At 47.1% G+C, this 109,166-nt stretch overlaps 13 protein-coding genes across 18 annotated transcripts; 5 read left to right on the top strand and 8 right to left on the bottom strand.

The window, feature by feature from the left end:
- Nucleotides 1-13,778: 13,778 nt before the first annotated feature.
- Nucleotides 13,779-15,274, bottom strand: LOC120656674 (ethylene-responsive transcription factor 2-like). Its single transcript, XM_039934849.1, has one exon. It carries the CDS (start codon nt 15,206-15,208, stop codon nt 14,309-14,311), a length of 900 nt encoding a protein of 299 aa, XP_039790783.1. The 5' UTR covers nt 15,209-15,274; the 3' UTR covers nt 13,779-14,308.
- A 3,828-nt stretch (nt 15,275-19,102) lies between these two features.
- Nucleotides 19,103-22,783, bottom strand: LOC120656675 (putative pentatricopeptide repeat-containing protein At3g16890, mitochondrial). 5 transcript variants are annotated; one of them, XM_039934853.1, is made up of 3 exons: nt 20,562-22,783; nt 20,360-20,458; nt 19,105-19,659 (listed from the first exon to the last, which is right to left on the bottom strand). In XM_039934853.1, the coding sequence occupies exon 1, from the start codon at nt 22,711-22,713 to the stop codon at nt 20,647-20,649; it is 2,067 nt and encodes a 688-aa protein (XP_039790787.1). In that variant the 5' UTR covers nt 22,714-22,783; the 3' UTR covers nt 19,105-19,659; nt 20,360-20,458; nt 20,562-20,646. The 5 variants fall into 5 exon arrangements, with proteins under 5 accessions (XP_039790788.1, XP_039790787.1, XP_039790785.1 ...); XM_039934851.1 differs by having other exon boundaries at nt 20,308-20,458; XM_039934852.1 differs by having other exon boundaries at nt 19,798-20,458.
- A 678-nt stretch (nt 22,784-23,461) lies between these two features.
- Nucleotides 23,462-25,803, top strand: LOC120653673. The gene is made up of 3 exons (XM_039931363.1): nt 23,462-23,644; nt 23,731-24,021; nt 24,992-25,803. Exons 1-3 carry the CDS (start codon nt 23,462-23,464, stop codon nt 25,577-25,579), a joined length of 1,062 nt encoding a protein of 353 aa, XP_039787297.1. The 3' UTR covers nt 25,580-25,803.
- Nucleotides 25,804-31,341: 5,538 nt separating this feature from the next.
- LOC120654178 (ethylene-responsive transcription factor 5-like) lies at nt 31,342-32,748 on the top strand. Its single transcript, XM_039931721.1, has one exon. It carries the CDS (start codon nt 31,469-31,471, stop codon nt 32,447-32,449), a length of 981 nt encoding a protein of 326 aa, XP_039787655.1. The 5' UTR covers nt 31,342-31,468; the 3' UTR covers nt 32,450-32,748.
- Nucleotides 32,749-39,538: 6,790 nt separating this feature from the next.
- On the bottom strand, nt 39,539-42,559 carry LOC120656676 (3-isopropylmalate dehydratase small subunit 1-like). Its single transcript, XM_039934855.1, has 2 exons — nt 41,724-42,559; nt 39,539-39,807 (listed from the first exon to the last, which is right to left on the bottom strand). The coding sequence occupies exon 1, from the start codon at nt 42,493-42,495 to the stop codon at nt 41,731-41,733; it is 765 nt and encodes a 254-aa protein (XP_039790789.1). The 5' UTR covers nt 42,496-42,559; the 3' UTR covers nt 39,539-39,807; nt 41,724-41,730.
- A 1,190-nt stretch (nt 42,560-43,749) lies between these two features.
- LOC120656677 (nudix hydrolase 8-like) lies at nt 43,750-46,163 on the top strand. Its single transcript, XM_039934856.1, has 9 exons — nt 43,750-44,007; nt 44,106-44,365; nt 44,478-44,543; nt 44,689-44,826; nt 44,992-45,069; nt 45,163-45,213; nt 45,337-45,371; nt 45,538-45,646; nt 45,750-46,163. The coding sequence occupies exons 1-9, from the start codon at nt 43,881-43,883 to the stop codon at nt 45,960-45,962; spliced, it is 1,077 nt and encodes a 358-aa protein (XP_039790790.1). The 5' UTR covers nt 43,750-43,880; the 3' UTR covers nt 45,963-46,163.
- A 255-nt stretch (nt 46,164-46,418) lies between these two features.
- Nucleotides 46,419-49,056, top strand: LOC120656680 (deSI-like protein At4g17486). Of its 2 annotated transcripts, none has more exons than XM_039934859.1 (4): nt 46,419-46,908; nt 47,474-47,638; nt 47,834-47,914; nt 48,478-49,056. In XM_039934859.1, the coding sequence occupies exons 1-4, from the start codon at nt 46,791-46,793 to the stop codon at nt 48,618-48,620; spliced, it is 507 nt and encodes a 168-aa protein (XP_039790793.1). In that variant the 5' UTR covers nt 46,419-46,790; the 3' UTR covers nt 48,621-49,056. The 2 variants fall into 2 exon arrangements, with proteins under 2 accessions (XP_039790793.1, XP_039790792.1); XM_039934858.1 differs by having other exon boundaries at nt 46,450-46,908; nt 47,474-47,761.
- An 889-nt stretch (nt 49,057-49,945) lies between these two features.
- LOC120656679 (lipid droplet phospholipase 1-like) lies at nt 49,946-54,427 on the bottom strand. Its single transcript, XM_039934857.1, has 10 exons — nt 54,165-54,427; nt 53,564-53,631; nt 52,848-52,918; nt 52,510-52,746; nt 52,201-52,364; nt 52,070-52,125; nt 51,926-51,978; nt 51,715-51,829; nt 50,375-50,472; nt 49,946-50,262 (listed from the first exon to the last, which is right to left on the bottom strand). The coding sequence occupies exons 1-10, from the start codon at nt 54,263-54,265 to the stop codon at nt 50,191-50,193; spliced, it is 1,035 nt and encodes a 344-aa protein (XP_039790791.1). The 5' UTR covers nt 54,266-54,427; the 3' UTR covers nt 49,946-50,190.
- Nucleotides 54,428-66,245: 11,818 nt separating this feature from the next.
- Nucleotides 66,246-70,111, bottom strand: LOC120654179 (probable protein phosphatase 2C 21). Its single transcript, XM_039931722.1, has 10 exons — nt 69,974-70,111; nt 69,794-69,857; nt 69,144-69,249; nt 68,881-69,007; nt 68,257-68,382; nt 67,964-68,147; nt 67,770-67,846; nt 67,635-67,687; nt 67,116-67,170; nt 66,246-66,822 (listed from the first exon to the last, which is right to left on the bottom strand). Exons 1-10 carry the CDS (start codon nt 70,094-70,096, stop codon nt 66,571-66,573), a joined length of 1,167 nt encoding a protein of 388 aa, XP_039787656.1. The 5' UTR covers nt 70,097-70,111; the 3' UTR covers nt 66,246-66,570.
- Nucleotides 70,112-73,397: 3,286 nt separating this feature from the next.
- On the top strand, nt 73,398-76,706 carry LOC120656681 (cationic amino acid transporter 9, chloroplastic-like). Its single transcript, XM_039934860.1, has 8 exons — nt 73,398-73,768; nt 74,065-74,474; nt 74,759-74,935; nt 75,048-75,272; nt 75,374-75,550; nt 75,662-75,898; nt 76,127-76,216; nt 76,357-76,706. Exons 1-8 carry the CDS (start codon nt 73,429-73,431, stop codon nt 76,501-76,503), a joined length of 1,803 nt encoding a protein of 600 aa, XP_039790794.1. The 5' UTR covers nt 73,398-73,428; the 3' UTR covers nt 76,504-76,706.
- A 4,782-nt stretch (nt 76,707-81,488) lies between these two features.
- Nucleotides 81,489-83,720, bottom strand: LOC120653674. Its single transcript, XM_039931364.1, has 6 exons — nt 83,705-83,720; nt 82,824-82,922; nt 82,622-82,729; nt 82,463-82,528; nt 81,611-82,356; nt 81,489-81,518 (listed from the first exon to the last, which is right to left on the bottom strand). Exons 1-6 carry the CDS (start codon nt 83,718-83,720, stop codon nt 81,489-81,491), a joined length of 1,065 nt encoding a protein of 354 aa, XP_039787298.1.
- Nucleotides 83,721-93,083: 9,363 nt separating this feature from the next.
- On the bottom strand, nt 93,084-96,375 carry LOC120656682 (putative kinase-like protein TMKL1). Its single transcript, XM_039934862.1, has 2 exons — nt 95,334-96,375; nt 93,084-94,120 (listed from the first exon to the last, which is right to left on the bottom strand). Exons 1-2 carry the CDS (start codon nt 95,995-95,997, stop codon nt 93,540-93,542), a joined length of 1,245 nt encoding a protein of 414 aa, XP_039790796.1. The 5' UTR covers nt 95,998-96,375; the 3' UTR covers nt 93,084-93,539.
- Nucleotides 96,376-97,678: 1,303 nt separating this feature from the next.
- Nucleotides 97,679-99,111, bottom strand: LOC120656683. Its single transcript, XM_039934863.1, has one exon. It carries the CDS (start codon nt 98,931-98,933, stop codon nt 97,968-97,970), a length of 966 nt encoding a protein of 321 aa, XP_039790797.1. The 5' UTR covers nt 98,934-99,111; the 3' UTR covers nt 97,679-97,967.
- Between the last annotated feature and the right edge of the window lie 10,055 nt (nt 99,112-109,166).

Raw genomic sequence — 109,166 nt, forward strand, 5'->3', positions numbered from 1 at the left:
TCCACTATTAGTAGCTTTTCAGCAAAATAACTCCAGAGCCAAAAAGCCTTACATGTTTAGGAGTCGGCTAAGTATATACCAATAGTCGGGTAAGCCTTGCTGAGTATTAGAATACTCAGTCTTGTTGTTGCTATATTTTTTAGCAGGATGCGTTCCGTAGGACTTCGAGGAGATCTGCGCCTCGTGGATCGGTCAACCACTTCCTCCGGGTTGGTCGGTCGAGTGGGTCCCGTCTTCTCCATGAAGTTCGGGCAGGTGAGCCTCACATCAGTGGGCAAGGTGTGAAGCTCGTCTTTATCTGTGACGTTGGTTATCGTACTATATTTTGAAGCTTGTTTTCAACTCTAAATTACTTTCCGCTACGTTTGAACTCTGAGGTTTGAATTGTAAAGCTGGCTTGAAAACGCTTGTTGTAGTTTAAGTTGGTGCTTCTGTTAAACTCGGGTTGTAAATGGCTTTGAGCGCTTTTATTGCCAGTAATCATCTGTGCTCGTCTTTTGGCGAAAGTTCATGTGTAATCGATCCTGGTTACAGCAGGCGGTCTGAGTGTGCTGGTTGAGTGCAGTAATTCCGGTTTAAGGTTAAGTGTCAATTATTGCACTTGATTGGTATTATTTGGACTGTTCTGTGACAGCTGGCATCAGAGCTAATTGCAGGGGGGTGATTACTGGCGTACTTAACTACGTTAAGTAAACTTTGTTTTGCAAAAATTTCGGGTTTTCGAAAAGTTGACGCTAGATGCGCTAAGGAATAGAGAAGATAGTTCGTATGCCCTAATTATGTTCTATAAGTTAGGTGGCATCTAAGTATCTATTTTATTCCAGCACTTCCAGCATTTACTTCTCGTTAAACCTTACTTTTATGCATAACTACTATTCTGTAAGGACGCACCTACGCTGAGGTAAGCAAGGTAAGTATTATGATAGTCCTTAGAATAGCCCATGTGTTTCATACGTGCGCGGGTCCCGTATGTTGAGCATACGAGGAGGTGATAAGGCTCAATTCCAACGAGCCTTTCGCTATCTGCTGCCTGATATGGAGTGCGGATTTCTTACCGTGTGATTGTGATCACGGCCATCTCGTAAGGCAATATTACGAGGTGAAGATTCGTTATGCAGTTGGTCATAACCGTGTACCTTGGGACACATGTACCCTTGGGTGTCCCGTAAGGCGATTTGTACGGGAAGTGAATACGTTGCTTCGGTAACGTATGCAGCGCTGCCCATTCAGCGTCGAACGTTTGGGTGCCATCTCTATAGCGGATGGTAATGTATGTGTGAATATGTGGGAAACTGCATATGCGTTACCCGTGTGACGTAGGACACATGGGGGCCGTCGTGTGTGCTGGCACGAAGGGTCCAGAAATGGATATTTTATATCTCTCTCTTGTTGTCTTGGTTTGTTTGCAGGAACACTAACTACGTAAGCATGCTATGAATCCTTGATCGTAGGAACGGCTAGTATATATAGGGAGAGTACGTAATTGTGCCACTGGTCGTCTTCGTATACCATAATTGGTAATTGTTTGGGTGAGAATGATAGAACGTGCATGCATCTTGCATACTCGAGTTGGTTGGTCGCTTCATAGTTAATAGTTGTGCAACCTTAAGACTGCAACGTTATAGCTAGCCGAGTTACCAACCTACTGTTCAACCCGATTAGACGTGGTTTCAACTGAAGCAAACCATTTTGTTCTCTAGGTGAACCATATCGCGAAGGGAACGATTCATGCTGTGTGTTCATATTAATTATGCACATTCTTTACTTGCATGGATTCGTCCCGATAGCGGAATGGCTAACCAAGGGATGGTGCTTTTGCAGATGGGCAATAACAACGCTGCTAACCATGGAAATGAGGGTCAAGGAGCACAGCCACCACCGTCTCCCTCCTTGACTCAGGCTATTGCGGCTCTTATCGCCGACCGCAATGAGCAGACCGAATTGTTGAGGCAACTGGTGCAAAGCAATGCCGGCAGAGGTCGACAAGCACCACCAGCAGAAACTGACTACGTCGGTTTTCTTGCTACTCAACCACCTCTGTTTCACAAGGCCGATGATCCCCTTGAGGCAAATGCTTGGATTCGCACCATGGAGGACAAGTTTGGCATTCTTAATTGCACAGAAGTGGACAAGGCTGCCTTTGCCGCGCAACAGCTAAGAGGCCCGGCAAAGATATGGTGGGCCAATTATTTAGCTATGCAACCAACAGAGAGACAGATTCTCTGGTCAGAATTTAGAGAGATTTTTAGGGCACATTATATTCCAGAAGGTTTCATAAAAGTGAAAGTGGAGGAGTTTCTAAATCTGAAACAAGAGGACAAATCAGTGATGGAATATGCCAACATTTTCAATCATCTTGCACAATATGCTGCACATCACGTAGATACCGATAAAAAGAAGTAAGATTGTTTCCAGAAAGGGTTAAATACCGAGTTACTCATGCGTTTAGCAGCGAGAACATTTACCAGCTACAGTGACTTGGTCAGCAAAGCTATCCTCCAGGAAGATGCGATGCTGAAGCACGAAAAGGCGAAAAAGAGGAAGAAATCACCTATTGGGTCTTCGGGGAATGTTGTGCAACGCCTACGCCTGGGGTCCACTAGTTTTTCCCAAACTCAATATCAAATACAACAGGGGATGCCTGAACTTGTGGCTCCTCCACAGTTGGAGCAAAAGAAAACCGTATTGCAACATGTTTTTCACTCCCACTCTGATCCGTGCAAGCATCACCTAGCCGAGGGTTGCCATCACTCAGGGAATATCTGTTACACTCCACCCAAGCCGAGAAAAGGCTCTAGCAATACAAATAAGAAAAAGAAGGTGTCGTATATTAAGGATGGTTGTGTGAGTTACACCACTTGTGAGGACGTGCCAGAAGGGGAAAATGTGATGGCGGATATATTTTCCCTCAATGATCATCCAATTAGGGTTCTATTCGACTCTGGTGCTTCGCATACATTTCTTAGTAAGGCTTGTGCAGATAGGCACGGACTGAAAATTGAGTGCATGAATACTTCATATAAAATTCAATCCCCAGGTGGTCAAATAATCACAAACCAAATGGCAAGAAAGGTACCAATCAACTTGGCTGGGGGAATCTTTCCGACCAATTTTATCATTCTCCCACATCAAGGGATTGATATCATATTGGGTATGAATTGGATGAAGGCACATGGAGTTGTGTTGGATACTCGGGCGCAAGCTGTTCATATCAATTCACGCGCACATGGTTCTACGGTGTTATCTTTGACCAAGTACAAGGCACACAATACAACCATAAATAAATTGGAGGGTAAAAGCTTAGAGGAGATACATGTGGTGTGCGATTATTCAGATGTCTTTCCAGAGGATTTACCTGGACTGCCACCAGATCGGGATGTTGAGTTTGTTATTGAACTCCAACCGGGTACAGCACCTATCTCTAGAAGGCCATATCGGATGCTACCAAATGAATTGGCAGAACTGAAGATACAATTGCAAGACCTACTGAATAAGGGTTTCATTCGTCCAAGCTCATCACCGTGGGGATGCCCAGCTTTATTTGTGAAAAAGAAAGACCAAAGTTTGAGGTTATGTGTTGATTACCGGCCTCTAAATGCGGTTACCATCAAGAATAAATACCCATTGCCTCGCATTGACATTCTCTTTGATCAGTTAGCCAGAGCTAAGGTATTTTCTAAGATAGATCTTCGATCCGGTTATCACCAAATAAAGATCAGACCTCAGGACATTCCAAAGACTGCTTTCTCCACTCGCTATGGTTTATTTGAGTACCTAGTCATGTCTTTTGGATTGACTAATGCTCTAGCTTACTTCATGTATCTTATGAATTCGATTTTCATGCCTGAGTTGGACAAGTTTATTGTGGTATTCATTGATGACATCCTGATATACTCCAAGAATGAAGAAGAGCACGCCAAGCACCTTCATATTGTTCTTCAATGTCTACGAGAGCACAAGCTGTATGCAAAATTTAGCAAATGTGAATTTTGGCTTAAAGAAGTTCCTTTCTTATGTCATGTCATATCTAGTTATCTGCAGAGGATATTTTTGTTGATCCCGGAAAAGTTCAAGATGTATTGGATTGGGAGGCTCCGATATCAGTTAAGGAAATTCACAGCTTTCTAGGATTAGCTGGGTATTATCGTCGATTCATCCCAGAGTTTTCAAAAATTGCTAAGCCTATAACCGAGCTACTCAAGAAAGGTGTCAAATTTCATTGGAATGACAAATGTGAAGAGGCTTTCCATACTCTGAAAAAGGTTTTAACTTCCGCACCTATCCTGGCTCAACCCGATACATCAAAACCATTTGACATATACTGTGATGCATCTGGTACTGGTATTGGTTGTGTCTTGATGCAGGAGAACCGAGTGATTGCATATGCGTCTAGGTCACTCAAACGCCACGAGGAAAATTACCCAACTCATGATTTGGAATTAGCTGCTGTAGTTCATGCTCTGAAGATATGGCGGCATTATCTCTTGGGTAGTCCTTGTCGCATCTACACTGACCACAAGAGTCTTAAGTATCTTTTTACTCAACCTGATTTGAACATGCGCCAAAGGCGATGGTTGGAACTGATCAAGGATTATGAACTTGAAGTGCATTATCATCCTGGTAAAGCGAATGTAGTTGCAGATGTGCTAAGTCGCAAAGCTCAATGTCATTGCATCTCAGCTATACCAGTAAGCGAGTCTCTTTGCTTTGAAATGGAAAAGTCGAACTTGAGCATTGTACCGCATGGCACACTGGCCCATCTAGAACTCACTCTTACTCTTCGTGATCTAATCATCATAGCACAAAAGAAAGATAAAGAAATAAAGGAAATTCAGAGGAGATTATCAGAAGGAGATTCGAAAGTAAGTTGTTTCCACCAAGATAGTGAGAATGTGTTATGGTTTAAGAACCAATTAGTGGTGTCTAAGGATTTTGCGCTCAGAAAGCAAATTCTTGATGAAGCTCATACCTCTCGACTATCAATTCATCCTGGTAGCAACAAGATGTATCAAGACCTGAAACAACAGTTTTTGTGGACTCGGATGAAAAGAGAGATTGCCAAGTATGTTTCGGAATGTGACATCTATCGTACGGGTCAAAGCTAGTCATCTCAGGCCAGCTGGAATGTTGCAACCCTTGAGTATTCCTGAATGGAAATGGGAAGACATTAGCATAGATTTTATTGTCGGTTTACCCGAACTCAAAAGGGTTATGATTCGGTCTGGGTTATTGTAGACCGTCTGACCAAATCCGCACATTTTCTTCCAGTTAAAACAATCTATCGGGCAAGGAAATATGCTGAGTTGTACATGGATCGCATCCTATGTTTACATGGTGTGCCAAAGACTATCATACCAGATCAAGGAACCCAGTTTGTTGCTCGCTTTTGGGAACAATTGCATACTTGTTTAGGAACTCGATTGATCCGCAGCTCAGCCTATCATCCTCAAATAGATGGCCAAACGGAGAGAATTAATCAGATTTTAGAAGATATGCTCCGCGCATGTGTATTAGCCTATCCACAGAAATGGGATCAATGTTTACCATTAGCGGAATTTTCTTATAACAATAGCTATCAAGAAAGCATCAAAATGGCACCATTTGAAGCCTTATATGGTCGTCGATGCCGTACGCCTCTGAATTGGTCTGAAGCGGGGGAAAGAACTATCTTTGGACCCGATATGGTTCAAGAAGCTGAAGAACAAGTCCGCCTTATTCAAGAAAATTTGAAAATTGCGCAGTCTCGGCAGAAGAGCTATGCTGACAGAAGGAGAGATCCACTCGTCTTTGAAGTCGGTGACCATGTATACTTAAAAGTATCACCTTGGAAAGGCGTACAAAGATTTGGAGTAAAAGGAAAGTTAGCTCCCCGCTACATTGGTCCATACCCAATTGTGGAGAGATGTGGTCCTGTAACTTACCGGTTGAACCTTCCTGCAAAATTATCGGCAATTCATAACATCTTCCATGTGTCCCAATTAAAGAAATGTCTGAGAGTTCCAATTGAAGCTATTGACAGTGACACCATTTAGTTAGGATCTGATCTCACTTATCCTGAGCATCCTATCAAGATTATTGATCGCAAAGATCGAATTACTCGTCGCACAACCAACCGATTTTACAAAGTTCAATGGAGTAATCACTCTGAAGATGAAGCTACTTGGGAGCAAGAGGAATTTCTGAGATCCAAGTATCCGGACTTTTTAAGCGCTCATCCAGGTACGAGCGGAGCCGGGTAGGAGGGGCGTGCGTGCGCGAGTGGTGCAAGCGGGGGGCGCAGCGGTGCGCGCGCGTGCGCGGGGCAGCGGCCGGTGCGCGCCGTGCGGCTGCAGGGCGGGCGCGCGCAGGGAGAAGGACAGGGCCGGGCCGGCGTGCTGCGTGGCCGGAGCATGGTCCACGGATGGCGTGTCCGGGTGGAGGGCGCGGCCGGGTGAGCAGGGGGCAGAAGGGGCCGGGTCAAGCGCGCGGCAGAGGAGGAAGGAAAGAGAGAGAGGGAGAGGAAAGGAGAGGGAAAAGAAGAAAAAGAAAAAGAAAATGGGAAAAGAAAAAGGGGAAAAAAAGGAGGGGAGAGAAATAAAGAGAGAAAGAGGGAGTGAGGGGCGGGCGCGTCGGCGCCGTTCGCGGCCGCGGTCGGCCACGCGTGGCGTCCGGGCGCGCGCGAGCGCGATGCGCGGGTCGGGGGGGGGGAAACAGGGATGGGACGGCGAGAGATTTGGATGTCGGCTCGATTCCACGGGGGTATCAGGAAATCAGGCGGGAGATGATTCAAGAAGGGGATTGAGCTCAACGACGAAACAAAATTTTTAGCGCATGATTTATTTTAGTAAATTTTCGGGATGTTACAGCGGGTCAGGAGATTGAAGGGTGGTTTTATTTCTTTTTGAAGATTTCGGCTGATAATTCATAATTGCTTAATAAATCACACAAAAATCCTAAAAAAGCAAACTAAATTTTTTTAGGTTTGTAAAATCAAGATCTTTAGAAGAAAAATACTCATGTAGGTGAAATGTCACTTTTGCCCCTGCTAAATTTATGGTTTGCATTTAAGCTAATTCATTTTGTATCGGTTGTTCTGTTTGTCTAAAAATTCTGAAAATTTTATAGTAGCCTACTCTTTGCACGTGTGGTCCACTGAAAAGTTTCCAGGTACTACATCTTCGAACCTTCTCGCCTTTTATATATTTTCCTCATGCGTGAATCTCGGGACGAGATTCCTTTAAGGGGGGAAGGCTGTAACACCCCGGTGTTAGTTTTGATGTTAATATAGTGTTTAATCGCTAATCAGGGTTAATCACGGTCATTAGCGTTAATCGAGTTCGCGCGGTAAACATCGGTTTAGCCGAGTTCGAGCGCGTTTTTCTCCATGACCCGAGCTTCGAATCAACTTGCGCCCAAAACAAAAGTTGTAGACCTTCTATTTCTCTACAACTTCTATTTTGGCCAAATTTCATGTTCCAATGTAAAATTTGGAGCTTTGGATGGTCAAAGTCGGCTAAAAATCACTCAATCTTGGTCAACTGACTCCCCTGTTTTGCTCAGTTCACTGCCGGCCTCGACGTTGGCGTTGCCACGCGTCACGACGACGACCACGACCGCCGCTTAAACGCTCTCCGTTGCCGTTCACCTCGCCAAGTTCGATTTTGCCTACTCGTTCCCTTCCTCGCGTCGCACGGAGTACACAGCAGAGCCGAGCAACCCTAGCCCCGCCGCTCGCCGCGCCGGTGCCGATTCCGGCCACCTCTCGCCGCCGTGCCTCGATTCCTCGCGTTCCAAGCCGCTCCACCTCGCCCTCCATCTCCTCCACCCGTTCCCGAACTCGTTCGAGCCAACCCTAGGCCGAACCAGTGCCTGCGCCACCGGCCGCCATTGCTGCTCCGCGCCGAAGCTCTGCCTCGCCGTCGAGCTCCCCTCCCCGGCCTTCCTCCGTCCGATTAAAGGTCACGGTGAGCTTCCTCGCGCTCTACTCTATCTCCCCGACCCCTTTCCCTTTGAGTTTGTACGCTACCGTCGTCGGGAACACGCCCCGCCGCCGTGCGCCGCCGCTTGCCGCCGCCTGTGCCGTCGCGGGCCACCTCCGCGAGGGCTCCCGCAGCGCCGCCGTGCGCCCTGGGACCGCTTGGCCTCCCTGAGTGCTGCGCCGCCCATCCCCACGGCCGCCTTGCCCCGCCACTACCGGAACAGCGCCGCCATCGCGCGCCGCCGGGAGCTGCTGCCGTCCTGCCGCCGCACCAGCCGCCGCCGCGTGCGCCCAGGGCCGCCCCCACGCGCACCCCTGCACGGGCCACGGGCGTGCTGGCCCCTGCGCGTGGGCCCGCTCGCGCTACCCCGCCGGCCGGCCGGCCCATGGCCACCGTGCTCGCGCGGGCGCGCCGCCGTGCGTGGCCGGGGCAGAGCAGGGGAGCCGCCCCCCTCTCTCTCTCCCTATGAAGTGGGGCCCGCGGGTCAGGAGATTGAAGGGTGGTTTTATTTCTTTTTGAAGATTTCGGCTGGTAATTCATAATTGCTTAATAAATCACACAAAAATCCTAAAAAAGCAAACTAAATTTTTTTAGGTTTGTAAAATCAAGATCTTTAGAAGAAAAATACTCATGTAGGTGAAATGTCACTTTTGCCCCTGCTAAATTTATGGTTTGCATTTAAGCTAATTCATTTTGTATCGTTTGTTCTGTTTGTCTAAAAATTCTGAAAATTTTATAGTAGCCTACTCTTTGCACGTGTGGTCCACTGAAAAGTTTCCAGGTACATGGCCTATGTGCATGTATGTGGATCTATCGTTGTTTGATTTCTTTGCTAGGGTTAAAATAAATAGTTTCGGTCATCATTAAATGTTGGAGAATTTATGTGGCATGCTTTATCAAAATCATGTTATGCTGATAAATTCTTGTGGCTTGATCATATCTGCAAGTTAGGTGCTTACTTTTAATTTGTTCCTAGATAGGCTCTTTTCTTTTATAATTGTTGTAATTAATTCTTTCTTGCATGCATGTGTTTTGCAACAAAACAAGCCCCTAGTTATTTTGATCCATGATGTTCTAGGGTTATGTTTAATCCTTCGAAGAGAGTTTAGTATCTTTGGCTTGATAGGAAACACTTCAGGCTAAAAGACTTTTGGACCAGGAATTCATGCCAGCGCTGAACCATCCCTTTTGAACCATAGTTAGGGCTGTTGTTATCGTTTTATCCCTGCATTCTTGTATGTTTACTGCATTGCCTTGCATCATTTCATGAGTCTCATGCATGGCATATTTTTGATCGTATAGACGCGGAAACCGAAGTCGCCTGCGAGCTGATCGCCGAGCCGGTCCAGGAGCCGCAAGCAGGAGAACAGCAAGAGGACGCAGTCGAGCACACTCCCGAAGAAGCCACTAACCCTGCTGACCGGCAAGGCAAGCCCCGGAGCATGACCCTTATTTTTAATTACTCCATGTTCTATTAAAGTATTGTGCATTTACATTCAAGGAATTGATTGGAACCATAGATGCATAATCTTGGCTACCCAGTGTCTCTACTAGTTTAGGTATCGCTAGTACTGCTATGCTTAAGTAAATCCGGTAGAAGTCGAGTGATTCCTGTCACTCGCGAGAGATAGGTCTTGTTGCTTATGGAAAAGTTGTTGGAGATTGAATCCTTGAGAAAAAGAAAGGAAAAATGGAGACCGGGCGGAGATGGATTTGGTTATGGATATGGAAGTTATGAAAACTGAGTCTCCGCCTGTGTCGATTGAGGACCGTACCATTGTTGGCACTATTGATCGAGGATTGAACAGTACTAACCACATGCCGGAAGTAGGAGGTAGTCGAAACCGGTAAGCTCAGTACCATATGTGCACCGGTAGCCGGACTTGATACTGTCTTCACAAGTGGAGCTAGTATACAAACTCATGGCTGACCCTTCGATGGCATCGGTGGGGCTAGCAGTCCCGGGCCGCAGGGCAGTTCAGTTATTCGGTGTGCATATGTGAAGGGTTGCCACGTAGGGTCCGACGGGGCCTATATGTGACGTGTGTGTTAGGTCCACCTTGCAAGGTTAAATCGAATCGATTCGCCGTGACTCGCGGATATGAGAACCTTGATCTCTCTGTCACATCGTAGTAAATGATGGAATTGGGAATGAAAAGTTGAGAATATGAGTTATGGCTGTGGTGCTCTGAAAAGATAATGTGATCAACCATGTGTGCTCTATATGTTCAGGCAAATCTAGTCGGTTTTTGTATAATAAACTTGAGCTAAAATACTGAAAGTAAGGATCCACTATTAGTAGCTTTTCAGCAAAATAACTCCAGAGCCAAAAAGCCTTACATGTTTAGGAGTCGGCTAAGTATATACCAATAGTCGGGTAAGCCTTGCTGAGTATTAGAATACTCAGTCTTGTTGTTGCTATATTTTTTAGCAGGATGCGTTCCGGAGGACTTCGAGGAGATCTGCGCCTCGTGGATCGGTCAACCACTTCCTCCGGGTTGGTCGGTCGAGTGGGTCCCGTCTTCTCCATGAAGTTCGGGCAGGTGAGCCTCACATCAGTGGGCAAGGTGTGAAGCTCGTCTTTGTCAGCGATGTTGGTTATCGTACTGTATTTTGAAGCTTGTTTTCAACTCTAAATTACTTTCCGCTGCGTTTGAACTCTGAGGTTTGAATTGTAAAGCTGGCTTGTAAACGCTTGTTGTAGTTTAAGTTGGTGCTTCTGTTAAACTCGGGTTGTAAATGGCTTTGAGCGCTTTTATTGCCAGTAATCATCTATGCTCGTCTTTTGGCGAGAGTTCCTGTGTAATCGATCCTGGTTACAGCAGCCGGTCTGAGTGTGCTGGTTGAGTGCAGTAATTCCGGTTTAAGGTTAAGTGTCAATTATTGCATTTGATTGGTATTATTTGGACTGTTCTGTGACAGGGTGTAGGAAGGAGGGCTTGCCGCCACCGCCAGCACCCTCGCCCCCGCGCTGCTCCGCCTTGGCGCCACCTCCGGATCCGAGGACTCCGAGCTCGAGGTTGCCCTGCCGCTCCGTCTCGGCGCGGACGGCCTCGCGCCGTCCCACGGCGGCCTTGCGTGTGCGCTGCCGCGGCCGCTCCGCCTCGCGGCGAGGGGGCGCGGGCCTCGAGCACCACCAGCGCTGTGCCTCGCCAGAGCAGAGGAGCTCGCGGCTTGCGGCCACGGCGCCACGCCTCCGCCCGGTGCCGCGGACGCGGAAGGGGCGGCCGCGGGAGGCCGCCATGACGAGGCGGAAGGGGAGGGAGGGAGGATGGAGAGGGAGATGACATGTGGGACCCGCAGCAAGGGCACTTTAGTCTTTTTACCGTTCCCTCTCTCCTATCCGGTTAAAAAATGTATTTTTTAATAGAAAAGATGTGCTGTATACAAATTTGTGTTTTGGTGGTGTGCTCCAGACTAAATTGAAGAGTGGGATGTGTTGCCCACAAAATCACGTTTTGTTGGTGTGCTGTAGACAAAAAAAAACCCAAATATGTACCAACATTATCTACATTAAAATACATCGTTCTTATGAGGTACGAATATTTACATGGTACTAGCAATTTTCTTTCCTTTTTTTTGGCGGGCATGGTAGTCATTCCTCAAGTGGGGAAACGCATAAAAACGCTTTAATTTTCCAGAGCTATGTGACCAAACCTGATAAAATAACGCGCTAGTCGGCGAATGGAAACCTCGGCTGTCTTCACTTCGTCTACTTCTCCTCCTGATCCTACAGACGTTTCAAACTTTTCGCGTCCAAGGAATTGAAAGCCAGCTGTCAGGCACAAAACGCCAGCAAATGCCTGATGATCTTGAGTGGAATCATGACACATCTCTCTTTCATGGATAACCACGAAGTCATTACAATTCAAACCAACTTTTTTTTTCGTTTCAACTATTCAAATCAACTTTCTTGCTCGGAGCTCAGTGGATGGACACATCACTGTAAATTAACAATGAATCCATGAAGATTTTAAAGTATATCCGGTCTCTTTTCTGCCTCGAGTTGTGTCTCGCCGCACCAAACCATCAGAGATCGCACAATTCAATCTGCAGAAGCAATGGTGGGATCGATAGTTTATTCTAGGTACTGCGTGCTGGTCGCGCACGTGCTAGCTTTTGGTGTGTTTTCTTTTTATCGCATCACCAGCACTTCCGATTGATAAGAAGACAGCATTTGACGCAGTCAGCATGGCCGTTGTTGTACTGAGCATATCAACGAGCATGCTGCCTATGCCAAGTGTTGTGCCTATTAATCGTAAATGTTGGTACTGTGATTGGCCGATTGGTGACATCCTTGTACCGCACCGTGTCCCTCCGAAAGACAGTGTCATTACCGTAGGGTTGAGGTTACTAACATATACATTTTCAGAAATAAAGGTTTATTTTTCTTCTAGAGGGTTTCTGGATATTGAAAGAGTGTACTCCTGGAACTGAAGGGTGTCAAAGTAATTAGAAGTTATAGAGAATTCTTTCAATTAATTAGAGATTTCTTGAGGATTAATGATACATTTCGTCTTTTTTATATGATTTTATTGATATTTGTAAGAGTTATTAATCTAATCGCGTGGTCAAAGACCTCATTAAATTCTTTAGGATCACTAGCGCGGGGTTCTGAAGTTGATTTTGTAAACTGGCTTTGTTTGACACCGTAATTAGCGGTCAAAGTAATACTATTTCTAACACGGGGAGAAACCAAATAAGGCCTGGCTGCGCATTCTTCCTCCCATGTGATGATGTGAATACGATGCGAGCCAAATGCGCATTCACAATGGTAGCGCAGCAGGCTTATCCTTTGCTAAGGTCTAAGGATATCTTGTTAGAAATATAGGCAATTTTTCAAATATTATTATCAATTTCATGACATAATGAGTGATTTTGTGATGATAAAATATGTGCTAGTGTTCATGACATATGAATAAAATAATAAACCAGAATTGGTTTAGAATGTACCCCGAGGTGGGACTAGTGCCGGCACTGGGTGCGTCATTCCCATAACTGGACATTGTGTCGGTCAGAGCTGTTTGATGTAGCCGAACTTAGTCGTTGCAGTGCATATGGCCGTCGAGAAGTAGTCGAGACGATCTTAATGTTCACTTGAGGAGCACAGGTACGATCATCGAGATGTAGAGGATGTAGACGTTCGGCCACTAGAAAGTAGAGAACGTAGATATTCGGCCACCAGGAAGTAGATGAAATAGTCATTCTGGAACGAGCAGTCGCGTTAAGACGCTCCCCAAAAATCTGATTGCCCCACTATCACGAGCATGATCTTCAGCGTTGCAGAGGTTCCGGAAGCCTACTCTCACCAATACTACGCGCAGTCTAATGAGTTTCGATGAGAGTTAATTGTTGGTGCCATGAATCACAATTAACCGTCACAGTTAATTCTTTGTCATTATTCACCACCAATAACTGTCAATGTTTAATGTCTCAGAATAATTGCATTCAACAACAAAACATTCCTCATCTCAGCTCATCACGCCGCACCGCCCGGCGGTGCGCGTCGCGCCACACCCACGGCTCGGCCAAGCGAGCGAGTGCGCGCGCGGTTCGCCAATCTCCTCTTATCGGTTTCACAATGAGTGTACACAAGGTTCACCATTTAAGTCGGTTGACATTTTCCTCAAATTCCCACATGAAATTAAGCATTTGATTGCGTAGCATTTATTAGTGAGATTTTAATTACTTTATTGCTAATGAAATTAAATGGGCTAAGCCCATAAATTCCAACATACTCCGTATCTGACTACGACAAACTATCATGGTAATTGCTCCGATGAAATGAAGTAATAATGATAAAAAATGCACGCACCGGTAAAACATCCAACGAAGTGGTGGTGTTGAATATTAGTATATGCAACAACAGTGCGCACGCTCTCATGTTCCAATCAGACAGCGAAGTAGCATCTGACAATTTTGGCAGGAATCATTTTGAATAATACTCCAACCAAAGAACAAAGAATACTAGTACCCGTTCTAGAAGTGCTGCTGCTGATGCAAATTTGCACCACTTCCAGCAGCCTCTCACGGAGAAGCTTCCGATTCCAACCAATCCCAATTCCAATGCGATGACGCAGCAACACGACACTCCTGATTCTACGTTACAACCTTCTCAGCACACCACGCTAGTTTCTCACGAGACAGCATCTTTTTTTCTTTTTTCTTGGTTTCACTTGAGCAACCCTGATTCCATTGGCGACAGGTTCCATGCCACGCATTTCTTGGAGCAGTGTGGATGGATGAGAAGCCTCTTCTTGTTGCTCTGTTCTTGCACTCGGCTCGATTCATCAAGCAGCCAATTTTCTCGCGAGGAAGATCGACTGATACTAACATCAGTACATCGCCACTTAGCTCACTAGCTGCTGGACCGGGCCGGCGGCGAACCACGGGTGGGCCGGGAGGGGCAGCTGGACGGGAGGCTGCGCCGGCGGCACCAGGGCCATGGCCATGGTCGCGGCCGCGGCCTCGCCTCTCTTCCTCCGCTTGGGAGTCCCGGACGAGGAGGAGGACGTCGAGGGGGAGGAAGAGTCGGAGCTCGCGGGCGGCTCGGGTGACGGCCGCTTCTCTCCCACGGCGGGAGCGGTGGCCGCCGCCGCCGCCGCCGCGGCGATCTCGGAGCCGATGCGGAGCGGGAAGTTGAGGAGCGCGCGGGACCCGCGCATGCGGTAGGCGGCGCGGTCGTACGCCACGGCGGCGTCCTCGGCGCTGTCGTAGGTGCCGAGCCACACGCGCGCGCCGTTCCTGGCCGGGTCCCGGATCTCCGCGGCGAACTTGCCCCACGGCCGCTGCCTCACCCCGCGGTAGTGCTTCCCCCTGCCCACCGCCGCGGCCTCCTCGCCGCCCCCGGGCGTCATCGCGGCCGACGCCGCCTCGGCCGTCGGCGTCTTGGGCAACTCCTCGTCCTCGGGCGACGCGAGGAGGAGGCGGCCGCCGAGGCAAGAGCCGAACTCGTAGGGGGAGTCCGGGGACGCCGGGGGCTCGGGCTTGACGGCGGCGAAGGAGCCGTCGGGGAGCCAGCCCCGGGAGAAGGCGTCCCAGAGCGCGCCGAAGACGACCATGTCGTCGGCGTCGTCGGGGCGGAACGGGAGCGACTCGCTCCACTGGTCCGCCACCAGGCTGCCGAAGCTCGTGCTGCGGCAGTACACCGGCCGCGGCCCCGCGCTCGCGCTCGCCGCCGGCGGCTCGTCCAGGAGGTGGTGCCGGATGCTGTCCAGCGACGCCGCCTCGCACGCCGGGTTGAGCAGCATCGTGACTTGTCCGGGCTGAGACCCCGTCACGTGATTTGGGTGTCGAGGGAATTTTAAGCGCTTGGTTTGAAAATTTTGTTTCAGAGGTTGGGCTCGGTCGCGGATTATATAGCGGAGGCTGGAGAAGTGGGGTCCCGTTGTCATTCGTCGCCGCGCTTCTGCGTGAGCTTCCTTGAACTTTCGGGCGTTACCGTCACGTGGCTCAATCGTTTTGGAAGCGACAGTTTTTGGCCGGGGGCTTACGATTTATGTTTTGGAAATAAAGGCTGCAGTCATACATACGTAGTACACACAAATGACAATCATGAATGCATTTGGAGTTTAGACTGTTACATAAAAATGGTAAATTTGAAGAACCATTTTTTCTTAGGTTGTGTTTAGTTGGTGAAATTTTTTTGGGTTTGGGTAGTGTAGCACTTTTATTATTATTTGGCAATTAATGTCTAATTATGAACTAATTAGGCTTAAAAGATTCATCACGTCATTTACAGTTGAACTATGTAATTATTTATTTTTTTCAAATGTATTTAATGCTTCATACATGTGTCCAAAGATTCGATGTGACGTGTACTGTAAGAAAAATTTTGGCAACTAAACATGACCTTAGTTTTTTTGTTATCACTGGAGACATTATGCGACGAGGATGGCTATCTTATGATTTGTCAAGACAAGTGGCACTCCTTAGTTATTTGAAAATAAAGAGGGACACTTGCTTCCAAAATGAAAAACAAACCGGTTAAATATCTCTAAAAAAAATCACAGAAGGAAAAAAAACGCACCCACAAATCACAATGTCAATGTATGAGCACTATCTTTTTTTTTTTAATAAACTGTATGCGCACTATCCGTGCCATGATCATGCGCGCATGCCACTGCGGCCCAGCAAATAGACAATGACGCACAATAGACTTGGTCGTCATCGCGGCGACCTGAAATAAAAGGTCACGCCCCTCCATTCGTGTGCAGTGTTCCTAGACAACAATCCCATCCAAGAACTAGTATGTTCTAGAGCTTTATGCTCTGTTTATTCCGAACTATAATAATGATGGGCAAAAGGAAATTCATCTTTTCATTTTGAACTCGTGCCGATCGGGGTCGTCCTGATTGCATTGCACGTGGTGCATTTCACCAAGCCACCCAGGGCAAGTGGTCACCATGCAAGTGGTTGATCCTGAGGTTCTTGTCCTTTTGCATGGACTAGGCGCCTCCACCAGCACCTCGCCAACAACAAAACTGTGCGTGCCGTGGTTTTCTACGCCGGCCGGTTTGATCCACACGGGTCGTCAGCTTGTTCATGGGGCTTTTTGAGATGTCAGAGCAGCAGGTCGCTCACCAAACCGGGTAGGGAAGACCTGCGAGGAAAAAGCAACATGCCTCGTGTGCGCAAAGTTGCGGCGGGGATGGGATTTTCGGTTCCTGGTTCCTCCGGCGTCAATGCTCCCGGACGGGTTGAATTTTGTTTGGAGCCGAGATGAGTGTGTCTTGTTGTTGTGAATGAGAGAGTGTGGTGGACACACCGACTGACATAGGAAGACTCTGTTTGTTTCCATCAGTTTTTTTTTAGCTCCTATCACATCAAAAAAATCTTACAATTTAGAAGTATCAAATAAAATTTATTTATAAAATCTTGTTGACAGATAGGTGCTAATTTGTTAGACGAATCTAATGAGCCTAATTAATCCATGATTTGCTACAGTGATGTTACGGTAACCATTTGCTAATTATGAATTAATATATCTCATTAGATTCGTCTCGCAGTTTAGCCTTAGGATTCTGCAGTTAGTTTTGTAATCAGATTTTATTTAATACTATTAAATATTAAAATTCTCTTTGATGTGATATAGTCTAAAATTTAATCCCTGAAACCAAGGCCTTGTTTGGTTGCTTTGTGCTAATCCCTAGCACAAATTTCTTTTCCATGCATGGAGTACTAAACAAAGTTTATTTGCAAAACCTTTTTAGGGATGGGTGTAATTTTTTGCGACGAATCTAATGACGGTAATTAATCCATAATCGGCTACAGTGATGCTACAGTACTATCGTCTAATCGTGCGGTCAAAGACCTCATTAGATTCGTCTTGCGAAGTAGCGCAGGGGTTGTGGAATTAGTTTTGCAAACTGACTTCATTTAATACTAGTAATTATTGGTCAAAGTTCCCTAGCACAAATTGTGCTAGGGAACCAAACAGGGCCCAAACAACCCCAAAACCTCAAGGTGGCTTCCTCTTCCCTGAAAGTTTATCCACCGGACAACGTGCCATTGAGCAGAAAGTTCAGTGACTGATGTGAAAAATCTACAGGCATCTTTGATGCCTCACCCATGGCCATGCTAACTCTCTTTTCTTGTTCTTCTGCCAATTTCACTGGTGTGTGGGCTCCATCTGTTACTCGACCGTGACCAGAAAGCAAAAAATTTGAAAGAGAGGAAGCAATCTTCTTACCGAAATTCTCTATTTTCTATAAGGGAAAATATAACTGTGGTAGTTGCACACCTGCAGCATCGTCTCGTCATCTCCCATCAATCGCTCGTGCATGTGCAGCCATGAGCCATCCGGCAAGGCCCCTTTCATACCACTTGTCTGCTACTAGTAGTTTTGTCGTGGTGCGCGCATTCAGACATGATCTCAGAACCGTTTCCTTTCAGAACCCCTCGGCTCGATCAGACAGCGCGCGTGTCGCTTGCAAAGGGGGCGTTTAGTTGTGTTTGTTGAAAATTTTTGGGTGTCACGTCAATGTTTGACCAATGTCGAGAGGATTTTTCGAATACTAATTAAAAAACTAATTTCAGAACTCACTTGGAAACCGCGAGACGAATCTTTTGAAGCCTTTGACCGCATCATTAGCACATGTGGGTTACTGTAGCACTTATGGCTAATCATTCACTAATTAGGCTCAAAAGATTCGTCTCGTCGTGTACATTCAAACTGTGTAATTAGTTTTGTTATTTAATTACATTTAGTACTTCATACATGTGTTCAAAAGAGAGGTGAAAATTTTTGGGTGAAAATTTTTGGGAACTAAACGGGGCCAAAGTGTCGAGGTGGAGGCCGGGCAGGGGCTGCGCGGCCTCCGGGTGCATGAACCTGCCCTTCCCTGCCACTGCCACCAAATCCAACCCATCGATCGGACGGCCAAGAATCCACAGAAAGAAAGTTCCTGAGGGACGAGCTGCAACTGCGGGGGTCGTTTTCGACCCGAGAAAACCCGATAAAAGAAGCGCGAGACTTTTCGCAAATCCTCACGTGTTCTGCTGACCTGACCAAGTGGCCATCCAGAATTCAGAGGATCGATGAAATGAAACAAGCAATGCGGTCATGGTCATGATCGATGAAACGAAACGACGCTGTAAGCGGCAAGCGTTGTCTCCTTCGTGGCAGTTTCCTCGAGACGGAGGCCGCTGGGACCTCATCCTGACACTGACAACGAAGGCTCCAATGGTCGCCGTCCGTTTTTAATTTTGTTCTAGGCTTATTCCAATCCTTTGACGCAACGGCGGTCGACAGCGACGAGGTGGTCGTCGGGTGCTGATAAGCTATCTCGATCGCGATAGGGAGGTGCGTCCAGTGGCGAGGACTTCCAAGGATTCGTTGGAGAAGAAACGAAGCAAGCAAGCATACTTCACAATATGCCAATAAAAAATGAGGTAGCGGATGCACAGTGGGAACTTGGAACTTGGAAGCAACGTGCGGGCATGAATAAAATTTAGAGTGTACCCGCGGCTCTTACGACAACGCCATCTAGGTCCTTGAACTCTAAAAGTGCATATTCAAGTCTCTAAACTTTTTTCTCCCTATATCCTGCAATGCATAATGCATTCAGCTTTCAATCACAATTAGCACAGGTCATCACACAAGACCTTCATGATAGTCGATTAGCATCAGCACAAAGGGAGAATAGTTGATTGATCTGTAATTACTGTCATATAACCTTCCTTTTGTTTTGCAACCTCTTGTACATACTTTGCTTCCTACTACAACGCAAAAGCAGAGCACGTGCAATACTCCTAAAAAAACGCCAAAGTTCAAGGAAACAGGTAAAAGGGGGTAAAAACAAACATATATTGATATGTTCCAAAGGTTGTTTTGAGAAGGGAAAGCACAAATCCATTCTCCAAATGCTACCAGCCATGCGGATGGGCCAAAAATCTCGTAGGCGTTGAGGAGATCAGAGCATAATGATTTGCCTTGGCGGAGTACACTTTCTAGTTTCTAAACTACTTGCACCATTTGGTTGAGCCATTGTAAAGAAGAGATGGCACCACTGACGGCGAACAGCTCCCGTGACTGAAAACATTGGCCGTGACCGTGAGGGATGCAGTCTCAACTCTGAACCATTGAGAAGCAAAGAACTCCAAAGCACATGTCCTCAGCAAAGGAGAGCTCCTCCGTTGTTGCATATGCATGATGCTGCCTGTTTAGCCTAAGCGTGGCACCTTACAGAGGTTGGCTTCCCTGTAAAAACAAGAAAACAAATGAGAAAATATAGAGAACAGATCAGTCACAGGACATCACAACAATGAATAGGTGCCACAAAAAGAAGACAACTGCTCGACTGTCAAACTATATGCAACAGAGGAACGACTTTGCCACCTTAATGTTGAATGACCAGACTCCAAGATGGCAGATTGTCATTGCAAAGGAAGGGAGGAAATACAGAACTGATCTTCTTAGGATGCTTTTACTGTATCGAATAGCAGAGTACTCGAAGATCAGATTTTCAGGATAGGAAGCTCTAGGCTCTAACAGTTCACCGAAATATAGCACATGGTGTTACAAGTTTGCTTAGGCAGTACTACTACTACTACCAAACACCAAATTGACATTGTGATTCATGTATATCCATATCCACAAGATGACTATTTCCTGAGACAAATTTCCCCCTTTTTTACTCCCTTTTGGTTTTGACTGTTCATAGTTCACTGAAAATCAAGCACAAACAAGACAGGAACATAGTTATAACTACTCTAAGCTTGTAGCATTTCTCTCATTAGTGTTCACAGATTGAAAGGATCCCAATGGTTATCATAAAGTGTGCCACTTTATGTAGTCAAAATTTAAAAAATAACAGGTACTCCACAAAAGTGCTAAAAGAAAACATACCACATTGTCCTGAACAGGTTTTCTAAGGGAAAACTGCAAATCCACAGAATACCTAAAATGCAGTCATGCCAGTGAGCCCAATTTTTCAAGGCACTGAGAAGGTCCAGATGCTTCTCTTGGAATCAACACTTCCGATGTAAATGCAAGGCCACTGTCACCAGTTTATGGATGAGTAGGGAAAGGCTGGAGGAAATAAGCATAACCGAAACAAACAATGTGAAGCAAGTAGTAATATTAAAATTGTTGTACAGTACCTAGCAAAGATGAGTATATTCTGCACTTTCAGAGCAGAAGGGCAGCATTCATGTATCAAATAGCATGCAGCTGATAAATCATAACTCACACAATGACAGTCTGAACCAAAATTTCCGACCCTGCCCTCGAATAAGCACTGGAGCCTAAGTGTGCATTTCTTCTATAGAACTTATTCATGAACTCTCCTGCCTCATTGAAATGGCCCATTTTAGTAAGTGCACCAACAACTGGCCAATACGTAATTTGATTAGCAGCAATGCAGGAACTTGACTCCATCGCAAGAAGAATTTCCTTAGCTTCATCAACTCTTCTTTCATCACATAGAGCTTTTATCAGGGTATTGTATGTGTAACTGTCTGGCGCAACACCATATCTTAACATGGCAGTGAAAAGTTTGTGAGCTTTATCTATTTTTCTCATCCTGCAGAAACTCAAAATAGGTGCATTGAAGGAATATGCATCCGGAGAAATGCCATCCATTTTCATTTTATCAAGAAGATGGATGGCCTTGTTAACATGCCCTGCTGAACAAAATGCACGTATTAGAACATTGTAAGTCTGGACACTCGGCTTAACACCCCACTTCGGCATCTCACTGAAGCAATCAAAGGCATAATCCAGCTGATGGGTGTGACATAGCCCATCAATAAGGGAGGTAAAAGTAATGATATCTGGCATGAATCCAAGTTCTGTAAGCATCTTCAGAACAGCCTTCGCATCATGTACATTACCTAATTTCGAATATCCACTTATCAACGTGTTAAATGTCACAAGATTAGGAAGGAAACCTGACTCTCGCATCACTTTGACAATCTCCATTGCCACTACCATTTCACCAGCCTTAGAGAGGCAATCTATCACCATGTTGTAGGATGTCACACTAGAAAAAAGCCTATGCAAAACCATTTGACTTAAATACTCATGCACCTTTGAGATGTCCTTGGAGCTCAGCAAGGACTTGATGATCATGATATATACATCAAATCCCAACTTCCCACCTTTCTCGATGAAATCATCTACCAACTCACATACATAACTGAACTCCAAGCGTTTCACAGCACAAGAGATCACAATGCCAAACATTGTGTTGCCAATGAGATAACCCCTATTGCTCATCTTATCCACAAGCTCAACTGCCTCTTTGGCCATGTTGTTCTTCGAGATGCAATACAGCAAAGTGTCAAAAGCATTTCGGTGATGCATAGCAGGATGACTCTCAAGCCACTTACTCAATATCCTGTATGCCTTGTCTGTACCCAGGGAACGGAACACACCATGAACCAGCGTCCTGAACGTGGCCTCTGTCGGTGCTACACCCTTCTCCTTCATCTTCTCCAACACACCAACTGCATCCTCCACCCTGCCAGCATTGCAGAAACCATCGACCAGCATTGTGTAGGTGAAAACATTTGGCCTGATCCCCACGCCCTCCATCTGCTTTACCAGCCTTAGCGCCTCGTCGACGATCCCACGCCAGCAGACACCGTGCACGAGTGCATTGTATGTGAAACAGTCCGGACGACATCCATCTGCGGGCATCTGCTGGAACCTTAGGTATGCGGCGTCGACCGCGCCGGCGCGCACGGAGGCCGCAATCACCGCGTTGTAGACCATCGTGCTGGGCCGCAGCCCCAGGCGCGGCATTTGCACGAACACCTCGTGCGCGTAGTGCGCCAGACCGAGCCTGCCCCAGCTCTCCACCAACGCGCACAGCAGCTCCTCAGAGACCACGCATCCGCACCCCTGCACCTCGGCGACCAGCGCCGCGGAGAGCACCACGGGCCCGTGCCGCCACAGCGCGTCCCCTAGCGCGCGCCGGACGCACCGGTCCCGCGCGAAGTGCTGACCGAACCGCGAGGCCCAGACGTAGAGGCGCACGCAGAGGAGCGGCTCGGCGGCGGCGTGCTGCAGTGCGCGGACGACGAAGCGCGGGCCCAGCTGCCGAAGGGGGCCGGCGAACTCCGAGTTGATCCGCTCGAACCAGTTCCGCTCGGCCAGGAGCGACACCGCGCGGGCGGGGTCGGCGGCGGAATCCGTAGCATCATGGCAGGATTTGGCAGAAAGTTTGGATCTTTGGCGGATTTGGGCGGACAGATCGGTGGGTTTGGGCAGGCGCGGGAGGAGATTGGGGGGCAGCCTCCTGCTTGTCATGATCTCATCTAGTTCGGTTGGGCGCTGCCGAAAGCTCCACCTGTTCTTCTGGGTGGGTTTCTCTCCTGGGTTTCGCGGGGGGGGGGGGGGGGGGGGGGGGGGGGCGGTGCAGCCAATGCAGGCGAATTCAAAATCCATCATAAATTTTACAAAATTTTGATCTGAATGATGCCCACAGGCTTCTAGAAAACAAGGTAAAGCAAAATTATTTATGCAACCCTGAAAAGTTAAAATGATCCAATTTTCAACCGCCAATTCCAAATCGTCTCGGTTTAAAGAAATCAAGGCATCGATGTTTTTGCTCCCGGAGGTTGGGATTAGCAAAGTTAGAAGAGAGTGCAAAAGAGTACTCAGAAGCATGTGCAGACAGACAGCCAGGTGTATTGTGTCAAATAATTTTAGGTTTGAATAAATTTATATAAAATAATACTAATATTTATGGTACGAAATAAGTATCTTGGATTAATCGTGGAATATGTTTTTATACTAAATCTATTTAAAAACTGACAGGATTCCAACGGGCTACAACTATAATCCTACACGTAGCAGTGTTTTTGCCATAAAATTTCGGAGTTTCTAAAATTTCACATCCAAGATAACTATCAAAAAGTCAGGTTGCACTGAGAGCAATATGGCCCATAATTTTGCGCCAACGCGCATGGCACATCGGCCCAACTACATGCAGGAAGACGGCCCATGGACACGAAGGCCCTGCAAAAGGCCACATCCAGGAAGAAGGTAGAAGCACATGGGCAACAAGGTCTTTTCCTCCTACCACCGGCCTTCTGCTCCCACCTCCGGCTCCGGCGACCTCGCCGCCGCCGCGTCCATGGACCGGTGGACCGGAGTCGTCCACGTTCCTCTCTCCCGAGGCGGGCCTCTATTCCGAGTCGCTGCCTCGCTCGTCCTCTCGCCCGCCAAAACGCTCGCCGTAAGGCCAAAACCCTTTCCCTTTCCTCTGCACAACACTAGCCGTTCTCGCCTGCCGCCTCCACCTGAATTCTCTGATGGCACCAGGTTCCACGCGCCAACGCGATCCTCTTCACGGGCGACCGCGTCCGCGGCACCGGCGACCCGGTGATCGAGCGGCTCTCGGATGCCGCCCACATCGCTCGTGTTCTCGCTGGGAAGCTCTGCGGGGAGACCAACGCGTGGGTGGTTGACGCTGCATGCTTCGCGGGGCCATTTGCGGTGTACCGAGAACTTGTCCCGTCCGTGAACACCGCTGGGGATCCCAAGGGATATGACCCCACTGGCTTCTCGGCCGCTACCGGCGTTGCCAACATCTTTGCCCACAGTGTTGCTGAGGTATGATGTTGGTGAATTCTGGGCAATCTGCAACCTTAGTTCTGTCGGTACGGTATTTTAGGCGCAAAACATCTTATTATTGTTGAAAAGACAATAAATCTCTGAATAATTTAGCTTTGGAGTTACCATTTCTGTGCCATTTCCCCCCTAAAGGCTTCTTTTACCGATGCAATCAAGATACATTTTCCAGTGCTTGGGCAGATTATCTAATGCAGGAATTGTGGTAAAAGAATAGGTGTGTTTTGCCAGTTTCTTTTACTTTTTTTAATAATTAATATGGCAAATGCAAGTTGTGTTTAAACTGCTCTCATTGCATTTCCTGAAAACTAATTTTGTCAAATATCTTTTGTTTTTTATTCTATTGGTAGAAGGGGTCAATATTTTAGTTCACTAATGGTACATAATTAGACATATACAGCTAGTTTGCTTGCTCCTTTTGTTCTAAGATGTTGGTTGATGCCCCTCACCTGGTTAATTGTTTATTGACATTAGCAGACGCTCCTCTAATTTCCTTGCTGAGATAATGCTTAGGTATTGATGACATACTGCTCCGGTACAATAGAGTGTTGCTTGATAAAACCTGCTGACCGCTGTGATGTTACTGCAATGCATGCCTATATGTTTACCTTCTTTAGCTCGAAAGTTATTTCTTGACCTACGTTTCACTTGCATACTGGAACACTTGCAAAACCCCACCATTCCAGTCTTGTTTCATGCTCTTATTGTGTACAATATATTGTGTGCCTTATGGGATTCTAATTTTTTCTTATGTTTCTGTTCTAAACTGAAATATCCTAGTTGTATTTTATTTCTGAACTAATCCTTGTTGTATTTTCTTTTTTGTTGTAACTGTATTTTAATTGTCATTCTGCAACTTTCGTGCAGTCATTTTGGAGTTCATAATATAAAACCTGTATTTTTTTCGATGTCTCCTCTTTAATCTTTCTCCAATATATCATGTCATTTGCAGATACAAAATAAGTTCTTGGGGTTCTCATCAAAGGACGCTACTGTCAATCAGCATCCTGCAGCATCATTGTCATCCTACTGTCCTCCTAGGACCATCATCCTGGGATTCAGCAAGGGTGGAGTTGTTGCCAACCAGCTTGTGACAGAACTTTCTTGTTGGGCATCGGAATCAATGAAAAACTTCGTTGATGTTTCACAACCGAATCCATCTCATTCGTCCCATAATCTTTTGGTTCCTACTTCAGCTAGTGATGTATTATCAAGTATTTCTGAATTCCATTATGTGGATGTTGGCCTGAATTGTGCTGGAGCATACATTACTGACCAAGCAATGATCAAGAAGATAGGCGATTATGTTTTGCATACTGGTCAGAACCTCCGGTTTGTTCTTCATGGTACTCCAAGGCAGTGGTTTGATCCAAACCGGTCATGGATTCGGAAGGAGAAAGACATAATGCTGCAGCTGCTTCGAGATGAGGCTAAGAGGTGTGATGGGAGACTGCTGGTATATGAGAAGATGTATTTTGAGGGTACACCTCGTAGTCTACTGATGCATTTTGAGATTTTGGAAGTAATGGATATAAGCTGATATTTGATCCGTACATCTTGTGTCGTTAGCATTTTCTCCATAGCAACGGATAACAGAATGTGAATATGCTTATAGTCTCTTAGATGCTGCTTTCCTCCATGCTGACTTCATCGCAGCATCATCCTGTTAGTTGTCTTGTATATCGGTTGTTATTGCTGAACAGTCAAATACAGTTGACAGATCACATGAATACATGATCCACAAATACGTATGTCGGTATGTGACGTGCTTTATCTGGGGATATTTTGTTTCCCTTTGGAGATAAGTGTATTATTTTCATCACGTTTCTCCCTTTATTTTGTTGCTGTGCTTATTAAAAGGTTTCCTGCAAACACACTCCATTATGAGCTCAAGGTTTGTCAGGATAACCTGCTGTCTTGTTTGCTGATGGGTGACTTGCCGGCCTGCCATTTTCCTTCTGCCATGCAATCGGCGCCTCGGCGGGATTGGCTTGTGTCAATTTTTTCTTTTCTATTCAGCTGCGAACAAGTCTCTGGTCTTCAGCAAAATGACCAGACCTGAGACCTTGGTGCCTTGCTGGCTGCAATGTAGCTGCCGGATATATAGCATGCAAAGGACTGGTGAATAGTCCTTGGCCAAACAGAGGAATCTCGCGGTCCACATGATGCGTCAGGCTAAGCTTTCGAGTGTTAGGATAATGCCAGTAGTGGATTTGTTAGTGAAGTGCCGGTAGTATAGTGCCAGTGGCTTCGAGTGGTGTGATTCCAGCTTGCACTCACTGTTCTTGTCTCGCTCCGCGGCGAGCACCTGAACCAGTCAAACCGCATTCTTTCAAACAAGTTGCCAGATACTGTCATTACGCAGGCGAATTGGGGGTTGGTGCCCCCTCGATCTCCCGTATCTTCATACTACGGGACGTCCAAATCCCAACCTGCAGTTCCAGAAAAACAGAGACCCGGCAACGCAGCAAGATTACAAGCAGAAAACCTTGGCGATTCTTCCTTCTATACTGGATAGGTCCCATCGGCGCACAGATCGCGGACGTGTGCGACGGTCGCGACCGGATCGCGGAGCTCGGAGGCACGCGATCACTCGCCTGCTGCTCCAAAAAATGTTATGCGCGGCCGTGCCCGCTTGGCCTCATGCGCGCGTTGCCCCGTCGAGCTGCGCTGTCCCCTTCCTCGCCCCCTCGCCGCGGGACAAAACACGAGTGAGACCACACGAACGGATCAAATCAAGTGCAGGCCGAGTGGCCGACGCTGGTTAGAGTCCAAAAATACGCTTTTTGAGGGGGGAGGCGATTGCTTCCGTAACGGATCGCGACTCTTTGAAACGGTCAGCAGACCAATGCAAGGTTGCCGAACCTGAAGGGTCTCGTCAGGTGCTGCCGGAACGGTTGCCGTGTCGGAGGCGCGCGTGTGCAAGGTGTTGGGGGTCTCTGAAGCGAGTTGGTAGCTAGCCTGCATCTGCATTGCTGCTTCCGTCTAGAAGAAAGGCACTAGCTAGCCCGGGCGTTCAGACTTGGGAGTTCAGAGCCAGTGGAGTTCAGAGTCCCCATGGACTCAGATTCCTGCATCGGTTTGTCAGGCCGCCGCCGGGGGCGATAGATTTATGCGTTCAAAGCAACGCTGCCGTTTTCTAATCGCGAGGCCGCTCGGCACAGGCTGACAAGTAACACGGTGCTTTCCGGGGACACGCAGGTTAAGTTTTGGCTGAACAGTGACCGGTACCGGCCTGCAGGTGAGGCACCGCCGGAGTATTCTTCCCCGATCCGCTAGCTCGTTACTACCCAGGGAACGTGGACAGGGCGACGTGGATGCTGCGTGCTCCGGTTGGTTGGTCTGCGATTCCACCACACCTCTGTATTCCCCCGCGCGTCCCGGTCACAGTACGTCCCCATCGCGGCCGCCTAGTGAATGTAACCACTTACCAGGGCCTTGATAGCGAGATCTCGTACAGGGACGACTAGACCCCCCGTTAAACTAATCCAGTTACTAGAAGACCACATCACAAAAAAGGGGAAATATTTTCAAAAAAAAAAGGGAAAAGGAAAGAAAATTCATGGAAGACCGGAGCGATGCTCGATTTCTTACTCGTACCACGATTAAGAGTGTGTTTAGTTCACTTTGTATTTTGTGTTTTTTTAAAGAAATTTTTAATATTTAAAGTATTAAATGTAGACTAATTATAGATCTCGTCTGTAAACTACGAGACGAATCTAATGAGCCTAATTAGAGGATCATTAGAGCATGTTTACTGTAGCATATTGTAGCAATTTAGCATCTAATTACGTCCTAATTAGTCTCATTAGATTCGTCTCGTGATTTACAGTCTATTTTTGTAATACGATTTATTTTTTGACTACATTTAGCACACCATGTAATCGATTTACAAAAAATTTACATTTTGCGTTTACAGGATTTAAACACGGCCTAAAAAACTGAACGAGTGGGAACGCTAGAGCGCCATCGTTAAGCTTAAGCAAGCGCGTTGCCGATGCATGGTCATCGGTGATGCATGAGCCTAATCCGTCGAAGCTCGAGCAGGACGACGGGAGGTTCAGTTCAGGGACGCCGAGGGAAGGATAAGGTGGCGGCCGCGTGGCCCGGAGATCGGGGGTACACGCGGGCGCGGTGATCAGTCCCCACCCCTGACGTCGGGCGGGCGACCTGGCCTGCCCGTGCGGCCGGCCGGCTCGCGACGCTGGCTGACCTCGGCCGGAGGACGCGGTCCAAAGCGCGAGTCCGGTCGGTCGGGGCGCGGGTGCGGCCTGCGCTAATTTGGCGTGTCGCTGCGCGCGGCGAGCGGGCGGGCGGGTCAGACGGACGACGACGGCGTGTTAGTCCGCCCGTTTGACTCGGTTTTCTTCCGCGCCGCGGCCTGCACCCACGTTGGTTTTCCTTTCCTGCCGGGGGTGTGGCTGGCGGGGCCGAGGGGCTAGCTTATTCGGCAGGAGGTGGCAGGGCCACGTGAAGTTCGCTCACGGCTAAGCCAAAATAGAAATGCAAGTTTTTGCTGTACTGCTGATCATGATCATCCAACAATGAACAATTTGGTTGTACTGCCAAGAGACAAGCACCTGCCGTCGAGTGATTTTCCTACGAGAAATGAAGGTACAGATGTACAGTAGTGCATCATGCGCTGCGAGGCCACGGCTCCTGGTAGTGGCAGAGGTAAAATGCCGGTACTTTGGTACTAGGGTCTTGTTTAGATGCACTCAAAATTTCAAAATTTTACAAGTTCCTTATCACATCAAATCTTTGAACGCATTCATGAAGTATTAAATATAGCTAAATAAAATAACTAATTACACAGTTTGATTATAATTTACGGACGAATTTTTTTAGCCTAGTTAACCCATAACGGGACAATAATTACCAAATACAAACGAAAATACTACAGCACTCTACACCCAAAACTTTTCGCATTTAAACAAGGCCTAAGAACGTGACCAGTACCGGTAGAAATGCGACTATTTATACTCAAAAATCAAATTTGAATAAATTTAATTTTGATCAAATCTAAAAATGTTTATATTCTCGAACCGAGGGAGTAGCAAGTGTGCATGCATGTGGACAACAATACAGAGTTACGGACAGTTTGCGTGCGACCGTCCAAGCGCTCCGGACGCGCTGCGGTGGGAACTGATAAGAACGCCACCTGATACGTGTCGGACGGCGGTGGCGGCAGCAGGTGAGACAAGGCAGCCTGCCTGCCTGATCTGCCGCCGGTTTCGCTGTACCGGCTGGCTGTTCGGTAACGATGATTTGCCTCTATCCCTGTCCGGTCCCGTGAGCCCGTGACGCGTACGCGCTCGCGGTACCTACATTCCGCACAAACGACCCGCGCGCGCCGAGCCCGGAAGAGCCGGCCGGGAAACGGGGTAAGTCAGTCGGGCTCGGGCAGGCACCACCTCATGCCTCGCCAAATTTTCGCCAAATTTTTTGAATTTGAGTACTGTAGTACTTTCGTTATTATTTAATGATTAATATTTAATTATAAATTAATTAGATTTAAAAGATCATCTCGTCATTTACAGTTGAATTGTATAATTAATTATTTTTTTAATTACATTTAATACTCCATATATGTGTTCAGAGATTCGATGTGATGAATACTGTACGAAAATTTTTGATAACTAAACAAAATCTCAGTTGAGTTAATCATAGGTTAGCCTCAGTCAGGCTCCGGGTCACCTCCGCTGCATATAGGAATTGGATTAGAGAGTTTCGCAACAAAAAAAAGGATTAGTGGGGCCGACGTGACAGAGGAGAAAACGTACGATCCGTGCACCAGCCCACGCTGACGAGGCGAAACGGCACATGATTGATTTCGTTCCGAAACATGGCCTGGCGTCTAGGTTTGATTGATCGTGTGTGCCGGTAAACGCGCCGCGTGCAACCTGGAAACCATCTGTTTCGCTGGGGAAAAAAAAAGAGACCCTGCCGAACAATCCGACGCGTGATTCAGTGCCGCAGGTCCGATCAAAGACTTGGCCGGCGTCTGCTTCATCGCATCTTTTCGTCGCGGTTACACGAGTTGATGTGCCATCCAGTCGGCCGTCCGTCCGTCTAAACACCGGCACATGAATCGATCGCCATCTGCCTCTTAACTGACGCAGGCCAGCTAGCTGCTGTCCCGCGGCGGAGCCGCTCATCCACGAAGGTCGGAGAGTAGGGCAACGCAACCAGACCAGGCCGACTTGCTTGCCGAGAGGCAGCCAAGGGCCAAGGCAGCAGGCATGCTCTGGTTTGCGGTTTGCCGGACAGGGCCGGTGGATCCGTGTCCGGGTGGCCACGGGTCGGCCTCAGCACCTTTCCGTTGCCTTCCTGCGATCTGCGTCTCACCTGTAGCTGTGAGCTATAGGGACCCGTATGCATAGTACGCGTACTGGTCGCTGCAAGGCGCATCGACCCTGCAAGTAGCGGCACAGCGAGCCAGGTCTCAGCTTGCACGTACAGATCAGCGAGATGTCGTCGTGTCCATAAACGACGGGTTTGAAAGCGTGATAATGCCCACGCATTGGTACCTCAAGTTTGGCGGCATGGAAAAGTTGTACACCCGGATGGATCGCTTAACTGCTTCGGTAATCAGGGGGGTAATGCTGTTTAGACGGCACCGCTGCTAGAAGTTACTCTCTTGCATCAGAAAGTGAGACTTTGTAAGTCTCCAAAGCACAATTCACAAATTTGTCTATCACTTCTTGGTGTAAAATATTTATAGCACATAGCAGATGTAACACACTTCAAATATTTATAGAACATGGTGTGCATTTTTTATGTACGGTTTGCCTAAACGGCTATTGCTATCCAATCGTGTCCGTTTATATTCAGCCGAATAAATGAGTAAATGATAGGTGTTGACTATCTAGAGTAGTTTTTCTTTTCTCTTTTTCTATGAAACTACTAATAGATTTCAGGTTAAATCTATTCATATCATTAAAACATAGTACAAACTTAGCACGTAAAGAGTAACCTGTAACCAAATTTGGAATGATAGAATTATGACAACCTACATTATTACTTAATTTTTGACCACATGGGGTGTGGTTCATTGTTTGTGCAACAAGGATATTAAGCCACTTAATCCCTCTTCCATTTTTAGTTAGCCGGTTCGTTAGTCCACCATACTACTCAAAAGAGGTCCAGGCATCTCGTCAATAAAATATGGAGTCCGTAATATTCCTACTCATTCCAATTTCCTTTCACTACTAAACTCGGAAATCAGAGAGGGAAAAAAAAAACTCTCCTCCTCGCCTATAAGTACGGCAGCGGCCAGCACCCCCAGCTCACCTCGCCTCCCTCGTCGCACTCTGCAGTCGCGCACACATCCAAACTCCCGAGTCCTCTGTCTCTCGCGGGCTCCGCTTCAGCTCACCACGCCGCCCCGCGAGCCTACCAGCACGTGGTCCCAGCCAGACCCGAGCCCATGGACATGGACTTCAGCGGTGGGATCGACGACTTCAACATGCAGTTCATCCGCGAGCAGCTTCTCGGCGGCGAGGCCTGCCTCCCCGTCGTTAACGTTCCTGACGCCGCGGCGTACTCTGTCTCTGCGCCGTCGGTTCACCCCGCCGCGCAGGCGGCGTTCCAGCATCCCGCGGCGTTCGTGCCGCCGCCACCGCAGCAGGCTGCGTACGTCGACTTGACAAACGAGTACGCGGACGCCGGCGAGGCGGCCTTCCGGGCGGAGCCGGTGATGATTCGGTTCGGGGGCGAGCCTTCGCCGGTGTCCGACCCCGGCCGGAGGCCGCTGCTCACGATCTCCCTGCCCCCGACCTCGCACGCCTGGAGCCCCACGGTGGCCGCGCCGCTGGCGGCGGCGGCGCAGGCCGCGGCGGCCCTGGACGTGAACGACTTCCGCAAGTACCGCGGCGTGCGGCAGCGGCCGTGGGGCAAGTTCGCGGCGGAGATCCGCGACCCCAAGAAGCGCGGCTCCCGCGTGTGGCTCGGCACCTACGACACCGCCATCGAGGCCGCGAGGGCGTACGACCGCGCCGCGTTCCGCATGCGCGGCGCCAAGGCCATCCTCAACTTCCCCAACGAGGTCGGCTCCCGCGGCGCGGACTTCCTCGCGCCACCGCCGCCGCCGCAGGCGTCCCAGAACAAGCGGAAGCTGGCACACGACGCCGCCGAGGCCGAGCCAGCTCCAGCTGCCAAGTCCGCCAAGGCCGAGGCGTTCGGATCCCCGGCGTCGTCCCTCACATCGTCGCTGTCGCCCGCGACAACCACGGCCTCGACGGTGACGGCGACGTCCTCGCCGTCGTCGGAGGCCGCCGGAGCGGCCGAGATGTTCCCGTTCCCGATGACGCCGTCGACGTCGAGCTGGACGTGGGAGCAGCTGGAGGGCTTGTTCGGCAGCCTGTCGCCGCACCCGCAGCTGGGCTTCCCGGAGGTCACCGTTAATTAAGCGGTTTGTCGGCCGCTTAAGCATATGATTAGGTGTAAAGGCGTTAATAATTATTAGCGGTTTTTAGTTATGGAGGGCCTTGGCTTTGGACTCATCTCGAGGATTTGGCGTAGCTTGGAGCTGCATGTGTGTGTGTGTGTGTGTACAGAATGAAGGGGAGAGGTGATATAGAATATAAGATTAGTGCAATGTGGGTCGGTGAACTACAAGATCGACATAGATCAATAGATAATAGATATATGGGGGGTAATAATATCAGAAATGATAGAATGAGGTGTCTGATGTGATTTGTACATTAAGTGAAGAAGAGTGTCCCTGCCTGCTTTTATTTAACAGATAGTGTACAAATGGACGTAAATCATATCGCCAAATTTGTAAATCTATATATGTTGCTTTTTCCTCTGTTGTCTTTTCTTGTGCCTGATCAGGACGTGGATAGATGTAGGAGGCACACGCACCTATGGAGTAGCGTAGGAGTATATGATATGTGTGGTGAAACTGTGCCGGCTGCTATGCTCAATGAAAATAAGCGTGAAAGTATTCAAGAATTGGGCTTTAGGTTATTCAAATTTTGTATGGAGCGCTACTAGAAGCCAGGAGTCTGGTCAAGTTTGGAAATTTTTAATACTACCATTATTACAAAGTTCATAGATACGCAGAAATTTGGTCGAAATCCTACACACATACCTTAGGGATTTTCTTGTTGCAAAATGATCAAAATATTGCCGTTTCGAATCTACAACCAAGACTTTGAAACGCCCCATAGGTATTTATTAGCCGTACGTTTTGATGAGATGTTTTGCATGAAAAATGCAAAACATGTGAGCATCATCTGAAATGATGGTCAGAGCAAACATTTTAAGCCTTCTAAATGTTCCATGAAGGACGAAGACACTTGCATTAGCTAGCACTCCAACATAAGGAAGAAAAATGATGGTACCCAGCTAATTATTTCGAGTTAATTATATATAGCGCAGTTTCTTTTCTCACATTAACCAACCGTAGACTACTAGACTGCGTAGACTTTTGATACTCCGATATGCGTGCATGTGCATCATGCATGGACGTCAATCGTCAACTGCTGCAAGCAGTACGTTGCGTACGTGGTCTGATCAAAACGGAATCCCCGTTTGGATCACTCTAGCACATCTAGCACAAAAGAGAATCTTCGATGCATGATGTACTAAACGAAATTTATTTGCAAAATCTTTTCACGAATGAGTGTAACTTTGCGTGACGAATCTAATGACAGTAATTAATCGATGATTGGCTATAATGATACTACAGTAACCAACATCTAATAGTGTGGTCAAAGACCTCATTAGATACGTCTCGCGAAGTAGCGCAGAAGTTGTGGAGTTAATTTTGTAAACTATATTTATTTAGTACCACTAATTATTAGTTAAAGTTTGTGCTACTAGTGCTATGGACCAAATCAAACAAGGCCAGAGTTTTACCGCCACATGGCTACTCGCCGTCAGTTCCTTGCGCGACTGGGTTCCCCGCAGGACGCCATCCACATTGGGAATTACGTTGGGATCGCCGTCAGTGCTACTACTGTGAAGGAAGAAGATGGCATGAAGCTGCATGTTTTTTCAACGAACTCCATGCAAAAAAAGGAGGGTCAGACGATGACAGACTATCAGTAGCTCCCTAGCTATATATATATTTGAATCTATGAACATGCAATGAATCTTGCATTGCCTTCGCGCGTGATTCGCCGCATGTTTAGCAAGCTCAAAACCAATGCAAAGAACGGATCAAAGCGAGGCAGCGAGGGCGTGTACTTCGATCGGGCGGTTATTCGAACAATCTGCGTTCAACGGAGAGGAATGGCTTCCGCTTGTGACTCTTGTCGAGGAGGCTGATTATGGATGCAGTCAAGAAATGGAGCGAGCAGTGTCAGAGTCAGACCGTTGACATGGCGAGAAGACTAACCTGACGGAGAGCTAGCTAGCAGTGGTCAATCTACTCTTTTCCTTGTCAAAATTAAAACAGAAGATATATCTTTCAGATATCTCAACTAGTTCATGACAGCAGTCTATGGAGCGCGCAACAAGCACCATTTAAAAATTTTCAATGTCAAACTCATAATTCAATTTCTTACAAAACATAAGCCTTGCCGTGAATGGCAAGTTCAGTTTGAACAGTGGACGTGCCAGATATCTTCCCTAAACTCCACTAGTATATGTCAGTGCTACACATATAAAATGGCAAATTGGCTCTAAATATCATGGAGCACCGCCAAACAGGCTCCCCAAAAAAGTTACCCTAGCATTTCTACATCCCTGTCATGGACGAGGGCAATTCCATTAACCCATTCCATTCAACGAAAGAAAGTTGTACTATAGAACTATAGATGCTACGTCTTTTAGAGCATCTGCAAAACAAGCGGGCGTAAGATTCACGTCCAAAGAGCAAAGAGATACGCCCTACACCTCCCACCAGCTGCCGGATGCAGGAGAAGAGAGAAAGCGCCGCGGCCTTTCCCGGTAGAATCGACGACGTAATTAAAAGGCCGCAAAAACTTACTCGGGTTTACGAGAATAAAGCGCGAGCGGCGTCAATGGGGGAGGAAATTCGGCATCCCGAGGTCAGCCGGCCGGTCGCCGGTCAAGCCGCCGGCGCCGCTTGTTATCGTTGGCCGTGGCCTGCAGGGCTGGCAGCAGCTACGACGCGCGGCGGCGGTGAGTCGACGACCCCGGCGCCCGGTCACAGCCTCCAGGGTAGCAGCACCGAGGCTGGCGCTGTCGCAGTTCGTTAAAGGGCCACACCACATCGCCGGGGAGCAGCGTTGGTTGGCGAGGGCCCTAGGGTAGCAGGGCGGTTTCATACGGCCTTCTTTGACAGGCTATTTTAATCTACAAAATTATACTTTTCGAACATTAATCTTCAATATTATACTAGTACTATATTGATCTTTGAGAGCAGAAAAGAAGGAACGGGTATACGGTCATTGGGTCAGAACCACTCGTGGATTGGTGGATTCAAAGTTAAACTGAATGCCGCAGTTGATCCATGGCGCTGCAACTTGAATCCACTGAAGATTGCAGATCAGACAACTCGTATCACCGGGCTCCGATCCCTTTCGTGACCCCAGTTTGGACAGGTCAGATCAATCATGTCATCAGCTGGACATCAGCTCGCTGTCCAGCAATTAGCATGATTTGATCGAAGCAAAAGTCAACCTCCGCTGTGCTGCGCCATACAGATGGAGGGCCCAGGAACGGGATCAACCAAGTACGATCCACCCCAACCTCAATTTGGCAGCCATGTTTCTCCGTTTCAGTCGGACATCGCGTATGCGATCTGCATCTGCAGAAAACCAAAGCCGCGAGGGGAAACTGGAAAGCGAAATCTACCACCACCGGCTTGTTCGTCCGGGTCAAAACTGACAAGGAGGGGAGGTAGCTGCTAACCGCTAGCTCGCAACACAATCAATGCGGCCTGCATTCCGATTTCCTTATCCTAGCTGCCTTCTCTTTCTGTGTGCAAAAGCCGCAAGAAAGTCAGAGATCTTGCTGGGCACTCCTGCACACACGGTTGGCTAGCAGACGAAGGCCGGAGCCGCGCTGCACTGGGTGACGACGATCGATCGATCGATCGGGACTGCTGTTAATGAGCCCGGAAATGTAAGGGCCGGTTTTAGTTACTTTGGCTGTTTCGTGCTAAGATGGTTTGTACATCGGCTGAGATGGTTTGGATATGTCCAACGAAGGCCTTCTGAGGCGCCGATGCGTAATGTGGTTCTTGAGTGGGTCGATAATGTAAAGAGGGGTAGAGGTAGACCTAAACTAACGTGGGATGAGTTGGTTAAGAGAGATCTTAAGGATTGGAATATCTCTAAAGAGATAGCTTTGGATAAGAGCGCTTGGAGACTAGCTATCAATGTGCCTGAACCTTAAATTTATTTTTTCCGAGTTTCATCTCTAGCCTACTCCAACTTGCTTGGAAAAAAGGCTATGTTGTTGTTGTTGTTGGCTGTTTCGTGCTAACCCCTTTTGGTGTTGTTTGTCTTGCGCGGTTAACTGTGTTTTCGTTCATGAATGATTCAAGGGCTGACTTTTGGTGCCGGAGATGATCGTCGTGGACGTGGTCGTCGCCTATCGAAGTGTCGAGTCGGGGTGTAAACGGCCGACGACCGCTGTCCGCGGTCCGTACACAGTGGCCGGCTGACTAGTGAGGCTCTGACTTGAGCACTTCTGCAGACATGTGTCTCTTTCGATGTGGACGAGACCGTGCTTGCGTGGTTGGCATGCAGCCTAGTCGAGGTGCAGGTTACGCATGTGTAACATCCTGCCCATGTTACGTCGAAAAACTGCGAGCCAGAATGCAGAGAAACGCATGCTGGGAAAAATGTTTCGACTTGGTATTATGGTATAGTATCGTTCATATTTGATTTCCATACGGGTATACTCAGCTTTTTGTGTGGTACCATGGATCCTTTATAAGATTTTTTTTGAAAGACGATCCTTTAATTTAAAAGAAATTCATATGATCCTCTGGAATATAAAACTTAAGAGGATTTTAGCAAATCCTGCCGTATTTATGATGTGGGGTTCAGAACCTTTCAGGCCACCAGTCCTGCATACGTGTCCAACTGTGTTCAGAAATCCTCAAAAACGATATGCCTGTTTGGCTTGCTCCTCTGCTGGATGCAACTCAAGGAAATTTTTTTTAGGAAAATAGTTCAGAAACTGCCAGGCCGCCAGTAGTTCTGCAGACGTGCTCGATCTATCGCGCTCAGAAATTCTAAAAAGCGAACGGCAGGGTGCTCCACGAGCCATACACGTTGAGCAGGATCAGCACACCTAAGCCTGCTAATGGTTTGGATTGAAATGAGTTTAATGGATTGGATTTTGATATGAATTATATTTGAGTGGATTCAAATGAGTTGTATTAATTAATGAGGTGGGGTGGGTGAGTTCTATGTAAATATGGATTGGAGTGGTTTGGGGTAGGCTGAAATAGATTCTTTATGCAAAACAGTATGATTATATATAAATGTCGGTCTATAAGAGCCGGACCTTAGAAATAAAACCTCGCGTTCACATTATAAAATTTTGTCAAAATTGACTGAAATTTGTTGGAGATGGCTCAGTATGACTAGCAGCTACTTTGTGCAAAACACTGTTGCTAGAATTACACGTGGGTCCCACGTCAAGAGCCGGACCCTAGAAATAAAACATCGCGTTCACACTATAAAATTTTATCGAAATTAACTGAAATTTATTAGAGATGACTCATTATGACTAGGAGCTACTCTATGCAAAGCAGCATGACTAGAATTCTACGTGGGTCCCACATCAAGAGCCGGATTCTAGAAATAAAACTTCGCGTTCACACTATAAAATTTTATCAAAATTGACTGAAATTTGTTGGAGATGATTCAGTATGACTAGTAGCTACTCTGTGCAAAGCAGTATGACTAGAATTACACGCGGGTCCCACGTCAAGAGCCGGACCCTAAAATAAAACCTCGCGTTCACACTATAAAATTTTATCGAAATTGACTGAAATTTGTTGGAGATGACTCAGTATGACTAGGAGCTACTATGTGCAAAGCAGCGCGACTAGAATTATATGTGGGTCCCATGTCAAGAACCGGACTCTAGAAATAAAATCTCGCGTTCACACTATAAAATTTTATCAAAATTGACTGAAATTTGTTAGAGATGACTCGGTATAACTAGCAGCTACTTTGTGCAAAATGGTGTGACAAAATCTACACTATAAACTTTTTTTGGAGAAACGGGTTTTTATTAGATTATAACCATAGTTTGGCTAATAGTTTATTACATCATGAGCTGAAATGTTTGGGTTGGATTGGTTTGTGGTAGTGGTGATTTGGAGTGGTGTGGGTAATATTAGTTTCTCTTATGAGAATGGATTGGTGTGGATATGGTTTGGTTTTGTGCCCATTTGCAGGCTTAAGCACACCAATCCCCAACAACAACGTTGACGCGTGCCCTCCGCCATCAATCCCTCGCGAAAGTCAGAAGCTCCGCAGCTCCAAAGTATACAGCAGGTGGAATGAACAGCGACGGCCGACGGATCGGAGCAGCCATGGAGACGCAGCGGGGAGTGAGCTGAGCTCGATCCGATCCGTTGATGCGGATCGCGGAGGAGGAGGACCGTCGATCTGTCCACAAGTCAGCAAGCGTCGACCGGTCGTTGTCCGCCGACGAGCGCGGGAGCAGCGCACAGTGCTGCAGCGAGCTTGCGAGCCCATTGATGGCGAGCATGTAGTAGTAGGAGTGTATCGATCCTTGGAGGTCAACCCCGTACACTGTACACACCGCCTCCCCAGCTCCCCTCTCTCGAGATCCCTAGGCCAGGCCGGCTCCGCCCCCGCCTTGCTGCCCGTGCGAGACCATTAAAACGAGAGGCCCGTCTGCTTCGCCGGGGTCGCTGTAGTAACCGCCGCTCCGTGCCGCCGGGGCACGCACAGCCAAGGAGCGAGCGGGAGCCGCGCGGGTCGGCCGCTGTTCGTTTTCGGCATGGGCCGGTGCGGCGCGGCGCGTGAGCGGCTGAGCCAAACGAGGTGGGTACACGCGTCGCCGGGGCCCCGCGGGTAAAGTGCACGGGGGTGGGGACGCCGCAGCCCACAAGTGGCTAGCGGACACGGAGCACGCACGCCTGTCTGTATATCTGTCGATCGCGCGGCTCTCCTCGCGCTTCCGCCGCCGCTTCAGGCTACTTCACGGCCGGGTCGGTGGCACGAGGCAGTACGTGCCGGCGAAATCCGATCCGCAGGCACTACATGAAAGTTGTGTTTGCACGCTGACACGACAGGAAGTTGGCCTCTTCCATTTCCAATTATCCATGGGCTACTGGGCTTCGCTGCAAAGGGTTGGGCTTGAGGCAAGACACGCCAGGGGCCGGGGGGGCTCGCCCGCTCCCTCGAAAGGAAAAAAAAACAATGTAATGAATGGATACGGCTCATCGCTTTCACAAACCTGCTGTATAATTCCACAAAAAAGCGGGTTATCATTAATAAATTAATCTCTATCTATCATTTTGCTAAATAAGTAACCAAGTGGATATCGAATCCATCGTCATATCATATATCAGAAAGCCAAACAAACATAAGCTGACAACAAAGCTGTTATTCAAACAGATTAGCTCAGTAGCAGGTACAATTGTACAGAGAAGTGCAGTACATAAGAGACCCAATGGATCGATTCAGCATATAGCCCAATACGTTGGAACTTATTTAAAAACACTGACTCCAGTATAAATCTATGCGAAAGTTGCATTACACAAGCTGGACAAAAGCAAGTAGAGGTTGGTCCTAGATCCAGTTTTACATACTGTATGCAATGGCCTCAACTAATTTGACACCAGATGAAATTCACCTGAAAAAAATACAATGTGAATATTGTGAGAGATGTCAATGAAAAAAGAAATAAGATTGACGGTGATGTTACATAGGTTCCAACTCCGGCAGAATGAAAATGAATACCATTTATGAATTCAACTAAGCCCATTTCCTTCAATTGTCTAGAATACTTAATTACCATAGCCAAGTATCAATGTCATGCAAAGAGCCAATTCAATCCTTAGTAAGGTAAAGGGAAATGGGAAAAAAGGGGGAAAAATAATGACTACTAGGCTAAAGAAGGTACTACGAAATTGTAGCTAGGTTGCTGAGTCACATCTTTGGAATTTGATCTACAATTTTATGATCTTTAAAGTTATGGTCAGGCCAATTCTAGTTGATTTTGTCAGAACAATGGATCAAGGCTGTTTCAAGATTTTCACAACAGGTAATTGGTTTCACTTTTTTAAGCAAAATATCAGCAGATCATCCAATTTGAGTTTAGACAGGAACAAGAAATTGGAGAGAGAAAAAAGTCACAGCATGCACAGACAAATGTATTTGTGGAACAGGTGGCCTGTTGCCAGCTACCACCAATATGAATGCCAGATGAAAATAGAGGCGAAATGTGAACCATCCTTGTGATTTGATGGGCATGGCACTAAACCGTCGCTGAGTGCATTGCTTGGAGGTCACAGTAAATGGAGACTGGAAGCCAAGCCGTAACGGTCCTGGCGACGGAGGAACCATGATATGGCCTAAAAGAAAGGCAAGCAGCGAAATTCCTAGTCATGAGCTAGTGATTATTTAGGACCGTAATGATCTAGGACCAGGAAGTGAGGAGCGAACCAAGCAAAATTTAGAGCATAGAACATCCAAAAAAGACTAGTGCAACACTGCCACAACAGGCTTCTGGACTTCTGGTATGCATCCTTTGCTAGTCAAGTTTAGCAAGTTGTCAAGGGACTTCAGACTCAATAGGCTAGGCAAGCAAATCTTGGGTTATGTTAGATGAATGCAGGGAAAAAACAAAGATAAAGAAAGAAAATAATCAAGTTTGAACATTCCTGGATGTGTACTGAAAATATGAAAAGTTCTGCAAAGCAAAAGGCATGCAAGAAACTGAATCATCAGCTCATATTAGTTTCAGATTAGAGTTTTAGACACTGCTATTTGCTAACAAAAAATAAAGTTTAGGAGTGAGTAAAGTGGTCATCCAATAACCACCTTATTAAGATCTAAGAGTAATCACAAATCTAAAATAACCACCTAGTCACAAATCAGCTGCTTTGAAGTTCGAACTTTCAACAATCGGAAAGTTTGATTAACTGATAAGCTATTCCAAGAGCAATGTGTACCTAAAGTGGTTTTGCAGATTTCCTACACTAGATTACTATTTACTACAATAACTGAACCAATATGATGCTGAAGCCTGATGTAGCCTTAGATTATATTATTATAATCTTCTTATAAGTATTTGGTGTCAAAAGGTACATCTAAGACATATTGCAATCAGGGCCCCTAGTCCCTAGAGTATAATTGTAATATACTAGAGGTGGAAACGGAAGAGAAACTGTGCTACAAAAGCAAAATAGATTACTATGAGTAAGCATTAGTCAGAGTTAACCATGGAACCTAGAGTATGACTGCAATATCCTAGAGTTGGAACTTGGAAACGTAAGAAAAACTATCAGACACAGTTGCCTAATACCAGCTATACCAGTTTGCAGAAAGCAGTCAAATGTAACACATTTCTCAGCTATAGCCTATAAGGTTATAATCAGAGTGGAAATGAGAAGGTGACAGTGTAAACAGGAAATTACAACCAAGCATTTAATCCTTTTATCTCTAACAATAATAACCCTACACTCACACAAGGATCAATCAAGCATAGAACAACTCATATCGACAAAGCTATGCAGTGGAACAAAACATGAGTTCCAATTATCTCACCTGACCCTCATGCTGCGGCTTTCGATGCAATCATTCCAGTCTTCCGGGCATACGCAAAGATCCCTCCAGCCTCAATGACCGGTCCAGCATCGCCAATAGGTTTCAACTTGTACTCCTTGCCGGATGTGTGGTTAATAAAGACGGAATTGCCAAGGTCCACGGTGACGACATCCCCAGTCTTGCACTCCTTCCAGGCTCCGGCGTCGGTGAGCTCCAGAGGGTAGACCTCTCCTGTGGCCACGGAGTTGCGGAAGAAGATGCGCGCGTAGCTCTCCGCCACGACAGCGCGCGCGCCGGCGGCCCCGAGCGCGACGGGCGCGTGCTCGCGGGAGGAGCCGCACCCGAAGTTGGCCCCGCCGATGATGACGGCGTAACGGGTGGACTCCTCACCCGGGGCGACGAAGGGCGTCGGGTAGGCCGCGGAGGGGAGCCCCGCGAAGGCGAAGGAGCCGAGCTTGCGGTACTCGTCGGGCTTGGACGGCACCAGGGTGAGGTGCTCCGCGGGGATGATCTGGTCGGTGTCGATGTTGTCGCCCACCACGAATACCTCGCCGTGGAAGACGGCCGACGACGGGGAGCCGCCGCCCCCAGCGGCTGCGGCCGCAGCCGCCATGGGGTTGAGGGGCCCAGCGCGGCGGCATTTCAGGGCGGTATGGCGGAGAGGGGTGACCTGGGTGCGCCGGAGGAGCGCGCTGGTAGGCCCTGGCCTGGAGGCGAGCACCGCCGTTGACGCCCCCGCCGCCGCCGCCGCCACTGACGGAGCCGCCGCCATGATGGTCTCGGCTTGTTGGTTGGTTGATGTCGTTTGGTTGGGGGATTGGAATCGCTGTGGGTTTAGGGCAAGGGCTGAAACGGGTCGAATGCGCTAACACTGGCTTACGCGACTGACGGCCCATTATAACACCAGAATGAGTCGCGTGATGATTCCGTAAGCGCCGCGAAAATGGGCCACGTAGGCCCATTCGAGTTTCGTAGACGCCACGAAACTGAGGCGTCGGTCCACCAGACGAGAACTTTCTTGTTGATTGGGCTGTTGGGCCGAACTTTATTGAGATCTGGGCTGCTTTTCTTTTTGCAACTTTGTCGCTCTCTCCATCGAACGAACGCACGAGCAGATAAAAATAAAACTGGTCCCCCTAAAAAGAAAGATAAAAACCGCTCAAAAAAAAGAAAGATAAAAATAAACTGATCAAATCAAATATTATATGCGGGAATAAATTTGAGTTCCTGTGGTTCCATTAATCCGTTTCATCGGGCATGACGACATAATCGTCGTTTCTTAAGCTGAAGTTGACGAGAAGAAAGCCTCAGCGTGCTGGATTGGATACAAGTGGATGTACTGAACTGAGTTAAGTAGCTGAACCGAGTCTTGTTCCCTGCCTAGTGCCTAAGAATCCTACGATCCTCGCAATGCACACCGCCATTATCCGCAAGCTAGCTTTTGTCTTGGATAAGCCTGTGCTCTGATTCGCAATTCTTGCTCGTCGGCACTACCAAGAAAGTCTTTCATCACGACACTAGTAGTATAGCGTAAAGTTCTCGGAACACGCGGCTCCCAATGCAAGCTGCCGCAATTGCCTGTGCAGTGACGCTAGCTCTATCACTATACTCCCTCGATCCACGATAGAATGCAACTCTCGTTTTTCGAAAAATGAAATAAATTTTAATTTTAGTTAAATTTATATAAAATAGTTAATATTTGTGTTAATAAATACTATTATATTTTATACTATATTTGTATATTAAACCTATTTAAAGATATAAATATTAGTAATTTGTATATAACTCTGATTAAATTCGAAATTGTTTAATTTTTCTGGAGGCGAGAGTTGCATTTCTTACCGCGGAGCTGGAAAAAGCGCACGGTTCCATTGCTTGCTCCGAAACGCGACGATTCCCACGCGGCTGGCACGTAGCCTGTGTGGCTGTGTATCCTTCTTGTGACTTTGTGAGAGTGACTTGGACTCCACATGAGGTTTCCGATAAAGCGTTCGTACGTGCGGCGGGAGCATTTCTGTGGTCGCGGGTCGCCTCCTGAATCTCGTACCAGCCAGTCCATGTCCAGCCCACCAGATCGATCGGAGCACACGGCGGTTAGCGGACAGTAGGCCGGTTGCACGTCTGTCAGTGGCTCTCGCTCGCATCTGGGTGGGATCGATGGAGGGCAGCCTGCTTGTAGATTCCGCCGCGGCGAACCTGGGCGCCACGACGGCGGCGCGCCGCCGCCGCGCGGCAGGCCGGAGCGGTGCGAGGTTCTTGAGCTGTCCTTGCTTCTCATCCAGAGGTATATACGATATAGCACTTCCTTCGTCTGCACGATCTGCTCGTCATCCTGGCTCGCGTTGCTACTGGTAACTGAGTAACTCGTACTGTTGAATTCAGATGCGCCGGCGACGGGGGCCTGGGCGTCCTACTACTCGGCTTGTTGTGAGATGCTGAGGACGGTGAAGTCGGTGTCGCGAGTGAACGGGTGGAAGAACGGCAATGGCCACGGGTGGGCGACGGCGCGGGAGGAGAGCGCCGTCCTGGAGGCCCTGGAGGACGAGTACGGCGGAATGGTTGTCGACGCCGACCACCTGCCGTCCGGCACGGGCGAGTTCGCGCGGTCCCTGGCGGCGTCGCTCTCCTACTGGAAGTCGGCGGTGCGTCACCACAGGCCGAACGTCTTCTTCTTTTCTCGAGTGTCAGATTGCCACGCAGAATTTCATCCGTGTGGCTGTGCCAGGTGCTTATGGCAGTAACTTCTTGTTTCAGGGCAAGAAGGGGGTGTGGCTGAAATTACCGCTGGATCGCTCCGAGTTCATTCCACTAGCACTAAAAGTACGATGAACTAAGTCAAATTGTAAAAGCAAGCTCCTCTGGATTAGGTTTATCTGTTGGTCTGAATCATGCTGCATTTTGATCACAAACGACTGCCTGTCAGTTACTAATACCAGTTATCTGATGTTACTTTAGCTGGGTGCAGGAAGGCTTGAGGTACCACCACGCAGAGGAGACGTATCTGATGCTAACGTACTGGATCCCTGATGAGCCCTGCTTGCTCCCGGCGAATGCCTCTCACCAGGTTGGAGTCGGGGGCTTTGTGATCAACGACCAAATGGAGGTGAGCCTCTCATCATGCACCAGTGCATTTTCCATCGATGAGTGAGTAACAGTGGAAGGATCAGTAGAAGTCTGTGATGTGTTTGCACTTTGTATGCTTTTTTTTAACGGCTTGCACTTTGTATGTGATTCTGACGGCATTTTTTTTTCTTGAGCACTCGTCAAGGTTCTTGTGGTGCAAGAGAAGTATTCTGCTTCAACGTGGCTTGGTGCTTGGAAACTCCCAACGGGATTCATCCATGCGGTAAGGAGTCAGACAATTAGACGGGTACCTGGTATGATATGAGCTCTAATTGCGATGTCCGTTACTGAAGAACATTTGGTTGCTTCGTGGCAGTCGGAGGAGATTTTTACAGGAGCTGTCAGAGAGGTCAAGGAGGAGACTGGGGTAAGAAATGGATTGCTCTGTTACTGTTGGAGTAAAAAATTGTTCTCTTTTTTTCTTCAGTTAATCGGCTTGTGTTTTTTTATGGGATTAATCGTGAATATAGTTCCCTCGATGCATTTGCAGATTGACACTGAGTTTATGGAACTGATTGCTTTCAGGTAATGGGTCTGCTCATGCTCACTGTATTAGTCAGCTTAGATGTGTCAAATAATAGGATTTTGTAATGCACTTGCACTACTCAGTAGAACATCATTCCTGCAGATGCAGGCCATCCAGAGTTTCAGAACACCTTATTTGATTATTTTTTGTCTGAAATTGTGGCAGACATGCGCATAACGTGGCGTTCCAAAAGTCGGACCTGTTCTTCATCTGCCTGCTGAGACCGCTATCCAACGAAATCAAGATCGACGAAGCGGAAATTCAAGCAGCAAAGGTAGATACATATAGAACGCTTACTCAGCGTTGGCTCTCCCAACGAGCGAGCGTATCTTCGTAATTTTCTGAAGAGAGCATACAACATGTGGTTTGCATTGCAGTGGATGCCGCTCCGGGAGTTCATGGAGCAGCCGTTCATCCAGGAGGACCACATGTTCCGGAAGATCTCCGACATCTGCGTGCAGCGCCTCCGGAGGCGCTACTGCGGGCTGACGGCGCACCACGTGGTCTCCAAGTTCGACGGCGGGGCGTCCACCTTGTACTACAGCGTCGCCGAGCCCGAGCGCGGAGACCTGAGCTGCGGCATCGCCTGACCCTGACGGATCACTGGCTGCTTCTGCTTCATTTTGCCATAGAAGAGATATTCAGGGTGTGATGTGACTCCAATTGCCCAAAATTTTCCTGTGCGATGCTCCGGCATGAGGCGCCTCACCAGGGTCGCGATCTGTATGTACCTCAGTACCTGCGCAGGCACAAGGATTCATCAGTGCTGCCGCTTTGACTGTTGGTTTGCACTTTGCAGTCTCGTAGTCCCGGCGTGGCGGCGTAGTGCGGCACCTTCCTCTGTGCTAACTCAGCGTTGTGCCGTTGTCGGCGCCGAGAAACGCTCGCGTGCCGCTTTTCCGGTGCCAATTGGCATGGCCGCCGGCATCGGCGCGGCGCGGCCTCGCGTCCAACTTGCCGCAGCGCCAGTGGCTTCAAGTTGTCCTGCGCGGCGGCCCAAACTCCGTCAGGGCCGTTCGCACGCCTCCCGCGGCGCACGCCTCCCGCGGCTGCACACGGCTGCACCACGCCGCGCCGTCCAGCCGAGAGCCGACGACGCACACGGCCTGGAAACAGGGAAGTGATTACTTCACACCGATCGATAAGCAGCAGCTTGCCAGCTTCGAAAAAAGAACAAAACAGCGTGAGAATAGCGCCACATGTGAAAACCCAAATGTTGATTCCTTAATTAAGCAGATCGGATCGGAAAAGGCATAGCATAGAGGGGGGGTGTTCTCCGTCTCCGCGCCGCGTCCTCCCGCACGAATCCGCGCTCCGGCAGAGCCCTAGCCGCCCCCCCGCCCATTCATGGTGGGCGGGCCGTGAGATCTCTAGGGGAGGGCTCGTGGGCTTCGTCGGGCGGGAGGGGAGGGGAGGGGATGGGCGGCCGGACCAGCGCTGCCGCGACGCCGGTGCTGCTCAACGTGTACGACCTCACGGCCGCGAACGATTACCTCTACTGGCTCGGCTTCGGCGTCTTCCACTCCGGAATCGAAGGTTTCCATGGCGATCTATCCCCCCTTCCCTTTCCTTTTATTTCGGTATAGGTTCTGTGGTAGAATGATGGATTGAGACGGTCCTGTTTTGAAATACCTAATTAGCGTGATGCTGATTTCTTTTTTTTTGTGCTGTTGATGCTTTATGGTCAATTAGTTGCTTGTAACAATGATCTACGGAACAAAATATTGTGATGGCTGATCAATGGTTCAGAGGGACAATGGGAATAGGGGATACAGATTAAAGAACAGAACACTGTTCTGTCTTATGCATAAAGTGTCCACTTATGCTCTACTAGTGTCATCCTTCATAGGTAGGAAAGTGTCGATTCACCATACAAGTATTGCGTCTCCGCAACCTTGATTGTTGATTACATGGATTGCTGCAAATGTGCTCAAAGCCTGAATCAACACCGTTTTGTTGAAAACTTGTAATTATGTTTGTATTTTCCAAATCCGGATACCATGATGTTCATTTCAATATCTAGCTAACTTACAGAAGATCAAACTAAGCCTTTAGCATTCTCTTTTTCTCTTATTATTTTTTTCATCTTCAAAATGAGCAGTTCATGGCATGGAGTATGGATTTGGAGCCCATGACTTCCCGTCCAGCGGCGTGTTTGAGGTGGAATCAAAGACTTGCCCTGGCTTTGTCTATAGAAGAACGGTGTGGCTAGGCACAACAGACATGTCTCAGGAAGAATTCCGTTCGTTTATTGAAAAACTTGCAGGGAAGTATCATGGGAACACATACCATTTGATTAATAAGAACTGCAACCATTTCACGGACGATGTCTGTCAGAACTTAACTGGAAAACCCATCCCTTCCTGGGTGAATAGGCTTGCGAGAGTAGGTTGGTATTTTTATATAATGTGTTTGTTTACTTTATTACTTGCAGCTGATCATATTGTGTCTCGAAAATTAGGTTCAGTTTTTGATTGTCTTCTACCAGAAAGTGTTCAAGTTTCTCCTGTGGGTCGTGTCCCAACTCGTTGTCAAACTTCTGGTTAGTATGATAGAATCTACCTGAATTTTCTATTGCATTGGTTTTCTTTTTTCAGTGACTTCCAAGGTGGCCTTTCTTGCCAAATTCTATCAACCTAAGAGGATTAGCTTGTGTGGGCATGCATGATTCAACTGGGTTTATAATTTCAATGCTATGTTTTGCTATTTTCATGAAAATGTGTCACTGACAAGCATGTCTCTGACTAGGATTAATTCCTCTATAGTCTTGAGCAGTACTGTGACCATTTTACCTTTTTTCCTGTAAGCCTGGCATTTCTTATTTTTCATTAATTTAGTTGTACGTGTTTGCAACTATTCATGGTTGTTCGTACTTTCTTATGTCCCAATCAAAATATTCAACATGTTACATAAGTCACCCTTTCATTTACAACTATCAACCCCTAATACTATTTACCAGGTAACCCCTATAGAATGATTACTTTTGTAATCAAACTTCAAAGAAATCAGGGATTTTTTTTGGCACAACAACATTGGGGGATTCCAAATACATCTTCCACTATTTATAAAGTTTTAATATGTTTACTAACCTTGGTTTCTCATCAGACGATGATTTGCATTCAATACACTCTCCTATCATTGAGGACAGCGACAATGATGAGGACGAGGCCAAGCACCTGCTGCCAACTCCATCCAATGACATGCATTCTGTAGATGTGCCACCAAAGCTAGCGAAAGATCTTCTCTAAATTGCTCCATGCTCATAGACATCTCCCGTACTGTAACTACAAGTCTACAACTCGTGTAGCTGTTGGTGCTAAAGGGATTCTCTAGACGATGGCTTGACGGGCCGGTAAAGTCGAGCTCGCCATTGGTTGGTGTAGCTATACACAGATAGAGTTTAACTATACTTGCTGCTTACCAGTTAGCACTGCCTTCCTGTCTTTGTACCGGCAGGTGACTGTCATCCATGGTAGGTTGGTAGCAGCAGCATGGTAGTACTGTCATTTAGCAAAGCTGGAAATTGCAAAATGGGTTCCAGTATCTATTAGGACCGAAGGTGTAAAATATTACCTTAGCGAATGCTTGCTGAGCCGAGACTATCACTGTAATAAGTTATCACAGACCAGAGTTTATGTACATGGCTACTGAGTAATCACATCATATGTTGTTTTTGTTGCCCTATCCCGTCGTCACATTTCACAAAAGTTTGCTGACGAGTTCTCCCAGGGAAAAAAAGGGAAGCTGACAAATGAAATGCCCAGAGCCTTTTTTTCGTTCTAAATTGGCGAACTTGTGCAAATTGGATAAAATTGACTGTTTGGAGGAGCTAAAATTGAGTGCTAAATTTCAGCACCTATTGGATAAAATTTTTAAGTTTTGGCTAAACTTTAGCCCACCATTATGTTTGGATACACTAGTGCTAAATTTTAGTAGTTTAACCTATTAGCACTCGGATCCAAATAGGAACTTACTATTAGCAGATCCAAATAGGAACTTAGACGAGCTGTCTTCTCCAACGTTAGCCAAGATTGCTTAGCTGGCACGGAGTAACAGCCGAGTTATCCATGGCAATGAATGGGACTAATTAGAGGTGCAAATTGGATTCTTAGATGCACCTCAAACCCTCTTTAATTCAAAATTTTATACTAATTTTGATCTGAGATTTAATTTTGGAGAAATAGTACAAAATTTTAAACTAAATAGAGTTGGAGCTGCACCTAAGGATCACTAATTGACACCCCTAGGGCTAATCTATTTTGTACTGCGATACGGTGTTGTCGAGCCCAGTTTCTTTATTACTTATTAGCAACGTTGAATTCAACACTATATGGATATAGAAAAGAGCTAATGCTAAACTTCTACGTTACTAGTGATATCACCGACGAATCCTTTTTTTTTTTTTGGCGAGGAATGAATCTGGATTCTTAAATTGCCTTTGTTGCGTGTACAATCATATTTGTCGAAGTAAAATCAGCATTTCCGTTGCATTCATGCAAGTATGCAACGGACTCCCCCCCCCCCCCCCCCATGTACACATCATATCTGCATCTTCTAAAATACACGCACGCCGTATCAAGAACACCATTAAATAAATGATGAACTTTTATAATGACAAGGATAGTCGTAACAGTACATGCACCATACAACATATATGGCCACAAATAACTAAATGAACCAACGGGCATACACTGCGCGTTTTCCCCCCTCTATGTACTTGATCCATCAGTGCAATGAATCTTTGATGCCTGGGATTTCCATAAACATGCTCGCCAGGCTCAGACTCAGCAGTTAGCAAAACAAAGACCAAGGATTTTACTAGAGAGTAAAATGGTCAATCATATGCTGTATGACATCGGCACCTTCGCAGTGCATCACAGGATCCTTCACCTGTAAAGATTTCATTCCAAGGCGGGCTTCAGCTTCAGCATAACTTTCCCAAACATAAGTGGTTGCTAAATTGCTGACAGAGAAGAACGTCACAGGTAGCTAAAGACAATACCTGAATCACACTATGTGCTGCAGATCTTACTTTGCTGTTGTGGAAGCTAACATCCACCTTTTCCCATGACACACACTTAAGTCCTCTTAAAAGACGTTCTGTAAATTGCAATAGAAGTCAGTCCATGTGCAATTCTGCAGTAAGGAATAATGCATGACGTCGGAAATAAATAATGTAGGATCAAGATGCATGTTGTATTTTTCTGATCCTTGGGCATATACGAAAATGTACATTTCTTCCTCTCTACAAAAGAAGCATGTCCTAATATAAAGATTTAGAGAGCTTTCACCGGACAACATATGCGGGGATCAAGGTAACTCGTGATGGATGCATGATAGAAAATGGTGACAATACAACCATAGGGTTCTTTAGAGCAGCATACTCATGCTAGTAAACAGACTGAACATGTCTAAATCGATCTGGATGAATCAGGGAACTGTCCTTGAACATCATCTCATTTGTAAGCATACCTATGGAACTTGTGCACCACCAAAACATTGTGGAGCCACAAGCACAAGAGAGTAAGGGACCCATGCAACATGCTATACAGTCAGGGACCCACGGACATCAAACAACCATAACATGATAGATAAAGGGCCATGCTCCTATGTCTTAGCCAATCCAAGAACTGAGAAACAATGTTTTTTTGGTTTTCTCAAAAGAGATAGTATTATTCCAAATTTCTCAATATATAGCTTATTATAGCTGTATGAAACCTGGTGGTAGGGTGTATATCCTGACCTCCTGCAAACTGAGCTAGATATTCTTTTTTATTTTTTTCATGCTTAATTGGGGAGCTCCATTCTCTGTAAGATTACATAAGCTAAGAAATTCATTCCTAATCTGGAATATCAACAAGCAGAAAAAGGACTCTCTGTCCCCACAAACTATCTTCTATTATCTAGGCAAGATAATCATCAATGAATTAAATAAGCATGGAAACATCAACCACATATAGTGCGTAAACTGGACGTATCAAAAACCTTATATGCTTTCTTTAAAAGCAGGGAAACCTTTCTAAAGAAACATGAACCACATTTTGAAAAGTAAGAAGGAAGCAGATCTGACAATTTTTAGTATGCCTTCCATTTAGATATTGTCAGGATAGATATACCAGGGAAACATCACTATTTCAGAAGGAGAGGAAGAAACTAGTAAGCAAATATGCTAGTGCCTGTCAGTACTACCATACTATGTTGGGTTTTGCAGCATTGCCAACTTAACAAAATTTTGAACATTCATATTACACTAGCATGCCATATTTAGCATAAAAAGAGATCAATCACAAAAATGTGAAGCAAGCGCATGTCCAGTTATATAATCCAAGCACTAATACAAACCTTCTAGTGTGCAGTGGTCCGTGTCCAGTCTGTCCACGCATTTATTAGGAGCTTCTGCTTTACATAGTTCCTCATATACAATATGTGGGTACATCTTGTTTGTTGAATCAACCCACTACAAGAATATAATTAAATGCATATTATAAATGGTAGATTGAAAGAAAGGACCATGCTAAGATTGGTCAAGCCAAAAAAAAAACATAAGGTTTACCTTGGGTAATTCCGAATCTTGTCTGATGGATGATGTCCTCCACCCAACAATATCTTAACAACATTCAGTTATGAAAAAAAAAACTTAGAATCAATGCTTCTAACTACAGTACTACGTGCTGCTAATTTTAAATCTTAAGGATACGATCATGACGAACATTGGAGTACGCAACTCGTCGTCTAAATGCTCGCAAAGCAGACCTACACCAACAAATTGGTAAGCTACAAATATTCATAATCCAAGCACAGAGAAGCAGTTGTGGAAGATAAGCATACATGAACTGCAGGTCACCCCAATTGTCCACCATGCGTTGCAGCAATGGAGGCTGTCCATCATCATTATCAGTAAGAAAGAGGTGTTTGCCAGTTCTTCCAAATATCAAATGAATGATGCAGCACGCAAAATTTTCGATTGCAGAAACCCCAAAAAGGAAAGGAACCTGTATAGTTCAAAGAAAGACCAAAATTTTCAGTTGAGTCCATGAATCATTCATGTTACAAGAACCAAAATACTTCTGCCAAGCCTTCACAGAAAGCTAGTTCTGATTGCAATGAGGAAAGGAAAAACTTAAGCTACTACAGTACCTGCTTGTTTCCTCTGGAACCAAGATGTGGTGACGCAACAGTTATGAAGTTCACTGCCTCAAGTCCATATATTGTACCTCTGTTTTCATCAGTCAAATTTTGTTGAGCATTTTCAGATGTTTGTTTAGGTGGTCTATAGAGTCTTCCAATAGCGTATCTAGCAACCAATCCTCCAACTGAGTGTGCAACAAAAGATATCTTTTTGATATATGGTCTTCTGTTGATTTCTTCAATAACCTGCCTTAATAAATTTTGTCATCATTTTGCAGAAGGAACAGATAAAGTAGAGTATAAGAGATAGTCAGCAAAAAATCAAGACGCGTAATGGAAGAACTAACCTCTTGAGCCAATCGTTCACCCATTACATCAATGCCATCTAAAGTTAGTTTGTGCATGTTGCGGTTGCTACCTACAAGTTAAGAAAAATATCATTCATGTAACCATAAGAAATGGCTATAAGTGGTAAAATTCTCTTATATATATATATATATTTTTTAAAAAAATAATGTTTGTACAATGATTCAATTGCAATAATACAACTCATGATACAAGAGATCACACGTTATGTTTAAACAGAAACACCATCACAGTCATCTGCAATAGTACACCTTTTTGCATCATCAGTTGCAATGACCAGGCATATATTCTACAAGGAAATAACAAATAAGATTCCAAGAGCCCCACAAAACATGGAATATAGATAAAGCTCCTATCGCATTTCTTTGTTAGAAAGAACTGCCCAGGAATGATAAGGCAATCATTAGTATGAATGGCACAGAATCTGCCAACAAGGAACAACTTTCTTAATAGTTCAACCAAGCGCCTCAGATGTAAAGGTTGGACAACACTAGCCAACCAATGCATTAATAGTTCAACACTAGGATTGAGGATTGGTAAAATGTGATCTGCTAAGATGTCAAAGTCAAACTGGCCTTCCTAAAAAATGTACAATACTTGTTTTCAAAAAAAGAGTACAATAAAATGGAGGTCTCATAGCTCATGAAACACTATTAATAAGAAGTGATGACCACAGAGACGAATTGAGAGAGCTTACAATGAACTATGACTTTGTCGGAGAGCAACTTATCAAACTGCTCAGCTCCAAACTTCCAATCCGCTGTGCTGTACACCAAATTGGGAGTAAACGGATCAATACAGCTCCAGAAACAATCAAATGGCAACTTAAAACAAATAGATGTATTATTCATCAGTGCCGCCAACACCCCCCCCCCCCCCCCCCCGCTAATTGGAACGACCAACCTGCCTAATTTGTACGGATCAAGTAGCGTCTTCCCAAGAGACACTTCAATTCAGTTTGGTACGAGGACATTTTAGGTCATGAAATTAATCATACATCAGTCAGAAAAAAAAACATAAGGAGACGCGCAGCACGCTCATCTCCGGAGCTGCTCTCGCAATTCGCAAAGAAGCAAACACCTGCTTCGGGGGTGAAATTTCGAATACAGCCAATGATCAGGCAAATCAGAGAAGCTCATAGCTCGAAATCCCCCAAAGTTCTCGAAGCAGCCAAAAGGTTCCCCACGAGAAAAGCGTACGGCCATAGGTTTTTGGCGGAGCAATTGAGAACCGAGCCCAATCCCAATTACGAGATGAAATGGAAGGCAAATCAGCTACAGCCGAGCAACTAGCCGTACCTCCCGACGATCCCGTGGACCATGACCACCAGGTGGTCGGGCCCGCCTCCGCTCGGCGCCGGCGCCGCCTCCCGCCGGTCTCCTCCTCCCAGGTCACCCATTCACCCCCCGCGCACGCACGCACGCGAACCAGCGGAAACGAGCGGGGGGAGGCGGACGGGAGCGCGGAGGAGAGGAGGTGCACGGGAAAAAGGGTAGCCGCGCTTAAGAGGGAGGCGGGTCTGGTTCGGCGAGTGGCGACGCGGAGGCGGAACGGAACAGACGAGGGGGGCGGGGTGAGAAAACGGCTTCCTGGGCTGGGGAGCGGATTGGTGTGGATTGGAGAGTGACAGGTGGCCTCCTCCGTGTGTCCTACCCCACCTGTCAGTCTGTCAAACCGACCAAGACGAGCCCGGAGGCCTGCGGCGTGCCATGAAAGAACGCAACCGCCAACAACCAAGAGGTTTGACAACCATGGCCTTGGTGCCGGTCGTTTCCAACAGCAAAACTACTTGCATTGGCAGATAATACGAGCTTACTTATATCTTTTAAATCTTGCTTACTGATTACTGAATATTTAGCCCAAGATATGGTATGAATACCGCCTATTTTTCAAATAATGGAATAGAGGTTATCCTAGGCATCTCATCTGCCAAGTGCCAAGTACGACAAGGTAAAGTATGACCCTAGCTATGTGCAATGCATCAAGGAGGGAGAAGGACATTGGTGAGATTAGATTTGTCCCGAATCGGCAGCGTGCCCGACAACATGTCCTATTATCAGCCGGTGTTTAGGCGTCGAAGGCAAGCGTTGATGCGTGGGGTTATGGTTCTCCCGCACACCAATCAACCAGAGCGGAAAATAATGAAGAACCCAACCCAGCCGTGTTGGAGACAGACGGTGCTAGGCTGCTAGCAGTGCTGCAGTGGCGATGTTCAAGATACGGCCGGTGGGCAAGGAGGCGGTGGCCGTGATGGTCGCGGTGGTGCCGGAATTCCTGGAGATAACGCCCGGGTCCCGGTTGCTGGTCGCGGTGGCGCTGGGGCTCCTGGAGGCCGTGGATGTGCTGGCCGTGGCAGAGGTCGGGGTGGTTCCGGTGGAGGCCGTGGTGACGGCGGACACGAGTATGGTGCAGGTGACTCCAACAGCATGGGACATGACCCTCCAAGTGCTGTGGATCGCAGAGGAAAAAATCAGCGAGAGGCACCAGAAGCGAGTGAGGCGAAGCAAAAAGCGGATGAACCTGCTCTGAAGAAGAAGAAGAAAGTGCTAAGCTGTACCATTTGTTTGGAGGAGCATTACACCCACCATTGCCCGTTACTTCACGGTCCTAAACCGGTAGCCACATTCTGCGGTCTCGCTGGGGACGGATTGGGTTTTTTTTTTTCATATACCAACTGATGGTGCAAAGGTCACTGCTCCACCTCAACGTATGACGGCCACGTCATTGGTTCGCATTGTAGAAGGGGAGGTATCTGCTGATCTTCTCAAAAAGGAACTTGCTCGTATCTTGCCGGTGAAGTGGGAGTGGGTTGTTACAGAGCATGGCAAAAAGGAATTCATTGTCCCATTTCCATCTAAAGTGGAACTGGACATGTTGACAGCAATTAAGAGGGTTCCAACAGATAACAACGAAGGTCTTCTGTATTTTGAGGAATGGTCCGAGGAGATTAAACCAAAGAAGAAGCTACCAAAGGTGTGGGTGCATATCTATGGAGTGCCTCACGAGATCAGGTCCTTTCTCCCCCTCTGGGCTATTGGCTCTATCCTGGGTGCTACTCTCAAAGTGGACATGAATCACTTGAGGAACACAGGGGTTGTCAGATTGTTGGTTGTTGTGTTTGATCCCGACAACATTCCGGATGAGACTGACATTGTGATCAACAAGCCGGATGGTAGCTACATGTATCCTATTTACTTTAAGTTGGAGGAAATTATCAAAGACTCTGATCCTGACAATCTAGATGACGATGATCTTCTTGGTGATGATGAAGCACAACAGGAAGATCAAGAAATGCGAGATATAAACAATGATGAAAATAAGGGAGAGGAGCAGGCAACGGGTGATCAGCATGGAGAGCAACATAGCAGTTCAAGTGCCAAGGATCACAGTCAGAAGACCAACTCCTTGTCACCGGTTGTGACTGATCCTGTGCAGGCCAACATTGTGGAGACAAGCGGCGATGTTGTTGTTCCTCAAGCCGAATTTTTGGTGGTGACTTGTGGTACATGGGCTGCTCTTGATGAAACTGAGAAGCCGGGGGGACAGACAGACGACAAGGTGCAGGTAGAAGCACAGGAGACAACGGTTTGTCATGTGGAGGCGTGTGCGAGCACTATGATAGCGGAGGATGTTGTAGGCACACCGGTGCTGCATGATCCTGAACTGATGGTGGGCGTTGATGCTGTGGGTACGACGGCAGTGCTTTGTGATTCCCAAGTCGCAGACACAGCGATTAGTGCAGCAAGCACAATGCTGGGAGAAGCTGAAACCACGCCAGTGGTATTTGCACCGGCGAAAATCTTATGCATGCTGGATGCAGAAGGAGTGATAGCGGAGGACGATGAGGGTGATCTGGGCATTGCGGAATCAATCACTGCTGACTGATGCATCACTAGTAAGCAGCGCATGGAGCGTTCCGCCTAGTGGTGAGGCTGTTTTAAATACACAAGTCTCGGAGGCGGTTGCGGCTGAAGGTGCGCTAACCGGCGGTATGGCGGGCCTGTCGGATAAGGTGCCGGCGGCCGGTCTGGAACTTGCTTCAGGTGGAGAAGAGCTGGGCGCTGTGGAAGCCGAACTCCGGGCTATCAAAGTCGCCGCCATTGCTTCTGCGGTGCCCATTCCTCTACCACCAGTGGAGGGAAAGATGAAGGTGAAGGCCCCCAAAGTGAACAAAGATGTAGGGGCATATGGGACTTCGACGCTGCGATGAAGCCTTCGGTCCTCTGCGAAGTGCGATGAACACACAATGAAGAAAACTGAACGTCTGGCGGCAACACGAAATCTGGAAACACCAGGTAACTCGTCCTTCCAATCTTTTCCAGATTCTCGTATCTCTCACAATATGAACAACCTAGGTATTTCTCTAGGTAGAGATGATAACTTAGTTAAATCTTCTACCATATCTATCAAAAAAATAGAAGTTGATAGACTTGTTGTAACTGCTAAGAAGAAGTTAGAGAGTAAGAATAATAATAAAACAAAAAACTCCAAACTTATCACACATTATAGTGATGAGGAGGAGAGACTTGATGCCATCCTCAGCCATGTTGGTGGAGATATAAATGAGGAATTGCATGAGCAGGGCTATGATCACATATTAAGTGATCTTAGTGCTGTTTCAAGGAAGAAAAAGTCCATCTCTGCAAAAAAGATTAAAAGGCTTCCTAGAAAACAAAAAAATCCATAAAAAATACGACTCCAATGAAATGAGTTTTCTAGAATAGCAGAGGTCTTGCAGACTTGGCTAAACATAGGTATTTGGCAGAGATGGTCAGAGAGGAGCAAATAAATTTCATTGCGCTTTCTGAAACGGGTCAAGATAACTTTACAGACACAACACTTAAAAATCTGTGTGGAGGCCGAGATTTTATTTGGCATAATATGGCTCCACATGGGCGCTCCGGTGGCATCTTATTGGGTGTCGACTTGGGTATTTTTGATATTGGAGCCATTGATGAAGGTGACTTTTATGTGAAGTTCCTTCTTCGAAATAAATCTGATGGCTTCAAATTCAACCTATACACGGTTTATGGGCCAGCTCAACAACAAAATAAGGAAGCCTTCCTAACTGAGCTGGCACACATATGTTCACATGAGGCACTTCCTTATATCATTGGTGGCGATTTCAATATAATGAGATACCCACATGAAAAGAGCAAAAGTACTTTCGATACTAAATGGCTGAATTTGTTTAACGCGGTCATTCAAGCTTTTGACCTCAAGGAGATAGACATGTCCGGTCACTTGTACACATTGGCCTGTCCGGGAGATGATCCGACTTATGAAAAACTGGACCGAGTGCTAGTTAGTTCCGAATGGGAAGATAAATTTCCATTAGCAACAGTACAGACAAGCGATAGGAACACATCGGACCATACACCTCTCATCCTAAATACTGGCTCTTCAACACATCAAAATAAACAACCAACCTTCAAATTTGAGAGGGGATGGTTGATCCGTGATGGTTTTTTCGATATGGTTGCCAAATTATGGCAATCTGAAACCAGCTGTAATACCGCTTTAGAAAAGTGGCAAAATAAGATTAGACACCTGAGACAGTATCTTAGGGGTTGGGCCAAACATACAGCTGGCGCATACAAAAAAGAAAAACAACGACTTATCTCTTTGTTGGATGTCATAGATAAAAAGGCTGAAAGCAATAGTCTATCTGATAATGAGATTCATATGAAACATTATCTTAAAGAAAGACTAGTTCACTTATTAAGAGAGGAAGAGATAAAATGGTACGAAAGAGCTAAGGTCAAAACCCTTTTACAGGGAGATAACAACACACATTTTTTCCATTTGGTTGCCAATGGCAAACATCGCAAACAGCACATCTTCAGATTAGAACAAGAGGATGGCATAATTGTAATTGATACCAATTTGAAAAATTATATTACAAACTACTACAAAAACCTCTTCGGCCAACCAGAGGCAAATAACTTCTCACTTGTGGAAAGCCGGATAGAGGACATACCACAAGTTAGTGCTGAGGAGAATATTATGCTCACTTCTCCCTTCACTGAAGAAGAAGTAAAGCAAGCTGTGTTTCAGATGGAACACAACAAAGCCCCTGGGCCAGATGGTTTCCCTGCAGAATTCTATCAAGTTTTTTGGGAAATAATTAAGGGAGATCTTATGTCTCTTTTCAAAAATTTCCATGAGGAATGCTTGCCGCTATTTAGTCTTAATTTTGGAGTAATTACCTTGCTCCCAAAGACTAGTGATGCGAAGCAAATCCAACAATATAGACCGATTTGTCTACTCAATGTTAGCTTTAAAATTTTCACCAAGGCTGGCACGAATAGATTAAATAGAGTAGCTCAACAAGTTGTAAATCCATGTCAGTCCGCCTTTATGCCAGGTCGGAATATCATGTAGAGAGTGGTAATTTTACATGAGACCATACATGAATTACACACAAAAAACTTGATGGGGTCGTCTTCAAAATAGATTTTGAAAAGGCTTATGATAAAGTCAAGTGGTCTTTTCTACAACAAACCTTAAGAATGAAAGGTTTCTCACCAAAATGGTGCAAGTGGATTGAAAGCTTTGTTTCTGGAGGTAGTGTTGGGATCAAAGTCAATGACGACATTGGTCACTACTTCCAAACCAAAAAGGGTTTACGTCAAGGTGACCCAATGTCACCAATCTTATTCAACATCATCGCGGATATGCTTGCCATTTTAATTAAAAGAGCAAAGGATGATGGTCAGATAAGAGGGGTCATCCCACATCTGGTAGAGGATGGATTGTCCATATTGCAATATGCAGATGACACCATCCTCTTCATGGATCATGATTTGGACCAAGCCAAAAATATGAAATTATTATTGACTGTTTTTGAGCAATTATCTGGTCTGAAAATAAACTTTGACAAAAGTGAAATCTTTTGCTATGGTAAAGTGAAATAATTCGAGGATGAATATATCGAGCTCTTTGGTTGCAACACAGGTGTAAGGATCGATGGACCAAGAGGGGGGGTGAATTGGGCCTTTTTCAAAATTCTAAAGCAATAAAACAACCTTAACCTATGCAAGGCTAGTAAGGCTCAATTCACCAACCGGCTAAACAAAGCAAACTACACAAGCTAACAAAGATATGAAACTAAGCAAGGTAGAGCTAAGCTATGATCTCTAAGGTCAAGCACATGAAAGAAAGCATGAAAGTAAGTGCTTGAAATGAAAGAGAGTGCAAGAGACAACCGGATTTTTCCCGTGGTGTCGATGTGTTGGCACACACCCCTAATCCACGTTGTGACACTCACTAAGAGTCTTGTCACCTCCCATGTCACCGAGACTTGGGCGCTCACTAAGAGTCTCCGTTCACCATCCCGGCGTGGTGGAGCTCAAGCCACGTACAATCTTCTTCTCCGGGCTCCCACAATCCTTGGCAAGCTCCGTGAGAAACACTTCGATCACCAAGATCGTCTAGGTGCTGCCAAACACCAAGAGTAACAAGTTCCTAAGCCTTCACTTGACCTACACTCAGTTGGCCCTAGCTCAAGCACACTTGCTACACTTGCAATGGATGAGTTCTTCAAGGTTGAAGCACAAACTAAGCACTAGATCTTCTCTCTTTTGCTCAAAGCTCTATCTCTTCTTCTCAAGAGTGGCCTCAGGTTTTCAAGGTGTAAAAAGGCAACTGAAATGAACCAGAGGGTACCCTTATATAGAGTGGAGGAGGTCACATAGCCGTTGGAGGTTTTCTGCACAAAAACCGTGACCACCGGAAGAACCGACGGTATAGAAAATGTGTTCGTCGGTTCAACCGGTCTCTCTGTGTCAAAGAAGTAGCTGTTGGAGTTCTGACACAGTATCCACGCTTGCGTCATTGCACCGGTGCATGCTCCGTAGGGGCATCGGTTCAACCGGTGCTGAAGAGGTTCGCTGATCAACTCAAACAAGCGTTCTGGAACAAAGTACATCCAATGCACCGGTGCTTTGATTCTTAACCATCGGTTCAACCGGTGCTGAAGAGATGTTGAAGTCCACCAAAACATGCTCTCTGGAACAAAGGACTTTCATTACACCGGTGCTTTGATTCTGATCCATCGGTTCAACCGGTGCTGAAAGGAGGTTGAAATCCATCAAAACATGCTCTCTGGAACAAAGGACTTTCATTGCACCGGTGCTTTGATTCTGATCCATCGGTTCAACCGGTGCTGAAAGGAGGTTGAAATCCATCAAAACATGCTCTCTGGAACAAAGGACTTTCATTGCACCGGTGCTTATCTTCTTGACCATCGGTTCAACCGGTGCTTTACTTGATGTCTGCCTTCATCCAGAGAAGATAGACCGACAGGGCATCGGTCCTTCCGCCATGCATCGGATGCTCCGATGCTAGTGCACCGGTTCAACCGGTGCTACTGATTTTCTTTGTTTTCAGCTGTTTTGACTTGGATTCGAATGTGACTTTGATTGTTTCTTCTTCCAAGAGTTGTGTTGACTAAAATTGACCATCTTTTGCTGTTTTTGAGTGAGTGTGTAATATTTCTAGGGCCAACTCAAGTTTGATCAAGCTACTAACTCATGAACCCCTCTTAATAGTGCGATCGCTACAAAACTATAAAACCTATACTAACCTAAGTGTCCTTCTCAACCTTGTGACACTTAGGACTAGAAAGATCCTTAGCCTTGACAAATATAAGTTAAAAGCCGAGATCGCCTTTTTGAATGACCGAAATTGAGGGGCCTCTTTTGACATATGACCAAATGAGCGATAATGATTTATTAAGCTGCACAAACTCATTAGTCACAATAATGGTTGTCATTAATCACCGAAACATACCTTGAGGGCCTAGATGCTTACAACAGGAGAATACCCTTTCGGATATTTAGGGATCCCAATGCATCATAGAAAACTCCAAAATATTAATTGGAGGAGGATCGAAGAGCGTTTCGAGAAGAAGCTCTCATGTTGGAAGGCTAAGCACTTGTCGTATGGAGGTAGATTAATCCTTATAAACTCGGTGCTGAGCAGTTTACCCATATTTATGATGTCCTTTTTTGAGATACCAAAGGAGGTACTGAAGAAACTTGATCAATATCGATCAAGATTCTTTTGGCAAGGTTATAAAGATAAAAAGAAATACCGCCTATAGCAAAATGGGACATCATTTGCCGTCCTAAGGATCAAGGAGGTCTTGGCATTATAGACATTAATCTTCAGAACAAAGCCTTATTAAGCAAATGAATAATAAATTTGCTTAATGGTGAAGGGATGTGGCAAACATTGGTTAGGAATAAATACCTAAGCTCCAAATCTCTATCGCCGGTTGAGACCAAACAGGGCGACTCTCATTTCTGGAGAGGGCTCATGAAAATAAAAAAACGAGGTCCTAGCTAACGGTTCTTTTCAAATAAAGGATGGAACACAAACGCGGTTTTGGGAGGATACATGGGCATCAAACCAGGCATTCAAAGATATCTACCCCACTATATACAACATCGCTCACCATCCGCATGATACGGTGGCAAAAGTCATGAATTCAACATCGTTGAACATCTCTTTTAGAAGAGCGTTGGTAGATGAAAAATTGGATGAATGGCTAAGACTAGTAGCACAAGTCTCCAACTTTAATTTGACTCAAGGAAGGAATACTTTTAACTGGCACTTAACTAAGAGCGGACAATTTACGGTTCACTCGATGTACCTTCATCTAGCTAACCACAACTTCCCTTTCCGACATAAATTTATTTGGAAACTTAAAGTTCCACTAAAACTTAAGATCTTCTTTTGTTATCTGCAAAAAGGGGTTCTTTTAACCAAGGATAATCTTCGAAAGAAAAACTGGAAGGGCAGTCAAAAGTGTAGTTATTGCAATTGTAACGAAACAATCAAACACCTCTTTTTCGATTGCCAACATGCCAAGGTAATCTGGAGGACTGTCCAAGTTGCTACTGGTTTAACCCCACCTAGATCGGTAACCCACATGCTTTGAATTGGCTTCAAAATTTTAATGCACAAGAGGCCTTTACTATTCTAACAGGGACAGCAGCTTTATGTTGGGCAATATGGCGTTGTCGAAATGATATTATCTTTGACAACGTTAAACATTCATTCTTTATGCAGGTTATTTTCAGGGGGACCTACTGGCTACGATTTTAGTCAATGTTGCAGCATAAGGAGACGACAAAGGATCTGTTCATGAAGATCAGCACTTCTTTGGAGATAATAGCCTTAGAAATATTTGCGAGTCATGGATGGAAGTATAATAATAGACTTTGTCAGACTTAATTTTTTTTGGTTCTCTTGCTATTCCAGCTTTTGAAGCTGGAAAAATTGTAATAATTGAAGGCTGTGTACGTTAAACCGTAGAGGCCGGAAAATTCCATTATCTAAAAAAACAGTGCTGCAGTGGGCATCTCCATGCACAAGACAGAGACAAGAGAAACTCTACGGTTTGTCGTTTGCTTTGGTTGCTTTGAGAGATTGTACGTTGTCGAGAGTCGAGAGAGTGTTTTGGATCGATCGAGAGTTCACGGCGTATGATCGATGTCGAAGCTCGTGGATGTTTCGCTGAGGAGGTTTAAGATTCAATTGACACGTACGAGCTCGTCACTGTGAAGAAGAACACACAAAGATACACACTAGTATCAGTTGGGTGCTTGAGCTTGACGCGGCGCGCGGATTCGCAGGACGATTTGCAAACCGTGTGTTCAGTGCACGCAACCACGCAAGCTGCCCCCGAACTATGGACTTGGACCACACACGGACGAGGTGAACTTCGCGTGCACAGGTCCTCCAGTGCGGGGACCCCTCGTCAGCACAGCCGCTACAGCGTGCACGCGTAAGCCAAAGGTAAAACGTTTCAGCGAGCGAAATGTTTAAACTCTGGGGTGGTGTTTTGAAGTAGTCGTTTCGCGACCTGGTATTGGTATGATGGTATCGCAAGCGGCCGGCAATTTCAACAATTACGGGCAGTGCGGTCATAATCGACGGAGTAAAAACGAGCTGTTTCTTCTCGGCGACGAAGACCGGGAAATTTTTCGGCAACACGCACAGTGACCCCTCGCCGATTCCAGGTGAGTTGAGAAAAAAGAATCTCTAGCTTTGTTCTTAATAAGATATGACATCTGTGACGATCTAATTAGTACATTTATATTAGCTTCTCATAAACTTCATTTATTAAAAATATAGAAAAATATTTTTTGTTCAAAAAACAGAAGCTATCACGATGGGACAAATAGCTAGTAATGAGAAAGAGACAGCAACAAGACGGTATTTTTCCGGACAAGGTATCTTGGACTTCTGGTGCATGTGATGTGAGGGTTTGTTTAGTTTCCAAAAATTTTCATGTAAATTTTTTTTACGCTACAGTAATTTCGAGCGTTTGACCACTAATTAATAGTATTAAATATGGATAACTGACAAAACTCATTTTATAACCCCGGGCAAAATCGCAAGACGAATCTAATGAACCTAATTATACAGTGATTAGACAATTCGCTGTGTTCGCTTGGTTGTGGCTAATGGCTGGTGCTGACTTATGAGAGAACAGTACTGCTGACTGGCTGGTAGCTGGTGGCTGGTGCTGATTTAGTATGAGAGAACAGTACTGCTAGCTGGTTGGCTGACAGGCCAAGCGAACAAAGCGAAATATTTTGTTACAGTAAACAATATCTAATGATGGATTAATTAGGCTTAATAGATTCGTCTCGCGATTTTTCGTCCATCCGTGTAATTAGTTTTATAATTAGCCTGTACTTAATATTCCTAATTAGTATTATAAAAAATATCACAAAATTTTGCCCAAAATTTTTGGAAACTAATCGCGCCCTGAGTTAGGGGCAAAGCTAGCCGAGAACGCTAGGGTCGGCTTCATTGCACAACAGGATTGACTTCATTGTAGAATAGTGCGAACTAGTAATTTACCATTAATTTTGCAGAAAATCGTCGGGTCGGGCGATCCCGCCACCACATAGCTTGGCCTCTGATGTGATGTGGGTAACATGGAGATGGCTTGTGCTAGCTCGAGGTGTGCAGGGCAGTGAGCGCCTGGAAGTGACTGTGTCACCATCGATGCATTCATGCTTGTGGCAAGCCGTTTCAAAGCTTTCGATCATGACCGCCTGCAGATGCTGTCATCTCTCCACAGGCTTCAAACCAAGCAATCGCTTTCGTTTTCGTCTCCCTCGATTCCAGTCCCATCTCAACGTATCAAATTGTGACAAATAGCATCATCTAAAACAGCCGTCGCACGCCGGGGAGGGGAGGTGCTGCGTGGCCTGAACCCCCTGGCGATTAGGACATCTAATCCATCAACCACCAGTGCTCGCTAGGGCTGGCATGAATCGGAAGAACCTGCACAATTCATTTTTATTCTTTTTTTTTCAAAAATAAAAAATAGAAAATAAGTATATCACATGATGGCATTATTGATTGGGTTCAACTGTCAGGCGCTTGACTCTTTCAGTTAGGGGTCCGTCGCTTATCCGTCCACGTCAGCTCCCAGGCAGCAGCCGTACCCGTACGTTCCTCATGGGTGGGCAGTGGGCTGGGCCACGCGATCGCTGGCGGTACTACTGGCGGATACGAATGCCAGCGTAGGCGCGCCGCACCACCAAACCACAGCGAGGACTCTTGCCGTGCCGGACTGCCCGTGCGATTCGTTTCCAGTCTGGAGGTGGAGCTCGGCGGCGCCGCCGGGCGGTTTGGCCGACTGACCGTCGCGGCCGTTCGTCGGCGGGACGGCAGCCGCGTCGCAACGAAGAAAATCGAACCGATCGGCCACCAACTTTCGGATGGCAACAAAGCGACAAAAGTGGTTGTTGCGCGGCTGGACCTTGCTGCAGCCTGCAGTTTTTCTTTCTTCCTTTTTTTTCTGATGGGGCAGCCTGCAGCGGTGCAGCTGATGCCTGCCTGACTGAGAACGTGCGATGCAACCGCTGCTGGCCTGCTGCCGGTGTTGAGGTAGCTGGACGCCTGCCGATGCCGATCAGTTCAGCTGTGGCTCTCTACTTCTGAATCTGGCAGCTTCGTAAATCAACAACATATTTTTAAAAAAATCAACGACAGAAAAGGCCTATAACTGGAAAAAAAATCAGTAGTGTTCACTGCTTCCTTCTGTCCGAACCCAGCATCAGGTTCAGTCGTTCAGATCATTGATCGGGGTAAGAAAAAATGGTTTTCAGATCATCGCGCAACTCTTCCCTACGGCAGCTTTCGCTTGAGAGAGACTGAGCTATTGCATCGTTTGGATACCTCAGGGGTCAGCTGGAACACATTGCCTGGACACTGAAACAGTTCAGATGAAATCAGCAGGCAGAGCCACTGATTCTTTTGAGACGGCTTCGTCAGAAAAAAACAACTCAGACAAGGGACAACAATCCATACGACATATATACCACAAACGACTTGTAAAGGCAAATGGAAAGATATAAAGTGCAACTCGATTAAGCATCTCCAGGATTCAGAGACCAGAACAAAAAAGGTTTGTGCGTGAACTCAAGTTGTTCTAGAGCAAAATCTCCATCCAGTGGAACTGGAATCGTACCCAGGCAGCAGAATTACACTACTAGTTGAAGAGGAAACGACTAAAACGGTAGCATCATCCTACGCAGTGGCATACTGGCATCACACCAACTATCTGTCTTCGACAACGAGGGGGGCGAAAAGGGAAACAGCGCTCTAGCGGAACCTACAAATCCCAGGACCTTTCTTCTCTTGCCACGGAACTCAAAAACTCTGCCGCGACCATCAAGCTTCCGTTATCGCATCATCACGCAGGAGGGGCGTCTCTTCCGGTGCGGGTGGCGCGGCGTTGTCCCTGTTGTTGCCGGCGTCAGCGGGTGGCCCGGCGTTGTCCCCGTTGTTGGCGGCGTTGTCCTCTTCTGGAGCGGGTGGCGGCGGGGCGTTCTTGAACTGAAGCAGTATGACGGTCACGTTGTCACTCGATACCTCGCAGCGATCACAAAGTTTCTGACAGATGGTGCGCAGATCAGTCCTCCGCTGCATCGATCAGGAACAGCACAAGTTACAATTGGGAACCATTTTCCTTCAACAGAACAAATCTAACAACGAATCAATAGAAGATAAATCAAACCAAACATGCTCATTCCATATGGTTCCATCAAAGTACCCGGTCAAACAGATATTGAAGGATATACACATTCAGTAGCAAATGTTTCTATATGATTAGACGAGATATTGTGAATGCATACTATAAAATTTTATCCACCCAGTAAGAAATTGGTTCCTAATGTATCACTATCATCACATAAAGATGAGGTGGAAGAACTCACGGGTCTTAAGTAGTGGTGAATATAATCAACCACACCCTGACATGTCAGACAAGTCCTGCCAAAAAGAAAACAAGAGACATTGTTAGCATGGATATAAAGGCAACAAATTCGGGGGTGGGCTATGTTATCAAATTATACCAGCAGGTGGCGGTGGATGAGTCTGCAGGATCTATATAGCAGATTGTGGCACAGTTGAGCATACTAACTATTCATGAAATGAGTGTCATTTAGAAGCACTAGTTTTAACCCAGGTATTGATCATTTTTCTTGCAACATAAAACCCTCCAGGGAAATTACATGTAAAAAACTTAATGAAGAATAAAAAAATTAATTCAACCAGCGCACAGGTTAATTGAAGGAAAATGTATGAATCCCCTCTGGATAAATACTAATGTCTTAGAAGAAACAGGATCGAAAGCTACTAAATATCATGTACAGTTGAATATTTTGCACTATGTTTGAACCTAAGAACAAAAACAATAAGTTCACCAGTTATGAAGTATTTTGCTGAGGACTTACCAGATACCGTCACTTACTATGACAAGGAACTCAATATCACTGGTAATATCCATCTAACAAAGAGGTCATTTTCCATCAGGTCACACCCAGAAGAATGTGTACAACTAGTTCCTAAAACAACTTCATTACACTTACAGTGAGAACATCTGGATCACATGTCACCATTTGTTCTTCAGGAGGAAAATCCTTGTTATACTTGAATGCAAAATGGCCTAACAGTGGAAAAAAGAAACCATTATAGTGCAATAAATTATACGCAAATGTCCTGCTACTTTCCCTAAAAGATAGATTATATACAACTGAGCAAAGGAAATTGCATAAGAATTTACCAATCGCTCTGGAATGGGCTAAGATTCCATTAATTCGAGAGATACCCGACTCTCGCTGCCGGAAGAACCATTCTGCTTCTCCTGGTACTAGAGCGCTATCAATGGTTACTCGCCCCCCTGCTCTTTCAATTCTATATTTTTCAGTCGGATGGCTTGGTTTGTGTTCATTGGTTAATTCAATTGCCTGATGGAAACAAGCATAGCTTTTAGGCACCACTTGAATGGATTTGCTATGAAAAGAGAGAGTGCTAGTTAGCTTCAGCTAGGCATTTGACAAGAAACAAATCATGTACCTCTCCATTCCTTGAGATTATGCAACGAGAATGTCCAACATTTCCAATAATGATCTTGTGGCCTCTAATGGCAGCTACACATGCTGTGCTTCCTGACTCTTGTGGTGGTATGTAAGGTGGGGGAGGCTGGGGAAAAAGATTCAAACTGATATATTGACAAAATACTAAAATCTTATAAAACAAGAGATCACGAGAAATAGGTTCTGAACACCTTCAGGAGGAAAAGACCCTTTTTGTGCCAGATGAAAGGACAGACAATATGAAAGAAATGATGAATTTTAAAACAGTAAAATGCAATATCTCAAGTTAATTTCAGCAGTGGGGTAGGTATCAATCAAACAAGGTGTAATGAGAACCAAATCAACAGTTGGCCTCCAACTCAGAAACCAGGCACTCAATATGGCTCTACTGCTTGGAATTAATGATGCCACTTTCAACTCAGACGAACACCTTAAGAACAATATACCCTACATATGTTAGCTACCCTACAGACGACAGCTATCCCTTCCAATTCCTTCTTACAGATAACAATATGCACAATACCCAAGGGATAGAGTTTAAATTAACCTCCTCTATAGATGTAATGTATGCTTAAAGAACCAACATTCAGGAGTTACAATGTACCTGTGCGCAGGGCCAATGGTAAGCAGAAATACAAGTCCTGAGACAGAGACACTGTATCCGACCACCACAAGTATCGCGAGAAAGTAATTCCTTCCATTCATCTGACTGTTCCAACAGCTCATCCATTCTGCAACAAGTAAGCATGAGCAGCAGTCTTATATTTCATATGAGTGAGATGGACATAATATAGGACATTTGAACATCCACTGCCAAAAAAGGACAGAACTAATGTTATCAATGGTTTATTTTATCAACAAAATAACCTGAAAAATGCCATCCGCATTGCATTAGCTAGATCCCGTTGATAGTCTGGATGGTTAAAAAGCTCAGTGTGAAATTGTGTTGCACATAACAATGCCACTTCAGTTCCTGAAATAGGAAAAGGAGGAACAGATCAATATTTAATTACAGTAGTCTACTGAAAAACTAAGAGATTACTCATACTCCCTCATTTTCCTTACGCAATGGAGGGTATTAGTATTTCAAAAGTCCTTGAAAGCAAATTTTGACAATTAATTTCTATTATAATAATATAATATATTATCTTTTGTTACAAATCAATACCATATTATAATATATGTAAAATATGAGTATATTGATAAAATTTTAGACACTAATCATGCATATTATTTAACTAATTGTTGGTCAAAACTACTAAAGTTGGACTGTAAAATCCTAATATGCCTTATAAAAAGGAGGAGTGCTACTGTTTCCACGAGACTATATACCAAAGAACACCCATACTCTTAAATGCCCAATGTATGCGTGAAGGCAATTTAAGAAACACATGGAAACAATATATATTTTCAGACTATTTTGGATCCTAGGTTAAAACAATGCCTGAAATGTTCAGCTATGCACATAGCTAACAAGTTCGAAATTTTATCACGAGAGATGCCAATCAAGATAAAACCTTCTTGGCCATCATAAACTCCAAAGAAAGATGTGAGGTCATCTAGATCTGGGATAGCTGCAAACTACAGAATAAGAGGTAAAAATAAGGGTTAGTATTTAACCCCAATTACAATTCAAACATCTATGTATGTAGAGCTAATCTCACAATAATCTTGCAAAGGACGAGTAGAATACTCACAGCATCTTTCTTGTTCTTGCGCCGATCTTGCACAGATGATACTGCATACTTAAATCTGGCATTTTCTCCTCCTTCACTATACTTTTGTAACAAAGGTCTCTCACGGCTATTAGATGCACCCATAGGGATTTTGCCACTTTTCCTGAATTTCAGGTATGAAAAGTAAGATCAACAAATAATTAACCATCAATGTCAGAGAAGAAATAAATTAAATATGTTGAAACTGCACTGTGTATTGCAGAAATACACATGAAGCTTGACAATAGAAGAACTAAATATATAATTAGCACAAACATTTACTGTGTATAGGCTAGAATTAGATCGCAAATGGAATATATAGATATGTCATTAATGCAAAGCCTGACACTCGGTGGCCCTGTAATTTGCAATAAATTAATTACAAGTTAGATCTTCAAATTATTCAAAGTACCCTGACTACATTCTTGAATCATATATCATATAGAAGTAATATCATTCAGGTGCAGTAGTGAATTGATATTTATACTAACAAAATACATATATACAACTATAAAGCGAACCAAGATTATTTCACTGCCAACAACATAAATACAACTACACCATCTTTGGACTCATAAACCACACATAAAACTTGAAGTGTAAAAACAAGTGAAAACGAGCAGCAGTTAGATTAGAGGTAGAGATAACAGACGAGAAGGAACAACTCATCCCCCACCCCACCCCACCCAAAAGAAAAGAAGAAGAAGAAGGAACCAGTCAGTCCGACACAAGAATCAGGACGAATGGTCACCAGGTCAACCTGTCGAAAACCCAAGAGAAACTCAATGTTTTGTTTCAGAAATAAACAGCCTAGGATGTTGAATTCCAGTGTACATTAACATCACTCAAGCAGTATTGAACAGAGATAAATATCGTCTCAACAATACGATACTGCTCAAGGAAAACCATGTGTGACAGAAAAAATAAAAATATATGTCAACAAACAAGAAGGCACGCCATTCAATCTTGTAAGAAACAATCACTCGATCTGGAGTAGTAAGGAACAAGGAACCCGCATCAACAAGTGCAGACCTCTTTGATGCAACTAGAATCAAATGTAGCCTGGCATCAAGGGAGTGCGACATGCAGAGATCACGTTCCTCGTTCTTCCACTGGTAAAGCGCATAAGGAACAAGATACAAAGACGCTCGTAGAACACCATCGCAGAAGATTAAAGCAAGAAAAGAAGAGGCTCTGAAGAGATAGAGAAACAGCTGTTCGAATCCTTCACGTCGTGAAAGGAAAACCCACTGCTGGAATACACCAAAACGAAAAAAAACGTGAATACAGAAAACTAGTAGGACTCGCCGATGCACAGATTGGCTGCATCATTAACAAGAATCCCACATGCAGAAATTTGCCACTTCTGGAACGTACCAAAAGGGGAAATTAGTAGTACAAAAAGACAAGATAAGAGAGACAAATAGATATGAAGAACATCGCGTTCTTAGGAGCGGGAACTAAACAACAAGAGAAGGAGGCGTCAAGTGAAAAGGCTGGCGGTCAAGATCGAGAGCACCGTGTTGGAGAAGAGGAGACGAACAAAGATCACCATGGCAATAGTAACAGCACGTCTGGGTGATCATTGGTCTCACCTCCCAGAAAATCACCACCAACTTCGAAACCAACAGCATCGGAAAAGAATAGAGAATACATGTATACAGCAACGAAGGGAGATTGCACATAAGCAAGTGAAATCGAAGAACAGAGGTGAGCAGAGATCACAAGTGGGTTCTCGGTGCTAGTTAGCCTCTAACTTCAAAACCAAACGGCCGCAACAAACGCAAGAACATAGAACACGATCAAAGCGTGCGGGGTAAAACCCCACAAAAGAAGCCTCAAGATTCAAGAAAAAAGTGGGGGGAAATCACACTGCTTCTAAGCAGCACTTGGTAAACCAGGAACAACGAACGAGAAAATCGAACAGCACGATTGAGCAACACACCGCCACGGCGCCACCATCAACACAAGCCGCAAGCAAACGAGCCGCAAGCAAACGAGGGATCCGCCAAAAAACAAAACGCAGCAACGAACGGAAAGGACGCCCAGTAGCTGGTGAGACCGAAGGGCAGAGGCGAGCAGAGACCGCCATGGGATTCTCGGCGCAAACGCACGCCTCCTCTCCTTCAACGAAAACACCACGAGATTCAAAAACAAAAGCAGCAGCGAGTCAGCAACGCACGCACGCACGGGTGAAAACAGCAAGGGCACCCAGGAGCGGGTGAGGCCGAAGGGTAGAGGCGAGCAGAGACCGCCATGGGTTTCTCGGCGCACGCACGCCTCCTCTCCTTCAACGAAAACACCACGAATTCCAAAAACAAAAGCAGCAGCGAGTCACGGATGAAGCAGCAAGGGCGCAGGACGCGATCGAAGAAGGAGAGCGCAAAACCCCACCAATTCGGCGTCGAGATTCAGGAAAACGAGAGGCAAAACCACACAGCACACCCAGCAACGAACGAGAAGAGCAGCACGAGCAACACCCACCAGTACACCACCACCAACCAGAACAGACGGATGCTTAGAGCGTTGGATTCGGAATGCGGGAATGGGTTTTGGGGGAAGAACAACAGGAGGAGGGGCGGCGGAGAAGAGAAACCCCAGGAGGAGAGGGGGGGGAGTGGGTGGGGAGGGATGAGACGACGATCTCACCTTCACCTTTTGCTCTGCTGCTGCTTCTGCCCTCGCGAGCAAAAGCGGTTGGTGCTATGTGCATGCAGCGAGCGCACCCCGCGGGCTCTTTGTAGTCCTCGAGCCCGTCGCCAGGAAACCTCTCCACCGTCCGATCGCGGCCGCGCCTGGGTGTCCCTGATCCGACGCTCCCCAACGCAGCTGGCAAGCCCCTCGGCCTCTGCTGCGCTCCCCACGCCCGCAACCGCCAGATGGGCACACAGCTGGAGAGCGACCACGGGTGGCAGCAGGTGCTGGCCGTCACCGCGGGCCCGCGTGGCAGTGATGGAAGGATCGAGGCTTCCGAGAGGTTCCTTGGCGGCCGCGTCGTCGCGGACTTGCAGCGCCCACGCCGCTCTTCGGCTGACGAGTGGGGACCTCCGCTGGGGACGCCTTCCGCTGCCCCTCCCTTCTCGGGCCTCCGCCATGGCCGGATCCAGCGCCGCCTCCGTAGCCGTAGTCGAGCTCGGTGCCGCCGCCGGCCGCCGCAGATTGGAGCGGGGAGAGGGGTCAGTCTGTTTCTGAGTTTGGATCTCGGAAGCCAACGGGCTGAAGCCTTTTCTGACAGGATTGAAGCCCAGGAGGGCGAATCCTCCAAAGATAGAGCCCAGAAACATCATACTGTGCAAATTGATTGAAGTCCAACCCAATACATCGTTTACAGCCCAAGAGCGAAGAATGGCAGCCCAACCGGGATCTTCTCTTTACCAGACCCCGATCCCCACGAATCCCCGGCGAGCGGCGGGGCCACGCCTCCGCTCCTCCTCCGCATGACGCAGGAGCCGACGTCACTTCTGCCGGCCTGGGCGCGGACGCCAACGACGCGACGGCCCAAGTCGCGACGCCACCAGCTCCCCATCTCCTCAGGCGCCATGGAGGAAGCCGACGACCACAGACCCCACTCCTCAACCGGCCGCCCTTTCCTCTCCGGCCTCTGCGCCGCGGCGCTCCGCCGCAAGCCCCTCGGCGCCCACACATCCACCGCCGCCTCCGGCGAGGGCCTCGTGCGGCAGCTCGGCGTCCTCGAGCTCGTGCTGCTCGGGATCGGGGCTTCCATCGGCGCCGGCATCTTCGTCGTCACCGGCACCGTCGCCCGCGACGCCGGCCCAGGTCAACACAACAGTCCCTTGGCTCCTGTTGCCATTTGTTTACGAGAGTTTGGAGGGGACCAACAACCTCTTGGTGCAAGCGTGTAGTAGAATTTGCAATGACATGGAAAATTAGGTGGAATCACTCATGCGACTAGTAAATCGTTCGAGAATTGCTTGAGTGTTTGGTCCCGTCAAATATTTGAATTGAACTGTTTTTTTTTCTGTAGATTGAATTGAAACGATACTTTTCTTGCTCACACAGAGTTTTTTTTTATTTTCTGCTCAAAGTAACACCAGTGCTTCAAATTGAAACAGGTGTTACGATCAGTTTTGTTCTTGCTGGAGCTGCGTGTGTGCTCAATGCCTTGTGCTATGCTGAACTTGCATCTCGATTCCCTGCTGTGGTTGGGGGAGCATACATGTACACATATGCGGCATTCAATGAGATCACGGCTTTCTTGGTTTTCACTCAGTTGATGGTGGATTACCATATTGGTGCAGCAAGCATAGCTCGCAGCTTAGCAAGCTACTTTATCCAATTCTTGGAACTTATCCCATTCTTGAAGGGACACATTCCAAACTGGATAGGACATGGAGAGGAGTTTTTCGGGGGTGTTATATCGATTAATATATTGGCCCCGATTCTTCTGATCCTATTAACTGCGATTCTCTGCTATGGTGTGAAGGAATCATCAGCGGTGAACACTTTTATGACTACTCTGAAGGTAAGACTGCTTGCGCGCTAAAATAGTTTTTCCTTCCACTACAATTTGTAGCTTATACACAGTAGTATTAATCTGGGTAGGTGAACAAGTGGTTAAGTGACTTTTTATGTAACATAAGCGTTAAGTGGCTAAGTGAGCCTTTTTCATATAACACTATTATTGGGTCTTCTATGATAGGGGGTCATTGTTAGGTGTTCTATTTTTCTCATGATACCTTTCGTGTTTGGGAGATCTTATTCAGTGTTTTGGGCTAATGTGATAATGCACCTATTTCTAATATGCAGATAGTCATTGTAATAGTCGTTGTATTTGCTGGTGTTTTTGAGGTGGATGTATCAAATTGGTCACCATTTATGCCTAATGGTTTCAAATCCGTGGTGACTGGAGCTACAGTAGTCTTTTTTGCATATGTGGGATTTGATGCAGTTGCTAATTCGGCTGAGGAAGCCAAAAGGCCACAGGTAAGGCAGTAGGCTCACTTATTTGTTACCTAGTTTCTTTATGGCCATATTCTGTTTAGTGTGAAATGCATTTTTAATTTCTCTTTCGGCCCATGCAAACAAACATTTTCAGAGGGATTTGCCCATCGGTATTCTAGGAAGCCTTCTAGCATGTGTCTTGTTATATGTTGCTGTATGCTTGGTCATTACTGGAATGGTGCCATATACATTACTTGGTGAAGATGCTCCTTTGGCTGAGGCTTTCGCTGCTAAGGGGCTCGAATTTGTTACTGTATTGATCAGCATTGGTGCTGTTGTTGGACTTACTACAACACTTCTAGTTGGCTTGTATGTTCAGGTATACATACTAATTTATTATGTATCACTGATCAAAATCTTACTTTTGCTCATCGAATTGATCTACTCGATGAACATTACATCCTCCATAATTTTGAACAGTCACGTTTGTATCTTGGCCTTGGAAGGGATGGGCTTCTACCTTCCATATTTGCTAGAGTACACCCAACAAGGCATACTCCTCTGCACTCTCAGATCTGGGTTGGCTGTGTTGCGGCAGTCATGGCAGGTCTCTTTAATGTGCACATGCTCTCACATATTCTTTCCGTTGGCACTCTGGTATGGAAACTTCAGCAAATATTTTCAACTACAATATCTCATTCTTACCATTGATCAGTCACATTAATTTTAGCTTTTTAACCTTTATAAGTTCTATCTTTCTGGGAGCAGACCGGTTATTCAGTTGTATCAGCTTGTGTGATCACATTAAGGTGGAATGACAAAGGAACTAGTCGTCGCTCCCTTGGAAGTATGTCAATCTGGCAAGAGGGTGTTCTATGTCTTGTTATTGTTGCTCTTTGTGGTTTTATAGTGGGACTTTGCTATCGATTCAACTATGCTATTGCCTTTATGGTAGTAGCTTTCCTGATAGCTGTTGCTGCCAGTTTTGCTCTCCAGTTCCGTCAGGTAAATCCCCATTTATATCTCCCTGTCCTAATTATCAGATATTGCATATCCATATAATCCCATGTGCATGTAATGATCCATGGTTGTGTTGGATAAATCGCACCATTCATCTTGCTGTTTGAAACCATGGATATAGATGTCATGTAACTAAAATTTAGATGCATTGATGTTCAGTGTCAGCTTGCTGATACATTGTTTTCTGCAAAACCTTGCCTGCCATTTTTCCAGGTCTATGTGGATCCGCCTGGCTTTTCTTGTCCTGGGGTACCGCTGGTTCCAGTTATCTCTGTTTTCTTCAACATGGTCCTGTTTGCTCAGGTTTGCACTGCTCTACATGTTCGCTCTGTTTTGGTTTCAGTTACAGATTTCAGCAGTAAAAAATCCCTTTCTGATGTTGCCTTGACGTCTATTTACCACCACATCCTCATGACTGATGGCATTGACACTTTGTTGGGCAGCTACATGAAGAAGCGTGGTATAGATTTGTCATCCTTAGCCTCGTCGCTGTGGGAATTTATGCTGGCTATGGCCAGTACAACACTGTTCCTTCCAGCTCAGACCACTCTTCTGTTGGTTACCACGGAGTCCCTTTTGAAGCTCCATGAGCTGTGTCAAACATCCAAGTTCTTCGAAAATACTGTACCACAAGATGGGATCTAATATATTTTTTCTCGTGAAATGTTGAACAGTTCATACTTTGTAGTTACATTTGTAAACGATGAGTTTCGTCGCCTGTAAAATGAGTTGTTATAGTATCCACCGCACCATTTGTTAAGGAATGTGCCAAGTGAATAGACTTTATCCATCAGTGTATATTCACTATGAAGAGTTCTTAAGAAGGGCACTGTGCCGTGCACACTCTCGGCAGTCGCTATCAAAATGCTGGGCCGCCAGCTGATTTTCTGCTGATCTTGGGCCTCACTCCTCCGCAGTCCGCACCACCGTACCTGGGCCAGGAGAGGGTGGTATGGTCACTTCACACAATTTGCACGGCGCCAGCCTGGTAGTTCGAGGTCGGCTTCCAGTTCTTGTTCCACCACCGTGCCGTGCGCATGGTTCATGTAACACCCAAGTGTTAATCACCCATAATTAAGACTAACTCCAGCCATTAATTTTAAATATTCATGATTAAATCACTAGAGGCAAATTTTTCTGTCAAATGTTGGTTGGCTCGGGACGGACCGGTCCGACCGGTCCGAGCAACCGGTCAGACCGGTGGGGCGTATTCCAACCCGTCCTTATCTTCCCCTGATATTTATTTTATTCCCACTCAACTCTCTTCTTCCCCGTTGAGCCAGAGCTCGAGCAGAGCAGGCCGCCGCCGCCCCTCCCTTCGATCTCCTCCCTCCGGTCGCCTTGCTTTGATATCTTGCGCATAGAAGTTCCCCACCACCTCCTCCACCTTCCCCAACCTCCAGCCCAGCCTCTCCCCGGCCAGAATCGCCCCAGCCAACACCCGTCACCATGGGAGGCCGTTCGAAGCTTTGCCGTCGTCGATCCGCCTCTCCGGTCGTCCTCCGCCCAAATAAACCCCCAAAATGGGTTCGTGGTGAGCTCCTCATCCTCCCCGGCCCCTTCCTTCGTGAATTCCGGCGCCGAGCCGCCCGGGATTCCGCCAGCCATGGCCCTGCGCCATGGCTCGACTAGGACCGGTCTGACCGGTTATATTAACCGGTCTGACCGGTGGGAGGTTTATTCCTTTGACGAAAACTTGTAGATTGCGTAACAAATCAAGGAAAATCCTAAAAATACAAAGTCAGTTTTGTTTGAATGTTTAGATTTAAATCTTCAAGGGAAAAATATTAAATCTCATGAAATGACCTTTTTGCCTTACTAGACTTTAATTGGTGGTTAGACTCATTTAATTAGTTTCGGGAAATCAATTAGTCTAAAAAAATTATGAAACTTAGGTAGTAGTTTAATTTATGTATAGATAACCCACTATAAAAGTTTTCGACCTAGAAAACATAGTTGGAGGTGTTAGTGGATTCTCCATGTGTTAATATATTTAGAGGTTAAGGAGTAGTTTACAATTAAGATAAATCATGTTAAATTAAATTAGGAAGTTGTACCAGTGTTCTGTAACTTAACTGGGGTTTAGTTCGGTAAGACCGGTCTGACCGGTCGAATGGACCGGTCTGACCGGTAGTGTGGCCCGGACAGGTAGGACCGGTCTGACCGGTCGTAGATACCGGTCTGACCGGTCGGGGTTCGGACAGTCCGGCCATTTGTCCTGATACTCCGGGACTTTTTCCGGATACTCCGGGGTTAGTAGGTCCAGATACCCCGGATCTTTGATCTCAAGTCTGAGGGGTGGTAAATGTAAAATTAGGTTTATTAGCTGTATTTCTCCATGCTAAATGTTTACTATGTACTTTTAGTTGTGCTAGATAAAGTGATTTTTGTAGTTTATAATGCATAGTTGGAGTTAGGAGAATGCTAAAAATATAAAATCAGTTGGGTTAACTTTGTGTAGACTCATGTAAGGTTTAATTAACCTCCGTCGATGTAGTGTTTATAGTTAGGCAATATCGACCTTGTGCTTGTATTGCTTTACTTTTTGCTGTATTATTCATGCATTCATGCATATGCATCGTTGCATCTCATTTAGGTACGCTAGGGGCACACGTGTGGACGGGAAGCACGCGGTGTGGAGTTGACCCATAAGACGATGTTTGGCGGATATCTCCAGAAGATGGAAGGACTGCTGAAGCAACCGAAGACCGGGCCCAATGGTCGGAAGGGCCCAAGGCCGGAAATAATATTAGCACTTAGTGTTACCCTCAGGCAAGCCCCGGTGCACATCCTATTATTTTAAATTATGACACCTATTTATGTTTCTAATACTTGTGCATTAGGTTTAGGAATTGTTTGGAACCTTAGTTGCATGATCCTTAGGTTTCCTTGGGTTTATACTAGTATGTATGGGTCGTTAGCACTGCTATGATAAATAGTTCTCGATAGAAGCCGAGTGATTTCAGGTCACTTGCGAGATATAGGATACTTAGAAGTCGAGTAATTTCCGGTTACTCGCGAGAATTAGGATATATTTTAAATTCCAGTACATGAGATGTTGAATTTGATATGGAATAAATGGAGAATTGAGACCGGACGGGAAATGATGAGGATACATAGGAATGGCAGCAGGACAGGGTTCCTGGGTGTCTTAGTCCCGTCTGTGTCGATTAAGGACCGGTCGTTGTGGTAGTGCTAATCGGGGATTGAATTGTACTAACCGCATGCCGGAAGTAGGAGGTAGTCGAAACCGGTAAGCCGAGTACTGTCTTACTTCGAAAGTACAGGAACCCGCACCCAACTCCTGGGGCGAGTCAAGTAGTCGCGGAGAATTGGGATGTATATGTTTACTTTTGGTGGTCTCACGTTGAGCTCAGCTGACCATATGTCGTTGGGCTGGTTTCTGTAGTTCGAGGCGGGGAGGGGAAAGGTTGGTGCGTGGGGTCCGACGGGGCTTTTGCGTACTGTGTTGGTTAGGTCCACCTTGCAAGGTTAAATCGGATCGATTCGCCGTGTCTCGCAGTCATGAGGGCCTTGATCTCTTTGATGCATCGTAGCAAAATGTTAGAATGTGAGTTATGTGTATTTATATAAAAATATTGAGCACATTGAATTATTTTTGCTTGCATCACCATGGTTGCTATAGTGGGTCTATGCAAATATTAGATGAGAGTTCCTTTATATAGAACCTGGAGCTAAAATAATGAAAGTAAGGAATTATTTTAGTCGCTCTTTCTGCAAAAATAACCACAAGCCAAATGTCGTGCATGTCTAGGTATGTGGGCTAAGTTATACCCACTGGTCGGGTAAGTCTTGCTAAGTATTAGGGCCTGTTTGGCAGGGCTCCGGCTCTTCAAAAAACAGCTCCGGCTCTGGCTCCTCAGATGGAGCGGCTTCTCTGGTGGAGTTAGAGCCGTTTTAGAAAATGTTTGGCAAAACAGCTTCACTTGTTAGATTGATGTGTAAGCCGCGTGAAGCCACGATTTCATGGCTTCACCTTGCCTGTGTAAGCCGCCGATGGCTTCAGGACCGGCTTCACACGTGAAGCAGGTTACAAAACAAACGTTTGGGAGGGCTTCACCTAGAGCCGCTTGTGAAGCCGCTGGTGAAGCCCTCCCAAACGGGGCCTTAGTATACTCAGGGTTTGTTGTTAAATTGTTTTCAGGTGTAGAAGCTAACCAGGGTTCTCATCGGTGGGCTCGATGTGACATCCTCGTGCCGTCGTAGTTTTTCTTTACTTGATTTCATTTGTTTTTCCATTGAAAATTTTCCACAGGTTAGACTCTCTCTTCCGATGCTATCATTTCTCATGTTAATTCTAAATTAAAAGTTGTTTTGTACTCCCTCCGTATCGTGAATAGAGGACATTTTGGCGCCGGGGGCGTTTGCGATTAAAGACGACGTTCTGGAGGCCGAGGGTTAAATTGGACGCGATTGCCCCTAAGCACTACTCGTCATTAATCGCGCCGCCCAGTTCGCAACTCGCCCGTTCGCATGGTCTCTCCTCGTCATTAATCGCGGACTCCTCGACTGAAGAAATCATCGCGCACGCGCACGACTCATGCATCTCCCTCACGCGCTCGCCTTCTTCGTTTCGTCGCTATGGAGACCGGCGGCGCTCAGGGTGCTGGTCGCCGCGGAACGGCGTCGGGCCGAAGTCGGAGGCGCTCGCCGCGGAGGACATCGGGCCGGAGTCGGAGGCGCTCGCCGTGGACGGCGTTGGGCCAGAGTCGGAGACGCTCGCCGCGGAGGACGTCGTCGACCCGCTACTGTGTGAAGATGGAGTACTGCTCGTCGCCGCGTTGGACCATCGGCGTCATGCTCGGCCGCATCAAGATGGAGTACTGTGTGAACGTTTCAACGAGCACTATCCTGGCTGGCTACCGACAGAGGAAGCATCGGTAAGATAATTTAATTCATGCATCATTACAAATTCAGTCCATGCAACAATCGGCAACAAGAAAGGATGACGTCTCTACTACAAAAGCTAACAAGCATCAATCAAATTGTTTCATGCAGCAAGAATGAGTACTCCTCGGCAAGACTAGCCTCGGCTTCATGAAGCACTGATGGATCACAAGGGATACAAGATGGAAGCCGATCTTCTCTTTCTAGAGTTTCTTTTTTCATGTGAGGAATCTGAAACTTGTTGCAACCTTTCACTTTCATTGCTTCCATGAAGACACCTTGTAGTGTTAGAAACATCTGGTTTGCTAGGTGTGCCGAGTACTCCATAAAAGCCTACAAAACAATTGTGCAACAAATGAATGAATGAGAAAATTTGTTGTTCAAAAAAAACATTGAAACATGTGTGACCAATTTGAATTGCTTCCATGAATTGCAAATTACCTCTTTGACGGTTGGAACTAGAGCCTCTACAGATTTTGCATCCTTCTTATATTGAATTGCTTGTATTGCTCGAAAGAAACCCAAGTCAAGAATGTTGAAATCCGGAGAGTTTGGTGGTTGACAAATTAGGCGGATATCAAATCCTCCTAGCTTAGCGGCCGCACAAAATTTCGGATCATCCATTTTCAAATGAGAGGGTGCATTGTCTTGTTGGATGAAGATTGGTCTACCCACATCTTCTCTTGGCCATTTGGATCTAATGGCCGGCAACACTTGGTTGATCATGAAATCCCTAATCACATCTCTAGTGATCGATGTAATGGGTTTTATAACCATGTCTCCACGAACACGGCCGGTCCTCTCATTACCTCTCATAGCCGGTTCATAATGAACAAGTGGGAAACATCCAATCCTACCATCAAAAGTGCAAACCTCATCCCTAAACCTTGGTCGAGCGCAAACACACAAGAACATGAGCCTAGGGATGTAGTTTTTATTCTTACAAGTCCGATGGGGTAAATCTTCTTCGGGTAGCAAATAATATCTTTCATTTTTTTGATGTAGGTAAAACCATTTCTCATCAATAAAAACAAAGTCATACAACTCCTTAAACTTTGGATCATCAAGCAACTCCCTGTTAACCATGTCAACACACCACTGTAACCTAGCCCTCTTGTTTGCTTCAGTGAGATAGGGTTTGATGCTACTAGAGTGGCGCCTAAGGTAACCTTTTTTCAAATACCTTTGAATCTGCCATTTGCTCAAATTTAGTGCCTTGCACACATCATCTATTGTCATTCTTTGCTTTAAAGGAATGTTTCTCAATGCATCTAAGTCAACAGGGATTTGCTTGCGGCCTACTCTACCCTTCTTTAGACCTGAAACAACAACCGGAATGGAGTTTGCTAGTTGTGTTGTACCTCTTTTCCATAACCTCTGAACTGCCCGAATATGAAGCCCAAATTGCTCGGCGACAATGGTAGTGTCCTTCTTGCCTAGTTTACCATTGTTGCTTCTAGCCAACAAAGATTGGTAAACTTGTTTGCGGAGGTGTTCTGTCATCTCTTTCCTTCGATGGGGCTGTTCAACAGGTTCTGTTAAAAAAAATAATGCTTAGTGTTCATAGCAACAGCAAGTTCTATTCTTAGCTAGCAACAGCAAGTTCTTTTCAAAGATAAACATCATCACTAAAAACCTTACCAGCATCGTTCCCTATATAAGAGAAATCCACGGCACCAAATTCATCAAGCGGTATGTTCAAATCGACTGTAAAAAAAACAATGATACCGCCGTAAGTGATGAGAACTGAACAAAAAAACTGCAAATAACGTGGACCTTGGTCGCTAAGTGATGCATTACCGCCATGGTTATCTTGTGGCTCGTCATCGACGTGGACGTCGTTGTCGTTGTCACCTTCAACGGGAGCCTCAACAGCATGTTCTACTTGTGGCAGGTTCAGATCAAAGCCTATGTAAAACAAAACGAATGCTTTATAGAAAGTACTACGTCGTCGTCAAATGCAAGTCTGTTTGCAAAAGGAAACTAATAACAGATGCCTTACCGCTTTCATTCTCCAATGGAGGCTCGTCGAGATGAACTTCATCCACGCTATCGTCATCTTCAGGCTCCTCGAGACGAACGTTGAGATCAAACCCAGCAACTGAATCGGCCATGGATGAACAAGAGAGGAACAAGCAAGCAAGTGAAGGAGTGGAGTAAAAGTGGCGTGGAGCACAGAAGAAGCAAGCTAGTGAACGAGTGCATTTAAACTGCTCGGAAGATGTGGCATGAGTAATCGAAGCGTCGGCTGAGATGAGCGCCAAAATACAAAAGCGAACGCGCGAACGTACAGCAAAGCAGCGATCCGTGAGCGCCAGCGCCAAAAACACACGAAAACGCGAGCGAGCAGTGAGCGCCAGCGCCAAAAACGCGAGCAGCACAGCGGCATGCCACGCAGCGCGCAGTGCCATGCAAATACACCTGCTCAACGGCCAAAAAAAACACCCAACCAGGGATCGAACCAGCGCCCTCCAGCACCGGGACAAGTGACACAGACCAACCGAGGTACACACGTTTCGATGGCTATAGTGCACCCGATATCTATTTAATAAGGGCAAGACAGGAAAACTAACCCCTAATTAATCACCCCTTGGTAATCGTACTCATGTCCTAAACGTCATCTAATTAGGATACGGAGGGAGTAAGCAATTTAAAATTAATTACTATTTTTGTAAGAATATTTCATGTTGGTACCTTCTGCGCTCGCCTTCGTGCGAGACTTCTGGTGTGTTTCGATCGCACTGTGGGTTGGAAACAGCCTGTCCAGTTACACTTAATTAAGCTAATGCGCCAAATGATGGCGGTTACGCTTAATTAAGCGTTCTAACTCGGCGGGTCTGTCACAGCGGGTCTGTCACAGCTGGTATCAGAGCTGAAATGCACCAGAGGGTACCGGCATTATTATTTTTGTGTTTTCAAAACTAAAAATAGGTTTTAGAAAAATACATTTTTCTTGCGCTTAAGGGATTAGAAAAGATTAGCTCGTAAGCCCTAAGTAGTGTAGGTTATGTCAGGTGGCTGTAAATAGAATATTAACTAACTTCTAGCCATTTATTAGTGTTGTATATATAGATATATATTGTGACTTTTCTGCAGGTACACTAACCCCATTTACGTAGAAAAGATTAATAGTAAACGGCTAGTATATAGGGAGAGTACATATTGTGCCACCGATATGATCTCCGTATATTGCCAGAGTTTGATTGGCAAGAATTTTCTTTGGTAAGGACGTATAGGTCATGCATGCATCATATCATATATATTGTTTTTGCTTTGAATATTTATTAGCGTTTCAGTATAAATCTCTTCACACCATGCATATCTCCTCTTCAGTAGTTTTAAACCACATGTGGTTAGGGGAAACCTAAAATCTGTGCGTAGTATTTGAACAAAAATTTATCTGCTAGATTAAACAATTGAAATGCGAAGTTACGACTCAGCAAGTCCAACCACACCCACGGAGGGGGGAATAACAGATTATAATGCACAGGGTAATTCAAGGATAAGGTTAAGGCTTACTTTTGCGGAAAGCTGGATTTTATGTAAGGGTTCATTTTGAAAGAAAGTATTTCCAAAACCAGTTTTCTTATACCGAGTAACACAAAGAGTTGATCCACACATGATCCAAGTTTTAAACTGCTACCGGACTCCTCGTCCGCCGTAGCACACGGCACAACTGCCGGACACTTTTCCAAAACAACTCACGCCAACCCATCCCAGAATAAACACTAGTTATGTGACCACATCGTAACTCGCCCAGTATCGTGGGCACGACTATTCGAATAGATTCTTAACTCTGCAGAGGTGTGCAACTTTACCCACAAGCGGGGTACCGCAACTCGATCACCTTAGTGTCGGTGCAGATCCCAACAAAGCCATTACCCACCTTAGCTAGACCTGACTAGCCATCACGGGATGCACCAAGGGGTTATTAACCTATCACACAGAGGTTTTTAACCGGGGCATAAGTCACACAGAGCTAATCCCTTCTCCTTGATCACCCGTTGCTCTCAGCTCTCCTGATGGCTATCAGACTAACTAGTGGGGTTTATGCTAAGCCGTTGCCCATACAACGGTCGAGTGATTTGCATGATGGAGGAGTTAGGTGAAATGACACACCAACTCGGTCCTTAGGGGTGACAAGATGGATATCTCTCTTCCTTGCCCTGCCACACAGGCACGAGCACACCAAATGGCAAATCACACAGAAATGCCATCCATCCCGTCTAGACTTATATTTCGAAAAACCACTTTTATTCCTTCCCACACACTCACACATTTTCCTTTATAAAACTGATTGTATTGAATTTGAGGTCAGTGATTAACGTCCAAACAAAACACATTCAGACATTAATCTAGGTGGTCAAGGAATGGTTATAACAATCAAGGAGTGGCTATCCAATCGTGTTTTCAGCAGGCAAAACATATGCAATTTTGTAAAACATGCCAATAGGTTGTGTTTATGAAAACTAGGACAAAAGCATGCATCAAAGGATGGGATTGAACTTGCCGTCTTCGAAGCCTTCGGGGAGGTCCTGGTCAAAGCACTGTCCCTCGGGCTCGGGGTCATGGAACTGGTCCTCGATCGCTGGCTCGCAGTATTGCTCGTCAACGGGCTCTCCTTCATTCACACCGTGGTCTACGACGCGTACAAACAAACACACAATCAAGAAAAAGAAATAAAAGTTTTATCGTTGAGCTCGAATCGGAAATAATTAATATATGGAGTTCGGAGTAACATTTTCGGGCGGTTTCCTAATGGTATGGACAAAACTATGTCATGAAAAGCGTGGTAAAGTTTCAGGTCGATCAGAGATTGTTTGGCGCATGAAATTATAGGTTATATAAAGGTTTAGTGGTTAAATCAGGGTCCAGGGGCCTATTTGTAATTATATTTAAGAAGGCAAGGGCTTGGTTTGTATTTTAGAAACTAATTGGGTTATTCTAAAAAGGGTTAGGGGTTTATTTATAAAGATGTTGCATAGTGGAAGGGTTTGTTTGTGAATATCATAAAAGGCAGGGATGCTTTTGCATAAAAGCCAAAGGGTGGAAGGTCTCTTTAATAAATAAAAGAGAGTGGAGGGGGTTTTGGGCTAATATGCCCCCTTCTCCTTCCTCCCGACCGCAGAACAGGGGAGGGGGAGCGGCTCGCCGGCAGCGGCCTGGGGCTCGGGGGGTGGTCGGGATGCGAGGGGAAAGGGGCAGGGAGGTTCAAGGGGTCGATTCCCCCCTTGGTTTTGAGGAAGGAGGCCCGCAGGGCGAGGTTTCACGGCGGCGGGTGGCAGCAGGCGGCGGTGGCGCTGGGTGGGCGGCTCAGAGGCGTGGCGGCGGTCATGGGGGTGGGGGAAAGCACCGGGGGACTCCGTGGAGTCGATTACCCGGCTCACCTTGGGCAGGGGTGACGCGCAGAGGCGGGGCGACGGGAGAGGGCGGCGGCGGTCTCTGGAGCTTGGCGTGGCGGCGCTGCAGGGCTAGGAAAGAGGCGGCGAGGGGCTGGGGTGACCGTGGTGGCTTATGGAGCGGAGGACGGCGCGGGAGGGGGTCGCTTTATAGCTGAGGAGAGGCGGTGGCGAGTCCGGGTGTAGGTGGAGGCCGGCGAGCGGCGCGGAGCGCCATTAATGGCGTTCGGCCGTCCGCTTGTGTCGTGACGCGGCGTGCGACAATGGCATCGAGGGCGTCGTCGAGCACGTGGGGGAGATGTTGTGCGGGCACAGGGGTGATGGCTCGAGCGGCGAGGGCGGGATGCTGCGCGCGGTCGTCCTGACGACGAGCGGCGCGGCGGGCGGTGCGGCACGCGGTGCACGCGCGAGCGGGGAAAGGCGGTGGCGGTGCGTGTGCGCGGGGAGTTGGCTTGGCACGGCTGCGCGCGGGCGGCCGGTGCCGTGGGCGAGTGCGGCTCTGTGCGCCGCGGCGCGGCGAGCGCGGGCACCCGCACATGTGCGCACGGGCCGGCTTGGCATGGCGCGTCGCTCGGCCAGAGAGGGGAGGCCGGGGGTGGAGCGCGCGGGCGTGCGCAGGTGGCGCCGAGCGTGGGCGTGCGCGCAAGGGGGAGCAGGGTGCGAGGTGGCGTGGGCGCGTGCGCGGGCGAGCCTGCGTCGCAGCGTGCGCGAGTGTGCAGGCGGTGCAGGGTCGGGGGAGGCGTGCGTGCGAGGGCCGAGCCGGGAGCGGCCGGGGCGACAAGCGGGCGTGGCCGCGAGCGGCGTCCGGGGGCGTGCACGTGGGCGTGCGCGGCCCGGGGTGCACGGCCAGGGAAGGGTGTGTGCGCGGGTGCCGCGGCAAGCGCGTGTGCGCGCACGCGTGCTCGTGCGCATAGGCAGGCCGGGGGCGGGGCGCGAGCGCAGGGGCAGGCCGGGAGCAAGGTGGTGGCGGGCTGCCGGGCCGGGCGGCGTTCGGAGGCAGGCGGGCGCGCGGGAGCGGGGCAGAGGAGAAAGAAGGAGGAAGGGAGAGGGAGGAAAAAGAAAAGAGAGAAAAGAGAAAAAGGAAGAAGGAAAAAGGGAAAAGGAAAAGAAACGGAGAAGGAAAAAGAAAAAGGGGAAAGAGTGGGAGAAAAAGGTAGGGAGATTGCCGGCGCCGATTGCGGCGAGCGGTCGCGCATGGCGACAGGCCGCTGAGCGGCGCGGGATGCGACGTTTGCGAGGAAAAAGAGGGAGGGTTCGGTCGGCGGAAAAAGAAAAGATGGGCACGACGAATGGAATCAGATGTTGGAACGGCGAAAGATCCTGGGAAGGTATTGGGTTTAGAGATAACTGAGCTCAACGATGAAAAAGTGTTTTGAAAAATATGTTTAGCGTGTGATTTATTTGGTGAATTTTTCGGGTCGTTACACCAGTCCTTCTCTGAGACCACCGAAGCAACTAGAGTATAAGTCAAGTATTCTTGATAGGAGTACTTAGCAAGACGACGTTAGACCACCTCTACCTATCTTACCTGGACCTCTTCACTCCCGTCATATCCCCTGGATAAACAAGATTCACTACTTAGTACACTTCTCGTTCCTCGTGAATTCGATACCCTGGAATACTCCAAGGTGAAAGCTACATTGGTATCTGTATGCTTGCGGATTTATTATGTTAGGTTAAGGACTGCCAACATTGAGCAAATAATCTCTTCACATTTTATAGACAGATGCTGGTAGGTAATGCAATCAAGTTCCCTCATAAATCATTTGAGATTTTTGCAGTGTCATTTTAACCACCGAACCAACATGGCACAAGATTTTAACATTATGATTTTTTAGCAATGGTGTATTTTTCTCTAAAATGCGAATACTAGAAGCATTCTGAAAGATAGTTGTGAGATGCCAGGCAAATTTTCAGATTTGCAAAGATTCCAATAACTCCTATATATATTTCACAGCTTACACAATTATGGCGAATTATTGTCACCAAAAGGTGTCACATTTAGTGCAATTTAGATTCTTCAAGCAGAGTAGTCATGAGCTTTTGGCACATAAGTTGGATGGCAAATGTTGTCCACGAAAAAATTGTACTTTAGAGTAGTATAAGAGCAACTCCAAGAGACCCTCTATATCTTTCCCCATTGTTAGAAATAGAGATTTTGATTGAAAGATACCCTCCAACAGCTTCTCTAAATGGTTATCCAAATATAACCATCCTCCATTCCGCATTTTTCGCTAACCAAAGATAGATAACGAATATAGCTTTCTAGAGTGTACACAAGATATAGAAAAGCTATTGGAGAGTAAAGGAAAACATTTTTATGGAGAAGGCTCTCCAAATGATAATTTAGAAAGTGAAATATAGAAATACTCTTGGAGATGCTCTAATGTACACAAATTTTCATCATTAACTGCTGTTGCTTTGAATGTTTTCGTGTGATGCTTTGCAACTAAGCAAATCTTGGACAATGCACAACTAATGCAAAAAATTATACCTTCTACTTGTGGGGAGAAATCTGCAAGGGATACAAAGAATATTGTAGTCACTCAAAATCATCCCAAAGCAAATGTTGACAAACTCCCCAGCTTCGCTATACAGAGTAGCCAGGTCTTGGTTCTAGGCGATTCCAGCAACATCATTAGGAACATCGTACTGAATGTAAGAACAAACTAATTCAGACAACAAACAAATCGAGTGATGAACAACTGATCCAGACCAAGAAAGATGAACAGAACGACTGACGAACAAATTGATTCCAGCAAAATAGGATGTTTGTAGTGTCCAAGTGAATAGACTTTTATACCCAATAAAGAGAAATAAGGAGGTGCTGCTGCAGTACTTTAGTAACTTTTCAATATACACAAAATATTTTGTGTATATTCACAGTTCTCAAGAAGTGCACTATGTTGTTGTCGTGCACAGACCCAGTAGTCAGCATCCAACTACTCAACTGATTTTCTATTGGCCTTAGGCCTCGCCTCGCTCCTCCGCAGTCCGCACCACTGTACTTAGGCCAGGAGAGGGCAGTGTGGCCTCTTCACACGATTCGCATGGTGCCAGCCCACTAGTTCAAGGCCAGATTCCAAGTTCTCGTTCCACCACCGCGCCATGCGCACGGCCAGTGTCTGGCGGGAGCCAACTCAACCACCACCAGTACGGGTAAATTTAGACATCTATTGCGGCTTCGGCAGCACGTCCGCTGTACCCGTCGGCCCTCCATGCGCCGGGCACTCAGATTGAACGCCCACCCCGGCTGCCGTCTTGCATTCAATGGCCAAACACGCATGGACAAACACGGCAGTGATGACCATCATTGCAGCTGAGAGTATTAGGCTACTATACCTCCGGTCTTATTTTCAAATAGAAAAAAGAAATCCAACTATAGTAGCTCTTGAATTAGGATAATCTTTGACCTTATTGAATCTTTGATTTCTAGAAGAGAAAATTAGCATAATTAATGCTGAAGTCAAATTATTGATAGGCTAACAATGAAAAACCACTACTTAATCAATGGTACATTTAGCACTTATCCTAATTCAAATCAAAAGCATCTACTCTAGTTACAGTAGCAGTACACAAAGTCAGTTACTGAGCTAATATTGTTATCGTGATAGAAGCACAAAGAGCATGGTTTATAAAAGAGTTGAGTTGTTTGTTTGTTTGTTTCAGGAAGACTGGAAATGCACATATATGAGATACTTGTATTTGTTGTGTTCCGTCAAAACCAAGGTCGCTGCCTATGCAACTTAAATGAAGGGGAACAATGACGACCAAAGCTATGGCCATCATTCAGTTGTGTGATGCATGTGCTTTTCAGTTCAGGAGTATTCAAGCTCAGGAATAAGCTTTTCCCTAAAGGTTCTATTAGGTGTACAAGAACAAATTGGAGAGCAAATAATCTCTTCACATTTTATAAAGTTCCCTCAGAAATCATTTGAGATTTTTGCAGTGCTGTTTTGACCACCGAACCAATATGGCACAAGATTTTAACATTATGATTGTTGAGCAATGGCGTATTTTTCTCTACAATGTGAATACAAGAAGCATTCTGAAAGGTATTTGTGAGATGCAAGGCAATTTTTCAGATTTGCAAAGATTACAATAACTCCTTTATTTATTCGAAAGCTTACACAATTCTGGTGAATGATTTTCACGAAAAGGTGTCACATTCCGTACAATTTAGATTCTTCAAACAGTCATGAGCTTTGGTCAGACAAGTTGGATGGCAAATGTTATACATGAAGAAACTGTAATTCAAAGTAGTATAAATGCACACAAATATTCATCGTGTGATGCTTTGATTGTTTACGTGTGATGCTTTGCAGCTAAGCAAATCTTGGACAATACACAGCGCTGAAAATTATACCTTCTACTTGTGAGGAGAAATCTGCAAGGGATACAAAGGTAGTGTAGTCACTCAAGATCACCCCGAAGCAGATGTTCACAAACTCCCCAGCTTTGCCATACAGAGTAGCCAGGTCTTTGTTCTGGCCGATTCCAGCAACATAATTTGGAACATCGTACTGAAATGTAAGAACAAATAGATTCAGACGACAAACAGATCAAGTGACGAACAACAGATCCAGACAAAAATGACGAACAGAACGAATGACGAATAAACAGATTCCAGCAAAATGGATTGTTGCAGTGTCCACCGCACCATTCATTAAGGAATGTGCCAAGTGAATCGACATTTGTACGTAGTACAGAGAAAATAAGGAGGCGTTGCTGCAGTACTTCAGAACTCTTCGTCTTGCGCAGAATATTTTGTGTATATTCATCGTAAGGAGTTCTTAAGAAGTGCATTGTGTCGTTGTCGTGCACAACCTCAGTAGTCGGCATCCAAATGCTAGGCCGCCAGCTGCTTTTTGGTTGGTCCTAGGTCTCGCTCCTCTGCAGTCCGCACCACCGTACTTGGCTAGGAGAGGGTGGTGCGATCATTTCACACAATTCGCATAGCGCCAACCCACTAGTTCGAGTCCAGCTTCCTGTTCTCGTTCCACCAACACGCCGTGCGCACGGCTAATGCGCGGCGGGAGCCTAGTCGACGGTGTCGGTAACACGGCTAATGCACGGCGGGAGCCTGGTCGACGGGGGCAAATTTTGACGTCCGCCGCGTCTTCAGCAGCGCGGATGCTCTACCGGTCGGTCCTCCTGTGCCGGGCACTCGATCTGACGCCCATTCCAGCTGCCGTCTTGCTCAATGGCCAGACACAGCACGGACAAACACGATGGCAATGGCCATCATTGCAGTAGAAAGTACAAGGCTACTGCACCTACGGTTGGTCCAACTACAGTGGGTCCAGTACCTGCCATGTGTAGCGTATTGTAGGAGGCGGTCGAAGCCACAAGTAGCTAATCGAGAGAGGTGACACGGCCCTCGCCAGTTCGCCGCTGGCCGACTGGCCGCTGCCTGCTACTGCACGCGCGTCGCGTCCAGGTCCAGCACGCGCTAACCGGCCATTCCTACCACATGCCCGCGCACATGCGCGGCGCATCACGAACCCCACCGGGGACCGCGGCCGCACCGTGGCCCTCCTTGTGCGTGCGTGCGTGGCGCCCGCCCAGCACCCTGTTTATGATAGCAGGCTAGCAGCGGCTCGTTCGCTGACGCGCGGGGGACACGCCCCGCATCGCATCGCATCGCATCGCATCGCGGGACAGATGCATTGATACTTTGATAGAGTCATAGAGATGATACGCAATTACCCACCTGGATCCGCCAGGCCGCCACGTACAAAAACAAGGCGCGCCGGTAAGCAGCGGCGCTGGCGAGCGCGACGCGATTGGCGTGCCCAGCTGCTTCGCTGTGCTGTATTGCAGGTAGCGTGGCACGGTTGAGCTACTGCAGCTGGCTGGTATTCCCTTGCGCTACGCGACGGTAGTGAGTAGGATCGGAGTAGTCACGGCACAATGACAGCATGTACGCGTAACGGCCGTGCGTGCCGTGGGCGCAGGACCACGGCGCACCAAACAGACACGCTGGGAGGCTGTAGAAGCCTGCAGCACTGGCTTGTCTGGCTAGCAGTAGTTGGGGAGTGGGAACTGCTACTCCCGCTGGCCAGGTGATCAGTAACCCCGTGGTCCGTGGAGGGATGATCGATCGATCAGATCAGCGCGATTAGGGAAAGGGTCCCGGATTTATCGCGGGGGTGTCACAGGCTCACCGTCGCAGCACGGCGCGTACGAGCGGGGGACACCGGACCGGAGCGCAGTACCGTACGCGCCGGCAAGATCAGGCAGAGCCTGCTGGGACGGAGTTGCGGCCGGCCGGCCGGCTGGGGCCGCGGATTTGGAAGCTAGCTTGCGGTTTGTTTTGTTCGGTGGCCCTTGCAGCTCTGGGACAGACCTGCTTCACGTGCTGCCGCCCCTTTGCGTCTGGTTCGCGCCGAGATGTGTGTGGACGGGCGCGGAGGACAGGCCAATAATGCAGACTTGGTTGCACTACCAGCAGGGCAGAAACAGGATCAATCGGTTACGTTTTTAAGCTGGATGACTACGGTCTACGATGGATTGTTTTGAGTGAAATGTGTAGCTTACGGTTACGGAGAAGAATAAAAAAAATCAGTGTAGCATCTGACCAAGGTGTCACACGGCCGGATGTGTGCCACTCAGTGTCCAACAAAGAAAAGCGATTGATTTGAGGCTCTTGTTGGCTTGTTGCCTTAGGTTCTCGACAAGATGCCACTGCGCCGGGCTATGGAAACACGTCAAGAGCGGATCTCCATCCCTCGATCGCAGGGGATCAGAGAGAATTATTGTCGCTGACAAGGACAAATCACCAACCACGCAGAAGCGCGAGGATTGGCCTCGGCAAGGAGACAGGAACACCACCGGAGAGAATCACTCGGTTGCATAGTCAGTTTGCAGCACATAAGCACATGCGCAGGGAGTCGGGGAATATCAATCACAATGTCGACGACGGTACCATGTTACATTGTTACATGCATCTGGAAAGAGAACATTCCACTCTATGATTGTACATTTCTATTTTTCAGGTAAAACACGGCAAAAACATAATCTAGCAGTCATGCTCGTCCACTGGCAACAGCCCCGGTATACCTTCAGATGAGCTCCCCTCTGCATCTCTCTCTGTAAAGGCTGTACAGGTTCCTGGGTGTGAGTGAAACGCATGGACCCATTCCCCAACTGGCAACTGCCCAGCTCAAATTCCGTAGTCCATAGCTTTGGGGAAGTTGCAGTATGCACGGGCCAGGGAGCTTCAGCTTCACGGTATCAACGGGTATGCTGCTACGATGCAATGCTGATTAAATAGCACAAGCTGGCAAACCTACTCGCGTCCATAATCCACTCATGATTCATCTCGCTATCTCCTCGAGCCTCTTGAGTATATGCTTCGTGTTGGGTCTCAGCGACGGCGACGGGCTGCAGCAGGCGGTGGCCAGCTCGAAGTAGGCGTTCAGGTGCCTCTCCTTCCCCGACCTCCGACAGTGCCTGGCGAGATCGGAGCTGAAGGCCTCAGAGATCTTCCTCTCGAGGACCAGGTTCTTGAAGGAGGCCGGCAGGAGGATGTCCCGCGGGTTCGGCCGGCTGTCGTCGGCGTGCTCCTTCTGGGCGAGCATCTCGAGCAGGACGACACCCAGGCTGTAGATGTCGCTCTGCCTCGTGGCGTCCCGCATCTTGATCAGCTCGGGCGCCTTGTACCCCTGCGCCGCGGAGGCTTCAAGCATCTCCTGTGCGGCGGCGGGGTTCAGCAGGAGGTAGAGGCCGTAGTCCGATATCCTGCACTCGTTGCTGGCGTCGAGAAGGATGTTGCTCGTCTTGAGGTTGCCATGAACCATCGGCTTCTCCAAGCCTGTGTGGAGGTGATCCAGGCCCCTGGCAATGCTGAGAGAGAGATTGCAAACTATGCTCCATCTCTGTGACTCGGCGATCCCCTCTGTATGTGATGACAACAAAGAAATGAGGTACCATCACCACTAAAACCAAAAAGTGATGAACAGTTTCGTATTTCTTTTATTTTGTTAAGAGCATCAATTGTTTTCAGTGATAAATCATCATATTCTGTTAAAGATACTGATTCAACAACCCATTCAAATAAAAAATTCGCATGAACAGTGTAAATCATTTAAAAAGTACTAAGTTGCTAATACAAAAGCCCTCTGCTTTGATCTAGACAACAATACCTCTACTTAAATAGCCATAACCAAAAATCCAACCTATCACTTTATAGGAAAGATCATTTATTAATCAGAATGCATAGATCGAACTGACTGTTCCCTAACTACTATGATTTGCTAAGTGTGAGCTGAAACTAGCAACCTTAACAAATAACACTATAACAGGAGTGAGGACATGGCACCAGGACCATTCGAAGTTTCGAGCTGACAGCCAAGCAGAAAAGGTCTCCACAAGAAAGTTGATTTAGTGTCGAATATAATGATGACAACAACAGATAGCATCATAGCAAGAACACATGGGGGTACCTACACAATCGCCGGAGCCCCACCCAAAAAGGAAGTTAAAGTCCTAGTGACCCTGCTACTGATCTGCTCATATTAATATCTACTAGTTTAGTAATGCTATGACCCTTTATGTTTTATGGAGAAAAAATATCAACAGACTTACTATTTCCTCACCCTCGGATCTCATGTGTATTTTGTAACATAACCAAATTAGATTAAACTTGTTATCAATATTCAGGACCAATTTCAACTCATTTGAGCTGACGCTTTCAATTTACTTCAGTCGAACCAAACTCTTAAAAAGGACATAGTTATTGCTCACTAAAAAAATGACAGATTCCTGTTTGGCTGCAAAACAATTACATTTTACCAATACTAAATGCATACTGAAAAGAACTAGTATACTATGCATAATGGATGGGTGCCATGAAGAGAACAAACGCCCTAGCATTGAAGACTTCAGCTACGTGTGCAATACAGGTGTGAGATCTTGCTTTGACGGTGGTCGGAGATCTTGTTAGAAGAGGAGACTTCTGTCGACAATAATTGACCCGATGACCCCCCACATTCAACCAACGTTAGAGTTTACAACGTCTCATCTTTGGCACGCAATTAAGCATTAGTGGTGAAAACAGGGTAAAATGTGAAACGTAAACGAGAGTAACAGGCAGGCAAAGGGCTACCAACCTTGCAAGAAGCGGTGGAGCGAGCCGGCGGCGTAGAATGGGTGCACGAGCAGCTTCTCGCCCCTGGGCCCGACGTACACCGCGCGGAGCGGCACGAGGTTCGGGTGGCTGACGGCGCCGATCCGCCCCGCGGCGGCGTAGGCCTCGTCGGCCCCGACGGCGCACGCGGGGCGCACGAACCGAAGCAGCACGGCGGCCTCCCCGGAGCGCACCGCGGCGCGGTACAGCGTGCTGTGCGCGGACTTGGCCACCACCTCCCCTGGCGCCTCGAGGATGGCGGCCACCGACAGCGCCTCCCCGCCGGGGAACTTGACGAGCGCCTGCGCCCCGCCGCCGCCGTACCCGTACCCGCCCTGCGGGCCCACGCCGAGGCGCTCGGCGAAGGGGCCGAGGTACGGCAGCGCGCCGAGGCGGTCGGCGATGGGCGCGAAGTAGGGCAGCACGGCGCCCCCGCTGGGCGCGCGGCGGCGCAGCCAGCCCGGCAGGCGGGCGCCCGACGGGACGTAGCGGTCGAGGCGCAGGCCGCGGAGGCGCGGGCGGAGGAAGCGGTAGAGCAGGTAGGCGAGGAGGATGCCGACGATGGGGAGCAGGATGGTGTTGCTCCGGCCCGTGCGCACCGGCTCCTGCGACGGCGTGTCCGCCTCGGCCGCCCCCGCCATCTCCATCGTGGCGCGCCCGGTGCTCGGCGTAAAATAGGCGCGCGCGGGGGAAACGGAAGCTAGCTGCCCGGTGGCGGTGGCCGCGCTCTCAGGCTAGGTCCTTGGCGGCGAAGCTAGCTGCTAGGCAAGGCAACGCAAGCTCTTGTTTGCTTTGCCTTGCTCTGCTCAGTTGCTTACCACTGGCCGTTCTCCTCCGCCGCAGGGAAGGGAAGGGAAGGGAGGAGGAGGCGAGGAGCTAGCCTAGCGGGCCTGGTGAGCTACTGGCTGAGGGTGGCTGGCTGGCTGGCTCGTCCCCCCTCGAGGCTTTTATCACTGTGGGGACTGTGTGAGCAAGAGAGTGCCGGAGAGGATGGCTTCTGCCAAGCTGCTGCCTTCTTTATTAGTTGCCTATTTTCTCTCCTCTCTTTTCCTTTGAGGCCTTGGCCTTTTCCTTTCGGAGATTAGCGTGGTAGGTGTTTGGCATCTCGCTGCGAGCAAGCGCTTTTGCTGCTTTTTCCCGTTGAAATTTTGGCAGCCGAGAAGAAGGTCCGGGGTGCAGGTGCGCGGGGCACGGCGCGGCTGGTGGCATCGGCGGTTGGGGGCACGGGACCGGCGGACGGAAGGTATCCCATCTCCATCGCGGCCCGGCGTACTCACGCACGCACGTTGGCTCCTGTCCGTGGACCGTGGGGGATGCTGGTGCCCCGGAACAGGACGCGCGCGGGCGGGCGGCGGTTACAGTCCCGGCGGCCGGGCGTGGCAGAGGGCTCCATCTTGGGATCGTGTCAGGATTTTGGGATTGTGGGACTGCGTAGGTTGATGGTGGACAGCAACATGGGGTACTGTACTGTACTCTCGTCAATTGAAGTCTCCTGATGGTGCATTAAAAATTGACGGAGTAAACTTTCAAAAAAAAATTTGACGGAGTGGTTCATCACTGCTGCTGTACGACAGTACGAGAGGCAGCAGTGCTAGTACAAGCACGGGGATCTTCGGTCTGTCGTTCAATTAATTTTGTTCTAGGACAGGTTTAGTTAGCCTTTACGGTATTAATCTATTTTAGTGATGACAGTTTCGATCTAATTGTGACGATATAGTTGTCACCGTTGGCGACGAGTGATGGATGGCACGCGTACGTACTCTCGTTGAACAGGCACCTCCAAACCTGCTTTTCGCAACCACCGCTGCCATTGCCATGGCTTCACTAGGAGCTCACCAGTCTGTTTACGATGTTTAGTGAGGACGTACCTGACGAGATTGAATTAAAGAGGAACTTCAGCTACTGTTCATTTAAGAGATCGGTGCTTTGGCACAACACAAATGTGCCTTTTCAGTTTTCACGCTCCTGTTGGGAGGTCTTGTTCATTTGTTCCTCTCAAGAAGGACGGCTACATGCCTACAAATGTTCTCGGATGCGTCCAACTGACGAGCAGATGGGGCAATGACACTTGATGCACAAGTCTAGCATAAGCAACTATGCATGGCCCACACACGTCTCCGTCAGACTTGGGCCGTGGTGTTCGCATGTATTATTGTCTTCAGTTCTGAGGCAATTAAGAGCATTATTATTCAACTCACCATTTCACCCCCACTGATGTCGCCTACACGCATGCATGCCTCAAAAGATTCTTACGAGTTGGTGTTTATGTGCGGATTCTAGTAGTTCATCCTATCACTACAGTAGTAGTACATATCAATTTCCAAAAGATACGAAAAGGACTGTACGAATGCGCTGAATGAACACCGTACGCGTAATTTCAACATGTACACCCGGGTCTCCGGCTCCAAGTTGTGTCGAAGCAAGCACCCAAAAAAACAAGAGAAATGGTACAGGGCAGAAACACGATGGTACAGACGGATATGAACGGATGAACAAATACGTACGACTACAACAGTCGCCATCCGTCATGTGTGTACAGTGTGTGGGTGCTCGGCATTTGGCAGAGCATGCATGGATCCAACGATGGCAAATTGGCAATGCATGCCATGGCCGGCTGCTAGTGTCTCTGCAGCCTGATCTGCTCCCTGAACTTGGCGATGAACTCATCGGCCTTCCTGTCCACCTCCTCCTCCCCGTCGGGTGCCGCCTTCGCAGCCAGCTCGAGAAGCTCCTCGTCCACAGACGTGTCGCCGTCGCCTTCGCTACGATAGTCATTGGTGCAGGCAGCCGCGAAGTCGCCGCGGACCGATCTCTCTGAAGACACGGTCATCTCGTCCGACCCGTCGGCGTCCTCGTCGCCCCAGTCGGTGGCCTCGCCGTCGTCGTCGCTCCACGGCTGGTCGCGGGGCACCGGAGGACAGTGACCCGGGACGAAGCCGCTCGAGACGGCAGACGGCGTCGCGGCGTTGAGGCCGAGGGATGTGCCGGCGCTGTGGATAAAGAAGGGCCGTGACGGCTGTGGCTGCGAGCACGGAGACAGGCCCATGTCGGCGTCGAGAACAGAGGGCGGCGAAGGGACGGCGCCTGCGCCGGCCCGGAACCCCGACGACGACGGGCAGCTATCAATCTCTTCACCGGAGGCATCACCGGCATCGCCATCGGTTTCGGACTCCTTAGCCGAAGACGGCGGGGTCTTCAGCCTCCGCACCGGCAAGGAAAGCGGCCTCTCCAGCGCGCCGCCGCCGCCGCCGTCGCTCGGCGCCGCGTGATCCGCGACCACGACGAGGGGGCCGTCGGGGTGGTACCGCGCGTTCCACGCCAGCGAGCCCTCCTTGGCGATGGCGGCACTGCCATTGCCGCCGGCGTCGGCGTTCGTCTGGGTGAAGACGCCGTAGGAGATGACGAGGCCGAGGAGGACGAGGTGGGGCACCTCCCACACCGCCTGGGCCAGCGAAGGCAGCAGCGCGAGGAGCCCGACGGCGGCCGCGAGCAGCGCGGCCGCGGGCACCAGGCCGGAAGGGATCTCCATTGCCCTCGGCGAGACATGACTTGTTTGCGTGGGGCTCGGGGTTACGCCGGCCATTGTGCGCGGGGCGCGGAGAGGGGCGAGGACTGCGCTTGCACGCGTCCGGTTCTTGGGTTGTGGTTTAGGGATGGGTCCCCGTGCTTTTGCTACTAACCTGATGGCCGTTGCCTTTGCTCCGGATTCCTTGCTTTGTCGCGAGGAGGCGAATGAAGCACGCGGCGCCCGAGACGACGGGGCTTGGCTGCGAAGCAACAGTGGAGCAGCGAGGGAAGACGATCATGGTGGTGTGGTTTCAAACTTGAAAGGCTGCTGGCTGGCTTTGCCGGCCGCGTGGTCACTTTGGCATAATCACGTTCACACGCCACGGTGACAGTCCGGATCAAACCGGCTGATGAGCGGCGGTGAGACAATGATGTGTTCTCGTGACTTGAGAGCAGCGAGCAAAAAGGAAAAGATAAGGGGCAGGGCCAGGGCCAGGGCCTGGGCATGTAGACGGGGCCTTTTCAGTCTAAAAAAATAGAACAATATGTAAAATTTAGAATCTATTATCTATTCAGCTCCTAGTACATAATCTTTACTTGAACAACATATTTCTTTTAGTATTTCAAATAAAATCTTCAATGGTATAATCAATCTTCTCAACCAATTTACTCTCGAGTGCTATTGTGGCAAATTATTAAGTCTCCTTTTGTGTCATTCATTGTCAAATGCAAGTAGAACTTCAGTAAAACTTTAGGTTTTGACAATGTAGCACATTTTGTTATTACTTGACAAATAATGTCCAATCATAGACTAATTAGACTTAAAAGATTCATCTTGTACTAATCAGTTAGACTGTGTAATTAATTATTTTTTAAACTACATTTAATCTTCATGCATGTGTCCGAAAATTCGATGTGATAGTTACTATGCAATTTTTTTTAGAAACTAAACAGGGCCTACTTGAGTCTGAAAAGTCAAGCTAGTACAATAGATTAAATTAAAAGTTCTAGTTCGTATACGCGAAGGACAAAAAATAGAGTCGATTTGAATAAGTGAAGAATAAGAAATTACCTTGACGTACGTAACCTTTCGAGATCAACTTGCAAGTTGCAAGGCAAGGATGATCCGATGTGAGGCCGTGCAGGTGTGCAGCACTGCTGGCCGGCTGGCCCTGAAGCGCACCCACCCAAAGCCCGTGTTTAGATCATTTTGCCCAAAATTTTTGAAAAATAATCTTACTAATTTAGAGTACTAGCCTATCAACACGTGCTCCCGCACGGGCTAGTTAGAGTTATTTTAAAAATATATCATATAACTAATAACTATAATTATCTATTAATGCACTCTTATTTATCATAATATAGTTGCAATAGATTTTATTTTGCACCCCACCTCCATATATTTTTGATATATATATTTAATTAAACTACTTATTTATGAATTAGTGTTCTTATCTCTTTCATCTTACATAAATACACATCGACACTTATAGTAGGTAGTATTTTATGTAAACAATAATATAATAATAATTTAGATTCAGAATTAGGGATTAATTAACTTTTGTAATAATAATTATTTAGATTCAGAATTAGGGATTAATTAACTTTTGTAATGATATAATTTAATAATTTAGTACAAATTTAGGGGCTATTTTGCATTATTGTTTTAATAGTATAGGTGGGTAATTTACATGAAGATTAGGGGGTTACTTTAGATTTTTTTATAGTGGCAGAGGTGGGTAATTTAGATACATGTTTAGTGGGTTACTTTAGTCTATTTTTATAATGAAGAGGTGGATAATTTATTAGAAAAGATAACAGATCCAATGACTATCATGATTAGAGTAGTTAGATGGATGGCTAGATGTTTCTAATTTTTGTGAGAATTTCTATGACTTCTCTATTTTTTTAGAGTGCCCACCTAATATTTTAGGTGGCTTCACGTGGAGACTTCAAATGAGCCTCCAATTAGTAATAGTAAGATTAAAAAATTATTTATAAAATTTTTTGCACGAAAATGAATTGTAAATCTCAAGACAAATCTAACGAATCTAATTAATTCATGACTAATTCATAATTAGCGGATGGTTACTGTAGCATCACTGTTGCAAATCATAGATTAAGTAGAATCATTAGATTCATCTCGCGATTTACATCACATCCGTGCAAAAAGTTTTGTAAATAGATTTTATTTAATACTCCGTGCATGTGTCAAATATTCGATTAATGTTTTTTGGTGTAAAGTTTTGGAATCTAAACACAGAAAAGTGAGGTTCAAAGAAGAGGTTGGACCGTGGCCCAATGCGCTAGGCTTAGCCGAGATGCTGATGTTGCTCTCAAACTCTCAATGAAGTTGATGTTGTATTTTTTATGGTATTCAATATCATCAATTTTGCTGACATGGTAAGAAGAGAGAATGATGGAGTTTCATGGGATGTGAGAAGAGTTTTATCACCATGAAATTTATCTGACAAAGCTATCTAGTTCTCAGTCTAGATGATTGTACTATAAAACTGTGCACTGAGACAAAGCTCTCGTGAACTTATAATGATCCCTCAGGTGCCATAAAAAATTTAGTATCTCTTCTATTCCATCGAATCTAATTTTCTATCCCTTCTATACCATTATGTTAAATTCTACCGTTATTCATCATGGAACTCTCAACTGCGAAGCATAGATTCTGCTATGGACCCACATATCATCCAATAGGCAATAGAGGATTAAGATGAGTCCCAACTCTTCTATTAGGATGGTTTCCATAGCATTAATAAAGATGCCACATAAGTAATTTGGTGATATGTTAAGTAAGTTATGAGGAAAAGATAGACATGGTTACTCATGCAAAACACCATGTCTACACAAGAACCAAAAAAAGAAGAGTGATAGGATGAGGTAAGGGCATCCGCAGTGTATAGCATATGAGGGGGTGCTAAGACCATGCCATGTCATCCCTACTAGCTTAGCAAAATTCATTCCAACATATTGCACCTCATTGCATCCCACGCATATACTAAGCTGGGGTCCACGAGTGTCAGCTTTCCTAATTCCCACCCTCTCCCTCTTCCCGGTTCTCTCTCCTCTTAGCACCAGGTGCCAACATAGGACACAGGTGCTTGAAGGTACTAGCTTAACACCTGTGCTCCAATGTATAGCACCAGCAAAAAAAAAATTCTCTCATCTCTAGCACCACCTTAGCACATACATTGGAGCTGCCCTAAGAGGATAGTAGAGAGGGGATTGGATGATATTTATTTTCTTTATTTATCATAGAAACTATGTATTGGAGAAATAGTATCTATAATTAGTTTCTTATTCTCATTTTTTCTTAAATACCATCTATAAACATTATAAGTTAGTGATGACCTAAGGCTATTCCAAGTTGGAGTTTCACAGGAGTCTCATGCACATTAATTAGCATGCCATATAGAATTATATGGCAACATGACATAGAATTTAAGAAAAAAGAGATGAAACTCTCCCTACACGAATATCAACACTCTATGAGTCTTGAAATTAAATGCAATATAAATCTTATGAAACCACAATATGATATTATGCAATGAAAGAGATAGTTTCAAATATTATTTCATAATCTTTTTATTTACATTGCTATCTTGGAAACATCAATATGAAACTCTCCACTGAAATTAACCTATTTTCCTTCCGAGTTCTGACGGTGGCCATGCTCGAGGCAAGCAGAAGCGCCGCAGATGGCTATTTTCCCGTTCGGGCAGTCTGCGTCCCCGGCCCCGCCTGCCGCATCCGCGCCACAGTATAGCTCACCCTCCGTCAGTGGCGAGTGGTGAAGGGCGAGGTGGCTGTGGCCACAGCGCCGGCTCCACTTTCCTCGCGGGGCACTACGCTGCCGTCGCCGGCCAAAACTCACACCGCTTAGACCAGCCTCTCATCTTTCAGCATGAAGGCATCCAGGTTTGTCATTATCTGCTACTCCTTTTTCAGCAGCTTCGTGCTTCTAATTCTCATCTTGCTTAACCCTGGCCACGTAGCAATAAATTTTTGGGTTAATTGGATTCATACCATTACAATTTTTCAAATTCTCTGATCTGCCATTACAATTCATCTATTCCGAACGATGCCATTACAATTCTTATCTTCTCTGAGGCATGCCATTTTATACGTATTTGATGCCCTCGGACCCACCTGCAGGTGTCTATATTACCGTATAGACCAAAATGCCCCTGCTGCAATAATTCTCTCACTCCACTCACACAGCCGGCCCCACATGTCATCCCCTTCCTCCGAACGTGTCGTCGCCCCTGCTCCGCACACGCGACGCCGTGCTGCGCCTCCGCCCCTGCTCCGTGCCGCGCCTGCGAGGGCCGCGCCGGCACCGCCGTGCCACGTCTCCGTCCCTGCTCTGCGCGCGCAGCGCCTGTGAGGCCCGCGCTGCAGCCGCCGTGGCGCGCCTCCGCCCCTGATCCCAGTCCCCCTCCTCCCCGTCGGGGCTGAGCGCGCGGGACTCCCAGTACGCAGCGGCGGCGACCGCGAAGGGAGGGGGCGGGAGCTGGCGTGAAGGGGAAGGCCGCAGGTAACGGTGCGCGGGGATGCTATGGAGGTGGAGGCGTTGGCCCCGGCGGCGCCGTGGCACGACGAGGTGGAGGAAGAAGAGCGCACGACACGGTTGGTGAGGCGGAGGATGTGCCTGCCCGGCGGGTTCCTAATCTTAGGCTGGAAGCAGGTGTCTTCGGCTTTGAGGTCCGCTCGCCATCCGCTCCCACTGCTTGCCACGCTCTGCCCCGCGCCTGCCAGGCTGGCACCGCTGCGCTGCGCCTCTGCGCCGTCGCGGAAGGGAGGGAAGAGGAGGAGTCACCGGCGTTACAGAAGGGGAGGAGCAGAGAAGAGTCGCAGGCTGTAGAGGAGGGGAAGGGGAGGGAGGAAGAAGATGACAGGTCAGACCCTCGGACCCACACATTAGTCATCTGGTAGCAAGGGCATTTCAGGCGATACAAAAATATGTGTTGGGGATTGAACCTTCGGGTCAAGCCCTCACCCTCAGAAATGCTCCCTAACCTGTTTGCAGGGCCACAACGAAATGGAGCCAAGCATACCCGAAGGTATCGGATGAACCCTAAGAGGCGCAAGCTCAAAAACCATGACCTTCGGGATGAAGGATGTCACCTTCTGAAGGCCGAAGGTAACGGATGGCTGCCCAGAAGCGCAAGTGCAAACACCAAGGCCTTCGGTCCGAAGGGTACCGCTTCCGCCGCACCGAAGGTGACAAACGGCTACCCAGAAGCATAAACTCGAAGATCAAGACGTTCGGGAAAAGAGCCCGCGACCGGGAATGAGGATGACGGCTGGTCGATCATTGAAGGAACCTTCATGGCCCAAACTCCCGGAGGTACCGAAGGTTATTGTAACCTTCGTTGGCTGAAGACATGTGAGTAAAACGTGAATATGTGAGAAGGTCGGATTTGTACACCTCCCGAATACGTGAGAAGGTCAGATTTGTAAACCTCCCACCTTGTAATTTTACCCCGGAACCGGTTGAGAGTGAGCTGTAAATGAGTTGGGAGGGGGCAATTTAGGAAAACCTGGCCGAGGGCTAGGGGTATAAATAGCCCCCTCTCTCCACAGTGTAAAGGGTTGAATTTTCTGATCATTATTGGAGAGTTCGACACTTACTTTCATTGCCACCTTTCTTACTATTCATGCTCCCTGTCTGGGCATCAACAAAGCTGAGATCCCAACAGCGGCGCCCACCGTTCCAGCACAAAAGACAGCCCTCGATGGCCCCAGTGAAGAAGAAAGCCACCGCTGGCACCACAAGTACCTCCACTGAGCTTGGCCGCATTCTCGACGGCCCTCAACCGCAGCACAAAGGAGCCAACCCACAAATGGAAGACATCACCAACGAAGCTGCTGTTCATGGAGACCTGATCGACAACACAGAAAACACCGAAGCTCATCAACTCACAGAAGCAGCACTCAAGCTAAAAGCACTCGAAATGAAGAAAAAGAACATCGAAGCCCAGCTTGCCACCAAAAAGAGGGCAATGGACCAAGCAAACAAGCTAGCCGAGGCCAGGCGCAGGCTAGCAGAGATGGAGGCAGAAGTTAAGAGCTTGCAGAGGGCATACCAAGAAATGCCCGAAGGTTCCTCCCAGCAAGAAAACCGCGTCATCCTCCAGACAGCCTTCGCTCATAACCAGAACCAAAGGCCACCGCCGGTCAACCTCCCATTTGACCCGACTTCGCCACTCTCAGTCGCTCTGCAGCGAACTTCATGGCCGCTTGGCTACAAGCCAACTCAGCTCCCCAAGTACAACGCTACAACAGATCCAACTCAATTCCTCATGGCCTACGAAGCAACCATCGCTTCGGCCGGAGGTGATGACTCCACCATGGCCAAGTCCTTCGTCATGGCCTGCGAAGGTTCTATGGCTAACTGGTATTCGTACCTGCCTCCGCAATCAATCAACAACTGGTATCAGCTGAAATGAAGGCTCCTCCAGGACTTCCAGGGCTTCAGAAGGCTCACTACCAACACTGTCAAAGATTTCAAGTGCCCCCAACATGATCGTGAGCCTCTCTATGACTACTTCCGGAGGTTCGTCCAAAAGAAGGCTCAAATTCCAAACTTCTCAGAGAAAGATGCGATAGAAAAATGCATCGAGGGACTCCTGCCTGGTCAGCTTGCTTCCCACCTCATAAGATAGCCTCCGAGGACTTTAGAGGAGCTTTATTCAGAAGCAGAAAAGTACGCGAAGTCAGACGCTGACCACCGCAGAAGGGTCGCGCAAAGAAGAATAATGCGTCAGGCTGAAAAATATAACCAGCAAACATGGCAGCAAGAAAAGCAACCATCTCACCAACTCATCTTACCTCTGGAAACTTCGCACGGAGATGAGGATCAGATAACCTTCGATCCCTTCATGACAACACCAGAGCCGGAACCCCAGCGCTCAAACGACAAGCAACCTTCGTCTGGGCACGAGGCAGAGGTCGCGACAGAGGAAGAGGCCGAGGTCGTGGACCTTCGCGTGATCCCAAAAAATTCTTCTGTCACTTCCATGGATCTGACTCCGACCACAGAACAAACCAGTGCCCAGAGAAGAAGAAGACCCTTGACAGAATGGAAGCCGAGAAAAAGGCCAAGCTAGTTGGGCACACCACATGGCCACAGACCCAACCCCCTCAACAAATACAGTACACACAACCTTCATTCGTACCACCCTCACCATTTACACAAGCATACCGCCCACCCATGTTTAATTACAACTACAATCACAGTTGGCAGCCGCAGCCAAACCCTCCAACGCAAACCAATCAACCAATAACCCAAGCTCAACCCACTCAGGAGCAGCTACCACCACCCCCAGCTCACCCACCAAAACAAGAAAACCAAACAACAAATAGCCAACCCGCGGCACTACCGTCCTTCGGCATGATCATGCCCATCTCCGGAGGTTCTACCCTGGACTTCGAAAACAAGAGGCAACGCAGGGACTACTTCAGGCAAGTCCATTGCATCGTCTCCGAAGGTCCAACCAAGAGAACCCAGTTGTCACACTCTCCGATCACCTTCTCTGAAGAAGATGTCAACCTCATCAGCTACCCACACACAGACACTCTCGTCATCGAGGCAAACATTCAGGGCTGGAGGATTGGCAAGATACTAGTTGACACCGGCAGTTCTGCAGACATCATCTTCTCCGATACCTTCGATAAGATGGGTATCGACCGAAGCCTGCTTCAGCCTTCGGAAATCCCTTTAATGGGATTCGGAGGAAAGAGAGTGAACGCAATCGGCAAACTGTCACTCCTCGTGTCCTTCGGAGATACGGCCAACGCAAGAACAGAGCACATCACCTTCGATGTGGTAGAAATGCCTTACCCATACCGCGCAATCTTAGGAAGAGGAACAATTAACAAGTTCGAAGCTATCGTCCATCAACTATACTTGTGCACGAAAATGCCAGCTCCCGCAGGGGTCATCACCGTTCGCGGGGACCAGCAACTTGCGCGGGACATTGAACGGGGATACACCCCAGGACAGAAAAACGTGCACAATCTTCGGACTGAATCCAAGCCAGTTACCGTCGAAAAGCACCAAAGGGACAGCGAGAAAGCAACCTTCGAAGAAGACTGTGAAGTCAAGAAGGTCCCCCTCGATGTACACCTCCCCGACAAAATGGTGACTATCAATGCAACCCTAGAGCCTGAAGAGGAGAAAGAACTTCTCGAGTTCCTCCGCAAGAACCAAGATGTTTTTGCATGGTCCACCAACGACCTTCGAGGAGTCAGCAGAGACATCATCGAGCATCGCCTGGACACCAACCCAAACATCAAGCCGAAGAAGCAGAAGCTTCGCAAAATGGCAGATGAAAAAGTCACAGCAGTCAAGGCTGAAGTCCAGAGACTGCTAGATGCAAATGTCATTAGAGAAGTCAAGTACCCAACATGGCTGGCAAATACTCTACCGGTCAAAAAAAAGAATGGCAAATGGCGCATGTGCATCGATTTCACTGACCTCAAACAAGCCTGCCCGAAGGATAACTTCCCGCTGCCAAGAATCGACAGAGTCGTTGATGACGCAGCAAACAGTCAACTCATGTCTCTGCTGGATTGTTTCTCCGGATACCATCAGATATGGATGAGAAAGGAAGATGATGAGAAAACAAGCTTCATAACACCATTCGGCACCTACTGCTTTGTGAGGATGCCCGAAGGGTTAAAGAATGCAGGACAGTCTTTTTCAAGAATGTCATCCGTGGTCTTAGAACACCAACTTAGAAGGAACGTCCTGGCTTATGTTGATGACATTGTTGTAACCAGTTCAATAAGAAGCAACCATGTGGCAGATCTGGCCGAAACATTCGCAAGCTTAAGAAAAGTAGGATTGTCCTTGAATCCCAATAAGTGCATCTTCGGAGTTCACAAAGAAAAGGTGCTAGGATGTCTAGTGTCCACCAAAGGCATCGAAGCAAACCCCGGCAAAGTAAAAGCTCTTTGGAACATGGAGGAGCCAAAGTCCATCAGGGACGTACAGAAACTCACAGGAAGAATTGCAGCCTTAAACAGATTCATCCCCCGCTCTGCAGACCGAAGCTTACCATTTTCAAGGTCCTTCGCAACGCAAACAAATTTGAGTGGGGCCCCGAGCAAAGTGAAGCCCTCCAGGCGCTCAAAAACCACCTACAGAACATGGTCAAAATGACCTCACCTGACCCGAAGGACATGCTGCTCCTATACATCGCAGCATCCTACTCTGCCGCTAGTGCAATGCTCGTGCTCGAGAGAGAAAACGAAGGAAAAAGAAGCAACTACCTGTTTATTTCGTATCAGAAGCTCTCGCAGGCTCGAAGCTCATGTACTCAGAGCTAGAAAAAATCGCATATGCAGTAGTCATGTCCGCCCGGAAGCTTCGACACTATTTCGAAGCTCACAAGATAATAGTGGTCACAGATCAACCCTTGCATGATTTGTTCAGTAACAGAGAGGCCTCGGTTAGAATTGCCAAATAGGCTTCGGAACTCTCTGAGTTTTACATAGACTTCGAAAGAAGAACAACCATCAAGTCACAAGTATTGGCAGATTTCATTGCCGATTGGACATCCTCATCCTTCAAGGAGGAACCTCCGACTGAAACCTGGATTGTGCACTGCGATAGGGCCTGGTGCAACGACGGAGCGGGCATTGCTGCAATCATAGAATCTCCTTCGGGAGCAAAAACAAGATACGCTGCACGACTAACCTTTGGCAACGTAGAATCATCCACCAACAACACAACCGAGTACGAAGCCTTGCTACTGGGCCTTCGCAAAATGAAAGCCCTTGGCCATCAGAACTTTATAGTCAAAACAGACTCAAAGGTCATCAGAGACCACATCAAAAAGGACTCGGAGGCAAGAAAGCCAAAGCTTATCGAGTACCTTGATGCAGCTAGATCCATGGAGAAATATTTCAAAGGCTTCGACATCGTTCATATCCCGAGGCACATGAACGACGAAGCAGACAAACTGGCAAAGGCAGCATCAAGAAAAAGCAGTTGCCATCAGATGTATTTTTCGAAGAAATCACATAACCTTCGGTCAAGCCGAAGAAAGAAAAACAAATCTCAGTCATCTCAGCCGAAGATTGGAGAACACCTATAATGGAGTACCTTCGGGGAAACATTGAGCTGCCAAATGAAAAAGAGGAAAAGAAAATGCTCCAAAGAGCGAGGGGCTACGTTATCTCCGAGGGAGAATTGTTCAAGTCAGGTGTAACAAGCCCATGGTTAAAGTGCATCTCAACGACCGAAGGAATCGAGCTCCTCAAGGAAATTCACTCCGAGTCTTGTGGA

Source organism: Panicum virgatum, chromosome 1N, assembly GCF_016808335.1.
Source record: "Panicum virgatum strain AP13 chromosome 1N, P.virgatum_v5, whole genome shotgun sequence".
Classification (NCBI taxonomy): Eukaryota; Viridiplantae; Streptophyta; class Magnoliopsida; order Poales; family Poaceae; genus Panicum; species Panicum virgatum.

Excerpts from the sequence above, each read along its gene's own strand:
- LOC120656674 (XM_039934849.1), bottom strand. The coding sequence starts at position 15,208 with ATGCTGCTCAACCCGGCGTGCGAGGCGGCGTCGCTGGACAGCATCCGG.
- LOC120656675 (XM_039934854.1), bottom strand. The coding sequence starts at position 22,713 with ATGACAAGCAGGAGGCTGCCCCCCAATCTCCTCCCGCGCCTGCCCAAA.
- LOC120653673 (XM_039931363.1), top strand. The coding sequence starts at position 23,462 with ATGGGCAACAAGGTCTTTTCCTCCTACCACCGGCCTTCTGCTCCCACC. Across the intron at positions 23,645-23,730 it reads CGCCCGCCAAAACGCTCGCC|GTTCCACGCGCCAACGCGAT; the intron begins GTAAGGCCAAAA and ends TGATGGCACCAG. Across the intron at positions 24,022-24,991 it reads TTGCCCACAGTGTTGCTGAG|ATACAAAATAAGTTCTTGGG; the intron begins GTATGATGTTGG and ends TGTCATTTGCAG.
- LOC120654178 (XM_039931721.1), top strand. The coding sequence starts at position 31,469 with ATGGACATGGACTTCAGCGGTGGGATCGACGACTTCAACATGCAGTTC.
- LOC120656676 (XM_039934855.1), bottom strand. The coding sequence starts at position 42,495 with ATGGCGGCGGCTCCGTCAGTGGCGGCGGCGGCGGCGGGGGCGTCAACG.
- LOC120656677 (XM_039934856.1), top strand. The coding sequence starts at position 43,881 with ATGGAGGGCAGCCTGCTTGTAGATTCCGCCGCGGCGAACCTGGGCGCC. Across the intron at positions 45,070-45,162 it reads CAACGGGATTCATCCATGCG|TCGGAGGAGATTTTTACAGG; the intron begins GTAAGGAGTCAG and ends GCTTCGTGGCAG. Across the intron at positions 45,647-45,749 it reads CGGAAATTCAAGCAGCAAAG|TGGATGCCGCTCCGGGAGTT; the intron begins GTAGATACATAT and ends TTTGCATTGCAG.
- LOC120656680 (XM_039934858.1), top strand. The coding sequence starts at position 46,791 with ATGGGCGGCCGGACCAGCGCTGCCGCGACGCCGGTGCTGCTCAACGTG. Across the intron at positions 46,909-47,473 it reads CTTCCACTCCGGAATCGAAG|TTCATGGCATGGAGTATGGA; the intron begins GTTTCCATGGCG and ends CAAAATGAGCAG. Across the intron at positions 47,762-47,833 it reads GAATAGGCTTGCGAGAGTAG|GTTCAGTTTTTGATTGTCTT; the intron begins GTTGGTATTTTT and ends CTCGAAAATTAG.
- LOC120656679 (XM_039934857.1), bottom strand. The coding sequence starts at position 54,265 with ATGGGTGACCTGGGAGGAGGAGACCGGCGGGAGGCGGCGCCGGCGCCG. Across the intron at positions 52,919-53,563 it reads CGACAAAGTCATAGTTCATT|GTAGCAACCGCAACATGCAC; the intron begins GTAAGCTCTCTC and ends CTTAACTTGTAG. Across the intron at positions 52,126-52,200 it reads TGGGGTGACCTGCAGTTCAT|GTCTGCTTTGCGAGCATTTA; the intron begins GTATGCTTATCT and ends TTGTTGGTGTAG.
- LOC120654179 (XM_039931722.1), bottom strand. The coding sequence starts at position 70,096 with ATGGGTGCATCTAATAGCCGTGAGAGACCTTTGTTACAAAAGTATAGT. Across the intron at positions 68,383-68,880 it reads ACCATTGGCCCTGCGCACAG|CCTCCCCCACCTTACATACC; the intron begins GTACATTGTAAC and ends CTTTTTCCCCAG. Across the intron at positions 68,148-68,256 it reads TAATCTCAAGGAATGGAGAG|GCAATTGAATTAACCAATGA; the intron begins GTACATGATTTG and ends TGTTTCCATCAG.
- LOC120656681 (XM_039934860.1), top strand. The coding sequence starts at position 73,429 with ATGACGCAGGAGCCGACGTCACTTCTGCCGGCCTGGGCGCGGACGCCA. Across the intron at positions 74,475-74,758 it reads CTTTTATGACTACTCTGAAG|ATAGTCATTGTAATAGTCGT; the intron begins GTAAGACTGCTT and ends TCTAATATGCAG. Across the intron at positions 74,936-75,047 it reads AGGAAGCCAAAAGGCCACAG|AGGGATTTGCCCATCGGTAT; the intron begins GTAAGGCAGTAG and ends AAACATTTTCAG.
- LOC120653674 (XM_039931364.1), bottom strand. Across the intron at positions 82,529-82,621 it reads GCCACAAGATAACCATGGCG|TCGATTTGAACATACCGCTT; the intron begins GTAATGCATCAC and ends TTTTTTTTACAG. Across the intron at positions 81,519-81,610 it reads GTAATGAGAGGACCGGCCGT|ATCCAAATGGCCAAGAGAAG; the intron begins GTTCGTGGAGAC and ends GCCGGCCATTAG.
- LOC120656682 (XM_039934862.1), bottom strand. The coding sequence starts at position 95,997 with ATGGAGATGGCGGGGGCGGCCGAGGCGGACACGCCGTCGCAGGAGCCG. Across the intron at positions 94,121-95,333 it reads GCTCCACCGCTTCTTGCAAG|AGGGGATCGCCGAGTCACAG; the intron begins GTTGGTAGCCCT and ends CATCACATACAG.
- LOC120656683 (XM_039934863.1), bottom strand. The coding sequence starts at position 98,933 with ATGGCCGGCGTAACCCCGAGCCCCACGCAAACAAGTCATGTCTCGCCG.